Source organism: Telopea speciosissima, chromosome 1, assembly GCF_018873765.1.
Source record: "Telopea speciosissima isolate NSW1024214 ecotype Mountain lineage chromosome 1, Tspe_v1, whole genome shotgun sequence".
Lineage (NCBI taxonomy): Eukaryota > Viridiplantae > Streptophyta > Magnoliopsida > Proteales > Proteaceae > Telopea > Telopea speciosissima.
In genome coordinates this window covers 22722995-22866843 of record NC_057916.1, presented here as the reverse complement: position 1 = coordinate 22866843, position 143849 = coordinate 22722995, and the positions used below count along the sequence as shown (strand labels likewise).

General features: G+C 38.7%; 7 protein-coding genes, 1 long non-coding RNA gene and 1 other non-coding gene across 11 annotated transcripts in view; 4 read left to right on the top strand and 5 right to left on the bottom strand.

Moving 5' to 3' along the window:
- LOC122659641 overlaps positions 1-5421 on the bottom strand; it is a 7582-nt gene extending 2161 nt beyond the window's left edge. The window contains exons 1-2 of the mRNA XM_043854739.1: positions 5217-5421; positions 5033-5142 (exon numbers count right to left, since the gene is read on the bottom strand). Of these exons, the coding sequence (XP_043710674.1) occupies positions 5033-5142; positions 5217-5371 (265 nt within the window). The 5' untranslated portion in view covers positions 5372-5421. The remainder of the gene's footprint in view (positions 1-5032; positions 5143-5216) is intronic.
- Positions 5422-6925: 1504 nt separating this feature from the next.
- LOC122659622 (probable 2-carboxy-D-arabinitol-1-phosphatase) lies at positions 6926-14622 on the bottom strand. Its single transcript, XM_043854721.1, has 9 exons — positions 14166-14622; positions 13731-13836; positions 13379-13595; positions 13173-13291; positions 10577-10675; positions 8300-8353; positions 8118-8216; positions 7900-8025; positions 6926-7461 (listed from the first exon to the last, which is right to left on the bottom strand). Exons 1-9 carry the CDS (start codon positions 14534-14536, stop codon positions 7087-7089), a joined length of 1566 nt encoding a protein of 521 aa, XP_043710656.1. The 5' UTR covers positions 14537-14622; the 3' UTR covers positions 6926-7086.
- A 4794-nt stretch (positions 14623-19416) lies between these two features.
- LOC122659630 (probable ribosome biogenesis protein RLP24) lies at positions 19417-21493 on the bottom strand. The gene is made up of 5 exons (XM_043854728.1): positions 21366-21493; positions 20881-20991; positions 19998-20111; positions 19736-19872; positions 19417-19655 (listed from the first exon to the last, which is right to left on the bottom strand). Exons 2-5 carry the CDS (start codon positions 20959-20961, stop codon positions 19481-19483), a joined length of 507 nt encoding a protein of 168 aa, XP_043710663.1. The 5' UTR covers positions 20962-20991; positions 21366-21493; the 3' UTR covers positions 19417-19480.
- A 2892-nt stretch (positions 21494-24385) lies between these two features.
- Positions 24386-25935, bottom strand: LOC122659506 (PAN domain-containing protein At5g03700-like). Its single transcript, XM_043854613.1, has one exon. The coding sequence runs from the start codon at positions 25897-25899 to the stop codon at positions 24400-24402; it is 1500 nt and encodes a 499-aa protein (XP_043710548.1). The 5' UTR covers positions 25900-25935; the 3' UTR covers positions 24386-24399.
- A 2389-nt stretch (positions 25936-28324) lies between these two features.
- LOC122648648 lies at positions 28325-45279 on the bottom strand. The gene is made up of 3 exons (XR_006331110.1): positions 45270-45279; positions 29956-29959; positions 28325-28486 (listed from the first exon to the last, which is right to left on the bottom strand). It is a non-coding gene; the product is annotated as an uncharacterized LOC122648648 (long non-coding RNA).
- LOC122648646 (nucleobase-ascorbate transporter 12) lies at positions 38350-75456 on the top strand. 3 transcript variants are annotated; one of them, XM_043841861.1, is made up of 11 exons: positions 38350-38483; positions 38533-39103; positions 39215-39312; positions 39417-39587; positions 43621-43721; positions 44616-44751; positions 51782-51832; positions 51946-52233; positions 65106-65340; positions 74503-74789; positions 75232-75456. In XM_043841861.1, exons 2-11 carry the CDS (start codon positions 38611-38613, stop codon positions 75451-75453), a joined length of 2082 nt encoding a protein of 693 aa, XP_043697796.1. In that variant the 5' UTR covers positions 38350-38483; positions 38533-38610; the 3' UTR covers positions 75454-75456. The 3 variants fall into 3 exon arrangements, with proteins under 3 accessions (XP_043697796.1, XP_043697797.1, XP_043697800.1); XM_043841862.1 differs by lacking the exon at positions 39417-39587; XM_043841865.1 differs by lacking the exons at positions 74503-74789; positions 75232-75456 and adding an exon at positions 73678-73853.
- An 8519-nt stretch (positions 75457-83975) lies between these two features.
- LOC122648645 (callose synthase 5) lies at positions 83976-115428 on the top strand. The gene is made up of 45 exons (XM_043841860.1): positions 83976-84167; positions 84389-84449; positions 84566-84643; positions 84960-85203; positions 85721-85821; positions 88035-88156; positions 88268-88364; positions 88517-88627; positions 88739-88867; positions 88961-89053; positions 89408-89499; positions 89621-89747; positions 89865-90002; positions 90091-90167; positions 90276-90354; positions 90450-90575; positions 90677-90791; positions 98340-98674; positions 99628-99680; positions 99788-99848; positions 99992-100073; positions 100155-100204; positions 100325-100411; positions 102792-102914; positions 103018-103112; positions 103221-103305; positions 103385-103554; positions 105281-105404; positions 105513-105607; positions 105714-105825; positions 105908-106059; positions 109189-109298; positions 109429-109554; positions 109635-109703; positions 109808-109997; positions 110130-110241; positions 110317-110436; positions 110534-110649; positions 110754-110837; positions 111291-111403; positions 111507-111736; positions 112575-113372; positions 113794-113844; positions 113951-114136; positions 115097-115428. The coding sequence occupies exons 4-45, from the start codon at positions 85023-85025 to the stop codon at positions 115325-115327; spliced, it is 5748 nt and encodes a 1915-aa protein (XP_043697795.1). The 5' UTR covers positions 83976-84167; positions 84389-84449; positions 84566-84643; positions 84960-85022; the 3' UTR covers positions 115328-115428.
- Positions 109632-109709, top strand: LOC122649232. The gene has a single exon (XR_006331206.1). It is a non-coding gene; the product is annotated as a small nucleolar RNA J33 (small nucleolar RNA).
- A 4381-nt stretch (positions 115429-119809) lies between the features above and the next one.
- Positions 119810-143154, top strand: LOC122648647 (putative serine/threonine-protein kinase). Its single transcript, XM_043841866.1, has 7 exons — positions 119810-120046; positions 120169-120310; positions 131916-132028; positions 132225-132435; positions 132803-133040; positions 135581-135731; positions 142493-143154. Exons 2-7 carry the CDS (start codon positions 120226-120228, stop codon positions 142847-142849), a joined length of 1155 nt encoding a protein of 384 aa, XP_043697801.1. The 5' UTR covers positions 119810-120046; positions 120169-120225; the 3' UTR covers positions 142850-143154.
- Positions 143155-143849: the final 695 nt, after the last annotated feature.

The following is a 143849-nucleotide window of genomic DNA, read 5'->3' as shown; positions in this document are numbered from 1 at the left end:
TGTGATAGCTTTGGTCTGCCATGCATTCATTAGTTAAATACGCAAGAGTTAGGAAGAATATGGTGGAGAAGAGAGAGATTTTGGATTCCCCACAAGAGTCGAGATGGTTGAAGTTAGAATTTATATCCCAGCCTAGAGACTGAAGAAGAAAGGAAAAATTAGTGTCTATGAACTTGTGATGAGAAAGACGTTGGAAAGAAATAACAATAAGCAGAGTCAGTCTTTTCCTTCACTTTCATGCTTCTTGTTTTCTGTAATTCTCAACTCAGAACAGGAAGTGCTTCCTATCCATAAATTCTATAGAAAGGAGTAGCCTGTCCCAAAGTCTCGAAGATATGTGAATCACATCACTAATATGTGAATGTCAAACAAGTCTATATGAGATAGCAATGGCTAGCTGGGGATGATTCTTGTGATAGCTTTGGTCTGCCATGCATTCAATAGGTAAATACGCTAGAGTTAGGTATATTCATGCTTCTTGTTTTCTGTAATTCTCAACTCAGAATAGGAAGTGCTTCCTATCCATAAATTCTATAGAAAGGAGTAGCCTGTCCCAAAGTCTCGAAGATGAGTGAATCATATCTCTAACATGTGAATGTCAAACAAGTCTATATGAGATAGCAATGGCTAGCTGGGGATGATTATTGTGATAGCTTTGGTCTGCCATGCATTCAATAGGTAAATATGCTAGAGTTAGGAAGAATATGGTGGAGAAGAGAGAGATTTTGGATTCCCCACAAGAGTGCAGATGGTTGAAGTTAGAATTTAAATCCCGGCCTAGAGACTGAAGAAGAAAGGAAAAATTAGTGTCTATGAACTTGTGATGAGCAAGAAGTTGGAAAGAAATACCAATAAGCAGAGTCAGTCTTTTCCTTCACTTTCATGCTTCTTGTTTTCTGTTATTCTCAATCTTCACAATAGTAAATGTTGATCTGAGACAACAGCTTCAACACCATAAAATTAATATCTGACAACTCCTCCTATATCAAAATTGATGTAAAGAAAATCTAGGCCCCGACAAAGTGAAGCAGGGTAAGATAAAATATGTCAACCTCCATGGATATTTTTTACAAGAACCTTTATGGATATTTTGAAGTTGAAATAAACACTAGTCCAAGGCTTTTCAAAAGATTAAGTCAGAGCCACCAGAAGAAAGTAAATGATAGGGAGAAAAGGAAAAGTACCACAAAAACTAAATGCACTTCACTAAGTACATCAACCCATAGTTACAATGCACCTTACTACAAGTTGGTCAGAAGCACAACTCATAAATGAATTCAATTCAGATTCACCAGATTCAGGGAGTGACTTTGAAACAACTGAGAGAGAAAATTCCAAATTGAAAACTCTGATGGAAATCACCGTGAAATGGATGGGAAGTGATTCAAAACATCAACAAAGTGCAAACAATCCAAACACAAAAATTGATACTGTTTCCCTCTAAATGGTAGCTCATAACTTTTTATTTATTTATTTATTTTAATGAATGGAAGCTCAGAAATCATTTTAATTAACATTTCCTTTAGCTCTATTCATTATATCAAAAAATAATCTTCAGTTATTCTTTCTTCTAGGAATATTTAGTATTTATTATTTACTTACCTGACAAAAAAATTGACAGTGCTTGTAATATAGCACTATAAAACAATTAGACTCCTTGGTTACTTGCACAAAGGTGTAAACACTAAAAGTACCTAGTGCTAAATCTTGGAGATTACGGTTGGAAAGAAAACAGGTAAATGACAAGTCTCATTGGTACCAAGAATTTGTGACGGTGTTGGATCCGACTTGATTGATTGAGCTTCTGTAAAAAGAGTTAGGTGTGGAAATACCTTCCTTGTAAGCCATGTTCTATGAGGGGCCGTTGCTTAACAGTGGTAAAAGGTCTGGGCTGCCAGGGCAAATGCCGAAGTTTGATTATTGACGGGGCCACTTTGCCAAAAATGCCAAGGTTAGGACCAACTATGAACTCACTCCTCCCAAGACCCTACATAGAGGGCACCAGCACTGGGTAATGGTCTAGATAAAAACCACCCTCCTCAAAAACTGGAATCTAACTGGATGATTTTCAGAAAAACCACCCGATTTGATTTGGCGGTGGGGTTTCCCAAAGTCTCTTTTGTAGTTTCATTATTTTTCAAAACCGCAGCATATCAGTCAAAACTGGGTTGAACCACAACCGGGCCTTCTCAGTTTGCAATCAAGTCCAGTTTGATGTGAATATTTCATCCAAAAATCTAAGTTCTAACCCTTCCAACCCCCCCCCCCAAAAAAAAATTAAAAAGAAAATTAATGTTTGACAAGAACGTGTTTTCTCAATTCTTTTCCTTCCAATCAGTTTATAAAGATTCCCTCAATGATCTTGCCATGGCCCACTCATGATGCATCAAGCTGAACACTAAAAAAGGTTCCTCTCCCTTCCCTCCTTAACGAGTGTAAAAATGTAGACCCTATGTTAATAAGTGCATGCCGACACCAAGAAGAAACTCTCATTTCCTGTAAAGTCCCCTCCCTTGCCTCAATTTGCTTTTAACTTTTCACTGAAAGAGTGTAAAATCGTGCAGTTCCATGGCTACATGAGGCAGATTAATTTGGTCCAGAAGGCCTAGTTCAGAATCATCATCAATAGTCTCACTCCAATTCATACAGATCACAGATGAAATCTAGAATTAGGACAAATTTTGTTACTGTGAAACAACAACCAAGATTGCTAGAGTATGGAAGTTACAAGTAAGAAACTTAACTTGCATCAGGAAGTCAATTTGAAACCCTACAGTCCGATAGAAGATTGGACAAATCATTTGAAGTTTTAGTTTAGTTTAGGACAGAGAATCCTTTATATAGGAAATTGAAAGGGGCAGCTACTTCATTTAACAAATGAAGTAACTTCTTATTTAGAAAAGAAAAGTTGAACAAATTGAATCATAATTACCATCATAACTCCTTTACAGGGCAATGCTCTAAGTTTTATTCGGAATTATTATGATCCTATGTCCCCAATCACTGACTAAGCTATTGATTTCTTGCAGTTGTAGCCCAAATACACTTGCACGAGTTTTCTGTAATAACATTCTGTTTTCCAGCAGTTTAATTCATTTAGAAACCTTAATTTCCATAACCTTGTATAAATTTATTTAGCCATATCTCGTCAACTCCACGAGTAAGTACTAATCAAAAGGAAAAAAGAAAAAACAGTTATTTTATGACATTTTTTTTCACCAATCTTCCTTTACACTATAACTCGTCTTTTTCAGTCATTACCTTCGTCAGACACCCCTTACCCTTAACTTCCTTCCTCCCCCTCCCCCTCTTTGATGAATACAAATTTGTGTTTTAGTAGGAGAAAAAAAGGAATGGGCCAGCAAAAGAGAGAGAACTTTAGCATGACCAAAGGTACAATACAATAAATGGGGAAACATAAGCAACAAACAGTCCCTTCACTCATAATTGCTTTCTTTCCTTTAATTTTTAGTAGTAAACCCAGCCCCTATGCCACATTCAATCTACCCCTGTTTTTCGCACATTGACAAGGTGAAATTGCTAGATTCACCTAGTTTGTACTGGAACAGGGCAAGCACAAGAATGCAAATAGAGAGACATGCCTCAGGCACAAATGCAGGTGGTTCATGATCCAACATCATGGTTTGACATGCATGCAAGACAAAACTGGACTTTTCCATAATACATATATACGAAGTACGAACATAATGTCTCCTCTCAATGTTTAGGCAGCTCAGTATATCTAACACTACACATTAATTTTCAGGGCTATTTCTTCCAACCACATCAAATCAATCTCCATTGCAAATTAGACTTCAACCACGTTTGAAATCGAAACTTCAGTCAGAATTTAAGTAGACCTCTGAGATTCAGTAAGGAGCAAGCAAATTAAGAAAGCCTTAATCCTTTTTGCTTTATTTGATTAAAAAAAAATTCTGATGGGGAGGGGAACAATCAAACCCCAAGGCTTTACAGTAATTACAAAAACAACAAAAGCAAACCTGGAAGCACTATACAAACAAGCTTTGTCAGTTACAACATATTTATTGTATACTGCCTTCTTGAATTCCACAATACAAGAAACAAAAAATACTATTAGATCTTCAGCCCTGTAAGAAATTATAGATTTATGTTCCCAAGTTTCCTGGAATATCGACTTTTTCCTTTCTCCCTGAATGGTCCAAAAATTATCATGGAAACTGAAAAATACATTCTTCTAGCTAGGGGAATCATTTTAAGAGATCCAACCACGGCAGCACACATCTTTGAAGACACCTTGCCAGTTCCGATTATTTCCATTCTGTCAAAACTGACAACATAAATAATTAGAGCCTTAATCCCAACCATGTACACCTCCCTTTGGTCCATGATCTTATTATTTTCCATGCCACCACCCCCCTTCCGACAATTTTATCTGTTCATTTTCTTAGGTATCTTTGTTGCGGAGCATAATTTGGAATTCCAACAGAATTTAAGACCTTGCAACAAACTAAGCATTAGACTGAATAATTTATTCATCATTCTGGTCCAATGCAAAATAGGAAGAACTAACTCTAGTTGGCTGGTCGCCTACTTGCTCCGAAAGCTTCCTTCCTTTGGAAGGTCTTGGAAAAGTTTAGACACGGAGGTGATAAAATTAAATATCTTCACCGGACAAATGATCATGTCAAAAGAATAAGGAGGAGAGAAGCAGAAGTTGAAATACAATCTATGCTCTTAGAATTTAAGTAAAATGAGACTACACCTGAACTCTCAACTTTCGACAGTGAAAATTAATGATAAACATCAGATAATGCGTGATTCCCAACCTCAAAGATAATTAGTTTAATTTAAACTTCTGAAGGCTAAAATACGGCGAAAATAGAAAGAACAACTATGAGAGGTGAGCTCATAACTTCATGTTCACTTCCCTTTTATGGGTTTATACTGACGGTACAAGTGCATATATCCCCTTGCCTAACCCAAATTACATCGTCGATTCACTAGACAGAGAAATAGGCAGAGTGATGGAGAAAGAAAGAGAGAGACTCACCTTCTGTGGAAGTGCTGGCTTCACTGGGAAGCTTCGAAACGAGGCATGCGGACGCAATCGCACTGTGGACGGGGAGAAGAGAGCTCAAGAACAGTGGCTCTTGTCGAAACCTTCAATAAAGAAAAAGCAATTTCTTAAGAATGATAAAGACAAGGAGAAAAAACGGCATTGGAAGTAGAAATACCGAGACAGATAGCGAGGAGCAGAGATTCGCGAATGTTGAAACATGGAACTCGATTGAATCGAAGCTGGTAATATTGGATGAGAATTGCTTTTTGAGCTCGTTGATCTCCACAGAACACGCAAATAAGCGGTTCTTCTAGTAATCGCAGCTGCCATATTCTCTTCTCAATCTGTTTCTCCCTCAACCCTAAAGGCTAAAACCTCTGCAAAACCCTCTAATCTGGGACCATACCGGGCTGACTGAGGCCCACTGCCGTAATTTTTTAATCGCTTTTCGAAGAATAAAGATGCCAAATTGTGCTTCCTTATTGCTTGTTATTTTTAAAGGTTAAAATATACAAAATTTTTCTTTTTTTCTTTGGTGAAAAAATATACAAAATTTTACTTCTATCCTCTCTGAATTTTTATCTCCTCCAATTCTAGTTTTCCCAAGGCAATGGGTAAGTGGTCATTTCACTCCCATGTGAGGGATTGAAGGGAATTGGAGGGTGTCAGAATTGGACGTGATAATGGTCATCGTGTCTCCTCTCTCCGACTCTCCCTCTGTTTTTTAGTGTACGGTAACGAAATTTATCCTACAGTGCATTGCCTAGTGGAACTTACTTGAGAATTCGACGGTGGCCATGAGACTAACAGGATGAACTTTAAATGTGCATTGCCCAGTGATGCACAAATGAGGTACACTGCACACTTGAGAGGATAAAGGTGCGTACCAGAACGACCCCTCTCTATATTGGCTAGATCATGCCATTTTTAGCCTTTCAGAATAGTGATTTGGTTTTTTTAGACCATCTTGCCCTTTTCTTGTTATTATACCTTTTTATACCATCAATACAATATCCGGTAAGTGATGTAGAAAAGCCATGTTAATCCTTCTTTTTCTCGCATCAACTATCAATTCTAGACTAACCCGTTAAAGATCCAATGTTCCAAGATGTAAATCTAATCCTATGCTTTTGGACTAGCTTCTTTACCCACTCTCGTCCATGGTGCTAGAATCTTTTCGCATTTGTCGCCGAATCCAGGGGTCGACGTGGTGCATCTCTTACAAGATACGTCCTAGCTAACCCTTGCTTACTATTCACTACACCAGGGTCAAAAGTGTAGCGTGTTGCTTATAGGAAACTCTAATTATTGTTGATACCAGTGAAAAAATTTATATTATGTTCTTGTTTTGACCGTACACCATTATACATCCAACCAGACAGCGTTTATGAAATTGTAGTAAATAGGATCCAGATGGAAAATTATCCTCTCCAATTCCTTAAAGTGTGGGCAGTGCTGCCAGGTGTTAACATCTCAACCGTTGGATGCAGTAACTATCAGGTGTCGCCATCTCCACCTAGCACTGCCGCACTGCCACACTTTAGGAATTGCAGAGGATAATAATCCGGATTCAGACATGGTTCTGTACTCTTTATTAGTATAACCGAATTTTCATTTCATCATGTTTACTGTATGCCTGCAGAAGACCAAACCTAGCCAGTTCATTAAATTTCCCAGGGTTTTTTGAAGGAACCAAGCTAAACGTAGGAGCTGAAAATAGTGAGTGGGAGGCACAAGAATAAATTCTATGGAACCATCAATCTATTGGATACTTGAACCAGATCTGAATGCAGTCATGCCAACGGAGGACCACATGAGGATTTTGTGCATTCTAATTTGACAATTGACATCTTGATACAGCCATATCTAGCTTTCTTTTTTCTCCTGATTCATGTTCCAAAGCTGGATGATTACCTTCCAAGTCAAATATGACTATCATTGCAGTAACATTTTCCTCTAATGGAGGCCTGTCATTAGATTCTTGCAATAATAGTTGTCCATGGATCTCCATAATTTTGGACCAATGTACATTATTACATTTACAGCTAAAAATCTTCATCATCCAGTGTTGGTCGTGTGATGGGAATCGACCACCTCCCCAGATGAGCAGTGTAATTTACACATCGGATAACACCCCTTCCAGTTGGGCCATCAGGGAAGTCGAGTATACTTATGCTACCGTCATCAAGATGAAATGAACACATCCATTCTTTTGTCAGATTCAGACAGTGTCCTATCAGAGCGATATTAACTGCAGGATGGCCGACTACTACCACATTTTGCTGTGGATCAGTTCCATTGGATAGTTCATCTAACAGTGATCGCCAGGCTTTTCCTGATTGATCCCATATTTCTGCCATGACTTCATCCTCATAACCCTTTAACCAACCAGCCTGAAGATGTGGAACTGCATTTGCATCCTGCGATGATAAAATTAAAAGAATGAATAAAAGTTCAACAGTTTAATGTTGAATTAAACTCTAAAAAACTAGTAGCCACCAATGGGAAGAAGAAGTTCCATCCTCCTAGAGTGAAACATAAAATGGAGTCGGAAAAGCAGAGATGCAATTGCTCAGATTGAATAATTAAAAGAAAAAGGTAAACGGCATTCAAAAGTATCACAAAAAATGTCTTGACAGTGAAGATTCATAAATAAGGCACAGATATAGTGAACAGACACAGTTGGGAACATGGTTTCCTTGGTGCTTGCAATTGCGAGAAAGGAGGGGACTGGAAGAGTGAGAGTCACCATTGCAGCAGGGAGAGGGGGGAGAATTAATCACCACCAGAAGAACTGCAGTGGCGCAAAAGGGAAAACCTAAGTTCCTTTATATCTCTTTCATGAGGTTTTGAAGTACCAAATTCAGATTCCTTGTCTTCTTTGATTGCCCAAGGATGAATTCAACTTCAAGATGCTGCATTTGCTTCAACTCCACAGAACGAGGAACACAGTCAGCTCCCAAGCAATCTGCAGCTTCTTGCACCTACAACCAATGCTTACTGATTGGAGTAAATGAAGAACATTGGTAATGGAAAATTTAAACCACATCAACAAACGCACTCAGAAGGTACTTACTTTGGAGATGGTCATGGCTGTTTCAATAGGAGCAATGCGAGGACTGCAAATTATAGAGCTCACCTTTACATCTAAAAGTAGCTCTGCAGTTTTCTGGGACTGTCAAATGAGCATCCAAGAAATTGGAACATGAGAACCCATCTGAACTGGCTAATATCACGTGCAATTGGTAATGGTGTTACCTGTATAGCCCCAAGCATGTTCATCTGCCTGTCCCCAGAATTGAGAAAAGTAGCCTGTAGAACATTATGGATGATTTAAAAGTCTAAGCTTTGTATTGAATGAAAAACCAATTGTTCTGCAACGAATATCAATAAATAGTTGAGCATTCTAGGCAGCATGTGCTGTCAATCTCTGTCCGCAACATTGACATGTTCAACAATTTGGTTGTACACAATTTTTTTGCACACTGCACATACACAAGCCCTGTCCAGGAAATTCAGAGAGCACAAAGAAATTTTCACCCCAACAGACAATCATACACTATGTTATACAATACAGCAAGGAAAGGGCGTTTTCTTTTTAAGTATCCAGTGTGAACATTTACTTTAAAGATATAATTATTAGGTGCTAAATGGCACTCAAAGACGCAGGGGAGTAACACTGTATGATGATGTATATGGCAGTAACATCATACTCAATCTAATTAGTATGGTAAAGCATAATAAAGTCTTTCCAGTACACAGTACAAATGCCATATCCAGAGCATCCAATAGAGAGAGCCCCAACAAGAACTTATGACTTGATGACCAAGGATAAAACCTAGCCTCTAATACCCTCCACTTAGATATCAGGGAGTTCTGTAGCATTAAGATTGATTCCACAACATACATCACATCATTCGATAAATCAAATACACATAATTCAGAATACAAGGTACTATAACCATGTTAATGTAATACCGTATTTGAAGACTCAAAACAGTACCAACTAACAAGACCTTTATCAAAGAATAAGTTCAGGTTATGGGGATTTTAAATAACACAAGATCGGATCAGTAGATGGAGCTCGAACTCAAATCGAGTTCAGTATTTAAGGTGTGGAATAGCTGTTGAAAGTTAGAACTCGATCCCCTGGTTGGATAAGAAAATATGAAATAATCCTAGTAGTATAGAGGGCGGACCTTGGCCCAATGATAAGGTTGCTCCATTGCGACTTAGTGGTTGCAGGTTTGACTCGAGAAACAGCCTCCCCGTGAAGCGGGGGTAAGGTGGCATACATTGTGACCCTCCCCAGACCCCGCAGTGACGGGAGCCTCGTGCACTGGGTACGCCCCCTAGTAGTACTAGAATAGGTGTAAAACCGTAATATCATCAATCAGAATAGAGATAAGACTATAGGACTGTGATGAACAATCAACCATTACCATGTAGTATAATAATCAGTCACAACAGAATCAATAATAGATTGTGTATGCAGATTTCAGATGCACAGTATATAGTGAAGAGCAGAATAGAGATTTCACTGTATGTGCAGATCAGCAGGTCTGACCTGTACCAAATTTGGATTGAGTTCCTCCCCTCGTGTTGAGGAACAACTAATCAAAATATGAAAGGATTCTAATGGCTGTATTCCTATAACCCGAATTCATGCAAAAAAAGACTTGTATATGAATTAAACTAGAACGAGATTTAATTATAGGAACTAGAACAACAGGTTCTAAAATATGGATTGCAGAAAATTAATTAGAACAATAACTTGAATCAATGAAAGGGAAGAAAATGGAAGAATAAATATGATAGAAAAACACCCGGGCTTCACACCACAAGGTGGTTGGATGGATCAAACACCAACCAGCCTTGATCGAGAAGGTTTTCTTCATCAGACACAAGGAGTTCTTCACCAGAGGAGAAGAGGATCAGCAGCACTACCAGGCTATCGGGGTTTTCTTAAAATATTGGGTGAGCTAATAGGGCTCCCACACATGCTATTTGCTGACTAATAAAAATCAGAGTTAAGAGTTGGTTAAGGAGGACCTTAACCGACTCCAACTTGTACAATGCACAATCCCCCTTTTAAATTCTACTACTAATAAGCCTATCTCGACTTGACAAGGTAATGTGGACTTCACTGAAAACAACTAGGAGAAATTAAAAGAAAAGAATTAAGTTGTAACTTAAATTGAACCACAATCGAACCATGACTTAAATTGGACCATGGTTCAATTGGACTGAACCAAACAACTTGATAAACTAACTTGAAAACAGAATTAAAAACACTTAAAGTAACTAGTTGCTGGCCTCTTGGATCTCCTGTGATAGACCTTCAAATCTGCATCTCATATTCTTAATTCTTTATGATTGCCACTTGCCGACAAACAGCAAGGAACACCAAAGAACTGTTTAGGTTAATTTTACAATTCAAGATTGTCTAACATCTAATCAAACCAAGAAGATTGGTGGAATGTAAGAAAGTTCTAAAGATACCAGAGCCTGTTTCCAAGAATATAAGAGCAATACCTCTATATTGCTCTGTGTAGATCCATGACAGACAAGTATGATCCTCTTACTGGCTTTTCTACCTGCTGAACTTCCAGTTGCTATAGGTGAATTTGGGGTCTGCAACAATACCATTTTAGCTTCATCATGACATCTTTTACAACAATCATGGAAGAGATGAGAATGCTTTACTGTTCACATAGAACAACTCTATTGATGCAACAAGGAGAAGAGTTCCAAATTTGATGTATGTGATGCAACAAGGAAAAGAGTTCCAAATTTGATGTCTGTGTGTGTGTAAGTTGTCTTCATTTTTGGTTGAATACATTTGATATGGTTTTATAGAAATAAGAGCAGTACAAGGTTAAGGATGAAATTTTCGAATATATAGACATTAACCAAGCTAGACATTATTTTACAGAAATCAGTTCACAGTTTAACTCAATCATACGCATCATTATTGCAGGGAATTTGTTGTATTCAGATCCTGTCATTTGTTTTGATGACTCTCAATGCGCATTCAATTTAATTGGTTAATTTTAAGTGATCTGCATTTTCTGGATGAATACAGAACGTATAGCATTACAGGAAGGTGTATGGAGGAATAAAAGAAGAAGTTACATGCAACAATTACCAATACATGAAAGTTCTTAAGTGAGAGTATGATATTACAATAATGCAATAATAAGAAGTTAAGAATGAAAATTGTAAATAGGAAGAAATTCTATTTTATAATTTTTACTCCTCATATGGAAGAAAAACAGAGATGCAAGATAGAGTACCCTTGCACCACTTTCTAATTCCTAAATGTGATCCTCCATGCTATCAAGCACTCAGTCTCTCCTTTACCAACAATCACAAAGTCAAAAGGACCCCCTTACTACCTCAATTGACTAGAATTTATTCTTTTTCTGGGAGATGGGGAGGGATTAGAGAGCACATTGACAAGAAAACAGTCCTTGAAATTTTTAGCCCTTAATTTCCACTTCACAGGAGTCCATGATATCTGTGAAGCAAAATTAGGATTTGAGAGTTTCATCCTTCTCATCTGTCAAAATACTACACCCATACTGTATAGTCCTGGATAAGGATTGGTCAGTACCATCTACAATAACATATACATCTAACTAACTGTAAGAAATTTAACTTGTTGGGTGGATCATTGTTAAGCTACCAACCACTTCAAGTTCATATGCAATTAGGACAGAACAATGAATCATTGACTTATTTGCATAATTGTAATGAATAATGATCAAATCTCACACTACTCATGTCTTATAGATGGAGCAAGACCAGATGAATTCTAAAATACTCAAAACCTGGGGAGTTCCACACTTGGAAGGGAATTGAATGGGATAGAGAACATGCCACTTAAAAGGGAATTGATTTGATAGGGAAAATATCACCTAGACCTTTGAGGAGTCCACAATTCACGGCAATGCACATGCAGGTCATGGATAAGTCTAACTAATTTACAGATCATGAAACTCTCAGGTGATTTAATTTTTAGAATTATGTAAAATTATCAATACCTCCAAATCTACTATGGGCTCGAACAATCCCTTGAAGACATTGGCCAATTCTAGTTGAAAAGGAAGAATTCTAGAGCCGTCACAGTATCTCCATAATGTTTCATATAGATATTTAGACAAAATAGATTAAATATAACTGCTTATGTTATTGTAAACCTGGAACTACCTGAGCTAAAGATCCGACTAGCCTAGTGACCTAGGAAACATAGGAATGATATTATGGGTATGCATGTGTGCTTGTTGTATGTATCCATGCCTGCTCTTGGCCCCCCTGCTCAAATAATTATTAAGATCTTGAACACTGCTATTCATTATTTCCTGTTGTAAGGTCATAACAGTAAACTTATTCAGTGGTTGAAGAGCAACAGATGGATTTGAAATTCTACAGTTATAGGCTTGTAGCAGTGCCAACATAACACTTCAAAGAGGTAAAATATCACACAGATATTTCATAAATTGCTTCATCACACAAACAAGCAAATCACAACAAAAAATATTTAGATAAACATCTGCCAACAGATATGTGAGAAGGAATCAGGAATCCTATTTAGCCAGTGGATGTTGGCCAAATGGCATGGAATTTACAAATCCAAGGAGTACAGAACTTCTGAAGAGCAATGTGTCACATGTATTTCCTGTACAAAAATCAAGATTCATTTTTTATTTATTTTACAAAATTTTGAATATTCCACTGCAGATAAATGCCATACGAATACATGTGATTAACTACTGCCATTCTTGGCCAACAAAAAATGGCAGCAGAAGAAAATGTTCTTCCCCTCTAAAAAAATTCAAATTTCATATTTGATGTACTATCTTGAATGGATCTGGTTCACCAAGGAAATAGGAAAATGCAAATCTATCAAATCCCTTTGAATGTACAATTGAAGCAAATGATTGAAACATTACAAACATTTTTCATACTGGAAAATTAAATCAGATTGAACCAGAACAAGAATCGGAAAGACTAGCCGCTGTTTTTCCTATTCTGACCACAACTCATTCATGTGGAAAAATATTAACAAATACTAACAAGGTTTAGCAATTTATGTCTTGAAAACTCAACATACTAATTGGAAATGCACCTGATTTAAACGGTTAAGACAGATATATGGAGATCCACCTTCCATTCTAGGAGTGAAGTCCAGCACGCTCACACCACAATTGCTCTGAAGTAAAATCCTAAAATATTCCGTCCCTAGTCCTGATTAACATAAGAAAAGGAGAAGCTTTAAAATTGGGAACGTGCAGATTTTAGCAATTACATAAAAATATAGGAAGGAAATACTGCCCATTGCTGTGGCAACTAGAGCTTGGTTGACTGCATTGTGAGCAACCACCAGTATGGACTTTCCTTCATGGGTTAGGATTTTGGTCCAGCAGTTTCTGGCACGGGCCCACAACTCTCTCACCGGATAATGATCATCGATGATAAAATTTGCAGCATCTATCTGCCACTGGCGGTAAGCCTGACCAAATTTTGCTTTTCCTTCATGTTTCAGAAGACCCTGAAGTTAACCAACAGACTTTAGTATGATAAGTTCATCAAGTTGAGATATCATTTTTTTTAACTCTTAAGATTTGGATGTCAGTGACTGCTAAGTTGTGCCTGTTCTGAAAGATGAGTTGAGAAATCAACTAACTTGGAATGAGTAAAGGTCAATTTCCCTCAGGTCAGAATCTGGAATCATCTCCTTTGTCCGACCACCCCATATAATTTCAGCTGTTCTCTTTGATCTAATCAGGGGGCTGACACAGATAAAATCGTTGGTCACTTCATTTAGGAATAAAAAGGGCACAGTCGTTTTTAGGGGACTTCATTTCAGCAACAGGAGAAACTACTAGTTGAAAATGCTGAAAAATGCTGAAGTGATTCTTCGTTCTTGCACACAAGACTGACAAGTACGATGAAAGTCCAGAAAGCTGTAAAGCATGACTTCTTCTTCTACCAAGCAGAGAATTCTCATTTCCATAAACTCTAAGGGATTTGGGATTATGAGTAACGAACTAACGATTTCGAAATTGGATGAAAATATAAAAGATTGAATATACCCAAGGCGGACAGAAGCTTATCTAACCTGGTAAAACAAACATCGAAGTTATCATCGATAAGCATTTGCCGAGACGTTTCGGCCTGAGACTCGCCTTTCTTGGTGAGAACGGAGAAATCCGAGCTGCCTTGGATCCGACCCTCCTCGTTCCATGTACTCTGCCCATGCCTCACCAAAACGACTCTTTTTGCTGCTGTAATTGGAGGGAAAGGAATTGAAGCGTAGAGCTGCGAATCGAACTCTCTATCCTTCGAACGAGGCGATTTCTCGATCTCCTGCAAGCCCGAAGACGAGCGAATTCTCATAAAATTAGGATTTCCACCGGAACATAGGTGGAATCTCGGGTTTCTGTGAAGAAGAAAACGATCATGGCCAACAGGGACTGCGAGGTAGAGCATTTTGGAGACGATTTCACTGCATCTGGAGTTCCAACAGTATGAGTCGAAGTGTTGAACTAACCTCTTTTCTTTTCTCAAGCTAAAATTCGCGGGTTTTATAGAAAGTGTTTTGATTGGTAGTTTCTTTCATATCCTTTCTTCGTATGGTAACCGTTGGTTCTCGTCGTCGAGAGGACGAAGACACAAGTCAGCTTGAACGTTTCCCTCTAGATAAAAGCCACGTGGCGTCCTTGTCAAGGCCACGCACGGTTGCGATCGAATTCATGAAGGGGGTCCCACTTATAATGAGATCACAGTCATGCGTGGTGGCCACGCTCATCAGTGCGAGTAGTTCTTAGAATTAGGTTTAAGCGGTTGCGGTCGTCCTTCCACTCGGTTTTCTGTGAAGTCTCTGAACTGAAATCCGAACTCGTTGGAAGAGACATGTTGGGGATTTCTGATGGCACAGTATTTCTTCAACCGGTCTTATCGATTTCGGTACCAAGACCTGCCATTTTTAGAACTTCGGGAACCATTCCTTACTTCCTTACCAGAACCCTAACTCGGAAGTCAGAAAGACTCAGAAGATTTGTAGTTTTCGCTGAGAATGGTAATGGGCTGAGCAAAGAACCAGAATCAGAGGAAAGAGATAATGGGTTCAACGGTCAGGGAAATTCAAGAAACAGTGAACGGCCCACTTTGAATTTCAGATGGAGGGATCTGCTGGATCCAGACCCGGAGAACATCTTGGCCGTGGGACTGACGGGCCTCCTCACTTGGGCAAGCGTTCAAGTCCTCTGGCAGCTCTTCTTTATCTCCCTCGCTATCTTGGTAGCAGCTGTTAAGTACTCATTCATCGCTGCGCTCCTCCTCTTCATCCTTATAACCCTTCTCTGAGGGCCCCTTTCTTTACATCTTTGCTGTGTTTCTTTTTATTCGTAAATTGCTTCAGTTTCGAAAATTCAATATACCGAATGATTCTGATTAGTGTTTTACTGTTTCCTGTGTACAAAAGTTCTTTTTTTTCTTTTTTCTTAGGTTATATGATATCCCATTCATGTAATTCCAGAACCGGTAATGAGGAATTCTTTTCAGGACTTGTAAATTTCCTTGTCCTCAAACTGTTTGTTTGTTAGCTCTATGTGTTTAATATGATAAGATTGTTGAAACTCTGTTTAAGTTAGTATCCAACCACCCAATTGAAGACGAACATCTCCTCACACATTACGATGCTTAGTTCCTTGGTTTCTCTATTATGTTGTATATGGAAACTGAATTCAGGTCCTTGTTCTGCGTGTAGCTCAAGTTATATGGTTGTGAACGAATTGGGTTAAAATTCTGGTGTCCCAAGCCTTAATCCATGATTAACTGAGGTCCGCTTAGTGAATCCTGCTTCGCTACTCCATTTTATTTAAAGAACCTCCAATGAAATTGCCAGAGCATCATTTCTCGAGATATGAACAGTTTGTCACACACAATCCTCTAAAATTCAGGTAGATCATGATAGCAGGAACCAGTTTGTATGGTACTCAATAAGAGGAAGAAGATTCACCCAAAAAATAATAATAATAAATAAGAGGAAGAAGATAAGGTCCATGAATGAGCAGAAGCAGAAGGCTGATTTCTTCACATAATTTGATTTTCAAATATAGGTAAGAAGCTACCTGAATGCTTAGTAAATTATCAGGCAATGTTGAGCTTGATGGGCCACATCATGTACACCTGAACAAACAAAAAAAACCATTGAAGGATGGCATTTTTTTTTGCGGAGAAGGGTAACTAACCGAAGCTCTAGAGACGGACGCCAGGAGCACTAGCGCTGATGGATGCCAAGAATCTCATGGGACTGGTTAGTGGACAATAAGGTACAAACTGCATGTATGTTATCTCCCTCTAGCACTGTAAGATTGTAGTTTTATATGAAGTGCTCAAATACAACGCTTGTATTGGCTGTGGGCGGAAAAAGTTTTAATGGGATATGGTTTGTTGATATAGTAGTGTAGGATCAGTAGAATCTTGACAAAAAATACTAGAGGAGTATGGGAGACCAACTCACTGAATTAGTTCCTTACTTTATGTTAACTCTCACTACAATGCAAGTTGATAGTCTGCTTTCAATTCAATTGCAACTTAGATTACTTGAAGGGGCATTACAAGAACTGTGAATTAGATGATGCGAAATATCTGGTTTGCGTATGAAGTTGAATGTTGTCTACGCAATTTGGTTACACAGAGAGTTAGTTGTCTCAAGTTCATTAACACTACTTCATTTGGTTGATCTTTAATAGCTTTCCGAGGCATTGATTGAGAATCTGAATTTGGTTGGCTACCCATCCTTCTGGGCCTTCTGACTTAATTAATGACTTTGATATTGGAAATGGTGTTCCAGTGAGCATGCACGCTTCACCCCTTTTAAAGAGTGCTGAACTAAATAGCAGATAGCTATTGGCAAGAGACTTCAATGAAGAATACCAAAGGGATGGCATTCCCATAAACTCATAAGAACTCTTCTATGGGTGGTTAGGGAGTTAGACTTTATATTTGTCTTTGCAGCAAGGAGTGAACCTCACAACCCAGCAACAGAAAGGGTGAGGTGGGTTGGATGCATGAAGACACAAAATGTGTAATAAATTGAACACTTCAATCACAAGTACTCAGAGTATTTGTAGCAGTGTTTTACCGTTACTAAAACTGAAACCACTTGTACACCATGCTCCCCCTTGTGGAGCAGACTTGGTCATGTAGTCTTTCTGCAACATCCAACAAACTCAACAGCAGTACACGGGTCAAAGTGGGTTCTCCTGCTCTTGTTACTTGTAAAAAATGTTTGCTTCTTCTTTTGTAGAACAAGAGTAGATGGGGTGTGCTGGGAAAAGCTTAGTCGAGTTGAGTTGCAGATGAAGTGTCTAATCTAAAACATAATTTGGTAACTCCTTTTTCTTATAATTTTCTGTTCTGCCTTAGGACATGAAGTTAAGTTTATTACAAAGTTGTAGTATTACCTTTAGAAAAGCAAAGAGATAGGAATGCTGGGTTTTTTTCCCCCTTCTTTTGGATCAATGAATTAGGAGAGAACAAAATGTAGGCTGCACCTTGAAAAAGGACAACTTCCCAGGGAATCCCTTTCCGTTTGGAAGATCAAAAATTTACATTACCTGTCGGTTACCTTATCAGGTGCAGTCATGGAAATATATATATTTTTTTTGTAATGAGTCATGGAAATTCAATAGCCTACATTTAACAGGTTGCATCACCCTGCTCAAATCTGTTGCTTAAGCATACCAACCTACTTTATGCCCCACATCACAAAAAAAAAATAAACCTACTTTATGCCCACCATATTTGTCCTTACACATTGCCCGAGCCTGCTAAAGAGGAGGAAGGGAACGTTGATGAAGGTTCTGCGTTCTCTCATTCAAAACTGTATATTTAACTAAGAAGAGAGGTCTTCGTATAAGAAATTGGGATGCTTGAGAATTGGCCTAGAGGATACTGAGCGTATTTACTTACCTTTTTTGGTGCATCATAATATTTGATATTCTAATGCTTTAATGGTGCACTGGAGTGTTGGGGAAGTCAAGGTGCTGCTAAACTCTTGTTAAGAACTAGTTTCTTAGTTATTGAATGGTCCTGCTTAATTCAAGAACAAAGTTATTATGCTGTCTTTTATCGGGATTGATATTCACTATCGCGAGCTAGACATGAAGTGTTTTCTAGGATTCCATTCAATGATACCATATCTATAACTAGCAAAAAGCTGGGTTCACTTCTTTGGTTTTCCTCCTATGGGGTTTGGGGAGCCTCAAAATTCATGTTGAGGATCCCAACATGGTGATACTTATAGACTATTTGGCTCCAAAAAATATTTGAAGGCTGTTATGCAATCTCGGGACAGATTCTGGATCTGGAACGCATTCTGAAGCAAGAAGAATTGGATTTAAGAATCTGTTCCAGACCCAGAATCTATTCGGAGAATGCATACCAAACACAGCTGAAATGTATTTAGTTGCCTTTTTCAGAGGAAGAAGAGCCATATCAAGGATGATTTCAGGGAAGGTGTATACAACAAAACATGTACCAAAGAAAGGTCGGGTGTAACTAAAGGGATTTCTGAAATTGGATGAAGATCAAGAGTTTCATCTTGTTAGCCATATTAACAATGAGACAATGACATTGTAGTTCAGCAATAGACTCTATATCAGGTTATCGGTCCAACTTGGTTATCAGAGGTCTGTTACCATGTTTTCTGTGACTAGTAGGAAAGCAAATTTTTGGAGGCCCCACATATCTTCCATGTCCAACCTTTTTCCAGTTAAAAACTGCAGAAAGCAAAAAATCTGCAGATTTCAAATGAAATATTTTTATACAGAAATAGAAGTAAATATTTTGCCACTTCTACTTTCTCAATATTGTGGTTTTGACATGTTTTTTATACCAATTCAAATAAATTTACTCCCAACCAAATACCCTATTGAAATTTTCTTTTACATCTCTTTTTCGTTTCACTTAACTCCACTTTATCAGTGAAAGTATTATTTTACTTCTGTTCACTTCATAACTATCCAAATAGAGCTTCAGTAAAATGTTTTGGTTGAAGAATGAAGTAATTATGTCCATTAAAGAACTTTTAATTGCAAAGTTGGTCTATGATAAACAGGTTAGTCCATCATCTGTTATAGTAATGATAAACAAACAACCCAAGCCCTACCCCTTCCCCTTCCCCTCCCCCTCCCCCTCCCCCTCAACACCACATAAAAAGAAAAATTAGCACTCTATAATCCATTGAGGAGAAATTGGAAAAAGTTTGGTCCTACAGGTAAAACTTGAAAACTCATCAATTGGAACTATCCAATCAATTAAGGGGAAACTGAAAAAATGTTTAGTTCTACAGGTAATACTTAAAAACCCAAAACAACCTTACAGATAATCTTTGTTTTAGCTCAACCAATTCAAATGTCATTATTGTCACTCTTCCATAGGGCGATTCTCCTCTGCCTGTTGATGGGAAACACTGACTTTGATCTTCGGAAGAGTAAGAGAAGGTTCCTGTTGAAGTGCAGCGGGAGCCTTGACCATGTGGATGCTCTGCTCCAACTCCTTTGCTGCTTCCTTCTGCTCTTTGGCCTTCTTTCCCTTCCTCCTGCCAACAGTTTGGAACACCAGTTAACATCAAATTCCTTATCAGGCATATAACTGAATACCAATGACAAGGGAACAAACCTCAATGCATGGTGTCTGGCTTCCCTATCTACTCTAACTTTATCGATCTTCTTAATGGCCTTCAGTGTGTTCTCTGTGACATTCCTGTCATATCTCTCTGGCCTGTTTCGTTTCCTCTCAAACTCGAAGGTTGAATCCTTCATCATTCATTAAAAATAAAAAATAAAAAAAAGGAAAAGATAAATATACAGAGAAGGGAGAGAACAAATCTAGCACCTCATTTTAAGAATCAAGAAATAATTAATAAAGAAAACTTATTTACCTGTGTCATATCCTTTCCATGCAACCTTCTGTATGCTTTTGTCCATTTAACTTTGCGAGGATTACGTTTCATCTTGAAGTTCTTATGACATTTAGACCTACAAAACCTAAAAATCTGCAGAGAATATGCTAGTCAGGACCTGGTAGCATCACCCAAAAGTAATGCAGCTCCAAGCTTGCATATATGGTCACAAACACACACTGTTCAAATTCATTGTTCTAATTTCTTACTGTTTGATAACTGACTGTGTATTTGCAAAAAATCTGACAGTAGAAACTGCAAATGATGTTGTGCTAACAGCACATATATTGTGTCACAAACTTCACTCAAATTTGACAAAACTTTAGTTTTGTTCCAAGAGCCATAAATCAAAACCTATCTGTCACAGCATTTTTTGGAGAAAAAAAATCACAAAAATTCAAAGTGGTTCATACTTTTTGGAGTGGTTTTCAGTTTTTGCTTTACTTTCAAAGCTTATTAGGTTCCCGGGCTGAATTTTGGGATCATCCTAAATCAGAAGGTGAGGAAGATTTTGATCTTCACCACTTCAAATTAAGGGCTTACTGGTCCAGCAGTCTGACCATTTGGTTCATCAACTAATGCCCAACACTATATCTTATCAGGTGAGGGGAGTGACTAATACGAGATTAGAAAACTATTCAAGAGAACAGTGGGAGGTGACCCTTTTGTTATGTAATAATGAAATGTTATCAGTTTACTCATTAATTATTATTATTGTAAATTGTCACTCGCACTAACTTGGAAAGTATACTCTGGTTTTTTAACTCCTTACAAAACTTAGACAACAAATGGCCACCCAATTATGTAGGTAAGCCTTGCAAAGAAAATCAAACAAAAAGGGAATAAAAGAGAACAATTGTACCTTTGCATCATTGCGTACAAACTGCATACCATGCCCGGGATAAATAGTGGACGAACAGAACCAACACTTCTCTAATCTCATTTTATGCTAGGGAAGGATCAATTTGCCTCTCTGCATAGGGGAAAATAAGAAGAATATCAACCAAAGAAAGACCATAAAATTAAAGTGGAGAAGTTATTCTAATTTCTCCTAAAAACGCTCTGTGTAATATCTCCAGCTACTGAATAAGCGAGCACTTTGTGTAATATTCAAGTTGGGTTAGGACTGGGCATCTTAAGGTAATAAATGAATAATTTGATATTCGATTTTTTAAGATTAAAATCTCATATTGAGTAGTTCGAATTTGGAACTTCAGAAGAGAGAACTGAGAGGAAGTTCCGTCTAAAAGTAACAGATCAACCACTGAAAGTAATCATTCAACAAAGCCAAACTAACGCTGGATATGATGTGGGGAGGGGGAGAGAGAGAGAGAGAGGCAGACTTACATCAATGGAGGAGCTAGTGTCTCAGACTCTGAGCTTTAGGTCGAAACGTGAAGGAAGCCGAGGAGCTCGAGACCTCCGCTTCGAGTGACTTCTCCGTTCGATTACCCTAACTTATGAGCGATACCTCTTTCCCCTTGAATGCCTTAAAAGGCATCTAAGGGGCAGTTTTGTAAAAGTACTTGATCGATCAATTGTGGGGCCAGTATATAGGTACCTGTTACACGACGCTAGACGGCGAGAGCAGAGAAGCAATGAAGATTAGAGCAACGGTTCAAAAAGCCTAGGGTATATTATACATTTGGGAAAAAGTTATTTGCCCGGGAGTGTGGCCTACGCCAGCACTCCCATGAGTCTCTCTCTCCTCCCCATGTGAAAAGACGCATCTACCCCCTTGTTTTAAGGAGGAGAGAGATAGACACAAAGTAGTGCTGGTGTAGGCCACACTCCCATGCAGAAAACTATTTTCCTATACATTTATACAACCCAGACTCCATTTTCTCCACATAAGATGCATGTTTGACAAGGTTTATACTTTCTGGGGTGTTTTTGGAAGATTTGGGTCTCCTGGTGCGCGGGCTGCCCCAATGAACAGCGCTTGGAGAAGTTGCAAGTCCAACAATCAGATCTAACAATGGTGGCCCTTCCCTTTTTTTCTCCTTTTCTCTTACAATGTGGATTGATTAGGAGATCAACGCCGTGGTCATGGAGGTTTTATGTCACGATTGGGAGGAAGACGAGTTGCAATTGCACAAAAGGATTCCGATTTGGGATTTTTTCCCAATTTGAAATCCTAAACTCCTTAATGGTTTAAATGGCTTTGAAACCCAATGGCAAGGGCAATTTCATCAGTTCAAATCAAAATTTTAACACAATTAGTCATGAACTGAAGGAATGGGTCTATTTGTTGTTGTTTGCAAACCTCAGGGGATACGCAGAATTTTCTAAAATTGGGGGATAAAATCATACTTTCGTCAAACCTCAGGGGTGATATGTGTAAATTACCTTCTTTTTTTGATAGAACATGAGAGCTCTTTACATGCTTATATGTGATGGATATGTTGATTTATCTTCTTCATGCTGTGAGTGGACTGCGGTATTACTCTTCCATTCCAAGTTTTTCTTTACTTCCTTGAGTTGTGGTGGTTTAGGAAACATGTTAGCATCAAAAGCTAGAAAACATCATGCAGGGTTTGTATCACGCCATAGAAGACGAACTTCAACAAATATAGGAGTTTGGATAGATAGTGCTGAGCTATATGCACATGCTTCTTCTTTTTTATGTTTGGGTAAGGAGTTATGCACATGCTTAATGCAGGGGAAGAAGAAAGTTTGGTCATTTGAACTTTTTGATATTTTCTTAGATTTTTTTTTTTTTTTGGTAAAATATTTTCTTAAATCTAACTAATACTATGGCTCCAACTAAAGTTTTTGTTGTATATAAAGGTGATAAATTAATCTTTGTTGCCATTAGGGCTGTTAGGTGTGTGATGCTTGATAAATTATCGTTACTCTTCATCATGATGTACATATGTTTTTATTTAATTGATTTTTTTTCTCTTTTATATTAAAAAAAAAAAAAAAAAAGAGAAAGAGCCACCGACGAACCAAATACCTCTGTAGCAGACTTGTCACTTGTGTATCTCTTGTGTGTGTGTGAGAGAGAGAGAGAAAGAGAGAGAGAGAAGACTAACTTTTTTCTTCCTTCTTATTCACAGCTCCTTAGCTATCATACAAACCAATCAATTCCCACTCTTCATTTCTTCCTCTATCTTTATCTCCTCTCTCTCTCTCTCTCTCCACTCTTCATTTCTTCCTTCCTTTCTCTTCTAATCTTGGCCTTTTCTCCTGATAACATCAAAACCTTAGCTTGCTCTAGAAATTAAAATGAAGGGACTTTGAAGAGACTAAAGGTCTGATCAGTACTGCAGTTGATTTTGTCTTCTCTGTTGCAGAAGCAGACTCTAAGTAGAAGGAGAAGGAGATGAGGATGAAGACGAAGATGAAATCTTAGGGGTGGCTGGCAATGGAGGTGGTGGTACAGGGCGGGTTTGCAAGGAGAAGGGTGGGGCGGGATGCAGGGGAGGGGGATCAAGAGATTGGTTGCAGAAGAGAGTGGTTGGTTCCATCCGAGAAGAAAGGAGAGAGAGAAGGTTGTTGGGGGCATTTTGGGTTATTCATTTAACTTCTTTTACTCACATGGGGGTTTGGTAAATCTTTTTAAATCAAGTAATTTATAAATATAAAACATAATTTACACCTACTGATTTTGTAAATCTTTTTTTAATCTAATAGATCTAGGAAATTCCCCCAAAAATTAATCAAATAAAGAGATATAACTAAACTGTGCTCGTTATTGCCATTTTATACGTTTAGTGGGGGTTGAGACTTGAGAGACACTCGTTTCCATTCCCTTGTTTCTCTATCATCTTCTTTATTCAATTTTAAATCAAGAATAGTAAATGGATTTTAGAATTATTAAAATAAAAGATGACTCTTGAGTACTATAAATAACTGAAAATAGGGGACAACTGATTTGCTCAGTTGGTTTTGTATCTGTCTTGTTGTAGCAAGCACTGGGTCTTGGTAACATTTGCAGTGCCAGTTGCTACCGCCCCTTCTTGGGTTTCAGTCCCACCACTGTACAGCCCACCCTTGGCCTCCCCTCTTGGGACGCCTCTCTTAGTAAATTTAAGACATGCCAGTCTGCCACACTTAAAACCCCTAATCCTATGGGGCAGAGGCCATCTAATTGTTGCTACTAACAAGCTCATTTAGAAAAAGCATGGAACCTTTGTCATGGAGATTATCGGCACTTCAAGTACTATATGCAAATTAGCATTTCATTTTAGGTAAACAAAATTCAATGATTCAATTATGCAATTATGCTTCCTTGTAATTCCTATGATGATCTCCCAATTTGTTGAGGAGAATAATAAACAGATTTACTTTTTGTTCAAGTTTCCCTGGCTTGAGCAGCCAAGAAGGCATGGACTGCACGTAATATTGTTGTTTAGCATGTTAGATGGGTCTCTCGTCATCTCTTGCAGAGCTCAACTGCTCCAAAGCTCGACGATCTCAGCAGTTCCCTGTACGAACCATGTGACAGATCCTGCTCCTCCATGAATATGTCATGCTCTAGCTCCTTTCTTCTCATCCACATGTAAGTCCCAAACCCAGCAATCCCAACGAAGATCAAAACCGTCCCAATCAAGAGAGCTATCCCATCTGCAAGACGCACTCCCCTTCTCGTCTTCTCTTCCTCGATTCTTCTCACCTTGAAATACCCAATCTTGCTGGCGTCTCCGAAACTCACCAACGTGCTTATCGGATAATTCAATGCGTAGCAGAATCCAGAAACGTTGTGGAAAACAGATCCCCAACAGCTGCAGTTGCTCTTGCAAGAACTCTCGCATTCCTCCAAAGATCCCATCTTTTCAAACCCCATCAGCTCCTTGTAAGGCAACTCGACGCCTGCCCTTCTCAGAACCCAATACTCAGTCGCACTCGCATAGTCTTCGCCTCTTACTTTGCAGAAATCGCCGGATTCTGGCGGAAAACAGCCGCCGGAGGAATACTCTGTTCGGTTATCCAGGCACCTGCAATCTCCTCCCGGAAGGCAGAGACCATACGATCCGCACGCATTCGGGAGCTCGCACTCGTTGTCGATCGCTTGAAAATCGGAAACCCACTTCGAATCGTACCAATAATAACCCCTGAGATTCCCATCTGATTCTAGCCTGAGTCGTCGGATACCTGAAATTGGCCTATGAAAGGTGTTAAAAGATTGTACATCGACGGGAGCTGCTTCCGTTTGATACATACCCAGAAACCCATTCGGGCTAACTCGAGCATAAATTGGTCTGCCGTCGACAATGCTTGCTTTTGCTTCCAGGGCTCTATGTCTCCAGTAAATCTGATCCAGACCTGCTTTGAACTCAACATACAATCCAATAAAATCGTCTCCCAATCTCATAGAATAGAGGCCATTTGACGAAACCAGAGACACATTCATCGTAAAATTCTGATTTTCCAGAAGCGTGTCGGACGGGAAATCAAAACTCTGCCAGAGGACGACTGAGCCTGAACCATCTAGCTTCTGTATCTGAAGGTTTCCGCTGTTGAGGATTAGAAGACGTTCACCATCGGTATGAGTTGACCAGAGTACCCCCGTGTGCGGATCAGACAAGACGAGACTACCGTTGAAGAAGAGCACAGTGGATTTGGACCACCGCGCCCAACGAGTCGGGTTCGCGAGCCACACAGGTTCGGAAGAAGGGACGTGAACAATAGCGAGAGCGAGTTGGGAACTTCCGTTTCGGAGAAAACCCAGAGAGAAAGTTCCGTTTGGGTTGTGGAGAAGGGGTTGGAAGGACGATACAGGTGGGTCTGGAGTGGCCGTGAAGCCTATGAGCAGCTCTTGGGTTGTAGCTCCCACTGAGAGCCATGAGTGGTCGACATAGAGAAGAAAGGCCGGCAGAAGAAGAAACCCAAGGGATCGAGCAGTCGACTCTGTGGTACTTCCCATGGTGGACATTAGAGGCAGAAGATTGGGATTAGAACACTGAACAGATGGAAGGATGCAGATTTGAAGATTGCAAAGAAAGATTAATATAATAATATTTTATTATTATTTTTTAAGATACAGATGAACTTATTAGAGTGTGAGAGCGTCAACAGTTTTATTTTGATAGAAGATGAGATTACAAGGTTAGATGCATAACACCATAGCGGATTCTTGGCACTGATTATTTTTAATTTAAGGAAACCATCGGAGCTTCCTCAAGAATGATTGCTGGTTGTGAGTAATAATAGTGAGTGGAAGTTGAATTTTATTTTTCAAAGTTTTATAGTAATGAGAATTCTTATCATATTTGATAGTTTTCCCTTTGGCTCTATTTTTTTGTTTTTTTGTTGGTAAACCTTGGGCTCTATTTGTTTGCACATAAGTATGAGACGGGACAGTGAGGAGAATGAGCCAAACGTGTAATGGGGTAGAAGAATAGAGAAATGTAATGAAGGGACAATAATCCTAGCACTGCTCCCCACTTGGGGACTTTGGGGACAAATCTGAACCGTCCATGGGCATGGGTCCCACAGCCCATGGAGGGTTGGATCTGTCCCCATTGCTGCCCGTATGGGTAGTTGATCACAACTCTATCCCACTCAACCCACAATTCTAATGGAATTGGTCTCTACCCAGAGGTTGGGTTTGAGTCAGATTATGGATCAAGGAAAGTGTTGAGCACCTCGATCCATCCGTTAAACCTGGTCTTCCCGTTCATTTGATGTTTTTGTAGGATAATAAATACTCCTAAGCAATAACCCTAATTCATAAAATAAATCAAAGCTAAACAATATTATAAATAGTCCTAGATTATAAACCCTAATTTATGAATTAGATCAAAACCAAACAAACAAAAAGTACTTACCTTCACATCTACGCTGCAAGGCAGTTAGTAATAAACAATTATAAACAAAAATATGAGAAAATTCCACATTAGGGTGCATAAATCAACGCATTAACTTGCTTAAGTATAAACCTTAAAAATTATATAGGCATCTACCCAAAAAAAAAACACTATATAGGCAAACAGTTTTGCACATGTTGCATATAAAACGTTGGATAGGGATAAAAATCCCCCCTCAAATGTAAAACACACCCTCTATGTGACGAAATGACAGATCACGGAAGGCGATCGTGCATAAAGTCCGCCCCAAAATTATATGAATGAAAAGTGAACATATTATGGATTATATTCTTAATCCATAAACAACAACACTTAAAATTTAATATCAACAATAGAATATGAAGGTGTTGCTTAAATGACACTTCTATAGGTGTATTTAGAACTTGACATTTTCTTTTTAATTGCCTTTTGTCTTATTTCTAAAAGTTCCTTAAGTCAGTGGCAAATAAGGGATTTCAAACCTGAGGTTTGTCTCGTTTACTTGTATACCCCCTTGTTTTAAAAACCTTACTTATAGACTCACTGGGACTGACGTAATACCCATTCTGTTAGGGTGAACCTGTTAAATGACGATGTCAACAGGCCATAAATTTGTAAAATGCCAAAATACCCTTATGGCAACAGGAGTTTACAATAATACCCATTTGGATAAATTAGAAACTATTGGAGGAAAAAATCAAGTTTGAGAGTGTTTGGCAGAGGACGGTTGCAGAGACGCCGGAAAAGAGGGCGGCGACGCCTTCAATCTAGACGATTTTTTACACCAACGACGATGGAACCCATTCTTGGTGGTGAAGGTGGCAATGGAACGTTTATGACGCCTGGAGTGGTGGTTGCAGACTTGCAGATGAGGTGTTAAAAAATCTGAAACATCTCCGACGTCTACAAATTGCCACGTTCTTCTCCGGCGTCTGCAAATTGCCACAGCAGCAACGGATAATCGTGCAACTAAAATTGAATAGACGACTGTGGGCTTCCCTGTAAAACCAAAAGAAAGGTAGGACATAGACATTCAGACTATAACACATGGCATTTTGCTCCTCATTGTTCACTTGAAGGAATTGCACATCTTGATTCATCTTCGCAAATTGACATATCTGTGAAAAGATCAAACATATCAAGAATAACTCAAAATAGTCAAGGATTTCTTTCCTAATCTTACACAAAAGAGGAGAAACCCAAAATAGTCCACATCAGCACCTTGGGATAGATAGCTCTACATCCCCCACAATTCGGGGAGAAAAAAAATCCACAATAATGAGTTTATCTCCAGCGTTTAATAAGGAATCCACAAGATCCTATGCAAAAGTGATCTCTTTCATATTTGGTTGGATCCCTTTCTTCCACCATTTCTAAGATATCCCAATGGAACGGCTCGTCTGCAATGTAGCCAAAATTACCAATTAGTATAGGAAATTAAAGACCGATTTCAGAAAAGAAAGGGGCAGAGGTGGAAGGAGATTATCAAACCTGCTTTGAAGAAGCTTGAAGGACGATCCTTTGTCCATGGAAGAGGGTATCTGAAGAAGATTGTAGGGTTGGGAAGGGTTTCCGAGAAGAGAAACGAAGAACCAAAGAAGATCTCCTAGGAGAAGCTGAAACGCAGACTTGGGGACATGACAAAAGGAGATGGTTCTTGGTCAGATGCCTTCCCTTTACTAATGCCAGAGGTGTTGGAGTTTCAATCGTCACTAAAGTGCATGAGCTTCATCGCCCTTGAGTTGCAACGTTCTTTTCTAATTTCGAGCCCTAAATTGTTATATCAAGATTGAAGATGGAATAAGGGTACAATGGTCATTTTAGTTTTGGCTATTTTGGAAGAAGATGTACAAAAGCTATTTTGGTCATTGTAAAACTATAACCTAACTAACACCGTAAGTCTCAGAAGATTTGAAAGTAAGGTTTTAAAAAGGAGGTGATGTACAATTCAACGAGACAGACATCAGGGGTGTACAAAAAGTTTACTCAAATTATTTAAAAGGTACGTAACATTAAATCATCAAAAGTTGTTATTGTCTTGCACAATATTCTTGGTGCTATATCAAGCGCTACAGAATTAACGTATTGAAAAGGCATATGTGATATCAGTTCAAGAAACCGTAAATTTTATATCAAAAGAGGAAGAAAAAACATGACAATCCGTTCTGTACATAATGTAAGGGTATTTATGTAATATCCCTTTATATGTTCTAATATAATCCTACTTGTATTAATGCCCAAGCTGTGAGGGGCAATTTAGTAATTAGCTCATCTGACCTAAACCCTAGTTTTCCTATATATACTAGCTGGAGGCAGCAGTCTGGGTATTCCAAATTAGATACTCAGGGTGTAATGCTTTAAGCAACCTTGTGCTTAAAACCCTAACCCTAACAATCTTAAAGCATTAGTATTTCGTTTCTTTAAGATCAAGATCGCTTTGGATTTTTGGATTTTCGGATTCACGTTCGGCTTTGAAATTCAAAAATCTGGTTTTGAGAGATCGTACTTCACGGTTCTGGATTTATTGGCGTTTATCATTCACGGCAGTGCGTTATCCGATCGGCTTTAAAGCTCTCCAATTACTTACTGTTTTGATCAAAGGAAACCACAAAGTACGTTTGCAGAAGCTGTCAGAGGCCTTTTGTCAAGAGCTCTTCAAATTACGCTTCGGTTTTTTTTGCATCTTCTCAGTGCTTTCATTGTTAGATAGCAAGAGATAAAAAGGGTGAACGCATTAATTGCTTTCAAAGGCATTAATTGCTTTGAATTGAAAGGGCTTTATCACAAGATTCGTTTCTCTTTATTTTATTATAAAAAAAAAAATTAAAAAAAAAAAAAAAATCAAAAGAAGAAGTGATTTGACCTTTGGCAGAATCTTTCTTCAAAGTTATTATTTGATTAGAGAAAGTCAAAAGTTGTTTTGTGTGGTGATTCTCAAGGCTGTTTGATTTGTTGGATTTGAAAAAAAAAAAAAAAGGAGGAAAGATCCGTACAAACTCTCCTTTCATTCTATTGGTTTCGGTTACCTGTCCGTGACCAGCAGCCATCATCAGCCACCAACGATCGCATCGGCAGCCAGTGTTAGCAGTCAGCGATCCGCATCAACAAGCACCAATGTGCACATCATAAGTGTCGATGCGCACGCCACTTTCTTTTCCTCCGTCGTCTAAATCCAGGGTTCTTCATATCAGGTGTGATTGTTCCTTGAAGTATTTATTTTTATTTAAATTTTTACTTCGACATATAAACAAATCACTTAACAATGGAGAAACACGCTGTTCCAATTGAGATGATCAAATTGGAAAGCTTTAGTGGCTCTGAGTTCAGTTCTTGGAAAAGGAGGACTCGTTTGGATTGAAGTACCTCAATATTTTCTACACTTGTAGTAAATAAATTTTCTCGATTGTACGGACCTAATCAAGCCCAATGGATAAGTGATGAAGACTTTTGCAAATACTACCTATTGATCAGCGTGTCGGATAGGTAATGTAGAGACCCATAGTAAATATGAGACTGCAAAAGAGATTTGGGAAAACCTAGAAGCCCAATTCAAAAAGGAGGAGGACCTATCAAAAACTCACTTGGTTGACAAGTTTATGGACTTCAAGTTTCAAGAAGATAAGGAGATACTTCCACAAGTAAGTGACTTTGAGAACTTGAGAACAAAATTGAACCAAGAAAACATCCCCGTTGTTGATGCATTCTTAGTGGGTGCAATTATCTTTAAGTTACCCTCTACCTGGCATTCCTTTAAAACTGAGATGCACAGAAAGAAAACACAAGTGGGGCTGGATGATCTCAAACGGTTCATTAGAATCGAAGATGATAACAGAGCCAGGAATAACTTGGAGATGGTGAAACAACAACAGGCATCTGCCAATTTGGTTTCACAACCCAAGAAATATCCTAGGCAGTCCAAGCCACCTAAGAAAGAGCCCCAACGTTGGAGGCCAAAAAGCCTAATTTTAAAAAGAGGGCAAGTGCCGAATCGTGGAAAGTGGGGTCACTATGCATCCGAGTGTAGGGGTCCTAAGAAAGGGAACACGACACACCACGAAGGAAGTTCACATCTTGGTGGACAAGACTGAGCCTACTAACTTTGTTGCCATGATTGGCAAGGGTAAGGGGTTGGCCAGACATCTTGATTGGTGGTTAGACTCGGAGCGACTTGTCATGTTTGCAATAGCAAGGACACCGCTCACCGATGTTGTTCAAGTAGCGTAGATCGTCATCCTTGCAAATGGAGATGTCGTGGAAGTGGCTCAACAAGGGACAAACTGGTTCTATCATCAAGTAAAATATTAACTTTGAAAAATGTTAAAATCTTTCCTGGTTTTGAAAAGAATTTAATTTCCATTGGAATTTTGCTTGATGCTGGCATGTCTATTACTTTTAGTAGTGGTAGAGTAACATTGTCTGTTAACTCCTTTTATTTTGGATGTGCTTATAATTTGAATGGTATGTTTAGGTTGAGTTTAGCTAATGAGATAATAAACCAGGTTAACCATAATTTACTTGATCCCAAAATACTACATTGTAGGTTAGGACATGTGAACTATAAGAAAATGCTCAAACTAGCTAAAACTCATAATTTACCATTAGACACTTCAATTAGATTTAACAGATGTGAAGTGTGTGCTCAAACTAAAATAACTAGAAAACCGTTCAGACCGGTTTCTAGGAGCACTCAACTTCTTGAACTTATACATTCTGACATTTGTGACTTTAAAAGCTACACAACTAGAGGAGGTCGAAAGTATTTGATAACATTTATAGACGATTTTTCTAGATATTGTCATTTATACCTGTTAAAATCTAAAGATGAAGCTTTTGAAAAATTTAAAATTTTCAAGAATAGGGTAGAAAATCAGTTGAACTTGAAAATTAAAAGACTTAGAAGTGATAGGGGAGGAGAATACAAATTGACGAGTTCAAGGAATTCTGCCTCTGCGAGCATAATCCTTGAAACTCTGCTCCTTACTCACCTCAATCAAATGGCATAGCTGAAAGAAAGAACAGGACGTTAACAGAGATGTTAAAATCCATGTTATTGACAGCTGGTATGCCCTCTTGCTATTGGGGAGAAGCAGTGTTGACTGCAAATCACATTCTAAATAGACTACCACATTCAAAACTGACTTCTACACCTTATGAACTATGGCATAATCATCCCCGTAGATATGACACTCTTAAGGTTTGGGGTGTGTAGCTTATGTTAGGATACAAGACCCTAGGAGACCTAAGGTGGGAACTAGAACAAACACTTGTGTATATCTTGGTTGTGCAGAAGACAGTGCTGCAGACCGATTTTTGGATCTATCAACCAATGTGGTAATAGAATCTAGGGATGCTATATTCTTTGAGGATAAATTTCTTAGAGATAAAGGCCGACCTTGCCTGGTTTGGATCAAGTGGTTACTGAGAATCACCTTTGGAATCTGAACCAATTGTTTCGACACTACTCCCACAATGCTCCTTGAATCAGAATCTATAAGAGTATCTACTAGAGATCGAGTACCCAAGAATTTTGGTGAGGATTTTGTGACCTCCCATTTAGAGGCTGATCCATCCACCTATAAGGAAGCGATGAGATCTAGGGACTCCCTGTTATGGAAAGAAGCCATTGATGAGGAAATGAGCTCTTTAATGCAGAATGAGACCTGGCACCTTGTTGATCTGCCTAGAGGGGCCAAGACAATAGGGTGTAAGTGGGTACTGAAGAAGAAACTTAATCCAGATGGGTCTATAGCCAGGTATAAAGCACGATTAGTAGCTAAGGGCTATAAACAGGTGAGAGGGATAGATTATTTTGACATCTACTCTCCGATCTGCCATTTGGCAACAATAAGGATTCTTCTTGCCATAGCATCTATTGAGCACTATGTTGTGCATCAAATGGATGTAAAAACGGCTTTCCTTAATGGAGACCTAACAGAAGAAATCTACATGAACCAACCTGAAGGGTTTGTCATGGAAGGTTCCGAAAAAAGAGTTTGTAAATTAAACAAATCTCTCTATGGTCTTAAACAAGCACCTAAATTGTGGCATGAGAAGTTTGACAAGACAAGTAAAGAGCTTTGGTTTTCAAACCAGAACTCGGATAAGTGCCTTTATTTTTGTCGAGTCAAACAAGGTCGCGATTATTTGCTTGTATGTAGACGACATGTTGATTCTAGGTTCTGATCTCTCTGTAGTGAGTGACATTAAAGAAACCTTGTCCAAAGAATTCAACATGAAAGATCTTGGTGTAGTAGACACCATTCTTGGAATGAGAGTAAGCTTCAGTGAGCAAGGGATCACCCTTAATCAGACTCATTACATTGAGAAGCTACTTTCTAGTTGGAGATACAGTGATTGTAAACCGATTGAGACACCCTATGACTACAACAAACGGTTGAAACCTAACACAGGTGACACCGTGAATCAGTTAGATTATTCTAAACTGATTGGTAGTCTCATGTATGCAATGAGTTGCACTAGGCCAGACATAGCCTTTACGGTAGGCATGCTGAGTCGTTTCACTAGTAATCCTGGAAAAGAGCATTGGGATGCCCTATCGAGGCTGATGAGATACCTTAAGGGTACTCAAGGTTATGCTTTATGTTATAATGGACATCCTCCAACTTTGGAAGGATATTCGATGCATCTTGGTGCTCGATTTGGGAGACAGCCAGATCCACCGGTGGTTATGTATTTACACTAGGAGGAGCATGTAGCATGGAAATCCAAAAGACAGACTAGTATTGCTCTGTCATCTATGGAATCGAAACTTTATGCTCTAGTTTCTAGGGAGATGAAGCGAGTGGATAAAGGATCCGATCATGGATATTCCATTGAGGAGTTTTAAGTTAAACTCTATATCTATATTCTGTGATAATCAAGCAACAAAGACGATTGTGAATAACTCACTCTTTAATGGTAAGAGGAGACACATCGGTGAAACAGGCCATGTTGAATTATAGAACGAACAAGGGATTATCACTTTGATTGATGTGAGATCGAAGGATAATACGGCGATGCCCTTACAAAGGGATTGAACAAAGATCGAACATTCAAAACTACGGGAGATGGGGTTAAAGACCATTTAGTCGGTCTTAACCTAACCCAATATTATTTTGAATTATTCGAATCTCATCTAGCCTTGGTAAGCATTCGGGACGTTTACATGTTTCGAGATAACTTAGTTAGGTTACTAAGTATGGGGGGTTTGTGAAACCATTCCAAACTTGATGGTGTAGCAAATTTTCATGTGAAGTCTCCTTACTTTGTTATTCCACAAAGGAATATGGAAAATGTCTGATATGTTTCAATGATATTGTGCTAGTCTTTATGTCATTCCAAATTTGATGACATGTCTTTCATAGTATGGTGTACCATTCCAAATTTGATGATACAACATAAATCTATGACTGATATGACGAATACATATTCCAAATGGAAACATGGTATGGTCCTTATGATAGAGACTATATAGGATCGAGTTCTTGTAAAGAAACTTGATGATGATGCTTATTATTTTTTGATTTACCTTCAGCCATATATGAAATGTACTAAGTTCTTATTGTTGAACTAGATACTATTGTGCAAATGATTGAATTCATAATATCTTATGAAATTCATATTTGACAAATTACAGAGAATGGCGAAGATGGAGGAGAACGGTTGAATCTGGATCTCGATGAGGATGACTTACTTGATGAGTAAAGTCACATGGATTGCAATGACTTTTCCTTTTGATTATTTCTTTTGGTTTAGCCACTTGCATGTGGAACTTCGGATTTATTGTTGGGTTTAGTTTTGATCTAAAACCTTTGTTTTATTTCTTGAAGTTTACTTATTTCTTATTTGATTTATTGGATTATTGATATTCAATTTATATTGATTCAATTACTGATTGAACAATGGTTCCAATACATGTGTAATGGATATATGTAGAACATAGGAGGAGATTGTAAGGGTATTTATGTAATATCCCTTTATATGTTCTAATATAATCCTACTTGTATTAATGCCCAGGCTGTGAGGGGCAATTTAGTAATTAGCCCATCTGACCTAAACCCTAGTTTTCCTATATATACTAGCTGGAGGCAACAGTCTGGGTATTCCAAATTAGATACTCAGGGTGTAATGCTTTAAGCAACCTTGTGCTTAAAACCCTAACCCTAACACATAATATGCAAATTTATAGTACAATTCTTAATAAGGCCACGATGAGATGCATCAAAATCACAAGTGCTAACCATCAGCTGTTGAAAATGGTAGGGTTAGAGCACCCATTATGGCCTTGGGTACGTGGTTAGGACGCAACTGTAATTTTATTGCCTTCACTAGGCCAGCCAGGTGATAATAAGACAGAGATACCCATAGCTGGAGTGAAACCCTTTGTTTTTGCAAATGGGTCAATTAAAATTCTAAATCCAAGTTGTAATCACCTTCGTTATGAAGGTGAGAAAGAGTGGAAAAATAATTTTCTCATATCAGTATTGAAATCCGTATGCATGGCTGTCTATCTTTGCATGGTCATCGTACGATGTTGTACGACTTATCATCTCTCTCCTATCATCCACATTACAAGGGATTTGTGTACATGGTAATAGTAGTAATTTATATTAGAGACTGTATGTGATAGTTAAAGAAGTTATTAATATTGTAACTAGAAGTATAAATGTTGGGACTCTCTCATCTAATGGGAGACATTTAATGGGAGACGTGGGTAACTAGTAGTTATCCAAACTGATTTGTAATCGTAATATTTAAATACAGTAAGTATGGAAAATGAAGTAGATTGACTTCTGAATTCCTAAATTATCTCTTAAAGAGATCAGATATGGTTTCCTCACTCAAGCCAAGATGCAAGGCTTTGTTTGTAAAACCAAACTCCCTATTTTCTTACATCCTCTCTCCTCCCCTGAATCTCTCTCTCTATTTTTCATCTCTCCTCTTCTCCTATCGATTTTAAGCTCATAACAATTTTGGATCTCATATCAATTGTGAGTGAAATTGCCATTTTGTTCATATAATTGATAGTACCTTTATTTTTTTTTAGGCAGAACCTAGAAATTCTATTAACAAACTAATCCCTTTGGAAAATTTCCCATGGTACCTTCAATTAACAGGTCATTTTTTTTTGGGAAAATATCTACCCCCTCTCCTTTAAGTTTGCCTAATATCAATTCAGTATCCAAGTTTTGAAAAATATCTACCCAAAAACAAAGGGTTTCACTCCAGCAAGGGTTGGGTTGGGTTAAGGGTATTTTGGGGTTTTATAAATTATATACATGCCATGTCATCACTTAATGGCATTTTCTAACGGTTAAGGTATGATTGATAAAATCTTTATAAAGTAAGGGAGGGGGTAGATATTTTTCAAAACTTGGGTACTGGATTGATATTAGGCAAACTTAGAGGGGAGGGGTAGATATTTTCCCTTTTTATTTTTTTTTAGATAAAAATCCAATATAGTATCAGAACAAATCTCGATTTGATGGGATTTCGATCCTCCCTCTTGTATTAATTTCCTTTGTCTTTTTTGGTAGACACCTCCTCTGTTTATGTGTATATGGATTGGTACATCTTATGAGATTTCGATCCTCCCTCTTGTGTTTGTTTCCTTTGTCTATGTGTATGGATTGGTACGATGCCTTTCTTGTACTTTCCTTTTATTCATATTTAGGTGGATCCTACATTTGAGGGGAGTGTTGGATCCCACATTAGAAGTTGGTGTGTTTTTTTTTTATTTTTTTTGGTGAAACATTAGCAGCGGTTAGTAGGTTTTTCTTCGCCCATGATAAATGAAAAAACCCTTGTCTGTGGTTATTGGTACCATCATACGAACAATCAAGGGGAAAGATTTTTCAAATTCATTGATAGGAAAATATAGTGAAACGGTCAAAATTTGATCGTGTCGTTAATCGGTCAAAAATAAGATCCTAAATTAATTTAGCAAGTAGCAAGTAAGGGGTCGATCTACGGGGAACTAGAAGACTAAATTACTAAAATGATAAAATGAAAGTGATGAAAATTAAAATACAATAAATTTGATTTTAAACTACGAACGAAATAAACAAATCTAAGCTAACAACGATATGTAAATACGGGAGAAGACTATCTTTAGGGTTCGAATCCCAATGGATTGTTATTCAATTCGGTTGCATGCTTCGATTTATTATAACCACATGCCTAATAATACTACAGAATGTAAGGTTCCTCCTAGGTATGAACTATCTTGACGAGTACTATCGTTCTTCACTTATAGGGATTGGCACGCTTAGTTCATTCAGTTATAATCATCCTCCTCCTATTAGTGAATTTCGTTTTGAAAAATAGTTTTATGTTTGAGAATGTGGCCTACACCAACACTCCCATGTGTCTATCTCCCTCCTCCTCAATAAAAAAGGATAAGGATGTCTTTTCATATGAAAAGGAGAGAGATAAACTCATGGAAGACTGACAATTTTCTCCAATTCTTTTTATATTATATTTCAAAGCCTTACACAATTGCCAGAAAATAACTACTGGAAAGAAAACCGTGGGTGAAAGAAAACCGACTCTAGACAGAATTTACATGACCTAAAATTATTGCTGGACATGGAAGCAGGCTTTTAATAATTGGGTTCGGTACTCGCTATCCAATGGGGACTTGCAAGAGATTTCAAAACCAACCAAATAGTCGGGAATTATGGAGTAGTACTTTAGACCGCCTCAGTGGTTGTGCCTAACTACATTCATTCTACAGTCCCCTGCCCTGGAGTAATCTGCGACGAGCATGTTCGGTTCGTGTCGTCGTCGTCATCATCTGAGGCCCTAACCGTGAAGAGACGGTGCCGTCTAAGGGCAATCCGAAAGAGACCAGTCTTCTCCTTTGGACCCTGCTGGCCCGTCTCTTTCAATGCCGTTATCGCTTAATCTAATCCAGACAAGTGGAATCAAAACATATTCCTTTCAAACACAAACCCCAGTATCGTAAAAGACGACAGGTTCAGGTAAAACCTGCTTTGACCATTTAGATCAGTCCGCGTTCTAAAACTATATAATTTCTACTTAGAATGAATATTTACCCCTCAGATTGGAATCTACACTAACACCCATCCACCTTGTAAGAAATCTGACGGTTTCCATTGGTGGAAAGGCAACACGTGTGCATGTTGAATGGTGTATTCGCTTTTCGTCATAAGATCCATAAAAGTTATTAAGTGTAGCGGATTACCTGAATATAAAGTTGATCGAGTCAATTAATTATATAATTAACAGTACAAATATCACAAAACGCCCGTTCAATCAGGGCAGACTACACGGGGCAGTTGTAATTTATGGAGGGTCGTGTGGCGTATCCGAACCGTTGGTTGACAATTAGATTTAGAAATCTCTATGTGGGTATATGCCCCATCCCTATCGTCCATTACATCATCAATAAATCGGCCAATGGAGAGAGAATGAAAATAGGGAGGACTCCACACTCTAACTCCACACTCTTGAGTCTTGAGTCTTGAGTCTTGAGTCTTGACTCTACAGCCCCACCCCACCCCCCCCCCCCACCCCAATCTTAGTTGTCACCCGTTTTGGCGTTTCTTCGTTCCAACGTGCACACTATTCTATCATCTCCGGGCACTGAAAGTTGCAGCTTGCACAGAAAATCACTTCTCTTCTTTTCTCGAAACCCTAAGCAGCTAAGCTAGCAAACTAAGTATACTACTTCGGAAGCATATTGAGAACCCTAGATACTAGTTGATAGAAATCAGATCTACAGACATTTTCTGTATTTGTTATCCAGTGATGCAGCTTTAGCTAGTGGGGGTTAAATGGCGAGCTCCGACCCAACAAGACGCCCGAGGCCGGGGCCATGGCCGCCGGCACCCGAGACCAATGCAATGCCGTCTTCGTGGGCCAAGAGGACTGGATTCAGAGCGAGGTTCTCTGGTGAGACGAATGCGAGTGATTCTGGTCAGATTGTTGCAGTTCCTAAACCTAAGGAGGCGGAGCCACAAGTGGATCTTGAATCCGGCCGAGCTCGGCCACCTCTAAATGCAAATGGTGAGCCTGAGAGTGAGAAAATCCCAGTGTCGGCCAATAGAGATCAATCGGTTAAGAAGAGAAGGGAGACGGAGGGAACTGCAAGGAGCGCAGCAGCACCCAGTACCAACGGCCAGGTTCGGTCTAACCCTCCGCCTCCGCCTTCGAAACCTAGCAGAGATGAGGAGGTCGTTGATGTCTTGCCTCAATCCATCGACGACGAAGGGTTTGTGGCACGTCACTCTCATATGAAATATGAGCTCAGAGATTCCCCTGGCCTCGGTGAGCTTTATTAAATAAAATTATTTTCTTCTAAAAGAAAAAAAAAAGTGCCTTTTTAAATATATCTTATGGCTATTAATATGTGACTGATTTAACTGTGAAATGCTTCAGTTCCCATTGGTTTGTATGGACTTCAGCATTATCTTTCCATGTTGGGTTCCTTGATTCTCATTCCACTTGTCATAGTTCCAGCAATGGGCGGCAGTCATGTGAGCTTCTATAACTATTACTATTATTACTATTGGAAGATCTCTTTTGTTGGTGCATGTTAAATTGTAAATCACTTGGTCTAATAGATGTTAGTGAGTGTCAGGAGGATACTTCTGTGGTGGTGTCTACTGTACTATTCGTTTCAGGGGTGACAACACTGTTGCACACATTCTTCGGATCCAGGTTGCCATTGATACAGGGTCCATCTTTTGTTTATCTGGCTCCAGCACTGGCGATAATTAACTCACCTCAGTTCCAGAGACTGAGTGGCAATGTAGGTTTCTTCAATACTCTAATGATTTTTAAGTTTGACTATCTGGAGACAATTTTCAGTTCTTTGTAATTTTTTACTAGGATCTTGATACTCTTAGTTTTACATCAAAGAATCTAATGCTGTGAAAGTGGTTCTCTACACCATGTAAGATTTACATGCACTTGAGAAGATAGGTGATGTGTATCTTACAAATGACCTTCAAGCTCATACCCTGAGACAGTCCGTTCTGCGTTCTCCCTCTTGGAAGTCACTATTTTTTTTAGTATAATTATTTTTGTGCTGACTCAATCAAACTATATTAAAAAGAATACGATGCAACTTACTAATTGAAAAGGAAAAACAAATTATACATTATATCAATTTAAAAAAAAATAAAAAATCAATGTCTAGATTGGATGTTGAGGATTTCCTTTTCTGTAGTATTCTTGGGATCTGGAGTTACATGGGCCTTCCAAGAGGGGGGCAACTTATTGAGCATACCTGTTCATTCTGTATAGTACGCTAGTCTAAATTTGTGTTTTTATATAGAAAATTTTGTTCCTTTGATATTATTTGTGCTGTGTGAGATCCCCTGCATTCCTACAATTGCTAGATTGTTTGTTCATAGAGATCATCACCTCCCTTGGTTTTATCTTGAGAAATTGGTTGAAATAGTTTGCTCCTACTTTCCTCCCCATAATCTGCCATGGTTCATCAAAAAGTGAACATTGATGGAATCTCAATGGCCAGGAGGGTTTTAGGTAGCATGTTGCCTGAAGGGATCATGAACTGTTGACCCTCTCTTTATTTTCCAGGGAATACTAGTATTAGGCCATAAGGGTATTGGTGCAGTTCCTTGGTGCATGCTTTTTACTGATGACATGGTTTTGGTGGATGAGACAAAGGCTGGAATTAATACCAAACTGGAGCTATGGAGATCAACCATGGAATCAAAAGGTTTTAAGATATGTAGAACAAAGACGGGGTGTATACTTTGTAATTTCAGCAACTCAGGACGGATAATGAGGGGGCAAAAGTTGATGAGATCGAGATTCCGCAAAGTTACCATTTCAGGTATCTAGGATCAATCATCAGTAAGGAAGGTGATATAGAAGATGATGTCTTTCAGAGGATTAGAGTTGGTTGGATGAAGTGAGAGGTGCATTCGGAGTGTTATGTGATCAATGGATCCCTTTAAAGCTTAAAGGAAAATTTTACAGGACAGTCATGAGACCGACTATGATGTATGGATCGGAGTGTTGGGCTGTCAAGAAGTGTCATATAGATAAGTGTAGCGGAGATGAAGATGTTGAGATGGAGTAGTCCCGATTCAAGATAAGCTACGAGAATGTCGGCTGAGGTGGCCTGACCATGTTCAACGGAGGCCTTCGGATTCCTCAGTTCGGAGGAGTGACTTGATTATGATTGAAGGTTCTAAAAGAGCTAGGGGCAGGCCTAAAATGACCCTAGGAGAAGTAGTAAGGAGAGACATGCATAGTTTAGGTCTTGTTCCAAGTATGACGTCGAATAGAGCTGATTGGAGGAAAAGGATCCACGTTGTTGACCCCAGTTACTGTGTATAAGACTGATTTGTTGTTGTTGGTGGTGTGTTCCTTTTCTTTTCCTTTATCCTTTTATCTTGTCCACACTAGGATCAATGTAGCCAACCCCATTTAGTTGGGATAAGGCTGAGTTGTTGTTGTTGTTGACTAGTATTAGGGGATTTGATTTGCAGACCTGATAGCTCTTACATTTGGGATAGAGTTGTACCCTTCTGTTTGTGGAAGGTCATGTGGCTTGGGTCTTTAGGGGATGATATTACAGAGGTGAATGCGCTTGGAGATTTATGTATATTGTTAATCATTTTAGGTTTCTTTGCACTTCTAGGAAATCTCTTCTCCAGGTGGAAGATAAGATCTGCTAACTCATTGGTAGATGAATTATCTAAGTGCAGTGTTGCTTGGTCTTATGTGTATACTGTGGTATTTTCTTGTGTAGCACTTCTTTTCTTTGTTTCTTTTTTTTTGGGGTGGGGGGTTGGGTTGTAATTTTATTGTTGTACTTCTTTCCCTTTTGGCAGGTTGCTTTGCTTTGCCCTTATTGAAGTCAGTATCCATTAGAACTAAAGGATTGGGGGGGGGGGGGGAGGGTCCATAACTAGGGTGATGGGTGCTATCTCAATATTGGGAGTTCATAATTCTGCAATTGGGAAAATATTATCAAATTCCTATACCCAATGAGAGTAATTTCTTACAGCTGGTGAACAATGGTTCTCATTTTATTTTTCACTAGGTCAATACTACAAGTCTATCATATTATTCATATCAGATTGTCATCAAGGGCAAAATTTATTTGTGGGAAAGGCCAAAGGGGATGATTAGTCCCCAAATAAGCGGGGAAACAAGTTTAAAGTGGAATTTTTATGTCTATGCTTTACACGTGCACATCCTCCCTTAAAATGAAGCTCCACTTATCACTGAGACATGAGTGGTTGTTTATGATGGTATTGTTATCTCCACGAATGTATTCATTATGCCTCTAATCAAAACTAGAATTGAAGGACTTCTAATTTTGGGGGGGGGGGGGTTTGAGGCAAGGTCAAAGAAAGGGTGCGTTCTTGCAAGTATTGTATGGTTCCCCCTCCCCCCCTACCCCCTTCCAAAGGGGAGGTGAATTTAATTTTGAGGGGGATTGATGTAATTTTTTCAAACTACAGGTTTTTTTTTTTTGTAATGTTTCCCCAAAAAAAAGAAAGAAAAGCAAGAAAGAAAGAGAATTCCAAGCGAGTTATTAGAAGTGACTATGTTGTTGATTGTTTTCTACTCTCTGGTGCAGAAGCAGTGGAAAATAGGTAAAATAATTAGAAGCAAATCAATATTAGTAGTATTTATTGAAAGGGAAGGAGGTAGAAATATGGTAACCCAGTGCTTGATGTTTTTAACCAGTTAAGGAATTTCTAGATAATGGTAGAAGCTATATAACAATCTAACTGATAGGATAAAGGCCCAACTTGTCAATAAACTGCGGCTGCATTTCTTTTTAAAGTGGTACATTATGATTGTATTACGCTGTTTGTGTGATGTCTAGTTTAATGTGCCATGGCAGAATTTTTCAAGAGATTTTAGGTTGGGATATGAGGGCTTTTTTATATGCTAATTTCAATTTTAAGGTCTCACTTTTTCCCTCTTTAACTAATATGTTCTACAGAACATTATTGCAGACAAGGAATATCATTTTTATCTTGAGGTTGGATGAATACCATTGGAGAGTTACATATCGAGGGCAAGGGAGCCTCCTCCTCAGATCTGTTGAAGGTGATGTTGATAGCTGATGTAGGGTCTGAATGAACCTGATTCATGAATCAGATCTCCAGTGGAGTTGCCGAATTGTGATGGAATTATAGTGGGGTTATGGTCAACCTAATTAATGGTGTGATCTGGTGAATGGCATTCTGTTATTGTTAGAAAATGAATGATAAAATGAGATTCCCTGTCCAGAAGTAGGGCCATGAAGAGGGGTGCATTAGGTTTGCCCAATGGGTCTGGCTGGGCTAGCAGCTAATTGTTTTCTTTTAGAGCCTCTACACATCAAACCTTCGACTTTGGAGTTTCGGATAAGAGGACCTGGATATTCCTGTCGGTGTGTTTGTCTTCTTTTAGAGCCTCTATATACCTAGGATTAGGGATCTAGTTCAAATCCTGAAGCCACCCTGGCCAAGAAGAAAAATGTCATGTATGTTTGTGAAATATCCCACAAGCCCATCAGAGTTGGTAGATTGACATATATTTGGTTAATCACTTGTAATGAAACTGCATACTTTTTAGTGGCGATGGAAAATTCAAAAGCATTGAATGCCATCTTTCTGAAGACTATTTTTTGATATACAAAAATGGGTTGACCACTATGAGCTTCTTCAGACCTATCTTATAAAATATTCTTTTACATTCTGTTATATGATAATTTGATAACAATTGTAAACTCATTATTCATTTAGTAGCTTATTTATGCATGATAACTTCAATTAGAAATCATCATAACTTATTTAATATTGCAGAATTTTAGGCATATTATGAAGGAGCTGCAGGGGGCTATTATCATATCTTCTGCTTTTCAAGCAATATTGGGGTATAGTGGGCTCATGTCAGTCTTTCTAAGGTCTGCTTCTTAGTATCTTCATGGTTGTTTGTTATTTATTTATTTTTATCTTGTTGGTTTCTTTATGGATGTATGTGGATTGGTAAAAGCAAGGAAAGTCAGTTTGTAAGAAGCGCATAGAAATAGAAGTATGCGATGCAGCTCTCGATAAAATCTCCTGTTTTTGAGAAACAAAATAAAAGCTTCTGCAGTTTGTAAAAATATTGGATTGATTCTTAAGGATAAAATTTAGTCTTCGTGTCACCATTAAATATTTCATTTTGCTGCTGTGGATGGAGTAGATTTTGGTAATAGTAACCGAATGAATGTTTATAAAGCTTCTTTAGCTTTATGTTGCGAAATGAGGGGAGTAGAAGGTAGGAATCAAACCAAGATCACAATGGATGTGCATGTTAGTACACTGGGCTTCCCCACCCCCACTTTCACCCCTTTGAAACTAAGTTCTACTAATTTTCAAAAGATGTTTATGCATGACATGAGATGTACCTCTCTACTTTGACAAACTTGTTCTCCAATCGCAAGCTTAAACCTCATAAATGTGCCTTTGAGCTTCCTGTGAACCTTGGAGTTGTTTTGTTTATTCCATTGTCTTTTCCGCTGTTTTCTTCCCTCCGAATCTTGACAAGATAAAGATTGGTGAAGAAAATTAGAGAAATCAATGTGGAATTGAGTTATTTTGTATACATCATAAATCTGACAGAATATTGTTGTAAAAGCTCATAAAAGGATTTTCTTGGACAAGGCATTTGGTGTTGATATTTATGAGATTACTATAGCTTAGCTTTCAAATTAAAGGATCTGTCTTGTATTTCTTTGACACTGACTCATTGCATTCTAGATACTGTTCTTAGCGCTTTCAATTATTCTTCTTTATGCAAATCCTTTTCTTCTCAGGCTGATCAATCCAGTGGTTGTAGCTCCTACAATTGCTGCTGTTGGACTCTCCTTCTATAGTTATGGTTTCCCTCAAGTGGGTAACTGCATTGAGATTGGTACAGTGCAGATACTGCTGGTCATAATTTTTTCGCTTGTAAGTTCACAATAGCCAACCCAGATTGTTGGTATGCTTGTGTTAAATTTTGGGAGTTATTTGTGTGTTACTACATTCTCAGTTTAACATGAGTGGTGTTTAACTCTTGTTTTATTACTTGCCCTTACTAACTTTTCTTTTGTACTCAACTCAACTCACCCTTATCCCAACTAAATGGGGTTGGCTACATGAATATTTTTTTTTTTCCCGAATCAGCTCTATTTAAAGCCATATTTGTTGTTAGTCCTACGCTAGACATGTCTTTCCTCACCACTTCTTCTAGAGTCATTTTAGGCCTACCCTTGGCTCTTTTAGGTTCTTCAATTTGAATCAAATCACCCTTATGTACTGGAGCATTCAAAGGTCTCCATTGCACATATCCATGCCACCTCAAATGACTTTCTCGCAACTTTTCATGTATCGGAGCTACTCCTAGATTAGCTCTAATTTGTTCATTCTTTATTTTATCTTTTCTAGTTTTCTAATCATCCAACTCAACATCCTCATATGAGTTACACTGAATTTGTTTATATTTTGTTTCTTCACTTCTCAACTTTCAGCTCAATGCATCCTTGTGTTCAGTTTTAGAGAGGAAGGAGAAGAAGGAAAAGAGAGGGAAAGAGAAGAGCACATACGGTTGTGTTTAATCTCTTCTATCTCAAACTAGAGACAAACTTCCTTATATTGTAAAAGAATAACTAATTACACAGGGGCCCCTGGCCTTATACAAATAACAGAAGAAATATAAAATACATGTGGTTATATACAAGAATACCCTTAAACTCCTATTCTTAACACTCCCCCTCAAGCTGGGTGGTATATGTCATACATACCCAGCTTGTTCAATAAACAGTCAAAGTGATGAGTGCTAAGTCCTTTGGTGAGGATGTCGGCCACTTGTTCATTCGTCTTCACAAAAGGGGTACAGATGGTCTTTGACTCAATCTTTTCCTTGATAAAATGTCTATCAACCTCAACATGCTTGGTCCTATCATGTTGCACTGGGTTGTGGGCAATACTTATGGCTGCCTTGTTGTCACAATATAAACTCATAGGTTTGACAGTCTCAAATCCCAATTCCTGAACAAGTCTCTTCAACCACAAGACTTCACACACTCCGTGAGCCATAGCTCTAAATTCTGCCTCAGCACTTGACCTAGCCACCACAGGTTGCTTCTTACTTCTCAAGTAACCAAATTCCCACCAACAAAAGTACAAGATATCCGAAGTGGATCTTCGATCGAGAAATAGATCCAGCCAGTCGGCAGATCGTGTATGCTTCGATCCTCAGTGACCATTTCTAGAGAAGAGAAGACCTTTTCCAGGGCATGACTTTAAGTATCTGAGGATCCTATACACTGCATCAAGATGTCCCATTTTGGGTGCATGCATAAACTGACTTACCACGCCAACAGCATAGGCTATGTCCGGTCGGGTAAAGGAAAGATAGATTAGCTTGCCTACTAATCTCTGATATTTTTCAGCATCTACAAGGGGCTCACCACAATCTTCTCCTAGTTTGTGATTCGATCAATAGGAGAGAAGGTTGGTTTACACCCTAAGTACCCTGTCTCTGTAAGTAGATCAGGACAAACTTCCTCCGACAAACACTGATCCCTTGCTTGGATCTTGAAACTTCAATCCCGGAAAATACTTGATGGACCAAGATCTTTGATCTCAAACTGCCGAGCCAAGTAAAGTTTAAGCTTTGTGATTTCGGTTTATTGTTCCCGTGACCACAATGTCATCAACATATACAATAAGAGCTGTAATAGTGTTGCCCTTCCTTTGTATAAACAAAGTGTGATCAGCTTGACTTTGGATGTATCCATTCTCGTAGAATAGCTTGCCTAAACCTCTCAAACCAAGCCTGAGGAGATTGTTTAAGGCCATAAAGCGCTTTCTGAGACGACACACTTTTCCATTGCCACTAGGATGCTTGAACCCGGGGGAGAGTGCATGTAGACTTCTTCTTCTAAGTCACCATGTAAGAAAGCATTCTTTACATCAAGTGGTATAATGGCCAATCAAGGTTTGCGACCATTGAGAGGAGTACCCGAATGGAGTTATGCTTGGCCACGAGCAAAGGTTTCACGATAATCGATGCCATACACCGGGTATAGCCCTTAGCACAATCTTGCCTTATATCTCTCTACAGTACCATCGAGACTTGAACTTGACTGTGAATACCCATCTGCATCCAACAGGAACTCTCCCCTTTGGGAGTTCAACAAGATCCCAAGTGTGGTTCTTCTCAAGGGCCACCATCTCGGTATTCATTGCTTCTCTACATTTTGGATCAGCCATGGCCTCTACTACATTCTTAGGAATAGAGATGGAGGAGATAGCCATTGAAAGCAATACACGTAGGGGAGACAGAATCATAGGAGACAAACTTGGCAATGGGATTAGTACAAGCTCGAGTTCCTTTGCGGTGAGCAATAGGAAGATCTAAGTCCGAGGGTGTAGGAGTAGAGGAAGGTATACTGTCTCTCGGGATGAGGAGACGAAGGAGGATTTTGGCGGTCTTCGTATAGGGAGCTATGAAGGAGGATTTCTCTTGTCCTTTGTGTACACAAGTAGCTCCCCCTGCTCTCTGTTCACCTCTGCACTCGGAGACTCCCCCTCAACAACAGTATCCTCGGACCTTTTCTTTCCCTTGTCAATTTGAAATGGGGAAATAGGGACGAGAGAGGGGGAAGGAAATGATAGAAACTCAGGAGCCTCTTCAACCTCACTACCACGACACTCCCCCTGAAGAGGTGACTGAAAATACGGAAGATGTTCAAAGAAAGAAACATCTTTGGAGAGAAGCCACCGACGGGTAGGAGGGTGATAACATGTGTAGCCTTTAGAGGTAGAGGAATACCCAAGAAAGATGCACTTCGAGGACTTAGGATCCAATTTAGTGTGGGCAGATTTGCTAAGATGGACATAGCAGATGCAACCAAAGACCCGTGGGGGAAGTGAAAAAGAAGAAGAAAGTAAGGGTAAGACCGCAAGAGGTACTTTGAAGTTCAAGACACTGGAGGGCATATGATTGATAAGAAAGAGCTGCAGTGAGTAAGGCATCGGACCAAAAGGTTTTTGGAACATGCATTGTAAACCAAAGAGACCGGGCTACTTCCAGCAGGTGGCGGTTTTTTCTTTCAGCAACCCCATTTTGTTGAGGGGTATCAACACAAGCCACCTGGTGGATAATGCCACGGTCAGAAAAAAAAGGACTCCAAACCACCATACATATACTCTCCACCTTTATCAGAACGGACAATCTGAATACGAGTTTGAAACTGAGTGTAAACCAACTCATAAAAGTTTTTAAATGCAACATAGACATCACTCTTTTGTTTCAAGAGATAAACCCAAGTAACTCGAGAGAAGTCATCAATAAAGGAGACAAAGTAGCGGAAGCCACGTAAAGAAGTAACAGGGAAGGGCCCCAAACATCGGTATGAACAATGTGAAAAGGTGAAATAGATCTATTGCTAGAAGATGGATAAACTGTCTTACAACTTTTTGCAAAAAGACAAGGTTCACAATGAAAAACATGATTGACAGGAAAAGAGGTAAATAAATGTGGCAACATTTTTCTCATAACAGAAAAGGAAGGATGTCCCAAACGCCGGTGCCAAAGCAAAATGTCCTCCTGTGTACGTCCGCCATGTTGCCCACACACATAAGATTGAGCTATCGTCACGGGGAAGCACAAGTGTCCAGAACATATAATCCATCAGTCTCACGTCCACTGCCAATCACTCTCTTCGTCACCAAATCCTGAAAAAGACAATGGGTAGGAAAAAATGTGACAAAGCAGTTCAAAGATTTAGTCAATTGGCTAATGGAAAGAAGATTAGTGGCAAAGTTGGGAACATGAAAGACAGACTTCAAAGGGATAAGTGGAGTAACTTGGACATCTCCCTTACCCGAGATGGAAGAAAGGGAACCATTAGCAATTTTTACCTTATCTTTTCCAGAACAAACTGAGTAGGAGTTAAAAAGCTGAGACCTACCAGTCATGTGATCCGTGGCCCCTGAGTCAATTACCCAGGGTGTAGTGGCAGATGAAGTAGAGACTGTAGAGAAGCGATGGAAGTAGTGGGTGCGATGAGGAGGATCCATCCAAGTGTGCTACAATCCGACGAAAAGCTGCTATGTCTTCTTTGGAGAGGGAGGATGAATCAGACTCATGAACCCCAACATGGGCTTTAGGCCCATTCTTCTTCGGTCCTTTCTGTCCTCCAGATGCAGTAGAGGGTGGTTTCCCATGAAGATCCCAACAAAACTCCTTTTTATGCCCAGACTTGCCACAATAGTCACAGGAGAATCGGCCTCTACCAGCCCCCTTAGTGAAGGGAGGACGGTCCTGTGGAGTGGATGAAACAAGAGCAGAGCGCTCAACAGTGGGAGTGGTCTCCATAGCACTTCTACGCGTCTCCTCACTCTGTAAATAACCACACACCTCCTCCAGGGAGGGAAGACTTGGTCGGCCAAGTATCTGTACCCGTATGGGTTCAAACTCGAGTTAAGACCTCCAAGAAGGAACAGGACCCTCTCCTTCTCAAATAAGCGATGCACTTTAGGCTCATCAACAGGACACTGCTGGAGATCTCTGTAGTGATCATACTCCTCCCAAAGTCCCACAACAAGGCTATAGTACTCGAGATACTTTTGTCACCCCGACGCAGGCTAACAATCTGTTGAAGAAGTTGATAAACCTTTGTAGAGTCCCCACTCTATCAAAAATACGAGCAACACTATCCCAAATATCTTTGGCTGTCTCCTTGCTCATAAACCTTCTTCCAATCTCCGGCTTCATTGAAAAAATGAGCCAAGTCATCACAAGGGAGTTCTCGGTTTCCCATTTAGAGTAACCCGGATCATCAATGGAAGGGGCCTTAAAGCTCCCAGATATATATCCCAACTTCCCCCTACTTCGAAGGATAAGCTTCATTGACCGTGACCAATCCAAGTAATTGTTACTATCAAGCTTAACAATGGGGAGCTGAACATTTGGATTCTCATATGATAGAGGGATTGGCAAGGCTGCTAATGATGGGAAGTTCAGATGTCTCAACAGTTTTTCACCCATTGTGGTTTTAAAACAAACACTTGAGAGGAGCAATCAACGACTTCAAGCAAGAACAATAGATTCCCAAGTAATACAAAAAAGAGGTAACCTAGACCACAAAGCTTGAAAAAACTTGTAGAGCCTCACACAAACAGAAAACAGCAGCGGAGTAGAAAAGAAAAGTCTTCCTTACCAAGAAACGACAGTGGGTAGTCCAAAACAGCTCCCAAACAAAGCTCTAGTGAAGAGCTATTGCCAATCCCACACTCTGGCGGGCGGAAAACAGGGCAGAACAGTCCTGGCCGAGATTCACTCCTGTCCCTTGGATGCTCCCAACTGGCTTGAGATGACACAATGGGAAGAAAGGTAACCTCCAAACGAAGCTAGAGCACTTGGTTGCTCTCCATTTGGATGAGAACCGAGAGAGAAAACAGATCTGTGAAGAACCGCAGGTTGGAGCTCAAACTCCAGCAACAACCAAGAGAGGAAACCACCTCTTGGTCCACTAAACACCCTTCTAACACCTTCAAACTCCAGGAAGAGTACGCTTTGATACCATGTTCAGTTTTAGAGAGGAAGGAGAAGAAGGAAAAGAGAGGGAAAGAGAAGAGCACATACGGTTGTGTTTAATCTCTTCTATCTCAAACTAGAGACAAACTTCCTTATATTGTAAAAGAATAACTAATTACACAGGGGCCCCTGGCCTTATACAAATAACAGAAGAAATATAAAATACATGTGGTTATATACAAGAATACCCTTAAACTCCTATTCTTAACACCTTGCTGGTCCTATAACTATCTTAGAAAATTTTCTTTTGAGTTTTAAAGGAATACGTCAATCACACAACGTTCCGGACGTACCCCTCCACTTCATCCACCTTATTCTAATTCTTAGTGCAACATCATCTTCTATTTCTCATTCTTTATTTAGATTGAACCTAGGTACCTATAATTTTCACTTTGTGGTATTTCCCTATCATCAATCTTCACTACCTCCCTTTCAGTTCTTTTGTTACTTATTTACCATATGCTCTGTTTTTGTTTTACTTATCTAAAATCTTTTGATTCCAAGATTGATCTCCATAATTCCAATTTTGCATCTATCCTTGCTTTTGTTTCATTCACTAAAACAATATCATCAGCAAATACCATACACCAAGGGATTTGATCTTGAATGTCTCTAGTCAGCTTGTTTATGATTAACACAAAGAAATATGGGCTTAAAGCTAATCCTTGATGTAATCCAAATATCCAATTGTAATTGAGAGTTCGCTACCCTGCCCCCCACAGTTCTTACATTGGTTACTACATCATACATTTTTTTAACTATGTCCACATAATCACTCGAAACACTTTTCTTCTCTAATATTTGCCAAATTAATTCTGTCGGACTCTATGATAAACTTTTTCCAAGTCAGTAAAGACCATATGCAGATCCTTTTTATATTCTCTAAATCTTTCCATTAGTCTCCTATTCAAATAAATAGCTTCTGTGGTTGATCTTCTTGGCATAAAACCAAATTGGTTATCTGAAATATTAGTTTTTTGTCTCAGGCGGGTTTCAATCACTCTCTCCCATAATTTCATAGTATGACTCAGAAGTTTTATTCCTCTATAGCTATTACAAATTTGAATATTTTATTTTTATAAGTCAGAACCACAATGCTTCTCCTCCATTCATTAGGCATTTTTCTTATTCTCATAATCTTATTGAACAGCTTAGTTAGCCAAGTTATTCCATAATTCCTAAGCTCTTCCACACCTCTATTGGAATACCATTTGGACCTATTGCTCTACCTATTTTCATCTCTTTAAAGTTCCTTTACTTCAGACTCCTTAATTTTTCATATATATTTAAGACTTGTGGTTTCATGATGGTTATTACAACCTTCTAAAACATGTTTTCCTTGTAAATGAGCATCAAATGTCTGACGTACTTTTCCTTGTAAATTTGTTGCAGTATCTTCGTAAAATATCTGTCTTCGGTCATCGTATATTTCTAATTTATGCAGTAAGTCTATAAGTTTTTTTGTTTTGTGAATCCTTTATTTTCAGTGCATTTTATTTTGTTAATGGAAAATACTTCCTATGAGTGTGGTTGACATGTTTTTAATGTTCCTGTAGGTTCCCTTGGGTCTTGCAATCACATGGGCTGTAGCTTTCCTTCTTACTGAAGTTGGTGCCTATAATTACAAGGGTTGTGATGTAAATGTACCTGCCTCAAATATTATATCTGAAGCGTGCAGAAAACATGTTTCGAGGATGAAGTACTGTCGAGTTGATACTTCTCATGCACTGAAATCTTCCCCATGGTTTAGATTTCCATACCCGTTACAATGGGGTACACCTGTCTTTGACTGGAAAATGGCTTCTGTGATGTCTGTGGTGTCCATAATTGCATCAGTTGATTCAGTGAGTTTCCTGCCTCTTCTCAGCATGGTCTTAGAAATTTTATTGGACGCCAATGTTGTATTTTGTAGTGCTTCAAGGCACGTCCTTGGTGGCTGAAGGGTGCCTCGGTGCACCAGTCTAGGCAATACATGATTATGTGGATGCCCAGGAATCCAGGTGTATGCCTAGGCCACTTAGGACAAAATATTTTTTTATTATAAATTTGGCATAAGACAATCCTAGGTATTCATTTGTACAGATTATGATGACTTTGGCTCTTGTGCATATTATGTAGGTACAATATTTCAGCTTTAGCATATCATGTTTTGCTGCCTTTGATATAGATTTTGTTACTAGAAGTCTTATGGGGCTAAGACAATGCATTACACCTTGTCATGTTTAATAGCTTCTTTTATTTCACCTCAAAAAAAAAAAAAGAAAAAAAAAAGTCACTTTTTTTGCTAGAAAGGAAAACAAGAATGTAACAGATCTGAACACTGAATAGAGCGGAACAGAGAAAAGAAATAACAAAGGAAATTATGCTAGTTGATTGAGACAGATCAGTTTTAAGATGCCTTGAGATTGATCTTCGAGATTATGAGACCCCTCTCCCCAGGTACCTAATAATAAGTTATATGCGACTAGTGGATATTAGTTTGCCTGCACTTGGTTCATTAGCCAACTTCTTAAGCTAGCAGCCATGCTGTCACCTAAAGTTGCCTCGGTGTTTTACTGTTCTAGGATAGTTATTTTCTCTATAGTTGAAGTGATTCTTACCTGTTAATGCCAAGTGGGTGGTGTTTGTTAGAGTGCTTGTATCTCGGTTGGAGGTCCACGGGTGTCCATGGAACTCTATACCATGGGGTTATATTTTTGGTTAAGTAGTTTCTCTTAATCTCTTATTGTTTCCTATTTCTATTGTATTTAGTCCTTAGTTTCCTATTCTGTTTAGGTCTTAGGTGAGCAAGGTAAGTGTTCTTCTCCTATTGTAGTTCTGTTTTACTTAATATATAAAGATCCAGGGGCTGGTACGATAGTATATATAGTCTATCGTCCAGTCCTCTTCCCCCTTCTATTCTCATCATCCTCTTCTTCTTCTTCTCTTCATCTCTTTCTCTTCTGGTTCTCTAAGGAGTTGATATCATTACATGGTAACAGAGCTCCTTACATAACATGGGTTAACACTATTTTCTAGTTTTAAAGGTCTTTTAAGTTCTCGGTTCTAGGTTGCAGCAACCTATGTTGCTTAACATCTCTTTTAGGCCCTACTTGTTGATGATACAATGATAAACTAGGGCCTCTATTGTCTTCTTATTGGTTTACATGGAGTGAGTAGTGGATTAGATTCATATTTCATATTTAGATTCACAGCAGTTCTGGAATTCTGTTTTGAAGGAGTATCGAGATCTTCAAACAAAATTTATCTACCCAGCAGATCGTCTTCAACTTTTCAGGTTTTATTCATCCTCACTGGAAGGACACTCAATTGTATTTTGAAGTAGATCAGCGTTGCTTATCATGTGTTATTACTGCTCACATTATTCCAGATGGTACCTGAGGGTAAATTTCCAGACAGTTTGGTTATCTAATTAGCCCTAATCTGTTCAGCAGATCAGACTGATCTTTTGGGGTTTTGTTTACCCCCTTATTAAGGTTTTTTCGATCCCAGTTAATCAGGGCTTCTCTTTTCTGAGTTGCAGATTGCTTGTTGTTCTCTTGCGGTACTTTGTTTTCTGAGGATTTTTCAGAACTATTGCTTCTGAAATGAATTGGGATCTATCTGGTAGATTCCTTCGACTTTGTTGGGGGGGGGGGGGGAGTTGTTCTTCTATAGTAACAGGTCTTTTGACTCTGATTTGGTGTCAATCAGACAACTTATATGTGGTATTTGAAACCACCTTTTGCTGGTTTTCTTACTTTTAGGATTCATTTTGAAGGTTGCTCGTTCATAATGACTGATCCTAAGCCTTCCACGGACAATGTCAATGTCCAGATCATCACTATAAAACTCATTGTAGTTGAAAATTATCTGATATGGGCTTAGGCAGTCAAGGTTTATATTAATGCAAAGGGCAAGCTGAAGTACACCTTCAATCTGGTCCTCCTTCCGCTGATTCCAAAGAACTTGCTGATAATAAAGCCTATGGGGAATGCATGCGTAAGAATGATACTCTCCTTATATGGTTATGGAATAGCATAGATCAACCTATTGCAGCTAATGTGATATTCCACCCAATTGCGAAAGGAGTGGAGGATGATTTGAAACGAACCTACTCCCACAAGAAGAATATATTTAGGGTTTATGAGTTATATGATAAACTTTTTTACCTTCAAGCAGGGAGACTAGTCATTGAAGGAATACCTCAATGGTTTTACAGGTGTAAGAGAGGAACTCAATATTTATCAGTCACTTACTACTAATCTGGAGCAGTTACAACTTCAATGGGAAGATTTCTATGTTGCCAAGTTTATGGTTGGATTAAATCCAGATTATCAGTTTGCTAAGAGTTACTTACTGGGGATAAGGTACCTACACTTAATGAGTCTTTTGCACGTCTTCAGTGTATTGTTACACCTTTTCCATGATACCTTTGACAAAGGCGCATCACCATACCTCATTCCCATCTCGTGATGCTCCTCGTAATTCTTCCTTGTTTTCTTTAGTTCACTCCAATGTGTGGGGGGTCCTTGTGTCAAGAGTTAGTTAGGCTTTGTTTACTTTATTATGTTTGTTGATGATTGCTCTCGTATGACATGGTTATATTTGTTAAAGGATTGTTCTGAATTCTTATCTATTTTTAAGTAGTTGTATTCTGAAATTAAGACATAGTTTGATATGTCAATTAGAGTCTTTCGTTCTAATAATGCCTTAGAGTATAAGCAACATGAAATATCTGATTTTTGGTCTACGCATGGTATAATACATCAAACTAATTGCTCTTGTAATTCTCAACAAAATGGTATTGCTAGAAGGAAAAATAGGTACTTGTTAGAGGTTGTTTGTTCATTGATGTTTCATATGCATGTTCCCAAATATTTGTAGAGTGATGCTGTCCTTATTGCTTGTTGTTTAATAAATCGCATGCCTTTGGTTGTGTTTGTGGAGCAGCCTTGTGCCAAGGGTAGGATCGAGCAGGGGAAGGGAGGAGATTAACACTTGAACACACAGAAAATGGAACTCGCAAGTTCCTTGGAAACACTCCAATGGAGGCCAAAAGTATTAATTACTCAATAATTCTGCCTTTCCTTATTACAGTAGATACTTTTATAGGATTCCCAAAGCCCAATCTCAATGTCCAAGCCTAAGATTGAGATGTTCTAAAATAAGAACATATTAAATAAAAAAAACATAGCATATTAGGTAAAAAACTAATTAAGGATAGGATTAGAAGGCAATCAACTGTAAATCAGCCAACCACTCCTTGATTGCAATCACACCTAATCAGCCAATCAAGGATCCTTGATTGCAATCATTGTAAATCAGTCAATCAATCCTTGATTGCAATCACACCAAATCAGCCAAGTAAGGATCCTTGATTGCAATCAACTGTAAATCAGTCAATCAATCCTTGATTGCAATCAACACTAAATCAGCATCCAATTAGCCACGTTGGGCTCTTATTCTCTCAGATCTTATAAAGATCTTTGGGTGATTGAGCTGGGCTTCCACACCCTCCACTGCTGCCTCTATGCCATCATCAGTTTGTTTTGTTCATAACCTTCGCCATGCACTAGATAAATTATCCTCACGTGCTACCAAGTGTGTATTCCTTGGCTATGCTCGTACTCAGAATGGTTACAAATGCTATGTTCATATTAACTGTCAATATTTTATTAGTGTTGATGTTACCTTCGTTGTGTCTACACCATACTTTTCTGTTGAGAGCCGTCAAATGGATAATGGTATTCTAATGCCTCCACCACTTCCAGTCCTTGTTCCTTTTATTGACTCTAGTTCTGATAGTGCTTTAGCTAAGCAATTGTAGGTCGACATACACTGTCCCAAGTCCACTTCCACGGTCCATGCTGATCCTTCGCAACCGCCCTCTACTTCGTTAGACACCTTGGCTGGGAATCTTCCATCTCTTGACTTGCCTGTTGCTCTTTGTAAAGGTAATCGTTCTTGTATTCAACAGTCTCAAATTGTTTACCCTTTGTCTGAATTTGTTACTATATCGCATCTTCTACCCTTATTTCACAACTTTGCTTTGTCTTTATCTACTGTTTGTGTACCTACTAAGTTTTAGGAACCTTATTGTACCCTAGTTGGAAACATGCTATGGATGTTGAGATGGTTGCTTTGTTGGATTGCCGGATTTGGACTCTTATTGACTTACCTTCCGGAAAGGAAATTGTGATGTATTAATAAGTGTCCACAGGTTAACAATCTTCCTAATTGTTCCGTTTAGCACCTGAAAGCTCGGTTGGTTGCATAAGGCTTTATTCAGACTTATGGTGTTGATTATTTTGAGACTTTCTCACCAGTGGCACGACTTAATTCTGCACGCATTCTTATCTCCTTAGCAAAGAATCTTGATTGGCCTCTGTTTCAGCTCGATATCAAACATGCATTTCTTTATGGTAATCTTGATGTAGAGGTTGGTTGCATTTCTTACCTGAATGCGTCTAAGGTATGTCGTCTTCACAAGGCTATATAAGGGCTAAAATTGTCTCCACGTGCTTGGTTCGATAAGTTTAGTAATGTTATTGGTGGATATGGGTTCACTTAGTGCTTCTCTGATCACTCAGTGTTCGTACATCGTCGAAGGGACAAGGTTGTGATTCTTGTTGTGTATGTTGATGATATCATAATTTCAGGTGATGAATTTTCCGGTATTGAAGAGGTTAAGGCATTTCTCGATCGGCATTTTTAGACGGACCTAGGAGTACTCATGGATTTTTTAGGGTATTGAAGTTGTTCATTGCAAGAAAGGTATCCGTTTTTTTTTACAGGAAATATGTTCTGGACCTTCTATATGAAATTGGTATGTTGAGCTGTAAGCATGTTGACAGTCCTATGGATCTAAATCTGAAACTTAGGGTGAGCAATGGAAAATACTTTGAAGATAAACATCAATACAAATGACTTATTGGGAAACTTATATATTTCACTATCACTCGTCCGGATATTTCCTTTGTTGTTGGGGCCATCAGTCAATTTATGGAGATTTCTAAACATACTCATTGGGATGTTGCTTGTCGCATTCTGCAGCATGTCAAAGGTTCTCTTGGCAAAGTTCTCATTTACTGTTGTCATGGTTACATTGATGATCGACCACTAGATATTGCACCTTTGCTGGTAGTAATCTTATTTCTTAAAGGAGTAAGAAGCAGACTACTGCGGCTAGACAGAGTGCTGAGGTTGAGTATAAAGTTATGGCTCATACGACAGCTGAGTTGATATGGTTGATGTCTCTCTTACAAGAGTTGTGTTTCGTAGTTCCTAAACCAATGAAGATATATTGTGATAATCACACTGCAATTATATTGCCAGCAATCTATATTTTTTTCCACAACCCTCTTTTCCTTTCTTTTCATTCTCTTTTGTTTGGTTAGATTGCAATTTTACCTACTTTGCTTTGTTTGGACCATGTTGCCGACCCCATTAAGAGTTTGTTGTTATCACTTTGTATTGGTGCCCATATATAGCGTGAAGCACATTGTTGAATGATGTCGTGGAGACTGTTTCAACCCATACATAACCTTGTAAAGACGGCATATCCCCCTGTGCAGCATACATTGGGGTTGCTTCATATTCACTTATTTATCAAAATCACCATAAAATGCATTTTTGATATCTAGTTGAAACAGAGGCTAATCACAATTCATTGCCAAAGAGATAGGAACTCATACAGAATGAAGACCTGCCACTGGAGAGGTCTCAAAGTAATCAACACTATAAGTCTTAGTAAAACCTTTTGCAACCAACCGAGCTTTAAGTCGCTCAACTGTACCATCGGGAAGATATTTAACTATGTACACCCAACGAGACCTCATAAGCTCCTTCTTTGAGGGTAAATTATTAAGAGTCCAAGTCGGACGATCCAATTGGGCATCCATCTCAACATTCATGGCATGTTTCCAATTAGGGTGCAACAAGGCATCTTGATGCTTAGTAGGTACAAACATAGTAGATAAAGAGAAGGCAAAATTGTGAAGTAAAGGGCGAAGATGAGATGCAATGACCTTGGGACATAGGATAAGCAGCCTGCCTAAGATTGTTGAGTACAAGGTTAACTATCTTTATGAAGAGCAGCTGGCAAGTTAGGAGATGGAAGATCCTTAGGCAAGGATTCCGATGAAGTAGAGGGCGGTTGCGAAGGAGCATCTTGGTTCATGGAAGTAGACTTTGGACGGCGCTTGTAGACTTGCTAATGTTTAGCTAGGGCACTAGCTGAAGGAGAGTCAATAAAGGGAATAAAGACTGGAATTGTGGAGATATTAGAACATCAACATCCATCTGGCGACTCTCAATAGAAAAGTATGGTGTAGATTCAAAGAAGGTAATATCAGCACTGGCAAAATGTTGACGGTTAATGAGATCATAGCATTTGTACCCTTTTTTAGTGCAAGCATAGCCAAGAAATACACACTTGATAGCACGCGGGGATAATTTATGAATTTCTGGGCAAAGGTTATGAACAAAACAAACACAACCAAACACCCATGGAGGCAAATTGATGCAGATTCATCACCAAAATGGGCGTATTTTATTAGGAATAAGTCTAGGGTTGGGTTATATACATGTTGGGCCTTTGATTCCATGGTTTTTCTATGTAATAGTCCACTTTTATGGGCCTAAAATATGGGTAATTAGGTTGCATACGGGATTAGATGTTTTAGTCCTATACTTAGTTTTCTTGTTTTAATGTTTTGATGTTTTAAATTGAACTGGTCCAAAGTTGGTTTGAACCAGTGGTTCAATTTAAGTGATTTTTGTAGTTTTCTTTTAATTGTTTAGTTGGGCTGGATTGAAACTCTATTTTGAGTCTATTTTAGTTTCCTAGTCAAATTAAGTTACCTAATAGGTTAAGGATTGGGTTAGGTCTTTCCTTTTCAGTGTAGGAGTCTAATTTTGAGTCTTTTATGTAAGGTTGTAAGGGGGCAAACATTGAACACGAATTTGATTAATAAAAAAATCTTTGCTTGCTGCCTTTGCTGCTACTGTCTTGCACTATTGAGTGCTGCCTTGTGAGTAATATCAAGGTGAAGGGACTGGTGGATCTCCAGTTGACTCCTTGTGTCTTGTAGACCAGGCAGATCTGCTACTCATCTCCTTGCATCTTGTAGATCGGGAGGATTTAATTCTGATCTTATAGCTACTACCATTGAAGATCTGCTACAAGTAAGTATTCAGCATTATTAACCTTCCCCCTTTCTTCTCCTAATCCTCTAAACCCACCCTCACCGATCCCCATTGCCAATACTCAATCCTTACCTTCCTCATTCACCATTAGTACCATAGATCCGTTAGAACCCTAAAACCTGCAACTATTCTTCTTCCCTTCTAGAAGGTCACACATGCAAGGTGATTTTCACGAGAAATCTGCCTAGCCAAATCTAACTGTTAGAACCTGCTAAAATTTTGATTGAATCTTCCTCTAACCTTAACCGAGACTGGATCCAAATTTCAGTACCATCCACCCAGTCGATTGTCTGAAATTACACTTTTACCCCTCTCCTATCTCTACTAGGAAACCTCCATTACTCCAGATTTAAACCATCTTATTTAGCCGTAACTTTCAGCATATATCCCCTCCACCCTAACCACACTCAACCTAAATATTAAGCCCATTCAACCACCTGATTTCCTGTTATTATAAACCCTAAATTCCATCATCTTCCACCTTTCAAAACCCTAACCCTAGTTGCTGCCCAAATCCATCTAACCTATTTCTACCCATCCAAAACCCATAAAACCTAGTTCATTAGACTCCCCTACACCTGCTTAGCTTTACCATATAAGACAGACCTCCATTACCCTAACCCTAACCCTAAAATTGACCTAAAACCTCAATTCTGTCCCCCATCGAACCAACAACTCAATAGATCCTGGTTGTCGGGCTCTTAGTAGGTCTCCTATCTATCTAGGACTATATTACAAACCAAATGGATTAACATAAAAAAAGATGAGATTGATTACGAAGAACATATGACATGTGGTTTATTAAATAGCAAGCAGTAAGAACTGCATCACTCCATAAACATTTGGGAACATGCATATAAAACATTAATGAACGGGTGACTTCTAGTAAGTGCCTGTTTTTTCTTTTAGCAACACCATTCTGTTGAAGAGTATAAGGGTAACTAGTTTGATGAATCATATTACGTGCGGAGCAAAAATAAGATATTTCACGTTGAATGAAAAACTTAATTAATACACCATACTGAGTCTTGATTTCAGAATTAAAAGTTTTTTAGATGTAGATAAAAATTTATATTGATCCTTTTAACAAATATAACTACGTCATACGAGGGTGATCGTCAACAAAGGTAACAAAACCTAACTGACTTTTAACCCCACACATGAAAGTGAATTAAAGAAAACAAACTACAAGGAGCATTACAAGATGGGAATGAGGTACAATGATGCTTTCCAAGATCACATCCTTCAAACTAATGAGAAATTGTCTTGGAAATGTGAACCGTTTGTTGAAGCTTGATGTTTCAAGCAGTAATGCCAATGAAGTGGAGAGGTAGCAAGAGCAGACGTAATATTGGAGTCATCAAAATAGTAGAGGCCATCCTTCTCACACCCTCCACCAATCATCTTCCTTGTTTGGAGATCCTCAAAAACACCACAGGTAGGGTAAAAGGTTACTGAGCAATTTAAGGATCTATTTAATTGACGAACAAACATATGATTTAAAGGTTAGTCAGGAATATAAGGAACAGAAGTTAAGTAGTTAACTAAGAAAAACTAGAAAAGAGGGTAGAAAGACAAACCCATAAGCAGTCACATAGGTAGAGGAGCCATCTGCAAGTATGACTCTAGAAGGATGTGCAACCTTTTGAGGTGAAGAGAGAACGTGAGACTTGCCAGTCATATGGGTGGAGGCTTTTGAATCAATTATCCGGGGAGTAGATGAAGTGGTAGAAAGCAAGACGGATGTACCTATGTGAGCCATGGTAACAGTGGATGATGAGGAAGTGCCAGTGAAAGGCTGGAGGTTTTGGAGAAGCTTAAGAATTTGATTGTAATCATGCGCGAGTCCCGGAACCGGATGATGGAGCAGCTCCAAATGAGGATACAATATTGGTGTCTCCACAAGACACATTCTCAGATTACCATCTGATGCAGCTGATTATGGAGCCTAGTCTGGTTTTCCACGTTTTTCCCAGCAAGTATCAATAATATGATTTAACTTGCCACAAAAGGAACACTATCTAGCGGTTCAGTCAGTCTGCTGTCCACCTGTACTGCGACCACCATAACCACATCCTCCCCAGGAGCCACGCTCTCTCCCATAGAAATTAAAGCTTCGGCGACGGCCAACAACAAATGCAGAGCTTTCTTTAGGACAGGTATCATGGTGGGAAGGTGTAACAGTACGCTGAAGATATGCAAAAGACTTGTGAAGTGTCGGTACCTTCTCCCCAGCAAGCAATTGACTTTTAACAGATTGATTATCAGGATTTAATCCAACCATAAACTTTGCAACATAAAATTCTTCCCACTGAAGTTGTAACTGTTCTAGATTAGTAGTAAGTGGCTGATGAATATTGAGCTCCTCTATTATACCTCTACTAAGGGTCAACAAACCCTTGAACTTGAGCATGGTCTGCTGGCCTAATACGAAGTAATTGAAGATCTTGATCATCAGGGGAAAAACAATTCAGAATCTGCCTCCAGCTTCATAAGTACAGAATCTGCTTCCAGTTATCATTATATCGCCATCAACAAGGCCTTAGGTAGGTATGAGGCAGAATAGGGTGCTGCAACCTTTGAAAGGGGACTCCTTGGACTTTTAAAACCAGAATCTGATGTTGAGGTTGATTATTGATGCTCTGATACCATGTAATAATTCCAGAACTTAGAAATCAGAAACCAGGGAAGGAAAAAGGAGAGGACGAAGATGGAGAAGTTGTGACATGGGAGAAAGGATTGGGTGATAGAATGGAATGATCCTCTATTGTACCAGCCAACTCTATTTATAAGAATCTGAACTGATTACATATAACTGAAACAAAACTCTTTAAGTAGCTAAGCCTAAAGTCTAATTACGATAGAAAACTAAAGGTTACTTACAACTAGCAAGCTAAGAAACTAAACCATTCAAATAGGAATATATAATCCCAATCTGAGCACAAAGGATGGGGAAAATCTATGTATACGATAAGCTAAAATGAGGGAAAGGAAGAGTAGAGATCTCGAGCATGTTAGATGTATTAAAATTGAAGATGGTAAAGTACTAGTAAGGGATGAGGACATCAAGGAGAGATGGAAAGATTATTTCTACAGCCAACTAAATGAAAACAATTCGAGTGATAGTGTCCCGGAAGACTGCATTACCCATCAAGACACCACATGCCTTAGATATGTATGAAAGACAAGGATGCTGAAGTAAAAGAAGCTTTAAGGAGGATAAAAGTAGGCAAGGCATTAGGCCCAGATGAAGTCTCAATAGAAGTGTGGATGAGCTTAGGAATTTGTGGTTTATCTTGGCTAACCAAGCTGTTTAATAAGATTATGAATACAAGGAAAATGCCAAATGAATGGAGGAAAAGCATTGTGGTTCAAATTTATAAAAATAAAGGTGATATTCAGAGCTGCAATAAATATAGAGGCATAAAAGTAAGAGTCACACTATGAAATTATAAGAGGTTATTGAAATCCACTCAAGACAAGAAACTACTATTATAGAGAACCAGTATGGTTTTATACCAGGAAGATCCGCGAAAGAAGCTATTTACTAACTTAGGAGACTCATGGAAAGATTTAGAGATTGCAAGATGGATGTCCATATGATCTTTATTGACCTAGAAAAAGCTTATGACAGAGTTCCAAGAGAGTTAATCTGGCAAGTACTAGATAAGAGAAGTGTTTCAAGTTAATATGTGGACATAGATAAAGATATGTATGCTGGTGTGGTGACTAGTGTAAGAGCTGTGGGGAATCGAGGTAGTGAATTCCCAATTGCAATTGGGTTACATCAAAGATCAACTTTAAACCCTTATTTATTTGCGCTTATCATGGATGATTTAGCAAGTGACATTCAAGATGTGGTTTCGATTTTTGCTGACGATATTGTTTTGGTGGACGAGACAAAAGTAGGGATTAACACCAAGTTGGAGTTATGGAGATTAACCTTGGAATCAAAAGGTTTTAAGATGAGTAGAACGATGACAGAGTATATGGTGTGTAACCTAAGTTATACTAGAACGGATAATAAGTGGTGAAAATTGATGAGAGAGATTCTGCAAAGTGATTATTTTAGGTATTTGGTTCAATCATAAATAAAATTGATATAGAGGATGATGTTTCACAGATAACCATAGTACTAAAACTCGCGAAATTTTGGTCGAGATACTCGAAATAACGAAACGCAAGTCTGATATGAAAAAATGCAATATTTCGAATATTTCGATGAAATTTCGGTCATCTCATTTCGGAAATTTCGGAAATCTCGGTCATTTTTGGCATTTTACACCCATAGAAAAATACCATATTTCGACGAAATTTCGGTATCTCAGAAATTTCGGTCAGACCGAAACACCGAAACGAAATGAAACGAGATTTAGTACCATGCAGATAACTAAAATAGGATAAAGTGTGATGTATGTATTCGTTTAAAACTTAAAGGAAAATTTATAGGACAGTCATAGGACTGACCATGATGTATTGTGAAATATTGGGCAGTTAAGAAGCATCATGTAGTTAAACTCAATGTAGTGGAGATACAGGATGCTAAGATGGATGTGTGGCAAAACTGGGAAGGATAAAGTAAGCAATGATCATATTAGAGCTAATTTGGGAGTAGCTCAGATACATAATAAGATACGAGAAAGTTGTTTGAGGTGGCATGGCCATGTTCATCGGAGTCCATTGGATGTTCCAGTATGGAGGAGTGATTTGATTCAGATTAAAGGAACTAAAAGAGCCAGGGGCAGACCTAAAATGACCCTTGGAGAAGTGGTGAGGAAAGACATGCATAGCTTAGGCCTTGTATCAAGGATGCCCTCAAATAGAGCCGATTGGAGGGCAAGGATCCATGTAGCCGACCCCATTTAGTTGGGATAAGGCTGAATTGTTGTAGAGAATTATTTGCTCATAAGTACAATCTTTGGGCAGCATTTGGTTAAACCAGAATAATCCTTTTTTTTCCCTTCCAAAAACTGCATTAAATTTCTGGAATCTGAATTTCTTGTTTTTTCATCCTCAAATGCTTCAATCAGATCTTGGTCCTTCGTGTGGTCCCAACCTTTGTGATCTTTAGATTCCATCTAGACTGTGGACCCCATCACCACAGTTGGGTGTCTGGCCCAGTTTAATCTGCATTTAGTAGATGGCATGGATACTAGTATTTTGGGGATTGTTAGTCATCCGATGAAAACCCAGTTTATGTGCAAGATGTACATATATGTGGTGCACACATGCAGATCATGCATATGACTATGGTTGTTTTTGAAGAAATGCATAATGACTTAAAAATTGTCACCTAGAAACAGTAGAAGAAGGAATTTAATTTATTCCCTCTTCTTGATCTCACTTCAAAGCTTTTATTTACTTTCCAGATTTTTTAACAAACATATTAAGGGAAGTTTGCAGTATGCTAAACCCTGACTATATTTTACTGCATGTAATTTCCTCTTTTGAGTTATTTTCATTGTTAATAAAGAGTTAAAGATTGCTTCATTACGAGCCCCTAATTTTTCTGCATGGTTATTCTTAGGTTGGTTCATACCATGCATCATCATTATTGGTTACATCCAGACCTCCAACACCAGGTGTCCTCAGCCGTGGTATTGGTCTTGAAGGCCTTTCAAGTATCTTGGCAGGTCTCTGGGGTACAGGAACTGGTTCTATGACTCTTACTGAAAATGTGCACACCATTGCAGTGACCAAAATGGGTAGTCGACGATCAGTTGAGTTAGGTGCATGTATTTTGATACTCTTGTCTCTTGTAGGTAAGTGTGTTTCATAATTCTCTTTTATGATGTTGAATTGCTGACTACAGAACATCTATGCAGAAACTTATCTCAGTGCCATACATGCACAAGTTATTTTGACTTTTCAGACTGTTCCTTGGACTAACAGCCTGTATTTGGCTCTTGGTGACATGGCTAAAACTGTTGTACTGGGCATCAATCCTATGCCTCAAATGCAACAAAGTTCCCTCCTCCTTAACCCTGTGTGTTTGATCTCTCTCAAATGCAATTAGCAAAGTTCCCTCCTCCTTAACCGTGTGTGTTTGATCTCTCTTTCGCTTGGTCGCTAATTATAGCAAGTAAATGCTCAACTCACCAAGCCTTTCCCCAACTGCATTGGCTAATTTTCTATTACACATGAATCTTCTCTAGCCATTCAGCTCTCTTTAAGCTACATGAATCCTGTTTTGCGGTTCTGCTCTATTTAGGGCAATATCTTCTGTTAACTCAAAAGAAGACATTTAATGGTTTGATGCGGTACATTCTGTTTCCCTATTACTTGTCACTGGTGCATGTATTGGTTTCTGACTAACATGATTGGACCTTCTAAATTGGTTTGCCCTCATCTTTTCACCAACTGGTGCTACTTTTAAGTGCACTTGAATGCATTCATTTTTAGCTTGCCACTTATTCATTTTAACTTTCTCTTCTCAGTTAATACAGATGTTATTTATTTGTTTTATAACATTCAGCTCCATAATGTATAGTTTGTCTTACAATTTTCTCATTGCAATGAATCTTTATCTTTCATGGAATGTTTTGATGGTAGAATACTCATGAAAATCTCCTCCATTTCATGTTTCCAATAAATTGTAACCTATAAAAAAAAACCTTTCCAGTTCATTTAATGACTCCTAGTTCAAGTTTTTTTTTTTTTTAATCTCTTCCCCATAATTATTCATTGAACTTGGACAAAGAAAATGGTTCCTTTACTGTCATCAATCATGGACCTATATATGATTATTTATTCTGTTTTAGTCCAAATTATCTATCCTTTGATTTTAAAGCATTTCTTCTTAATTCTGACTTGGCATCCGCTCTGTTTTTATGTTGTTTGTTTAACTGTATCGTGGGGGTTATTGTATTATGGAGTATGGGGTACCATGGGATAGTGTTTTAGTTAGAGCTAGATAGTTGTTTAATTGCTATTTCCTTTTCTAGTTATTTTTCTTTATTGTAATGGGACTTAGATTCTTCGCAGGAATCTTACTATGAGTTGAAGACTGACTTAACTTAATGTTATATAAGCTGCTAAGACCACGTATGGCCTATTCTATTCCCGTTGTGTTCTAGCTTTCTCTCCCTCCTCTCAATCTCTATCATGATGGCTGCACTTCTTTCTCTTTCTTCTTTGTAGGTATTGGTTTACAGATTCAGCATATTGTCACATGGTATCAGAGCTCTGTTGACCAATTCCTACCTTCTTCTCTTGGTTTGAAAGTCCTTTAAGTTCTTTTCCTTTTTTAGGTTTGCAGCAACCTATGCTGCCATATCTGATATATTCAACCTTAGTTTGAAATTTCATGCAAATAAACTAAGGGTTCTCTACCTATATTGACGATTAATCTGCCTCATTATGTCTCTGTCATCAAGTGTGATTTTTGCTGCAACTATTTCCAGTTTTCTATAAGCCTGCGGTACCCTGTTTTTTTTTTTTGGAAAATTTTGTTCCTGCAATTACTTTGATCTGTCAATCAGATCAACTTAATATTATAGGGCATTGATGCTCTCTCTGGATAGGTCCTTTAACCTTGGTATGAAGCTGATCCAAGCACCTGCTGAGAAGTAATTTATCACCCATTGGCTTGCGATACTCAGTTTTTTTGGAATTTTCTGGCAGCATCAATTTCCACCAGTTTGGGAGATCTATCCATCAGATCTCATTGATATTCTAGGGCATTGTTGCCCATATTTGTAAGGTCCTTCGACCTTAAGTTGGGGTCCATCTGACCCCTGGTCCTTCTATAGTTAAAAATCGCCCAAAATCTGGGTGTTTCAAGGTCTGAACTGATTATAAATAGCGGAAAGATCTGTGATTCCCAAAAGTTTTCCTTGAAACAGAGGACAAATTGAGAACCAGACTGGGATGAACTCAATCAATGCCTTTTCCTATAAGCCTCACAATCTGCTAAGAATTCCAATCCTATATTACACCAACAATACAAATGATGCAGATAAATGACTTGCAGACTGGTAGCTTAAAAATGCCTAGACTCTGCACGTTGATATGCAAGAATGTTGCTGACTCTGCGTTTTTTAATAATGCGGATAAATGACTTTCAATCATTCAGTTGTTAAAAACAATAGCTCAATAATCTTTCTTGCATATCAATGTGCAGAGTCAGCAACAAAAGCACACAGCATTAAGCTACGCTGTTTCTCTTCTGAGAACAATTTACACTAGAATTCATTCATTTTCACTACTTCACTGTCATTGGCTAGAGTCAGTTTAGCAGCAAAGACTAACTGGTGAGCACGCACAAATCCTGATGCAGAGATTTTGACAAGTACACTCAAGTAAACAGATAAAATGGATAAGAAAAACTAGTGGTTGATGTTGTTCTAATTTTTTTTTAAGGGAAACTATCAGCAGCTGTTGTTATGTTACATCGGAGAAGAGAGAGAGAAAGAGAGAGAGAGAGAGCACTTCAGGTCATAAAAATAGGATGGAGTCAAAATCTCTCTCTTTCACGAGTCTCCTTACCTTAGCAACATTGTCCCACTGAAGCTTGGAAGCATAGATGTTTGACATGAGGACATAGTTTCCATCATTGAAGGGTTCCAATTCAACTAGCTCCTCCATTGCAATCTCGGCTAGTTCAACATTTGCATTGGCTCTGCAGGCATTAAGCAATGCTCCCCCAAAGAACTCCATTGGGCTCAGTGGGCATATCTGTGATGACCTTGAAAGCCTCATCCAAGTCCCCAACCTTCCTAAGAGGTCTACAAAGCACCCGTAATGTTTTATGTTGTGTTCAAGCCAATATTCTCTTGACGGTTCTAGAGTACCCTGAACAAGAAGAGGCAAAGATGCCAGATCTGGACACTGCTGAACCAGAAGGGATCACTCAGGATGTGCGTCTGGTAACAAAGCCGAGAAGGTTGTAGTCAAGGAGATAACTCCCGGGGAGAGAGATTTGGCCCATTAGAAGCGAGGATCTGGAAAAGAGGGTTGATAATGGGTCAACTATGGCAGTGACAGATGGGGATTTGTTCTGTGATAAACAAATGACTTCAAACAAGAACCTCAGGGCAGCCAATCCTAAGAAAAGAGGTGAACCTGAGATTCATTGTGTTGAATACTCCTTAGCCTTGTCCACCAGTCAAGAATGGTTGCAGGCAGATAGAACCCCAATGAATATTATGTGGTCTGGTCTTGTTCCAATCGCTAGCATGTCCTTGTATCTTTTGAGTGCTTCTTCTCCATGATCGTGCTTAGCAAGCTCCCCTTAAATTGAATTTCATGTGCTTACACTCCACTCAGGTAGTTTTTCAAAAACTTAGGAAGCTTTGTTGGTGTATCCACATTTCACGTACATAGGGCAGTAGCAAGACTGGAGTTCAAGAAAAATCGGTTCCGGTCGATATATCTATGGAACCATTTCCCCATCTTAAAAGCTCTAAGATGGGCACAAACAAAGAGCATGTTGACAATAGTAAGCTCATTGATCTCAATTCCTGTAATTTGCATCTGATGGAAAAGAGCGAGTCCCTCATTGTACCTCTTTTGTTTCATGTAACTCGTGATCATTGCAGTCCATAAAACCATATTCCTCTCTGCCATTTTATGAACACCAACCGGGCACATTCCAGCTTACTACCATGGTTTGAATAGAAGTCAACCAAAGAATTTGGCAGTATATATTGTATGCAAAGCCTTCACCTTTTAGAATGAGAGAGTGCACTCCTTTCCCTTGATTGAGATCACCACATGCCTTCAGTAGGATCAGAAAGGTGAAGTTATTGGGTTCAAGTCCCCAAAATTGCATTTGGATGTATAGTTTGAATGTGTATCGTGTTGAATTAAAGATGTATGGTTCCGACATCTCCTTGAGCACTCAACGAGCATAGTCCATTTTGGGATTAACCCAACAATGTGAATACGAGTTTGGCAAGTAGATTGTTGGTTTGGTGGGAGGGGTTTTGATGATTTGGACATGGATTTGCTTTAAGTGGATCAAATGAGTGCATCTTTTTAGCTGGAAGATGCAGGAATTCAGGTTGATGATGTGACACAAGGTCAGGATTTTCCAATTATCTGGTAGGATTATAGATCTCGGTTTTGTAATTTCCTGTAGTTGCAGAAAGCATATGGTTGGATTAGCACTTGGCAGCCTTCAAGGCTGAACCAGGAGAGGGAGAAACAACAAATGGGCTTACTTGCGACCCTTGGTTGTGAGATTGGTTCCACTGTTCCAAAACGTGTGATAGTGAGTCAATAGCATTGCTTTGGCACTATCGGTATTTGGAGTTCTGCAAACATTGAGATTTCGTAGATTTCTGAGTACAATTGGAAATCTTGTTATTTTTCTAGAGCCTTAGCAGAGGTGGGAGGAGCACAGTCAATAGGGGACCGAGGGAGAGAGCAGCCATGGAACTTACATTTGAGTTCTCTGCGTATCACAGTTGAGCGAGGGAGGACGCTGGTAGGATGCGTGAGATAAAATTATCGGGATCAAGCTAATTTGAGTAGGTGCTGAGCTACTCAATCGTTTCAGGAGCAAGAAAAGCATCTTTTTTTTTTAATCCACATATCTTGCTCTAAGATCATTATTTGGATCAGTTTGATACTTTGATCTGCAGGAGCATAAGTGATGGGCCTTAAAATATTTTATTTTAGCCCAAGGTTTGGTTCTATGGGCCTTGGCTTGTTATTTTTGGGTTTAATTAATGTATTGGGCCACTTTTATAAGCCCAAAAGTTGGGTATACGGGATTAAGTTATATGGATAACATTGCACGGGTCCCATGTGCTTAAGTAATCGAGTTAGTTTAGTCTAGAAAATGTCCTAGTCAGTTAAATCTTTTGTTTCTTTATTAATTAGTTATTTGAGTCAAGTAGGGACTCTCCAACAGCAGCCAATGATAGGAGAGTTTAGATGATGTTTAAAATTATGTTTTATTTCACTTTTCTATTCAATTTCATAAATATCTGTAAGAGGCTTAGCCTCCCTACGATGATAATGGAATGAAATCAGTTTTGTGGGTTTGAAAATGTGGGTTGAGTCTCTCTCTCTCTCCCCTCCCCACGTTTCTTGTCCTTTCTCTCTCACTGCGATCCCTTTTCTTCTCCTTTTTCCTGTGGCATTTTGTTAGCAGGTTTAATGTAGTCCTAGATTGGTAGGAGACCAACTAGGAGCCAGTATAGCAGGATCTGCTATGAACTGGTAAATCGGTTAGGTAAAAATAGGATTTTTGGTGAAATTAGGGTTATGTTTTCGTTAGGGTTAGGGTTTGATGCATGGGTTATGTTAAGTCAAGGTAGGGGAGTCTATCAGTGAAGGTCTTGAGATATTTTGATGGATGAAGGCGTGTAACCTTGAATGGGCAGCAAGTTGGGGTTAGGGTTTCGGGTTTTGGAAAAGAGGAAAAGATGGATTTCTAGGGTTTGGCTGATCAGATGTTAACCAAACTTGAATGGTTTTCTTAGGAGGGTATGAGGGATAGTTGGTCAGATTTGTAGACTGTTCCAACGGTTGGTTTGAGTTGGGCAGAAATTTGGGTTTTGGGTTTTGATTTGAGATGGGGGAAATTAGGGCTTAGAGTGGGAGGATGGGGCTTGGGTTTTGATCTAGTGCTATAGGGGCAGGGGTGGAGAGTTTGTTCAAAAAAAGGAGGGATTTTGCTGTCTGGTTAGGTCTGTGGGGAATTTAGGATATGGGAAAACTGAAATTAACTAAGGGGAAAAACTAGGGTTGGGGTTGTAGAGGATTAGAAGAAGAAAGATGGGGATGGGGATGTCTCACTTACTGTAGTAGCAGATTACTCTTGGCAACAGCTTGTTTGAGTTAAAACACTCCAGCACATAACTGCATCTAGGATCTGTTTTCTGTTGGTAACCATAGTCCCCACATTGCATTCTCTTTTTCTGTTGTTGGGTGTACTCCTGCTAAAATAAAACCTATCTAGACAGCTCAAATTCCTCGAGTACTCACCTTAAAACTCAGGCCTGTAGCAGCCAGAATTTAAGGTTTAAGGATTGCATTAATAAGATTGAGCTGAAGTTGCCAAACGCGCAATTCCGCTCTCAAACTGATCCTGAGGAGAAAAAAATCGCCAGTCACTCCAGTGGAGTGCAATCAAAGTAACCCTATTCTAACTAGTTAAGATAGAGTTTTAGTTATAAGGGACATCTATTGGATAGAATTTCCTATTTTTTTCTTTCCTAATTCAATTACACTTTTAGTTTCTATTTAAAGGATATAAGGGCATAGAGCCCCTTATGTTTTTTTCATATTGAATAAAGCTTGGCTTTGCTCCTATGTTCTGTGAGATTCAGAATAGAGTTGTGATATGCACTGCAACCCTTGGTGAGATGCTAAGGTAGGATTGGTAGGATTTCAATCAAGTTCCAGGTGAGATGCTTCATCTTATCCACCAACAAATCATGTTTTTAGCTTAATATTAATAAGTTTCTATTCTGTTCATATTCAGACTCTATTTGCTAGAATTTCAGTTTCCTTATAGGTACATCTGATTTCAAATCTGAATTCATTCTAAATACACCCACAGTTTCAAATTTTGATCTTGTTGCTGGTTTCTTAGAATTCTGCTTCGAGTTGTATTCTCAGTTTACATTATTCTAAGATCAGATTTGATTTTTCGTTTTCAGATTAACATCCTAGTACCACTGTTGAATTCTGTTACCGTCTTGAATCACTTTTGATCATTGATTCAAGTGCTTAAAGTTCTGCAATTGGTATTCAATTCTGGAAACCTGTTTCAAGTGTTCTATTCCTAATAGGATACCTCCATAATTAAATCAGATTTTAATCATATTTTGAGGAGTTATTCTTCTTCATATAATTGACCTTCGACCAGCTTTTGGGTTAAATCTAGACCTTGGATTATCTGTTATTGTAAATCTCTTGTATTCTGATTTCTAAACCTGTCACTGTGATTCTGTTTTTCAATTGAGTTTCTGAACGTAATCCCCTAGGCTTTTAGAAACTCATCAATTAGTATCAGAGATGAGGATTGTGCTGATCCTTGGTGTAGACCCACTATAATTGGCGAATATCTACTTGTACACTTAAATTTAATACACCAAATGATTTCTGTTTCTAATCTTATTTCCCTAGAACCAGTAATGTCCATGTGAAGATATTTCTTTTTACCTTTAGATTTCCATCAAAGATACAAAAATATTTTTAAAATACACCAACTGATTTCTGTTGCATGAGTAAGTCATGCATATACAAAAGATTGATCTCCCGCTGGTGAGAACAGAGAAAAATAAGGAGAGAAGAAAGATCGCAGGATAAGGGATAAGGGGGAAAACTCATATTGTTGTGGAAAAAGAGAGGGAGGAGAGAGGAAAGAGGCTTGGTTGTGGGGAGCGAAAAGAGAAAGAAGGAAAGCCCTAAATCATGGGTAGGGGAGTGAGAACTGAGAAGAGACAACAATATCAACTCATTAATTAATCTAATTTCATTCCAATTAATCAAATTGGGGGTGACTGGAAAGCCTTATATATTTATAAAAATCAAACCTTATCTTAAAAAAGGAAATAAATAAAAGAAAAGATAAACAATGAGTCTCCCATGCATAGGCTGTTTTGGGGAAACCTTGACTGACCAAACTCTAGAGGAAATTTAAAAAAAAAAAAAACTATAAAAGAAACCAAACAGTTCGAAAAGTAATAAAAGAAAAGCAAACAATAAAGGAAACTTCCTACCTTACACAGACTATGATTGGATATCCTAAACAGACCCAACAACAAAAATAAGTAACCAATAATATATCCAACTTTGACTATACTTATCCTAATATGTTTATATGACTGAATATTAAATAAATAAAAAAAATAAAGTCCTTAATCACCCCACAAATAGACTGGATAAAAGCCCAGTTCATTGAACTTGGTCATCCAATCAATTGAACCAGATTTTGAACCAGAAAAGTTCAGATCTGGAAACTGCTTTAAAGTGGCTTCTGTTGTCTGTTACCGTCCACTTAATCTCCAATTCACATACGAGATTTGATCCATTTTCTTGGGGAGGCTTAGATGCATCAGACATCTACTCATTTGCTCGCACTTGTTGATTCTTGGTCAACAAAATATGGAGTATCTTGTGAAACTTTGCTGTTTTCTCAGTGCTGGACTGTGAGGAAGCTGTTAGATGGCAGAGTCTCTGATGGCAAGGTGCAGACAGTGAAGTCCCGTTCTTTTTGGATCAAATCCTTGCCAATTTGGAAGCCTTAGCTTCTCAACCCTAGCTGAGGAATGATCAGTGATTATTTGTGATGATGATTTCAAGTATCATTCTGTTTTGGGCTTTGAACTTGGTTTGTTTCATTTTCCCTTGGGGCTTTCTGTTATTAAATTCTTCTCCCTCCCCCCCCCCCCCCCCCAAAAAAAAAAGTACAAAAAAACAAGTAAAACAAAAAAGAAACAAGAAGTCCTCTTCTCGTACATGAATATTATGCTCACTTTTCCATGGTACGCATGGGGCACTTATGAATCTTTCATGATCATTCAGATTTAAGAGACTTAGGCCTGATTTTGCAGAATAGCAGAGTTACCTTTAATCCTTTATAGCATGAAGTCATGAACCATCTTTTAGTTCAATTTTTTTCCCCAAGTTTATTGTCTTTCATTTATTGTTAAGAAAACCGACAGCATCTTCAAGTTCTAAGTAGTTTATCTAATTGATTGACTATTTAAGTATTTATCAAATTAGTCAAGTTTGTCATATTAACGGGTTGACCTAACAGAGATGACTTTTTTTAAGTATTTATCAAATTCTTTTACCTGAAGACATGTATTTATCAAACTTGCATGGCTTCTTTTTAGAGCCAAACTTGCACAACTAATATCTGGAAAATTCTTTAAATTTTCTCATTTTCTTTTTCTTCTAATTCTTCTCTCTAGGTTTCACTCTATACAACTCTACTCACGTCCTTCTTGTCATGCTTACAGGAAAAGTTGGGGGCTTTATTGCTTCAATTCCTGATGTCATGGTTGCTGCATTGTTGTGTTTCATGTGGGCAATGCTTGCAGCATTAGGCTTGTCAAATTTACGCTACAGTGAAGCAGGGAGCTCCAGAAATATTATCATAGTTGGGCTTTCTCTGTTTTTCTCCTTGTCAATACCTGCCTACTTCCAGCAATATGGTGCTATTCCAAATGCCAACTCATCCGTCCCAAGTTATTTCCAACCATACATTGTGGCATCTCATGGTCCTATTCATACTAAATATGGCGGGGTATGCTTCTCTTCTTGACTTTCAGCAGTTGAGCATTAAAATCTGTTGCTTTTTAAGCATTGGTGATTCGTCTTTTTTCGAAATGAACAACTGGTTATTTATAAGCTCCTTGGGAAGGCTAATTGTCTGGGATTTTAAAGCTTTTTGGATAACTCTTACAGGACTCATGTACCTGTCAGATAAAGGAAGAGAATAGAAAAGGTTTCTTGTCAATAGTTGATGTGATTTTCTGGTTATAGGGTATCTGTTTATATTACTTTGGGGGTCATTGAAATCACATCTGGCAAAAAAAATATGTATAAACAGTGATTTATTATTTTTATTTTTTTTGGGGAGGGGGGAGGGGAATAAAACAAAATTGTGTATAAGTTTACATATAGAGCACCTCTAAGTTGCGAGTGCTATGGTGAGATTACTAAGAAAAAGTTATTTTTCCTTGCAGTTGAACTATGTTTTGAACACCTTGCTGTCATTTCATATGGTGATTGCTTTTCTCATTGCTGTAATCTTGGACAATACTGTTCCTGGAAGCCGGCAAGAACGTGGGGTGTATGTCTGGTCTGAACCAGAGAGTGCAAGTAGAGAACCTGCAGTTGTTAAAGACTACGGGTTGCCTTTTAGAGTTGGACGAGTCTTCAGATGGGTCAAATGGGTTGGGCTTTGAGAGGTAAGGTTTTTATTAGATATATCTCAGTGATTGTTTGCTCTGTTCCGTTCGTCAGCGCCTATTCCTGAGAAGACCTTGCCAGGCACTGTAATTCAAAAGGATGATTGAGAAGACATCACATGCGCTTGAATCAAATGTCAAAAAAATGGCACAGAATGGAAATTATTCCGTCAGGCAATATGTATGAGATCAAGGAACAAGTCTTCTTGTGTACTATAGGGGAATCACGGAGAGATATGCCAGTGTTGTAATTCTAATTATGAACAATGATGTATTCTGAGTCCCCGGAGATTGCATCTTGGGATGGATTCTTCAACCCTCCTCCCTCTTAATGTTTGCAAGTTCGGTGTTGGGATTTCCAGCTTCTGTGAGGTTAGGATACCTGGAAGAATATTTGTACGAGTTAAAATTATGTACAGCAATGGAGGCTAGGCTCTTTCCCAAGAATGGGTCTTTTATTTTTGCTCATGTGATGATACTTCTGAGAAATCTTCAGGTCTCATTCACGAACTTGTATAATCAACGTTTTTGAATAGTACAAATTTGAAGAAAATCCTGTGGTTCTTGGGCGTTCAATGGAGGTCTGGTGCCTGAGACTGCTTCTTCTTCCATTATTATTCGGGGAATTTTCATCCTCAACTTTAGTGCAGCTTTGGGCTTTTGCCTGTACCTGCTTTGAGATCTGAAATCTCTTTTCCCCAACATTGTTATTTATCGGTGCTGTAAATTATTTATAATGATGTCTTATTTCCTAATTCCGAATAGACCAAGACTGATGTACCCTATAAAAATAAATAATAGACCAAGACAAAATCTAGATTACATCAATTTCAGGGTGGAATAATAGACTTATTTCCACTAGAGGTTCAGCCAGTGGTAGAAGACATTCTACAATTGCATCTTACTTCAGGGCATACTCATTGCATTGTATTCTTGGGGAAACCAACTATTGTTGACTCCTTAGCAAGGAAGGTTTTGTCGATAACGTATATGACAGTTTGGTTGAATTGAAATGAATTTCTCTCCATGGTTGGAGGAGCTAAAGGGCTCAACACTAGTGCGTTCTCCATGTTCTTTTGAATGACCAAAAAAAAAAAAAAAAAAAATTCAGGCCCAGTTTGGAAATAACATTCTCTTGGCCTAGTTTTAACCGGATTGCATGTGATACAAACAAGAGGACCTTTTACATATATGGAAACAAGAGCGAATCAAGAGAGACGAGTACTTGGAACAACTTTCAACAAAGAGAAAGACTTTCATTAAACAAAAAGAGAACTAAAAAGAAAGGACTCTTAAGCATAAGGAAAGATTTACAGACGTTAAGCATGTAACATGGACAAGGACAAAAGTAGTTATATACAAGTGGGAAGAGGAAGTAAGTGGCAGACTTAGAGTGCGTTTGGTAACGTTCAGGACATCGTTCTGAACAGTTCTTTTGTTCAAAAAGAACAAAAAAACATGAAAAAGTGTTTGGTTTTGCGGTTCGTTTTTTCGTTCTTTTAGAACGAACCGGAGGTCTTGAGCAGCTAAAGAACAAGAACGAAAAGTTGTCGCGATCAATCGTCAAAACCCGTGATTTTGGGTTAGAAGGCAAAAGCTTGCGATAGATCTGGGGAAGAGAAGGGAAGAGAAGTAGCAGGCGAAGAAGGTAAACCAGGTCGATCTCATCTCTCTCTCTCTCTCTCTCTCTCTCTCTCTCTCTCTCTCGCAGTCTCTACAACTCTTTATCGCAATCTCTGCAACTCTCTCTCTCTCTCTCTCTTTCTCTTGTCCCAGTTCTTCTGTTTCTTTGATTTGTTTGTTTCCTCTTCTATTTCGTCTTTCTCTTGATCCTGGGTGATGAAGCCTGATGGGGAATCTAGTTTAGGAGGGAAATTTGCTCGCAAGGGTTCTTCATATGGGTTGCATCAATCTCTAGATGGTTTTTTAGGGGATCAAAGAAGGAGTCCAGTTTCCGTAAGGGACGCCATGAGTTGCGTAGGACTGCTACTAAGTCGGAAAAAAAAGAACATCATCATTCGCATCGGAAGTCTCAGGCTCATCGACATTCTCCTTTCAGAGGTAAATATTATAGCTCTGGTGATCGTGTTTCTCTTTCACAGTCTGATTTCTCACTTTCTCCTGCAACCCCCCATTTCTACTGCAAATTAGATTTTATTTAATTTGAAGCGGAAGTTATGCTCATCTGCAAGGTTCTCAAGTGAAAAAGTCACTGTGATATCTGCTACTATAAAGTTTTAATATTATTTTGCATTTTTTGAAAGAGTATGGACATTAGGGTTTGCCCAAGCATATTTGATTTTTACGATTGTCTCTGTTTTAGGTATACATTTGTTCAATATGTTTGGTCTTTGCTCTATCTCTCCTATGGATGTTCATATGACCACCCAATGCTTGGGCTATGTTAATAAATCAATCAAAAGGCAGAGGCTAGATTCTAACCAAGAGATACCAAGAAAAAGCAAAGAAGTTAAAAAACAAACATAGATGATGATCAGGAACACTGAGGTTGATTGGGGGTTTCATTGAGGTTTATTGAAATTTTGAATTGAAAACAGTGAACAAGGCAGTAATATTGATTGTAGCTGTTAATGTGTTTTAAAAACCACATTGTATCATGCAAAATATAGGGTATAAAAAGTTAAATTTATTCCTTTGAATTGTACTATTCTAATAAAAGTTCTGAAGATTTTAAAGGAGAGAGATCTTTCCACAGTCTCTGTTTATAAGCTTTGACTATGAGACTTGTTTTTCTGGGACATGAAAGCTTAGCTGACATCAAGCATTTGTGTACCTATTATGCCCATTGGTCTCTAGCCATGAAAGCTTAGCAGACTTGTTGTTCTATCTTTGTATACAAGATTGGTTGGGTGTGACTTGCGAGGCCAAAAGGTAGAAAACAGGGCCATAGAGGGTTCCTCAAGCACTTCTATTTGAAAGAGAATATAAATAAAGAACAACCATACTGTACTCTATTGTTTTCATGTATTCATGTTTTAAAATTTCATTGCTACTTGATAAAGGCCTTTGAGAAGTATCAAATATCAATCCCCTCCCCTATTAAGTGTGAATCAGAGAGAGAGAATGAACGATGCATTGGTGTGTATCAGCAGTGAGGGATATGATGAAGAAGATCTGTTCTAAGTTGCGAGCCAAGGGAGGAGGAATGATGTATTTCTGTTTTAGACCTTTGCCCATTGCATTCCTCATGTAGAGATTCATGCTACTTAATTTTTTTTGTTATATTTCTCTTTTGGTTCTCTAATTGATGGGTCTTTAGCTCAAATTGGTAGAGCACTTGGCACATGAGCATGTTCCAAGGAGATGGTGGTTCGAATCCACCAAGGCCCTTTTTATTCAACTGTTCATAGCATAGTCAATTATGACACTAATCCACACAAGAACCCAATTTTAATGGCATCTTTCAAATTTGAAATATTTTTATACTTACTTAGGTTATGTTAATGAGATATTTTAATTTTATGCTAAGGTTGGTAAGAAAAAGGTTTTTACAAGTATTTTTTTTGGTATAATTGACTAAGAATGGCATTATTGTAATTAATATCAAATAGGGAAGAATAGATTTTACCAAACACCATTTTCATTCTGAACAGCGTTCTTGAGAACGTTACCAAACGATCATTTTCGGTCTCAGAATGCTGTTCTATACCAAGAACACAAAAGAACGTTTCTAGTCAAGAACGGACGTTCTTTGTTCAGACCGTTACCAAACGCAGCCTTAGAAGATTTGAGAGAAGACTAAAAGACTCCTAAAAACTTTTTTACAACTCAGCTATCCTCTATGAAAAATAACAACTCAGACCTTCATATGGGAACAAATGATTACTAGCAGTGCATTAAAGATGCAATCATCAATTCTCTCTTAATCCACCTGGTTTTGGATTGTGTTCAACAAAAAATATCACCAGAATTAGCTGAAGAGTTAAGTATTCCTCCTACTCTAGTTGAAGTCAAGGAGGCCCTTTTTTCTATGGCACCTCTGAAGTCCCCAGGGCCAAATGGATTCCCCTCGGCATTTTTTCAGAATTATTGGGACATAGTCCATGATGATGTATTGATTTTTGTTAGAAATTTCTTCATTTCAGGTTACCTCCCACCTGCAGCAAGTGAAACCTATATGTGTTTGATCCCTAAAGTCCAGATCCCTGAAGCTGCTGACCAGCTGAGACCTATCAGCTTATGTAATGTCATTACAAAAATCATTACCAAAATTTTGGCCACCCGTTTACAACCCCTATTAGGGGAGAAAATCTCACCGTCCCAATCAGCTTTTGTACCCCAAAGAGCCATCTCCGACAATATCTACACTGCACATGAGCTGTTCCACTATATTCGGAGAAGGAAGAAAGGAAGAAAAAGGTTGGTAGCTGTGAAACTCGATATGAGGAAGGCATATGATCGCCTAGATTGGGGTTTTATTGAGAAGATGCTGCTGAAGATGGGATTTGGCACCAAATGGGTAAGTTTGGTCATGACTTGTGTGACAACTGACATCTACCTCCTACCGACTTCTAAATAATGGTAACATATGTGATGAAGTCTTACCTTCGAGAGGTATACGGCAAGGGGATCCTCTATCCCCTGCCTTGTTCATTCTCTGCTCCCAAGTGCTATCAGCTATAATTGCAAAGGCTTTTGAAGATGGTGCCATCAAAGGGATTAGAGTCAAGAATAGGGGAGAACCAATTACCCATCTGCTCTTTGCAGATGATTGCTTGCTCTTCTCAGAGGCTAGCCTTCCCCAACTCCAAGCTCTAAAGAAATGTTTAGACACATACTATGCAGCCAGCGGTCAGGCTATAAATCTGAAGAAGTCCTCCTTGAGCTTTAGTCCTAATACACAGATGAGATTCAAACGGTGGTTTTTCCCGCATTCTTCAAATTCCTTATGGAGAGGGGCCTAGGAAATACCTCGGTTTACCTATAGATTTTGGCCTATCTAAAGTACAACTTTTCCATGATATTAATGATAAATCTATTGATCTTATGTAGGGATGGAAGAACCAATTCCTCTCCCAAGCTGGAAAGGAGATCCTTCTGAAATCTAAGGCCTTCACTATCAATCCCTTTGCCTCAGCTCATTTTAAACTCCCTATTACCCACCATGAGAGGTTGAATTCGGTGGCCAGCGATCTCTTTTGGGGAGAGGTAGAGGGGAAGAAAAACATACACTGGATTGGTTGGAAAAAGTTATGTAGATCAAAGAGTGTTGGAGGGCTGGGTTTTCGGAATGCTAGACTTCACAATAGGGCCATGTTAGCAAAGGTTGTGTGGCGGCTGTTTAGTGACCCAGATTCCCATTGGGCGAAGTGACTACCCAAACACTGATTTCTTAAAAGCAGCTATGGGTACACAAGTTTCTTGGGCTTGGAGGAGCATTATGGAAGGTAGGGAGGTCTTAAAAATGGGGTTGATTTGGCAAGTAGGAACAGGGAGTCATATCAAAATCTGGGAGGATAATTGGGTGCCTACTAGCGCTGATTTTAAGATAAGAGGATCAAAGCCTGAAGATTGTACCCTGTGTTGGGTGGAGGAGTTGATTGATCAAGGCAATTGCAGCTGGAAAAAAGACTTGATAAAGCAGTATTTTCAGCAACAGGATGTAGAAGCCATCTTGTGCATTCCTCTCTCTTTATTCCCCAAGGAGGATGAACTAAAATGGGGAGTAGCTAAGAATGGATGCTTCAGTGTAAAGTCTGCCTACCATTTGATCTGTAACAGAGAAGATGCTATGCTGTTGAGAAGACCTTCTTCCTCAACCTCTGGATATGCTGCAGGTTTGAACATTGAGTGGAAAAAAATTTGGACTTGCCCAACATTGCCTAAGATTCGCACTTTTTTATGGAAAGCCTGTGCTGGAGGTTTGGCTACAGGTGTTGCTCTTCAAAGGAGACATGTGCCTCTGGACCCTACCTGTCCGCGGTGTGGTAGAGCCCCTGAGTCCATTGAGCATATACTCTTTTTTTGTGATTTTGCTCGAGCAATTTGGTTTGGCAGCAACCTCTCTCAAATGGTGCCTCATAATACAGCTGCTATGGGTGATTGGATTAAGAGATGGGATCTCTTTTCCTCTCTAGGGAAAAAAGAAAGGAAGGAATCGTTAAGTCTGTGTACCTTCACGGTTTGGTCTATTTGGCTGGCTAGAAATGACTTAGTTTTCCAAGGAAAACAGAGCTCCTCCATGGAGGTGATTCTCAAAGCCCAAGCAGCCTCGTTTGAGTTCCTTAATGCCCAACAGTCTCAGAAAATCTCAATTCCTTGTGAGAGTGCTCCAAAACAGCAGGTGCAGTGGCAATGGGCACCCCCTGCATAAGGCTGGGTTAAGATAAATTGTGATGCTTCCCAAGGAGATGCGCTGGAGAAAGGAGGGTTGGGTGTCATAATCAGAGACCATGTGGGCAGACCCCTTCGAGCAATCTCTGAACCTTGTGTTTTCCAATAAGTCCGTGTGGGGGAAGCCTTAGCTTTGAGGTCGGGTATGCTCCAGGGTGTGGCTGAAGGGTGGACCAAGGTGAACTTTGAGTCTGATAATCTGGAAGTCATCTCCTACATCAATAAACAACAAAGCAATATTCCTTTGGAGGTGCTGCTGGTTATTAATGATGTTTTTCATCTGATCCCTTCCTTTATACAATGTAACTTCACCCATATTCCCAAAGACTGCAACGAGATTGCAGATATTTTGGCCAGGAGGGTGCTATCCGCTATGTGTAGGATAGATTGGCCCATATCCACTCCTTGGATTCAGTCATCTTGTATTCCTGAGTCCAGGTGCTTTACACATTCTAATGAATAGTCCTTTTTCTATCCAAAAAAACAAAGAAGTTTGGGAGGTGATTTCCTACATGGGCAGTATAAAAAGGAATTTGCACACTACAATCTACAATTAATGAAGGGATGGAAAATGGTATCATCCACATGTGGCCCACTAGCGTAGAATAGAAGAGAGAAATTTTACTATCAGTCTCACTGTTTATTATGTGAGGATATAAAGGAACCTGTACAAGTGAAATGTGCAATATTTTTTCCTATGTCTTTAAACCATTAACTCTGTGAAAACAAGATTTCAGCTTTTCCTAACTAAATATGATATAAAGTTTGACTTTATATATTCAGTTTTGCTAAAATTTGTTCCTAATTTTATAGGAATTTGTACAGTATTTAATAAAATAGAATATTGCTTCAAATCAATAGCATTATGATGTAATCTAAGTTCATTGAGACTTGGTCTTTGTTCATCAAGAAGTATATATTTTAAGAAAATTAGTTCTCCAATTGTTTTGACTTTTGAATGGATATAACTCTCCTCCTTTTTTGAGAGAATTATTTTTGAGAAAATAAAGATTATTTTCTGAAGCCAAATTTTCTATCGGCTTAAGTATTGTTTCCTTCTCATCTTAAGTGAACTCAATGATGAACCATTCCAATGAAATTGAAAATTTTCTTGAATTAATCAAATCTCGGTTGGATTAATGTATTAAAACTTTGTGATTCATACAATTTCAACAAATCCTTTTCAGGAAGCTTAAGATTTTCTAAGCATAAACACGACAAGAGAAACTTACCCAAAAAAAAAAAAAAAACAGAAAAGAGAAAAGCCAACAGAAATCCTAACTAAAGGCAGGAAGTATGAAAATTTACAACTATCCAACCGTGCAATAAAGGGGAAGTTCGTACACAAAAGATATATTTATACTCATTTGGCAAGTCCAATCAACGTTTAGATGTTTAAGGAAAAAAATCAATATAAGAAGCCCACAATAATAGGTGTTGGGTTTAAATTTGTTCCTCATACTCAATTAATAATATATATATATAAAGGCTCTATTTGGTTTCAAGTTAAATTAAAAGGAAAAGAAGTGAAATTTTAAATCCTAAAATAGGAAATTTATGTAATAATAACCCTAATATGGTTATAAATCACTAATTTCAAATCATTCCATGCTCTTAAACAACATAACATAATCAAAAGATTTATGGAGGAATCTACACGCCGCTCATGACATCTCCCGCGTCAAACCAATGGAAGCATAGGATAAAACATCTCACGAGTTCACATATGAAGGACCCACATAGGAAAAAGAGTGTAAGAAATGTCATGGAGGAGAAGACAGTGTATGACGGGCAATTTGTTGCAAGAATATTTTTTTTATGAAAGTGTAATCACACAAACTACAGATCAATCCCAAAAGATTAACCAACTTTTAGAACTGTAGAAAAACGGATATATACAACACACACCACACGCAGACACCCGATGTGAGACATAATTTATCCGTAATTGGACATAATGACTGTGGAGGGCATAGCTCTACTCTGCACCACTCAAGTCCTCGGAGGCGATGCCAACCTTGTGTGGGTTCTAACCTAAACCTTGTTTCAAGGAAATGTAGGGGACGTGCGATCATCACGGCAAAACCGTTCGCATCTCTATAGGTGACACCTGGAAGCCACATTAGTGGCAGGCAGGCCCACAACCTGTCGTAACAGAAATCTAGTTGGCCCGGCGACAAATTCTAATTCTTTCCTGCTCTCTCTCTCAGCTGCCACATTACCGCTCTCTCCTTTTTTCCAATTTTCCCTCTCGCGCCTTCTTTCGCTCTCCATTCGCTCTGCTCTCATCGTTGTTCTTTTTTCCCTCGCCTCCTGGCCTGCCCAGTGCAGCCACGCCTCTCGTTTCTTTCCCAAAGGTGAAGTAACTCATTCATCATTTCTTAAATTCTTCTTCTTCTCCTCTTTTTATCTGATCCCTATCGCTCTTTCTTTAACAAACACACATAGAGAGACGTGCAGTACAGATCTGAGTTGTTCGTCTCTTCTTTGCCCCCTATCTCCTATCTCTTTCTTGTGGTTGCGTACGTGTTTGTTTCTGATCCTTTTTCTTGATTTTTTTTTTTTTCGGAAACTGCAGGCGAAGGCGAAGGCGCTGGAACGGTAGGGACCTCGAGATCAAACTTATATTTCATAAAAATGTGAGTTCGCTTTCAAGATGAGTTTATTTGAGCTTCTTTGATCTTTCTTTCGATCAATTACTGGTCGGTTTTCGCAACTGACGGCGATTTTTTTTTTCTTTCTTTTGTGAATTCAGAGGTTTTCTCAGGTCTCTGACGATCGTTTTAGTAGTCGACTTCGGAGATCTACTAAATCCTATCTGGTTGAACATAATCTGTAGTTTGATCGTAAGTAATATCGAATTTGTTAAGTTAATATCACGTTTTTCTGCAGAATTTTCAACTGTTTTGGCTTTGATCGTTTTTTCAAGATTTGCGAATTTCTTCTACTCACTGTTTCTTGCAAATTTTAGTCGACTCTTTCATTTCATCATTTATTCTCATCGTCATCCTCTTTGTCTGGTGAATGATCGATTTGAAGTTCAAGATTAAGTTCTCTTGGTCTGGTATTCCTCTTTTTATTTACTCATACCACAAATTGATTGTTCTCTTGGTCTGGTATTCCTCTTTTTGTTTACTCATACTACAAATTGATTGTTCATCCTTCCTTCTCTCCAGGCCGTAAAGAATATTGGTTAAACTCGAGTCGCTGCAATGTCCGTCGAGTCAGGCCCTCATGCGCTGACAAGGCGATCGTCGCGCAGCGCCGCAACGACAACTTTTACATTGGAGGTCTTCGACAATGAGGTGGTGCCATCGTCCCTCGGATCCATTGCTCCGATCCTCCGTGTTGCCGCAGAGATCGAATCTGAACGACCGAGGGTTGCATATCTCTGTGAGTTCAATACTTCAGTTACGGAGACCTTATAGTAGTAGTAGTAGTAGTACGTCCTAAAAAGCTGCTTGGCACATTGGAACCGTTCGGAATTCGGATCCCCTGCACCTGCTATGGCCATTTGCCCGGTTGTGTTGTGCCATCTGCACAACCAGCCTCGACATGCAACACTCGTTGTAGGGGTATTTTGGGCATTATGAGCTAGCGGGAGTATTTTAGTAATATAAATTGCAGAAGATCCAAAATATATCCGAGCTGACGTTTACGCTCATTCAGTAACACTTCCATTGAGTGACTTGTAAAAGAAACCTTCTTAGAGAGCGAGAGAAAGAGGTTTCTCGTAAAGAAACGTAGGTGGGTAGGTCGTATTGGCTGTGTGCTCTTTCTGTTTGCAGCCGAAACCCAGCAGTTTCATCATCATTTATTTCAGAGATTTGCAAATCTGCATATTAGTTTGCCTTTTGAGAATTTGAACACTGAAGGTTGTAACCTCCTCTTTCCCCATTTTTCGTTTAAGGTCGATTCTATGCATTTGAGAAAGCCCATAGGTTGGATCCAAGCTCGAGCGGTCGAGGTGTACGACAGTTCAAGACAGCTCTACTACAACGGCTGGAGCGGGTGAGATTTGGTTTCTCCCTTAACTCTTATCTTTTTAGGTTTAATTAACCAGCATAAATTTATTGGCTTTCTTTCGGGTCGCACTTTTTTGTTTTGATTCCAATTCTAAGAGCCATTTCCATTTTGGTAACGAAACATGGCCCCGAATCAATGGATTCGTTCGCCTTTAAGCCGAAATTTCTGAGGTTGGTTTTCGAATGCTAGCACGATCAATAAATTGTGAAAAGTGATCCTTCAGTACTAGGAGTCCTTTCATTGGCTGTTTACGGAAGTGCCTACACAGCTTTCGCGCAATATCTTCCGTAACTTTTTGGTCAAACAATACTTGGTCGTTTTGGCCTATGGCGTCCTCAGGGATAAAACTGGGGCCAAGCCGGGCTGGTGACCCCTTGGTCGGCCTAACTTAGGCTTGAAAGATATTCGGGCTGGGACCAGACTACATTTTGGTCTAGGTTTGAGATTTTTTTTTAATGCATATAGGGTTTCCCACCCCCTCATTGGTAGTAAATTGTACTCTGGCGTCGATCGTCTCCCTTTAAGAGATGATGAAAATTCAGTTTGATTTGAAAAAAATCATCTTCCAACAACAAAAAAATAATATTATCTATGTGGAACCCACATATCTTAAAACAATAAAGAAAAATAATTTGGGAGTGAAATTATACTATGACCTTCAGACCTTGGAGAAAATTTTTCATTTCCCATGCTAATCAAAAGGTCCTGATCTTTGTGGGTGAAGAAAAACTCTGCCTATCAAGAAGCATATTAATTTGGTTTCAAAAAGTTTTAAAGAATATTTGCGGGATAAAAATCATCCACCTATATTATTTTTGGGAAAAAGAATATTGTCTGCATGACACCTACATCCAAACATAAGATGGGCAAAATGATTGTCCTACCCCTCATAGAATGAAAAATCCCACCCTTATTAGAAATCCCGTGCTAGTGCAAGGGCCACACAGCCTATCAGCAATCCCCCTCCCACCTATAAAATCTTAAGGTGGGATTAATATTTAGTTTTAGGTCCTAATCATTTTAGAGTGTAATGTCACAGATACTGGGTGCTCCATATGTAGGTTTGGTAGCCATAGACGTGAAACTTTTCTATCTAGGCATAACAAATTATATGGGAAAGGGTTTGCAACCAATCTCTGTGGCCCCTGTTGGCACATTAGCCAATGGGAGTGCATGCATGGGCATCCAAGGAGAGAGGTAGGGTGGTCATTTTCACTGCCCCTTGTGAGAAGGCGTATGGCATGCTTCCTGGCAGTGTTCTTTTTCCCAAATTATATGGAAAGGGATTTGTTGCCAAGGCTGTGTGGCCTTTGCTCCGTTGCATGGGCTAATTGGAGTGCAAGGATAGGTATCCAAAGCGGAGGGTAAGGGTATTCATTTCAATACTCCATGTGAGGGCATAGGGGGTGCTACTAGGTAGCGTCCTTTTTCTCAAATTATAGATAGGGAGAAAGAACGTTGCCAAGAGGCTACGTAGCATACGCTATCTCTCTCCTCCTGTCTTATGAAATAATATATCTACCCCTATTGTGGGAGGAGAGAGATTGGAGATGCTAATGTACGTTTTGCAGTCGGATAGGAAACTCAATCCCTTGTATATATTAGTCTCTTAGTGTGTTAGTGTTGTATGTGTGTTCTGATTTATGGCTTGAAACTTAGATCATCTAAATGACATCTCCTTAGGTGTATTTAAAATATGTAACTTTCTTCTTATTATTTATTGTTTTATTTATAAAATTTAATTTAAATTAAGAATAGAAAAAGATTCTCAAAATAATTTAAAAGTGACTTACCATCATATTATTACATTTAAGATTAAAAAAATATATATATGTTAAGAAAAAAAATAAATTCATGAATTATTTGACACATTAAAGGTGTCAATAAAAAATTCCAAACCGAAAAAAGGTATTTATATTAAGAAAATATTACATGAATCAATTGTGACTCTTTTTTTTTTGGGTAAAGAAATATAATTGCTACATGTTTTTTTTTTTTTTTGTAAAATAATTGTCACATGTCAAAGGCCTCAATTCTTTAACCCAACACATTACTACATCGGATCTGGAATCCTCTGTTCATACAACACCTCAAAGTATGTCACTTTTGATACCTGGGATTATGGGACTGCTGAAAGGCGCATTCGAAGATAATCTTCTTCCTAGTTTGAACAGAATTTTCGTGTGTAATTGTGACAGGACAATGCATCTAGTCTTGCATCCAGAGTTAAAAAGAGCGATGCGCGGGAAATCGAGAGTTTCTATCAGCAGTACTATGAAAAATATGTTAGAGCACTGGACAAAGGGGAGCAGGCAGATAGGTAAATTTGTACACTGATAATGAAAATGGCGCTATATATGTGCCCTGTTGTGTGAAGATATTTATCCTTTTTGATTTGAAGTGGAGGACTAACATGTTAATTTCATGATAGAGCCCAACTTGGGAAAGCGTACCAGACAGCTGGAGTACTCTTTGAAGTTCTCTGTGCAGTTAATAAGACTGAAAAAGTTGAAGAAGTTGCTCCCGAGGTTAGTCACGTTTGTGGGTGTGGATGCACACATGCCTGTGTGTTTTATGTGTTTGCAAGTGCTCTACTGTGTTATTGTGCTCTTTTTATTATTATTCTGATGTTAAATATTTGTTATGCTCGGGCACGTCTTGATTGTTTCATTTTGAGCAGATTATTGCGGCTGCTAAAGATGTCCAAGAAAAGAAGGAAATCTATGCCCCTTATAACATTCTTCCCTTGGATGCAGCTGGCTCTTCGCAGTCTATCATGCAGCTTGAGGAGGTAATGGATATTGGAAATAATTTTTGCCGTCATCATTTACTTCAAGCGTGGTTTCAGGCATAATTTGGTGTATCAAAGATGCAAAGTTTACAGGCTTTCTGTCCACAACAGGTTAAGGCTGCGGTCGCTGCTCTATGGAACACTCGTGGCTTGAACTGGCCTACTGCATTTGAGCAGCATAGACAAAAAGCAGGAGACTTAGACCTTCTTGATTGGCTGAGGGCTATGTTTGGTTTTCAGGTACTTGAGATCTATGATCCCTGATTACTTTTAGGGCCTATAAAGCCTTCTAGATGGAGAAATCTGATCCATTTTGATATTTTGGCATTTCAGAGAGACAATGTCAGGAACCAGAGGGAGCATTTGATTTTACTGCTTGCTAATGTTCACATAAGGCTATTACCTAAGCCTGAGCCTCTTAACAAGGCATGCACTCTTCTTATTTAATGTCATTTGTTTACCTTGATTAATTTTAATGCTTATACAAGTGTTAGAAATCAATGAAATTCTGTTGTTGTTTGAGGGGGGAAGGGGAAGAAAAAAGCAATCTATAAACTTAACAGTTTAATAATAGTCAATTCCTACACAGTTTACCATTGAGCTACTTGATAAATTCTCTTACTTGATATGCAGTTACTTCTATTTTATGTTTCAAGATACACTCACACACAAAAAATAAAAAAATAAATAAAAAATCATCTGAGTCTATTTTTTTTAACAAAAGTCTGTATGATCCCTCATCAACACTTGGCATTAGCTAATCCTGCTACTCTACTCCAGCTTGATGAACGAGCCGTTGATGCAGTGATGAATAAGCTTTTCAAGAACTACAAAACCTGGTGCAAATTTTTGGGACGAAAACACAGTTTACGGTGAGATATATTATTTATGAACTTAGCTTCTTTTTTTTGTTCTTTTTTCATTATTGGGAGGGGTTACATCTTCCAAATGCTTTTGTTTGTATGGTTGGAATATAATATGGGATATTTATAGGCTTCCTCAAGGGCAACAAGAAGTGCAACAGAGAAAGATACTGTACATGGGCCTGTATCTTCTTATTTGGGGTGAAGCAGCAAATATTCGCTTTATGCCTGAGTGTTTATGCTATATTTTTCATAATGTGAGTATCACCCACTTGGTGGACCCACTTGTTGGTTTGTATCAGTTCATTTGTTTATTCTTTCCAGTGCATAATCCATCTTACATGATTAATGACGACATCTGAATATATAATTAGATGGCATATGAACTCCATGGTCTATTAGCTGGAAATGTCAGTATTGTGACCGGGGAGAATATCAAACCTTCATACGGTGGGGATGATGAGGCTTTCCTGAGAAAGGTTATTACACCATTGTATCGTGTAATTGAGAAGGTATACAATACCTTATCATACCATTCCATTTGCCCACAAAGTTCTACCTCAGCTTTTATAGAAATAATGTTCTAAAGATGATTTCCAGGAATCTAAGAAAGCCGGAGGTGGACAAGCACCTCACTCAGTTTGGTGTAACTACGATGATCTAAATGAATATTTCTGGTCTGTAAGGAACTTGACATATCATGCACAAAAGTGAAAATATGTTTTATTGCCTGTTTGTCTCTCTTCATCTCAGCTAACAGACGAGTTCCATTACACATAATACAGGTCAGCTGATTGTTTCTCTCTAGGGTGGCCTATGTGTGTTGATGGTGATTTCTTCAAATCAACACGTGACACAACACAGGTACTTCATCAAATTGTTTAATAAATGTCACCATAGCACACATGTTTAGACTTTCTAGGATATCAACCCTCAACTTAATATAACCACAATGCCAGGGACGACAAGCATCTCAAAGAAAATCTGGAGGTACGGGCAAATCATATTTTGTTGAGACCAGGTCATTTTGGCACATCTTTCGAAGTTTTGATCGCCTGTGGACATTTTATATTTTGGCTGTACAGGTAATGGTTTCAATAGTATACAGATACTAAATCAGTGTAACCTTTGGTTTCAACTGTAGGTGTTTAGGAAACAATTTAGTATCTGAATTGGTCTTTTGCAGGCTATGATAATTATTGCATGGTCAGATATTTCACCATCGGGAATCCTTCAAAAGAGAGTCCTGTATCATATCTCTAGTATTTTTATCACAGCAGCCTTCCTGCGCTTCCTCCAAAGTATGAAAGTTCTTACTCAAGTTTTGCATTGGACAAATTTGAATATTAGTCCTTATAACTCTTAATTTTTTGGGATTATGCATCAAGTGGTATTTGATCATATCCTTGCAATTCTTTCTTTAACAAATGTTTTTTTGTATGAGTTGAGCTTAAGAATCTGTGAATTATTTTCATTTTAACAGATTCTTTTTGTCTCTGGAGAGGTCTTGAGTCTTTCTGTCGTTATTTTTGGTGAAACTAGGTTCCTTGAGGGGAAAGCTTGATACATAGTGGATTGTTGTGGATTTTGTAGTATATACAGTGGTGCAGAGAAATTTCTCAGATGTATTCAGGATAGGGATTTTGTCATTGTCCAGTTGTAGGTGCTTTAGATTTGTGGATTTAATGTGGACTTTAAACTTGGTTCCAGTGGCAAGAAATAGTCTATTTTCTCTGCCTTGCTAAAGCAAACCACAATTCAGTGATCATCCTTGAAGCTCTCTTAGAGATGATATTTTCCAAAGTACTGCTGAGATTGTAGGTGTTTTTACAGAACTACAAGATCGAATACTTTGATAAAGATATGTTGCCTGTATTTGAAGAATGATATTTGCAATTTTTTCTTACTTTAAGATTTCTAGAAAGTGATTCTTCCATTGCAGTTCCATGGATTTATATGATGTCAAGTGTGTGGAATTTATAATATCTGAGACCCGTTTTTCAGTTTATGTTGGGGACTTGAACTTAAAGGAAAGTTTTATACGACTATCATTAGGCCAGCTATGATGGACGGGGCGGAATGTTGGACTGTGAAGAAGTGCCATATAAAGTAAGGATTGATCTTATTAGAGTTGGGTTGGGAGTAGCTCCGATACATGATAAACTTAGAGAGAGTCGTTTGAGGTGGTATGAGTTGAAACTCAAAGGTAGATCGAATCTGGTAAGAGAAGAGTATACAGCAAGAAGAAGAAGAAGGAGAGAAGAGATGAGAAGAAGAGAAGAGAATGGGAGAATCGATTGTGTGTGTTGAGTGTGATTCTCAACACACATATTAGCTTCATTCATTAAGTCTTCCAAATTACACAAGCCTCCCTAGGGAGGTAAGGAGAAATAAGACAATAAAGTAAAAATACAACTTAGTCATGTCTTATAACTAGACAATGACAGAACTACCCCTATACAAGATATTCTAACAACTCTAACACTCCCCCTCAAGTGGAGAATAAATGTCATACATTCCCCTTGCACAATAGAGTACTAAATAGACTAGAAGAGAGACCCTTGGTGAAGATATCGCTACTTGATCACGTTTTCACAAAGGGAGTACAAATGCACCTGAATCCAACTTCTCTTTGATGAAGTGACGATCGACCTCAATATGCTTGGTTCGATCATGTTGAACCGGATTATGGGCAATGCTTATGGCAGCTTTGTTGTCACAATAAAGTCTCATTGGCCCTTCAGTTTCAAAGCTCAAATCGTGAAGAAGTCGTTTTAGCCATATAAGCTCACATACTCCATGGGCCATGGCCCTAAACTCGGCCTCAAGACTAGATCGAGCAACAACTGGTTGTTTCTTGCTCCTCCAGGTAACTAGATTACCACCCAAGAAGGTACAATACCGTAGTAGATCTCCTGTCGCCAGACTGAACCAGCCCAATCAGCATCTGTGTAGCCTTCAATCTGTAAATGGTCATGCCTGGCAAATAAAAGGCCCTTTCCTGGACAGATTTCAAGTATTTGATGATGCGATATATCGCATCCGATGTCCACCCGGAGCATGCATGAACCGACTCACCACTCCAACTACATAAGAGATGTCCGGTCGAGTTAGGGAGAGATAGATTAGTTTCCCAACTAACCTCCGGTACTTGCTTGCATCTATAAGAGAAGAACCACATTCATCACCAAATTTATGATTCGGATCAATGGGGAAGTAGCTGGTTTGCACCCCATCATCCCTGTCTCTTTCGAAGATCCAAGACAAATTTCCTTTGGCAAATGTTGATCCCTTTCCTCGATCTAGATACCTCAATACCCAAGAAGTATTTTAAGATTCCAAGGTCTTTGATCTCAAACTGCTTAGCCGATAAGACTTCAATCTATCTATCTCAAGAACATCATTCCCACCACAATGTCATCAACATAGACAATGAGAGCTGAATCGTACCATTACCTCTCCCGATAAACAAGGTGTGGTCACTGACTGGGAATACCCATTCTTCGAATGGCTTGTCTAAATCTCTCAAACCAGGCCTTAGGAGACCGCTTTAGGCCATAAAGAGCTTTCTTCAACAAACACACTTTCCCTTCATGAGGGACACTTAAAACCAGTGGAGGCTGCATGTACACAACTGCTAAATCTCCATGAAGAAATGCATTCTTCACATCTAATTGGTACATAGGCCAATCTTTATTGGCTGCTCTGAAAGAAGAACCCCGATGGAGTTATGCTTGCTACAGGGGCAAAAGTCTCCTGGTAGTCAATGCCATACACCGACTATACCCTTTAGCAACTAGCGAGCTTTGTACCTTTCCACCGTACCATCGGATCTATACTTGATTGTATAAACCCATCTACATCCAATCGAGTTCTCCTCGGGAAGATCAACAAGTGTCCAAGTATTGTTCTTCTCTAGAGCCACCATGTCCTCGTCATTGCTTGCATCCATTTTGGATTGGATAAGGCCTCTCGTGACATTTTTGGGAATAGAAGAAGACTCAAGAGCAATGGAAAAGCAACACCTGTAGGAGAAATGGAGTTATAGGAAACAAATCAGCTATGGGATTAGTACGGGTTCTCTTCCCCTTTCTAATAGCAATGGGAAGATCTAATTCAGAAGGAGAGGAATTACCTGACTGAAGAGGATGAGACTGAGGATGTGGATCCAAAGAGGGGTTTTGGCAGGGTCGCTTGTACCATGGTTGCTTCCCTTTTTCCTTCAACAAGCATTCACCTCTTGTGAATACACCATCTTCTTTAAATCTTATCCCTGTATTCCTTTTTCCGCTAGCATCACCATCACCAATACCATCAACATCAGCATCATCCACAACATCCACTTCTTTATACTTTCCAATATCAAATAGAAATGGGGAAGTAGAGGTAGGTAAAGGAGATAGGAAGGGAATGACATCCGCATTCTGTCATCATAATACTCTCCCCCGACAGAATGGCGAGGGGAAGAAGAAAAAAGGAATAGACTCAAAGAAGGTGACATCTTTGGAGAGAAATCGCCTTCGGGAAGAAGGATGGTAGCACTTATACCCTTTAGTGGAATCAGAGTAGCCTAAGAAGATGCACTTGAGAGCTTTGGGATCAAGCTTGGTGCGGGCTGATTTGTTGACATGTACATAACAAACACAACCAAACATGTACATAACAAACACAACCAAAGACGCGTGGAGACAAGGAAAAAACTGAGGATTGAGGAGAAAGAAGAGCCAAGGGGGATTTGGAGCCAAGGAGTGGACTTGGCATCCGGTTAATAAGAAAGGCAGCGGTAAGAAGGGCATCAGACCAGAAGGTCTTAGGCACGTGCATACCAAAGAGAAGACCCCTAGTGATTTCCAGCAAATGGCGGTTTTTGCGTTCAGCCACCCCATTTTGCTGTGGGGTGTCAACACAAGCCAGTTGATGGATGATGCCCTTATCAGAAAAGAATTGTTGGAGCCCCCCATACATGTACTCACCCCCCTTATCAGATCTAACAATTTTGATGTGAGTACCAAACTGAGTACTGATAAAGTGATAAAACTCCTTAAAAGCATCACAAACATCACTCTTTTGTTTTAACAAAATAGTCCAAGTAGACCGAGAATAGTCATCCACAAATGAAACAAAATAACGAAAACCGGATAAGGAAGTAGTAGGAGAAGGCCCCCAAACATCGGTATGAACAAGGGAAAAAGGTGCGAGAGATCTATTACCACGATAAGGATAAGATGTGCGACAATGTTTAGCAAAAATACAAGATTCACACGAAAAACATAAGATGCGGAAAGGAAGTAAACAAGTGGGGTAAGTGTCTCCTCATAACAACAAAAGAGGGATGACCCAAACGTTGATGCCAAAGCATAACAGACTCAAAGCACTCCGGTCGTGCCGACCACAAACATAAGTCAGCAGAGATTGAGCAGTGATCGTGGCTCAAGAAGATAGAGTCCTCCTTTCTCGTCCCCACCGCAATAACCCTCTTTGTCTCCAAATCCTGAAAGACACAATAAGAAGGAAAGAAAGTGACACAACAATGTAAGGATTTGGTTAGGTGACTCACCGATAATAGGTTAGTAGCAAAGTCGGGAACATGAAGGACGACTCAAGGGAAATAGAAGGAGTAACCCGCACATTACCCTTACCAGAGACAGAGGAAAGGGAACCATCGCAACCCTTACCTTGTCCCGGCCGTAACAAATGGAATAGGAATCATGAACCGGACATACACTCACGTGATCGGAAGCTCCAGAGTCAATGATCCAAGTGGATGCAGTAGGGGTAGCAGATGAGACCTGCAGAGCTGAGGCAGAAGTAGTCAACCCTCCAGAGCTAGAACCAGTAGCTGACCCTCCAAGGTGAGACATCAACCGACGTAGGGCTGCAATATCATCCTGTGAGAGGGAATCAGGAGCAGGCTGCGGTCCAGGTGGCTCGGACTCAGATGTCACAGAATGAGCCTTAGCTCCCCCTCGCTTGCCTCCACGGGCATGAGATGAACTACCACGCATACCAGGGGGCTGCCCATGAAGATCCCAGCACCGGTCCTTGGTATGTCCAAGCTTGCCACAATGGTCACATTTGTATCTCTCACGGCCTTTCCCCCCACTTTTCCAGTCTTTTTGGGAACTGGAAACAAGAGCAGACCTCTCTATTGATGGTACAATATCCATAGTGGTCCTCCGGGTTTCCTCACTTTGCAAATAACTGCACACATCATCCAGAGATGGAAATGGAGACCTCCCTAAGATTTGCTGGCGAAGGGGCTCATATTCAGAGTTAAGACCACCAAGCAAAATAAGGATCCTTTCCTTTTCTTGGCTCCTGTAGACTTTTGCCTGATCCTCAGCATTGGACAACTGGAGATTGGTATAATGATCATACTCCTCCCACAAGCTAATAACAGAGTTGTAGTACTCAGATATACTCCTATCACCCTGTTTCATATGAATGATTTTTTGGAGAATTTGATACACTTTCGTGGAATCTCCAACTCTATCAAAAATTCTGGATACACCATCCCAAATATCTTTAGCAGTCTCCTTACTCATAAATCTCCGACCTATCTCAGGTTTCATGGAAAAGATCAGCCAAGTCATGACAGTGGAGTTTTCAGTCTCCCACTTGAGATAACCTGCATCAGTAGTAGCAGGAGCTGTGATAGACCCAGTAATGTACCCCAACTTCCCCCCTACTACGTAGAGACAACTTCACGGAACGGGACCAATCCAAATAGTTGGTATTGTCCAACTTCACAACTGAGATCTGGGTGTTGGGGTTATCAAAGGAAGCCATGGTTGGGAAACCACCACTTGGGCTGCCGGCTGTAATCGGTCCATCGACCTCGTAATCTTGTCCGCATACAAGTGGACATAATAGGCAAATACTTCAACAATCAATATAAATTGTTTCATGCAAGTGGGGAGTATACTCAACCCAAAACAAGGAGACAGACCAATACAAAATATGGTCCCAAATCAACCAAACCACAAGGCTGAGGCCAAGCCTAAAAAACAGCAAGCATATGAAGAGCAAAAACTTGTATAACTCAAACCAAATTCTGCTAGTAGCCAAGAACCTTTAGTCCATAATACCCAATAAGTGTATCAAGATGTAATACTATCACATTCAGCCATCCAATACAGCAGACCTCGAGAAGACAAAAACAGAGCAGCCGATACACTGTAGCAGCCTCCTCCCCTCCACCTTCAAGGGCAGGCTCTTAGGGCTTCAAAAAAGCACTCCCATATGACACAAATGGGACAAGTTCCAAGGTCATCCAAGCCGCCAAAGGCGTAATCGAAACCGAGACACTCCTACGTCAGGAAAAACAGAGCCTGGTTTCAAGTCTTCAAAAACATCTAGCAAGAAGGCAGCATTTCTTTTTCAACAACCAAGAGCTTTGGGGTCTGAAACAACACCCCTAGGCGATGCAACTCCAATAGGTCTCATGCCAAGATGTGGAGAAGAGAAGGAGAACCAAGAAGAAGCTTCACAAGTCGGGCGGTAACTTGCAGCCTTCCTCCATTGCTTCAAGTCACCTTCAGCAGCTCAAACTCTCTCCAACTTAGGGAATACCACTCCCAAGACTGTAAGGAGTATAGGTTTCACATATACAGCCTCCAATGGAACCCCCTTTACATTTATAGGGTTCCAAAGAGAGGAGAAGATGAGGACGAGCTCACCGACTCTCAAACCAGAGATGTTGGCTCGATACCAAGTTGAAACTCAAAGGTAGATCGAATCTGGTAAGAGAAGAGTATACAGCAAGAAGAAGAAGAAGGAGAGAAGAGATGAGAAGAAGAGAAGAGAATGGGAGAATCGATTGTGTGTGTTGAGTGTGATTCTCAACACACATATTAGCTTCATTCATTAAGTCTTCCAAATTACACAAGCCTCCCTAGGGAGGTAAGGAGAAATAAGACAATAAAGTAAAAATACAACTTAGTCATGTCTTATAACTAGACAATGACAGAACTACCCCTATACAAGATATTCTAACAACTCTAACACTCTGGTCATGTTCAACGAAGACCTCCAGATATCCCAGTTTGGAGGAGTGTTATGATCCTTATTGAGGGAACCAAAAGAACCAGGGGCGCGTAAGATAACCATAGAAGTGGTGAAGAAAGACATGCTTAGCTTAGGTCTTGTTCCTAGTATGACCTCAAATAGAGCTGATTGGAGAACAAAGATCCATGCGGTTGACGCCATGTAGTTGGACTATGTTGATGTGACGTTTGCTGTTTTACACTCCATTTCGAGGCCTAAATGTCGGGTTGTAAGAAGCAGAAAGTAGTTATGGTCGATGCCCTACAGTTTGTGCTGTTTGTGTCAATGTTGTATGCCCCCACCCCCTTTTCTTTTTTATTATTCTTTTAGCCCTTCTAAGATCCATGTAGCCGACCCCATTAAGTTGGGACTTGAACTCTCTTTTATCCTAATCAATCTTCTAAATTACCTGCCACTGGTTAGCCAGATTTGAAAAAAATTTCCCCTTTTGTTTTTTGGTTGTTTTATTGTCCTTCTTTGATTGTTCTATTGTATAGATTGGATTTTAGTTACAGGTGTGGATAATGATACGTGTCAATAAATTGCCTGTTCCTAATAATTTATAGTCAGTATCTCAGTTTTTATTTCAGTCCACCCCTGCCAGCTGCTATGTCTTTCAGGTATTCACAAGACCAATCTACTCCCAATATGTTAGCCTTTTATGCAGTGCTTGTTAGCAATGTATATATTGAGTAATACAAAGAATAACAGTATTGAATATATTTATTGCCAATTGTTTTTTCGTTCTTATTTTTGTAATAAGTTTGTGGTTTTGTTCTTCTCTCTCCCTTTCTTTGTGCTAGGTATTTTGGACCTTTGCTTGAACTTCCCTGGCTACCATAGGTGGAAGTTCACGGATGTGTTGAGAAACATTCTCAAGATAGTCATTAGTCTTGCATGGCTCATTATTCTTCCACTCTGTTATTTGAAAAGCTTGTCCTGGACCCCTGATCAAGTGAAGAATGTGATGTCTCGTGTTCAACAAGTGAAGGATATACCAGCTTTATACATATTGGCGGTTATCATATACTTGATTCCAAACGTACTTGCAGCAGCTTTGTTTATTTTTCCAATGTTTCGACGGTGGATTGAAAATTCTGATTGGCATATCATAAGGCTTCTTTTGTGGTGGTCCCAGGTACATCGATGTCCATCCTCTATTTCCTATCGTTTTTCTTGCAAATTCTATATATGTTGTTTTTACTCTGCGACTCCCCGCCAAAAAAAAAGAAAAGAAAAGAAAAATCCGGGATATATCTAAAATTGTTTCATCTTGACGTATATTTTGCATAACTTGATCAGCATAAAACTGAAAACAATAAATTCATGTATTAATTTCTAAGGAATAAATTTTGCATCTTCAGTTAATTAATATATTCTCTGAAGTTGCACACTTGGGTATTCAATTTTTTTAGGTTTTGTTTGCATGTCAGGATCTGATAAAAATCTTGATTAATCCTCTGCATGTACCTAGAAGATGAATTCAGATAAATTCTTAGCTTGTATAATTAGATAACATTTTATTGACACCAGAACAATGTGACTTGACAAGGATAATTTATTTGATGTTGAGCAATGCTAACAGTGCTTTGGAATAGGATGAGTGTGTGCTTTCTGTCTGTATTTCTTTCAATGATCTCTTTATTGCATATTTGGATCTTCAATTACATCCAAACACGTTATAAGTTTTTTATTTCTTAACAATTTGTTTGATTTTTATTTTTACTAACTAGTTTAATAACATATGTCTGGTTTTAAATTATTGATCCAGTTTACATATGCAAAGCTAATATTCTCCTTAAACAATATCTGAATTCTATAATCACCTATAGCTGTGGCACTTCTTTTGAATCATATGCCACAATTTAGACGAATATAAAGGCGCAAAATATGCACACTAGGAATCTGAATAGATTGGTAATAAAGGCCTTGTACCACATGAGGTAAATTGAAATACACTTAAAATACAAGAAGAGGAGGTTACATTTCTGTGACTGAGACAGTAAGTTTATTTTCTTTTTCTTCATGTTGTTATCCTTGGGTTGTGAATATGTTCTACAACATCTGCTAAATGAAATAATTTATTTGCAGCCAAGAATATATGTTGGAAGGGGTATGCATGAAAGTCAGTTTGCCCTTTTCAAGTGAGTTTGACAGCCATTATTGTCACACTTTGGTTAATGTTAGCACTTAGCACTTCTTTTGGTTGGTGCAAATTTTCTCACTATTTAAAATTTATTTTCCTTTCTAGGTATACTCTGTTCTGGATTCTGCTTCTGTGTTGCAAATTCGCGTTCAGCTATTTTATCCAGGTGTGCATCGTTATATAGTAATCCTTCAACCACTTAGAAACTTGAATATTGAGGAATAGTGGTTTCTATTTTATTTGTTTATGTCCTTCTGTGGGGATATAGTTGGTTCTTATCTCTATCCGTTATTGTCTTTCTATGATCAGATAAAACCTTTAGTGAAGCCAACTAAAGATATAATGAATGTTCGTCATGTTCGTTATGGTTGGCATGAATTTTTCCCCCAAGGTATCCATTTACTTGTTTTATGGGTATCCCGGATTTCTACTTTGTATTGCTGTCCCTGAATGGTTTGATTTGTAAATGCAGCTCAACACAACTATGGTGCTGTTATCTCACTATGGGCACCAGTAATCTTGGTAGGTCTTTTTATTCTTTTTCTAGTTAATTAAATATCTATTAAGTTTGGTAAGTATTTACTCGATGAGAAGCTCATGTATTTGTTAAAATTTCTCATATTTGGTCACAAATTTATGCAGGTTTATTTTATGGACACCCAGATTTGGTATGCTATTTTCTCAACCTTGTATGGTGGGGTGTCTGGAGCTTTTGATCGTCTTGGAGAGGTATAATTTAGTGAATTCAGTCTTGGCAAAACCTTTATGTAGTTTGTCTTTAGCACCAATGTCATACATTATCTTGCTTATTTGAAAATGGCAAGTCTAAATGCATATATTATGTTTTTTCTTTCTTTGTTACATAAGCCAACACAGCTTTGAAAGGAATGGACACAACCACATAATGGCAGAGCTATTTGCTGCCTGACTCCTCCCCCACCCAGTTCTGTCATGCACATTTTATATCTTAATATTTAACCCCTCCATCCCACAAAGACAGTCCTCATTTCCATTTTTGATTTCCCAAATTCTTTGACCATCTGAAAAATTAAGTGATGATTTTTTATGAAGTTTACTATTTTGCCCCTTGCATTGATTGCCACATTCATTTATCACCCAACTTGAAGAGAGCTTAGGTAAATAATGGAACGGAACTATTTAAATATCAGGGGTTTAATATGCTTTAAGCAATCCTCAAACTTTGGGCTATTTCAAAGGGATGGAGAGAATATTTCATTTCCTCATATTTTCCAGAACGCATCAAATGACCCATCTGGTGTTTGACCCTACCAGATTTCATGAAACAAGTGTACTCAGCATAGCATTGTAGAGATGCCATTGCTTCTACTACTTGCCCTTGTGAAACCTAAAACTTGAATCTCATTTTATGAGATAAATTCACATTTTGTATAAAGTCCTAACAGTTTATTCAACTAATTGTAATGTAGATGCCAGTTCAACTAAGAACCAACACTACAGTAGGATCGATGCACTGATATTCTCTGGCCTGCAACTGATGAAACACAGGGAAGTCGTTAGGCTTACAGGTCCAACAATAGAAATTCGCCAAGAAAACGAATCTGTATGCACTGTTGAATGTATTCGATCAGAAACTCCGGTCACTCACACAATCATAAATTGATTGAAAAATTAAAAGAAAATAAAAGATAGATTCGGGTTGAGACTGTCACTCTTCCTTGGCTCTCTCACCCTCTCATAGTATAGGCATCTCACCCTAACTGCGTCTCACAACCATTAACAAGGTTTCAAGCTGAACCCAAAACTCAATTTTCATAAACTCGACTTGGCTGTAGATCAGCCTTGTTATAAAAAATAGAAACTTTCCTCAACTAATAAAACCCACACGCAAGAAACCAAAAAAAATATCCTAAATAAACTCCTAAACCAACTCGATTTGATTTGGAAGGAATCCTTCACGTACAACCCTTTGGTCTTCAACTTGATCTCCAATACAGCTGGCTGTGGGGCCCATAAGATCTGGAAATATGTTGGTTCAATGGGGGGGGGGGGGGATGAACCTGCCAACCTGGACAGATTCTTGCTGATTTCTCTCAAACTCGTCCCTACAACTCAGCTGGTCGATATGGTAAAATGGGCAGAATTCAATTCTCCTTAGGCTGACTCGACATCTATCCAAATCTGGAATATGGCTTTGCTGGTCAGTGGAATATCTTGGCAGGATAGATGATTAACCTGGGCAGAAATCTACTGGATCAATAGCCCCAAAATAAGGGCCATACTTGAACCACCTTTGAAGCTCAATCGTTGGGCCTGCACTGCATCAACTTGACCTGTTGATTTCTACAACTTTCTCTGTCATATTCCTAGTCTGAACTACCATCTTCTTCAACTTCTACATCATCCAACAGAGTCCCATACAACATTCTCCTTTTCTCCACCAAATGTCCTTTGATAATGGACAATAAACATGTGGAGAGCTTCCAAGAAAAAACTAGGGTAAAATTTTCTCCTTTAGTGTTCACTTGATTATAATAGTGTCTCTAAGGTATATTTAACTCAGTTTGAAGGTCCTAAAGGCAAGAATCTGTACGCCAAGCTTTAATAATTTCAAGGTTGGCTAATTTTTTTTCCCATGAAAAGGCTAGGCACGCCAGCAGGGTGCCCCGCATGTGTCATCCTGTCTCTTCTCCCCTTTGAAAAGACCCCCTTGCCCTTCTGTGCCCAGCCCTATGATTGGTGTATGCCGCAAGCTTACCAAAAGCTGGCGGCATGCCCAACCTTCTCCCTTTTTCCCCCTAGTAAGCAAATAATAAAGTTAGCTTCTTTGTGGAAGTTGATATTAAGGTTAGTTTGCTAAATCTACCAACTCTGTGCTCCCAATTGTTAATCAATTATGGCTGTCATTTCATTCTTCTCCTCATAAAGTTACTAAAGGATTTTCATTTGCATCATTTGTAACAACTTAGAAGTGTTCAAGGGAGAACAAGGGATCTAATCAAATGGGAGGAAGTCAATCAGTGGCATCTACTTTATGTATTGGTGTTGGCTTCATGACTAATTAATGACTGCATATAGTTTCTTTCTTTTAACTCATTAAAAATTGTAAAATTTTTCATTCCATTTATAGATAAGGACATTGGGCATGCTAAGATCACGATTCCAATCTTTACCTGGTGCTTTCAACTCATGCCTTGTACCTTCTGATAAGAGCCAGAGAAGGGGATTTTTTTTCATTAAGCGCTTTTCTGAGGTTTGTATTCCATATTGCCAACCTATGGACAATTAAAACACACAATACTAAGAGGAAATATTACTCTTGGGAGTGTAATATTTGGATATTGCTGTCTGTATAGGCTTCAGTAAGCAGGAGAACCGAAGCTGCAAAGTTTGGTCAGTTGTGGAATGAAGTGATATGTAGTTTCCGTGAAGAAGACCTCATAAGTGATAGGAAAGGCCTCTCAACTGATTTACATTGATGTGCTGGTTCTCTTTTTTTACTTATTAGGTTTTTTATGCGGTTGGATTAATTTTTTTCTCTTTTTCTTTCTGTGTCCAGTGAGATGGACCTGTTGCTTGTTCCTTATTCATCAGATCCAAGCCTGAAGCTAATACAGTGGCCACCATTCTTGCTTGCTAGCAAGGTTAGAATTATCACCTTTGTACTTCTGCAGGGATTATTTGGTACCAGGACTTTTGGTTGATCGTTATCTATCTATGCAGATCCCGATAGCGTTGGATATGGCTGCTCAGTTTCGATCAAAAGATTCTAAAGATTCTGACCTTTGGAAGCGTATTTGTGCTGATGATTATATGAAATGTGCTGTGATTGAATGCTACGAATCTTTCAAACTTATTTTGAACGTCCTGGTTGTTGGGGAAAATGAGAAAAGGTTGTTTTCTTCTTTGTCCAAAAATTAGCCTTTTTGTCTATGTGATGTAGTCCTAGGTTGAATAAAATCAAACTAAGAACCAATCCAGGATATGATCTCAAAAGGTGAAGAGGTTTAGCGTTCAAATAGGCTAAATTAGCTGTTTTAGGGTTAGGGTTAGATGATGTTGGGGAGTCTTCCACTGAAGGTCTCGTTAAGGTTTAACAAGTCTAAGACTGCTGAACAGAATCGACAGCAGGTTTGGAGTCTAGGGTTAGGGTTTGAAAGAAGGGAGAAGTAGGGATTTTTAGGGTTTGGTTGGTTGGATTACCACCAAGCTTGAATCGAGTTTCTCAATGGGTGAGAGGGAAACTCAGTTAATCTATGGGGCTGTTCCTATGGTCAGAATGGGCTGTGTGATGGTAGGTTTTTGGGAATTAATGGGAAAAAGGGAAAGTCAAAATTAGGGTTAATGGCTGGTCAGAAAGGGACCAGATTTGGATCGAGTTCTCCACAGGGGCAGGGGAAGACTCGATCAAAATCTGGTGATGTTTTGATGGCTGGTTTAGGCTGTGGAGGTTGGGGATGATCTAGAAGAGAAGAAGAAGATAGGCTAGGGTTTGGATCAGATTCAAACTTAATTGTTGTTGATGAAGAACACCTTCACAGCAGTAAGCTTGAATGAAGAACAGTAATGGAGAGCAAAGAGAATCAAAACGAACCACCCGGGCTTCACACCGTAAGGTGTCGATTGGATCAAACACCAATCCCACCAGCCTTGATCAAACACAAGACAGTTCTCCTTGGAAAAGACAAGTTGCAGCAGCAGCTTAAGAGTTTAATTTCAAAATTGTGAGGTAAAGAGGAGCCCCACGAAAATCTCTTTTATTTACAAGTCCAAAGGCCATACTCCTATTCAGCCTAGGATACTAAGAAGCCCCCTAGCTGATTCCTATTACATAGCCAACAATTAAAAGGGTCATGTGACTATTTTAAGTGGTCACATGACTACTAACTAGTCTAGCCGATTCTATGAGGTGACTTTAAAGTCACATGACTACTGAAAACAAATAAACTAATTTCAAATTAAAAGGTTCATGTGACCATTTAAGTAGTCACATGACTATTGCATCCAAATAAAAACTAAATATGGAACTAAAACAGTTAATCCCGTATGCAACTTTATTACCCATACTTTAGGTCCATAAAAGTGACCTATTACATTGAAAACCCATGGGATCAAAGGCCCAACATGTATAGAACCCAACTCTAGACTTATTCCTAAGCAAACAAGCTCAGTTTGGTGATGAATCTGCATCACTATGATTATTGAATCATGTTATTAAGACATTATTTTCAGTATCATTATTTCTCACATTTTCTTCACAGATCTTCGAAGAATCTTAGGTTTAATTATGCAACATTTTGTCTTTAAAAATTTAGACTGACAACATTTTGATAGTCCATGTTTGGAACATTTGGTCACTTCTAGGACTTGGCAACATTTTGAAACTTTTGTTGGTTGGAGGAATTTAAAGCTTGAACCATACAGAACTAATTCCCATACAATATTTTGATTCATTAGTGTAAAGACAAATTCTTTCCTTGTTGATCTGCGATATAGAACAAGTGTGGGAAGAAAATCCTTAATAAATGATTTCGATAACTTGTTGAGGCAGATATTAATGCTGCTTCTATGTTTAAAAGTTATTTTGCACATATCTGATCATACTTGTTATTGTAACAGGATGATCAACATCATCTTAAAAGAAATTGAAAGTAACATTGCCAAGAATACATTTCTTGCAAATTTCAGAACGAGTCCTTTACCTGCTCTTTGCAAGAAATTTGTGGAACTTGTTGGGATCCTGGTGAGTTGTCTATGGGCAACACTCCTATTTCTACTTATCTTCTTCAGGATGCATATGTGCCTTCATGTTGATGTTACAAATACAATTAGTACTTTTCTCTTCTTGCAGAAAGATGGTGAACCAAGCAAGAGAGATACTGTAGTATTGTTGCTGCAGGACATGTTAGAAGTGGTTACCCGTGACATGATGGTGAATGAGAATCGGTTGGTGAACAAAAGCATTTGTATTACCATTGAAGTCCAATCCTCAAAGTCTATAATAAAATTTATATGACTATCAAATAATGCTTTTCTTGATTTTGCTTCTCAGTGAACTGGTAGAACTTGGCCATGGTAACAAGGATAGACAACTTTTTGCTGGTACTGACCGCAAACCTGCTATAGTGTTCCCTCCGGTGGTTACAGCACAGTGGGAAGAACAGGTATATTATATCTAACCTAGTTTCTCTATTGAACCATCTTTCCATCATAACTAATAGTATATAACATTACCTACACTTCTAGATAAGGCGCCTGTATCTTCTTTTCACTGTGAAAGAATCAGCCGTTGATGTGCCAACCAACCTTGAAGCACGTAGAAGGATTGCTTTCTTTACAAATTCCTTATTCATGGACATGCCACGTGCTCCTCGAGTCCGTAAGATGCTCTCATTCAGGTTTGGCTCCAGATGTCTTATACTACCATAACATTTTCCAGTTCAGTATCGCTGATTCTGTGGGAAAATAATGTTTGCTCTGATATCTATACATAAGATTATAGAAAATTCTGGCAATGCTTAATTTGTTTGGCCCTAAATGATGTTGATTTATGCCTTTGCTTTTGGCTTTCATGTTCTTATAAGTTTCATTTGGCTCTAATCTATGCTTATTTGTGTTTTTGAGGACGCCAGTAGGTATTTTTCAGAAATAACTTGATAATCTTAGGACCAATCTGAGTATATTTGTTTGGTCTATGGTAATAATAAATGCTTGCGCCAATGATGCCTGTCTCTTTTGGAATCTGGCTCCTCCTTTTCCCCTCTCTCTGTTGTGAAATTGTCTACTACTTTTGTGACTCAAACAATCCACTTTCTATGTCCAAAAAATAATATTGGCAGCCTTCTCAAATTTTTGGAATATAAACTTCTGAGGTGCCACATTTTGCCTCTATAAAGTGGTCTGTCTTCCAATTTTGTTGGCATATTAGATCCAATTGGACTACCAATTCACTGGCCAAAGTGACAGCAAATCTTCATTGCACATAGGAACTCCATAGTCTGATCTCTCCCCCAACCCCCTTCATAAATTCTACTTTCCTACCACAAGAGATGTTGACTATCTAGTATTCTTTAAGTGTAATGCAGGAATTTACTCTTTAAACGAAATAGTGTTTGTGGCCAACTATTAAACTCTTTGGTTGAGTATTTTCTGTTTAAAAAATAATCGAAGGACAAAACCAATAAAATTCTTATAGATAGTGTCTCACTTCCATTCTTGGTTTGTGGATCTGTGCTCTTTGATTTTTCTAAATTTATATTGTTTTGAAATGTCTACCACTTTTCTTGACATTGTTTCAAATTACGCATAAATACAGAGGATGCTTTACAAGTGGGCAATTGAATTTCATCATGAAAACAATGCAATATGTGGTTTTTATTCTTTTAAAAGATTAAAATATATTATTGTATTATAGATCATAATACATGCTATTTGTGTCTTGAATTGCACTATAAATTACAGAATGCAGTTTGATTTTTTACTGACTGTTTTGCCAAAAATAAGAATTAGATGTTGAAAAACAATTAAACATCTCTCTGCAAAAGAAAATAAATGATGAATCCCTTTTTGTTCAGTTATCAAGTTCAGAGGATTCATTCCTGCTTCTTCCTGGATGCCAAGCCCTAGCTTGCCTTCCCTTTAAATGAAATTTGTTCTAGAAAACTGTATCCCAATCTTGACAAAATTTTAGGGGCCCTCTTCTTAAACCACAAAACGAACCTGAAAATTAGGCTTGAAGCTTTGGCCCTCAAAGAAAGGTCTAGGCTTTGTGTTAATATCATATTTTCTCTATAATCAGTCAACTACCAGTGCTGAATTTCCAGGAAACTTCAATCTAAGTTTAACTCCACCTACCACATTCTCCAATGAGCCCTCTTATCTCTTCCTTCTCCAAGCTTGGGTTATGGAAGAAGGTATCAGCAAGTCAAAATGTAATTGATTAGTTTTTTTGTCTTTATTCTGTCAGAAAAGGAAAATGGAAGAAATTTGCTTAATTGCTTTATCATCAAACACATTGGTTTGGCATCATCTACTAACGTTGGCATCAGTATGCTTAGAGTTCTTACATGTAATCTTAGTATCATATGACATATAGTAAGCCCAAGGTATCTGTCGTATCGGCCGATACATGTCGATACAATTCAAGACGGTCCATTTTTTTTAAAAGAGACGTATCGGTATCAACCGATACTAATATGTATCGGTCCGTATCGTATCAGTCGATACTTTAAACCATGGTCCCTAGGCCTCCATTGAACATGACCATACCACCTCAAACGACTCTCTCGGAGCTTGTCATTGATCGGGGCAACTCCCAAGTCAACTCTAATACATTCATTTCTTACTTTATCCTTCCTAGTTTTTCCGCACATCCATCTTAACATCCTCATCTCTACTACATATAGCTTCTCAATATGACACTTCAAAGGAAAACTGCCCAACATTCTACCCCATACATCATAGCCGGTCGTACAACAATCCTATAGAACTTTCCTTTAAGCTTTAAAGGAATACGTCGGTCACATAGCACTCCAGATGCACCTCTCCACTTCATCCATCCCACTTTAAATCTTTTTGAAGCACCATCCTCTGTCTCCTTCTTTATTTACGATTGACCCCAGGTATCTAAAATAGTCACATTGTGGTATCTCTCTTTCCTCAATTCGCACCATATCAGTATCCATCATAGTATGACTAAAATTACACATCATATACTCCGTCTTCGTTCTACAATGTGTGTCTATTGATCCCTTTTCTGACATTTAAATACAGATCTTTGATTCTCAAATCTAGAATGATGATTCTAAAGCCACATTGATTTGTTTACTTCATACTGAATGTTAATGCTTTACAAATGCTTCTTGATTTATGTCTTTTGTCGGTTGCCTTCTGAAATGATATTTTCCTTACACAATGAGGAACTATGGTCTATGGTTATGTGGTTACTTGGTTTGGCACCAGTGAAGCATAGAAAGTCATGTAGTTTTTCTCACTCTACCACTTATTTTGGCTTCCAATTCATTATTCCAGAGTTACACCACTGGTGCTCCGAGACTGTATGGCCTATTAGATTACTCTGGCCTCTTAGCTTAATAACTTAATCCATAGACACTTGTCCACAATGCATGCCCTTCAGAATATTTAAGAAAACAAGATGTCATGTGCCAATAATAAAACACATGCTTGTCCAGTAAACCTTTAACTCTTATTCATGTTTATTTTTCTTTTTCTTTTATTTATTTATTTATTGTTTTGGATGGGAAAAATATTAAGATAATGAAAAATTTTCTTCTCACTTCTCCCTTCCTCACCCTCCCCAATTCAAACAGGTGAATAAAGTTTTACTTCTTGTTTTTCAATGTTTTAGATAAAATGAAGAATCGCCATGTTATAATTTGTTGCTCAGATAATAAGAAGTGTATGTCCTTTTATTAGTAGCAAAGAAATACTTAAAACTGTTATAACCATAGTGCTATGGCATAATTGGGAGGCATCAGTTCTTACTTTATGGTTGTGAATATTTGCAGTGTTATGACTCCATATTACAGTGAAGAGACTGTCTATTCCAAAAGTGACCTAGAGCTAGAGAATGAAGATGGTGTATCAATCATATTCTACCTGCAAAAGATCTTTCCAGGTTTTAAATACTTTCCAAATTTATCTGTATCAATACTGATTATGTAATGCAATTTCATTTTTTGTCTCAACTTCCATCTATATATGGTTATTGCCATTGATTTGACGGCAAAATTTATTGATCATGTTAGATGAATGGAACAACTTCATGGAGAGGCTCAACTGTAAAAAACCAAGTGAGGTTTGGGAAAATGAAGAAAACGTTTTGCAACTCCGTCACTGGGTCTCCTTAAGAGGTCAAACACTCTGTAGAACAGGTAGATGATGCATTATTGCTATCTCAGTTTCATCTAAATAATATTTGCTTCTATTCTTACGAACTATATTGGTGTTCCAGTAAGAGGGATGATGTACTACCGTAGGGCTTTAAAGCTTCAGGCTTTCCTTGACATGGCCTCTGAACCTGGTACTGCCTCAGAGCTTCTACTGCAGTGTTTTTGGTCATGCATTGAATCTTTTTCTGTCAAGCATTCTGCACATCTTGTGACTCTTGGAATTCAATCTTCACAGAAATTTTAGTAGGCTACAAGGCAGTCACAGTTCCATCAGAGGAAGAGAAGAAGAGTCAAAGATCCTTGTACGCTCAGCTAGAAGCTGTTGCTGACATGAAATTTACATATGTTGCTACTTGTCAGAACTATGGCAATCAGAAGCAAAGTGGGGATCGCCGTGCAACGGACATTTTGAACTTGATGGTTAAGTATGTTTGCCTTTTCATAAGTCAGAATATTTTCTCCTCTATTCTATTTGATTACATTTTTTACTTTTTTCTCGAGACTTTTTCACTTAATTCAAGAAAATTGATTAATTTTTTCAAATTAATCACATGTAGTCATCCATCTCTTCGTGTTGCGTACATTGATGAAGTTGAAGAAAGTGAAGGTGGAAAGGTACAGAAGGTCTATTATTCTGTATTGGTCAAAGCTGTTGACAATCGGGACCAGGTACTTATGCTACTGTCGTAACAAATTCCATAACTATCTCTTTCCAAAAAATATTGATATTCTTTTCCATGTTAGGAAATCTATCGTATAAAATTGCCGGGTTCAGCGAAGATAGGGGAAGGAAAGCCTGAAAATCAAAACCACGCAATAATTTTCTCTCGAGGGGAAGCTCTTCAGACCATTGATATGAACCAGGTAATCCATATGTTACATGGAGTTCACTTAACGTACAAATGATTTGTGTATTTTTTATTGAAACATCTCTGGTTCATATATCCATTTTTTGTTGTAGGACAATTACTTAGAAGAAGCTTTTAAAATGCGAAATCTTTTGGAAGAATTCAATGAGGACCATGGAGTGCGTCCACCTACAATTCTCGGTGTTCGAGAGCATATCTTTACTGGAAGGTCAGATTGTCATTTGGTTGTTTGGGAGCTATGAATTGCTTTAATAAAATAAAGTGCTGCATGTTGATTTATTCGTAAATTATCTGACTGCATCTTTGTTGTAGTGTCTCTTCGTTGGCCTGGTTTATGTCAAACCAAGAGACGAGCTTTGTCACTATTGGTCAAAGAGTTCTCGCAAGGCCATTAAAGTAAGTAGCCTCTCTTTTTATGTCCACAATTGCTAATCATATGATGAAAATAAGCCTGTTGCATGAACTGTCTTGTGGTAAGTTTTGAAGAGAAAAGAGAATAGTTGTTATGCATTTCCATCTAAAACTAATAAATATTAAAATATGACTATAGTGCTTAAAAGCATAGTTTTTATGCATTTCCATCTAAAACTCAATAAATTTTAAAAATTTATTATAGTTCTTAAATAAAAGCTTTCAACTAATGGATTTAATTAAGTTTTAGTAGTTAATTTATCTTTCTTTAAAAAAAAAATTCATGCAGAGCTTGTGAATAGGAATTATTATGCAGTATGAGTGCCAGAATGGAATGAGAAAAAGTTATTTCTTGAAGATTTAGTATTTCATAATTCACTAGCTAATTCATAAATGGGAATTTTATTTTGTTCCTCATAATTTTATTGGTTGTTTCAGGGTTCGATTCCATTATGGTCATCCAGATGTCTTTGACAGAATTTTTCATATTACCCGTGGTGGAATCAGCAAGGCCTCACTGGGAATCAATTTGAGTGAAGACATCTTCGCTGGTAATGTTCTCCTTCATGTACATCTTACCTTCCTAGACTGTATGTGATTTACTTATCATCTATGTATATATACATGCATATTTAAATATATACTCCTCTGTAGGTTTCAACTCAACCCTACGACGTGGGAATGTCACCCATCATGAGTACATCCAGGTTGGAAAGGGAAGAGATGTTGGACTCAACCAAATATCACTTTTTGAGGCAAAAGTGGCCTGTGGTAATGGGGAGCAGATACTGAGTAGGGATATCTATCGGTTGGGTCATCGATTTGATATGTTCCGGATGCTGTCATGTTACTTTACAACGGTCGGTTTCTATGTCAGCTCAATGGTAATAACCTCTTTTAACATTGCCATATGCTTGCAAAAGAACATGCTGGGTCACTAATATAGTGAATCAAAAGTTGAGCCAAATGAACTAACAGATTTGAAAATTCTCATTATGAGTATACATTACCTTAGGGAATGAACTAAAGAAGCTGAAATAAGCACCAAATACACTGCAAGCTATTTAAGCATCTCAATCTTTTGAAACACTTGATTGCGAAAAATATATTTCCTACTTTAGGAATGGGATTGCCAGTATTTAATTCATGTCAAGAAGTTTTGTTGGGCACAATGTATTACAATTTGCAAGTTTCAGATCATTATTCTTTAATAATGGACGTCCTCTTGGATGGCAAGAGCTAGAAATCAAGAGATTGAAATGTAAAAGATTCCTAACCATCTAATATTTGATACTTTCACATTTGAAGCACACTACCAATAGGTTTTTGAGCAATGACCAATCTTAAAGGATGGTGAAGATCGACTATTATTTATTTATTTATTTATATATATATATATAATTTTTTTTATTTTTTTTTTATTTTTTTTTTATTTTTTTTTTTGGGGGGGGGGTGTTACACAATACCGACTCATGATTAAGACATGTGAATTATAGCATAAAAAACACAGTCCCTTCCACATCAAAGGTCTTGCCATGTCTTTGCAAGTGCAGTAGAGCTGGAATAAATGAAACCTGAGAAAATATGGAAGATTGTCTATCTAGGGGTGGATTCTTTATCTTTGTTTTTTTTTTTTTGAAACTTTGCCCTCACCATTTTGGTTTGGGTTAAATCAATCATGGTTTTTTTCCACTAACATACTCTTTTGTTGCTAATGCACAGATGATTGTCATAATAGTGTATGTTTACTTGTATGGAAAACTTTACTTGTCACTTAGTGGTGTGGAGGCATCAATAGTTAAGGTTGCACGTTCTAAGGGAAATGATCCTCTGAAGGCAGCCATGGCATCAACATCCCTTGTTCAGATAGGATTGTTGATGGCCTTGCCTATGGTCATGGAGATTGGACTAGAAAGAGGTTTCAGAACTGCATTGGGCGACATAATAATCATGCAGCTGCAACTGGCTGCTGTCTTCTTCACTTTCTCTCTAGGGACAAAGCTCCATTATTTTGGTCGTACAGTCTTGCATGGTGGGGCCAAATACAGGGCCACTGGGAGAGGTTTTGTGGTTCGACATGAAAAGTTTGGAGAAAATTACAGGATGTATTCAAGAAGCCATTTTGTGAAAGGCTTGGAAGTGATGATATTGCTGATAGTCTATCAGATTTATGGAGCTGCAGCTACCAGCTATACTGATTACCTTCTGCTCACATGGTCAATGTGGTTCCTGGTGATTTCTTGGTTGTTTGCACCTTTCCTTTTCAACCCATCAGGTTTTGAGTGGCAAAAGATATGTGAAGATTGGGAGGATTGGGCAAAGTGGATAAGTAGCCGAGGGGGTATTGGTGTGCCAGCAGTCAAGAGCTGGGAGTCCTGGTGGGAGGAGGAACAAGAGCACTTGCAGTACACTGGGTTCTCAGGAAGGTTTTGGGAAATTATTCTTTCTTTGCGCTTCTTCATCTACCAGTATGGAATTGTGTATCATCTACATGTTGCCCATGGAAATAAAGGCATAATTGTAAGTAATCATGCCATATTATGACCTATCCTTCTAGTTCTTTCTTAATTCCTTTATTCTTGTTCATCTCTCAGACACTGCATCAGGTAGTGCATGAAAAAGGGAAGTACGAATTTGTTCCTCAAATCCTACCATCTACAGTATTCTTATGGTCTGTGTCCATGCCAGTCATGATCCTGGTGACCTGATCAATCACCAGTTTTTTTATTATTATTTTTTAACTGATAATTGTTTGGTCCTGAAGAGTTTCCATTATTTTGAATGCCATTTGATGGGTTTATGGTTAAATGACCATACTAACAAAGAGGCATGGAGTGGCTATTGTGGGGAAAATTTTTTATTTGCTGACCAGTGGAATAGAAGTCTAAAATGTTTGGTAATGTTGACAAGACCCTAACTCTAACTAATATGATGATTTCAGGTTTATGGACTGTCTTGGCTGGTCATTGTGGCTGTTATGGTCATCTTCAAGGTCAGTTCTCATAGTCTACACTTTCTAATATAAAAATAATTTGGAACAAAGTAGATTCTTAATTTATGTTTACTTCTTGAACATTGGATGCTTTTTTCAAACGCAGATTGTATCCATGGGTAGGAAGAAGTTCAGTGCAGACTTCCAACTTATGTTCAGACTTCTCAAGCTCTTCCTGTTCATTGGGTCCATAGTAACTCTTGGCATCCTGTTTACATTCCTTAGCCTCACAATCGGAGACATCTTTGCTAGCCTATTGGCCTTCATGCCTACAGGATGGGCACTTCTGCAGGTACATTTCTTATCCTCAAGGCCTTATGGTGCACATAAACTATTGGTGGAATGCCTTGTGTTGATGTGTCCTTGAAGCCACTGGCAATGAGAGGGAATTTTCTTCCACATGAAAGTGGGGGATTATATGGAATATCCGTTTATCCAACTTTGTACAGAATCCTCTAGATTAGCAACATTACTTAGTTGTCAATCTCAGCTCTTTGGTCTAGTAAGTGTTACATTTTTCCTGCATATAGCTCTCTGAGTTGCTTAAAATTTTCAGATAAACAAGGCAGAAAGAGATGAGTTGTCTTGCCAGATAAGAGGGTAGAGGGCTCCTTGCCTCTAACTTGCCTCATGGACAGAGGATGACATGGATGAAAGGAGAATCAGGAGGACCCATTGTATGCTTCCTCTCATCTGTGAAAAAGCCATTACCCAGTGCTGGTCCCTCTTATGTGAGGTCCTGGGAGCGGTGAGTTTGGAGTTGGTCCTGCCCTCAATACTTGAACCCCGAGCATTTGCCCTGGCATTCTAAACCTTTTACCATTGCTCTAAGCAATGACCCCTATGCTTCCTCTCATCTGTCTTGTACTAAAATCATTACAAAACCTGATGAATCTCACCAATTGGTACTGGAGCCCCTCTTATTCTCAGGGATGGTGATCAATGCCATGGATAGATTACTTTTGCATTCATTTGTGATGTCCAAAAGTGTGCTCTGTAGTGCACTTAATGGAGTATATAAGCATACCCAAGGAGTGCAAGCTCGCTCATGGGCCTATACTAAATGTCCAATTACTATAATAATCTGCATGTGCAGGAGATAAGTTTCTTTTAGAATCTTAAACTGAATTATGACCCCCAAATTAACTTTATGATGAATATCTATGATAATTATGAGATGATATGTCTTGTTCAATTATTTATTTATTTATTTATTCATTTTAAGTGCCATAAATTGCATTTTTGTGAACAGATATCACAAGCATGCAAACCGGTGATGAAGAGCCTGGGATTATGGGGATCCGTCAAAGCTCTTGCAAGGGGATACGAGTACATAATGGGACTTGTGATCTTTTGCCCGGTGGCCATCCTCGCTTGGTTCCCTTTCGTTTCTGACTTCCAGACTAGGCTGCTCTTCAATCAAGCTTTCAGTCGAGGACTTCAGATTCAACGTATTCTGGCTGGTGGGAAGAAGCAAAACTAGAACGATAGAATTGAGAGATTGAGATATGAGGGGAAGGAAGAAGCAAAAAAGAAGAATCAGGGAGTCAGCCATTGAAGAGACTGTGGAAGTGGCTAAACAGAGGAACAGATCTGAGTAAAACCAAAAGGAAAAATAAATGAAAAAAAAAAAAAAGTGGGACATAAACATGTTCTGATGTGTATACATGTTTGTTTGCATATAATGTTCATGAACACGTTCTGATGTCTGTACATGTTTGCATATAATGTTCATCTTGCTTTGTCATTATAATATGCAACGGCTAGCCTATGAAACATTTTTCTTCTTGCGTTTCGGAGTCTATCAATTTAGTGGATGGCTCGTTTTACTGTTTACGCAGAAAGTTCAGTCTGAAAAATGACTTTCACCTCAGTTTTTAAAAGCTATAAAAAGGGGCATACGAGCTTGATATCCATCTATCTCAATTAGGACAGTTGTGTCAGGCGATTGTTTTCTAAACTTGTATAGATTCCTTGGTCGCAAGAGAAGGACCAAGAAAGTACTTGGGATTATCTCCGGAATTCATTGGTAGCAAAAGGAAGGATCAATCTCATAATATCCTAGACAGCCTTGGAGAAAATTCAAAGCTGGAGATTAGAAGAGGAATTCCTCTCACACGCATGCCTTCAAGCTACCCAGCTCCTTCCATAAAAAGCTGAATTGAGCTGGAAAATTTCTTTCAGGGGCAAAGAAGTGAGGAGAAGAAAATCACCTGGGTCTCCTCGGACACAATTTGCAAATCAAAGAGCGAAGCATTTGAGATTTCGAGATCAAAAACTATTATATAAAAGGTACCTTCCTGCGAAAGTAACTTGGAGACTCTAGAAAGACCCAGACTCCCTAAATAAATTTTCTGTTGGGTGGGCGGGGGAGGGGGGGGTTTGGGGGGAAGGAGTATACTGTATACCACGCATGCCTAGACACAATAGTGGACGAAATGATAGCCCAGCCCCAATAAAAGGTGGAAATCCTACCTCCCATGATGCTCCAGCGTTCCCTCTCATTGCCCCTGTCACATGTGCAAGGGCCATGTCTTCTATAGGGAACACTCACCTTAAATATAGTTAGGGAGTGGGTTCTTTAAGCAAGCACGGTACTCTACAATCTACACCCTCTTACATCTATTTTTTAATAATTATTTCTCACTTTTAAAAAATTATTGTTATAACACATGTGAGAAGGTGTAGTGTATGCTTTAGATTCAAAGAACTTTTTCTCATTTATAGATTCTATGGGGAGTGTGGCCTGTATACGCAAGAGCCAATGAAAGCATGCACAAAAGCATTGTTGGGGTTGGATTTCCGCCTTCCATAGGGCGTGAGGTGATCATTTCAAACCCTCCCCCTCACTGTGTTTGGGGCGTGGATGATATACTCTCTCACAGGAAACTTTTTTCCAAATTCTATGAACTTCCCTAACGCATGGTTCAAGTGTACAGGATTTTAAGAAATTCCGTTAAGATTATTTAATTCTAAACGATCGAATGATATTAGCAAGTAGCAACAGACAAGGGGTCAGTTTTCGATCAAGTGTCAAGTTTGGCATATCTTTTAAGGAACAATATCATGTGGACGAAAATAGAAGAAAAGCCTACTTCATCTTCATCTAGGCCATCAAAACACTTTAGAGCTCCTCATGAGGTTTAGAAATCACGATGGAACTTAAAAGACCCTCTCAAAAATTAGAATTTTCTTATGGAGGGCTTGTGTATGGGGTCTTCTAGGGAAAATTATCCTCTCATCAGGTTCCCCTGTCAGGTACAGTTCCCTAGTGCTTCTAATAAGAGGGGGTAGACTCCACTCGGGCAGTGTGTTCGGACAAGGGATAAGGTGGTCATTTTCGTCTCCTATGAGAGGAATCGTATGATTTGTACTGAATAGAAAACTTAAGAGGATAAAGATCCGGTCTTCTAGTGGGGCAAAAACCTCACCCCCAAACAGTGGAACTAAACTTCCTTCTAATTCTCTCAAAAAAATAATCGCCTTTTTCTAAACTCATTCTAAAAGAACTCAAAAATTTTCAAAAAAGTGAAAAAGATTTTTTTTAGTTCTAAGAATATTAAAAGAAAAATGATGGATTATCAAAATTGTTTTATTTATTAAAAAAAATAATGAAAGACCTTGTAAAAATAAATTCAATTATGTTATTTTGATTGAAGGAAATAAATAAATCAAGTCGCAATGAAAATAGAAAAAATACACTTTGCCCTTTCTCTCAATTGGTTTGGTTTTGGTCGCCCTCTAGGAAAGAGAGAGCAGAATCAAATAGACCCCTTTCAAGGTTTCAATGGACTGCAAGTTGGCGGGGTAGGCCTATAGGAGATATGGAGAGTGGGAAAGTCATACTATCTTTAGTCACCTCCGTCTGTTAAGTCTTTGGAAGGCTAGGAATGAAAAAAAATTTGCTGCTACACTCATAGCAGGAATGTTCCTGCTACAAAGCTGGCAGTCAAGGAAATGGAATAATTCACTTCCCCTTTGGGTTCATAAATATCCTCCTAGCTTTTAGTATTTTCTAAAATACCCTTAAAGATCCCATTTCCTTGGCTGCCAACCTTGTAGCAGCAAAATTCCATCAGTCAGGAATGGCTTTAATGTTCAACCATCAAACAAGAAATCCTGAAAAAGTAAATACATTGGGCCACTTCAGCTTTTAACGAATTCCGAACGATGCAATCCTGAGACAACCAACCTCCCAAACAACATCTTGAAACATGGAATCACGGATCGAATCAGTCAATATTGATCCCAAGATCTAAAAACTCAGAGATTCTAGGGAATTTTTTTTCAAGTTTTTTTTTTTTAGCATGAATCCGCATGTCAAATTAGCCGAAATTGGCACTCTACTGGCAAGACATCAACCAACTGAGCAAACATTTGTTTTCGAGAACTCTCCTTAAGTATCAAATTAAAATGTGTGCAAGCACCGGAGCTCGACAGATGGAATATGCGAAATCCAACAGTGCAAGCTCAATAGACCCATTTGTTTTTTATTCTCGAGCTCGGCACTGTTGGATGTCGCATCTTCCATGTATGGAGCTCGCACCCACATTGCACCATACTGTTAGATGTGGGCACCAAAGAGGGTTTTTTTTTCCTTGAGTATCACAATTGTCTCCCTCCACATCTCTACTAAATCGGTCATTGGAAGCAAAAATTTCTACTAATTTGACCTTTATTCAAAAGGTTAGCTAGTTGGCTCGTCCATCTGAACTTAGTTGGGAGGTTTATAGAATTGTGCCACATGAAAGGATGATGTGATACTTTCGATTGTCCGATATCTTAGGAATGGTCAAGATATGCCACATGTCAGCTTTCAGCTTCAAATTTAACACTTACCTTCAATGCAATGGCATACCCTTATTGTATGTGAATGCAACCACTAATCTCTCAATGCTTTATTTTGCCATTTTGCAATTTTTATTTGGATTGAAAATTTAGCATTGGATTTTCTTACCTATCTTTGGTCATTTTACCTCCACCTAACATGCCACGTAGGAGAAATAGATAAACCACCTAGCTACAAGCTTAGGTGGGTGGACCAACTAACCAACCTTTTGCGTTTTGCATAATCCTTTGAGGACAATAACTTCATAAACTATAGCCTTTTGTGTTTGCTAGATGATTAGGTTTTCAAAATTTTAATCTATAGGCTCTCAGCTTGGTTGCTATGAAAATTAAAGGGAAGAGTAATGAAATTAAATCAAAACTAAAATAAGGGGAAAAAATATAATTATACAATTATACATTTTTATTTTTTTATGTTTTTTGAAAATCTTAAATTGTGTAGCGCACATTGCCCTTGCGCTTTAACACAGGGGCGCATAAAATGATCGTCGTATCCCCTAAGAGTCTTAGGTGGGCTTCAATGGTTTTCTCCTATAGTTTCATGGTTTTTTTTTTTTTTTTTGGTAAAATAGTTTCATGGTATACTTCATTAATTTAATGCTCAAATGCAGAGAGAAAGGGCAAAATGACCGCCCACCTTCCATGAAATAGAATATTGACACCCATATAATGATGCTTCCACGCGAGTTTCCATTGGCCCCGCGAGCATATTCGCATGGTTATCATACTCAAACATAAGAATGCCCCAAGTTACAGTTCAGACACCAATTAAATAAAAAATCTCATTCAGATGCCCTGATGCAGAAGTTAGACCGTAGACGACATTTCGTCAGACGTCAATGGTGGGGCGTTGTTTGATTAGTTGAAGAGTCCTGAATCTCCTGATACCAAGGGATGTGGCGGGTGGAGAGAAGGTTATAAGGCACAGCCCTAGAGAGGAGAGAAAGAGAGAGAAAGAGAGAGAGAGAGAGAGAGAGAGAGAGAAACACACAAACGAAAACGTATTTGATTGACAGAGACGGCCACGGCTCAGTGGCTCACGGGAGTCATCAGTCATCCTTCCCTTTGCAGTAGTTCTTTACTTTTGTTGTCCAAATTTCTACTTTCAAACCTTAATTATCAGACTGTTCCCTTTGTCAACAGCTGCTAGACTTGCGAGATGGGCGCAATCAATAAACGTACACTTTGCCACGAGGAGTGCAAATTTAAAGTTTCTCTTCTTAAATTTGCTCTTCCCACTCAACTTCCTTTCTTCTCTCCTAATCGTCTTCTCTGTGATATATTGAATGAATCGTTCTCCTCACAGTTTGCTGCATTTGATGTTGAGCTTCCAGATCTAATTGATGCTACTACGGTTGGTAACTAGATTGAATTTTCAAGTTCATTTTAGTTTTAATTCTGCCTTCGTCTGCTCAGAATTTTTTGTTTTGTCCTTGGTTTTTGGGTTATTGTTGAGTTCTACTTGTAACTTGGTAGGTCTGGCGTCCAAGAAGATAGTTATCACCGGGTTTTTATAGACCTAATCAGATTGCGATGAACCTGTCCTGCTTCGGTGCATTAAAATTGAAATTGAAATCTCGTAAAGAGAAAAATATGGACGCTTCAACGCAGACAGAAGGTAAGAGACCGAATTAAACTTTTTTATTGTTTAATTATAGTGTCAAGGGAATGTAATGTTAGGTCGAGCTGAATGTAAAGATCCTGGACTGGTGGTACATGTGTTAAACAGAGTCTATTCACTTTTAACTGATTAATTATGCAATACAATGTCAATCAGCAGTTTCCTTGATGGCTATGATTCACGTGTTTCTCTTTAGATTAAGGATTTTCCTTGGTGGCTATGATTCGTGCGTTTCTCTATAGATTGAAATTCAGAGTCTTCCTCTCTATCCATAGAGTTCTCATGTCGGAGATTAAGTTGTCACCTTTCTATGTAGTTCATGCAATAGGCTATAAGTCACATCTCCGGATGATCAACGGTAATTTGCAAAGCGAGCTATTGTTTAGAGCAAAGCACCTTGACAATTCCAAAGCGTTTTTTGATCATTATATAATCAAATTTCTACTTGACCCATCCCGGACGGTGCCCTTTCTTGGCTCCTATTATCTCATAGTTGTGTGACTGTTCTCTATAAGGAATGCCATTTGCGTCTCTTCCAAATGCTCATTCTCATTTATAGTAGATTTCTACTTGACCCATTTTGGAGGGTGCCCTGATCTTGGTTGCTCTGGTCTCATATTTGTACGACTACACGCTATGAAAATGCTATTTTTCCTACCCATTCCGGAGGATGCCCTTTTCTTGGTGGTGGAGGGCCAGTTAGGAGAAGAGGGGAACTTGGTAGAAATAGAGTTGCAGGGGGGAAAGAGAAGAAATTGCAGAAGAAGAAGGGGGGGGGGGGGGTGCATACGCACACAGCCCTCAAGCTACTCAAACCATAAACTCAATTCATTCTTCAAATCTGTCTCTAACGATGGGGAATTACATCATATATAAAGAGAAATAAAAGACTCCTAAAAATAAAGACTAACTCTCTAACTAGAAAACTAATTCAAATAAGGAAACCAAGAAGAATTGGGAACCAAATATCCTATGTAGCTAACTTCTAAAATAAAGAGAATAAAATAAAAGACATTATTTCCCCAAATAACATAAATTTCAAAAACTCAATTTGGACCCGGTTCATCTCCATCTGGATACCCTACTGGGTTTGGGTCGGTCCAAGGTAGTGTATCTGCATCACTTGGTTCCTCTTGTCTCATAGTTGTATGATTGCATGCTATGAGGAATGCTTTTGCTCTCTCTCTCTCTCTCTCTCTCTCTCTCTATATATATATATATATATATATATATATATATATATATATATATATATCTCTGTGTGGGGGGGGGGGGTACGATTACACATCGACTTATCTACTAAATAATTAGATTATTACTTATATTAATACTTATTTATACTCTATATTTTACATTAGCATGATGATAGAGTACAAGACGTTGTTGAAGATTTCCTCGTGCAACTGCAGTACCTGAAAGTATTACCGAAGCCGAGATCCTAGAGACTCAAACCCAACCAACTCTAGAGTGTCTTTTATTTACGTTGTTGTTTTCTTATTTATCTTTTCTTTGCCTTTAATTTCAATTGCTTTATTAGGATTTATAGTTAGTTGCTATGATTTAGGAAGTTGCTTTATTTGGGTCTCTTATTTTAGTAGGTTTGGATTTGGGTTGTGATATGTACCCCAACCTCTCATGTATTGGAGATTATGATTGAATTATTGAAATTTCTTTCTTAGAGATACAAAAGCTCTTCTCTCACAGTTTGAGCTTGAGTTTGATCTGCTAAGTCCTACTGCAGATCTTCCCTTTGGAAGGAAGACGAAACGTCCTATTGTGTTTCTTTTCTCCAACCTCCATTGTTTTCCTTAGTTTTATTTGTTTTGGCAGTCTTATTTGTTGCAGCCAATTATGGACTGCATCAGTTGGTATCAAAGCCAAGGTTTTGGGACAAATTGTTGCAAGAAAAGCTGGAACATAGTGTGTGTGCAGCAGCCTGTTCTCAGCACCACCATACCCAAGTTGTTTTTTTTTGGGTGAATAAAGAATTTCATTACCAAAGAGAAAGAAACAACAGAGGCCCCAAAAGGGGGGTGGGTGGGGAGAGAAACAAAAAGACAAGCTAACATAGCCTCAAACAGAGGAGGAGGTCGGCTGGAGGGATGAGCAGGGCCGATCCCAGGAGACAACAATATGCCTGTTCTTTGGGGAATCAATAGAAAGGGAAGTTACGTTTGCGAGCTTTCCTTTGATGTCGAAGGAGATGGAGTCCCAAATCTGGCCAACAGTCCTAGAATTGGAATTCCATTTCCTAATGTTACGCCCTATCCAAATCTGGTTGATGGTAGCACAAAAAGCTAGTTTACCGACTATGTCGCATAACGAAGAGCACGAGAAAGTCATATCAATCCATAACTATTCCCTAGAGAAGGGAAGGATTCATACCCAAGTTGTTATGCCTCCTAAGATTCGATAGATGTCGTGTGCTCAAATGGGAGACTCAATTTCAGACCATATTGATGCAGTGACAAACCTTCTTCAGCAAAATAGAAGCCTTAACGCAGAAGGTTAGAGAGCTGCAAACTATGAGGCCAACAACAACATACAAATCTAATGCGGAGGAAAATTCCTTTGCAGCAGAACCACCTCCACCACCTCAGCCAAGACAAATGGGGAAACAAAGGCAACGCTAGACGTTGGGAAACTGGTCTCAAGACTGAAATCCCGGAGTTCCATGGTGGTTTGACTCTTGAGGATTACATGGACTGGTTGTTTGCAGTTGAGGAGGCCATCGAGTTTAAAGAAGTTCTAGAGGACTGCATTGTTTCCTTGGTTGCAACAAGATTTTATGGAGGTGTCGTAGCTTGGTGGTACCAGTTGAAGGTTACTCGCAGACGCCAAGGCAAGGAGAAAATCATATTGTGGGAGAAGACAAAGAAGTACATGAGTCTGAGTTTCTCCCTTACAACTATACTCGTTTACTTTATCAGCAATTACAAAACTTAAAACATGGTAGCGATAACATAGGTGATTATACAAAAAAATCCCATCAATTAATTGCCCGCAATGACTTGGTAGAGTCAAGAGAGCAGTTGATTGCCCAATATATAACAGGATTAAGATAGAATTTACAAGATGTCATGCTTTTATATGACTGTTCGTCCATATCTAAGCACACCAGTGTACAATGGTGCTTGAAAGACAGTTAGGGCGTGCCAGATAAGTGAGAAATGCCCCATATAGTGTTGCCAGACTTGCTGCAGGTGGTGCGCAAATTGGTGCACCAGTACAGAGGCCCATGCAATTTCAGACCCAGCCTACCCGGACTGCCCCTCAAACCTGAGCCATTGTACAAGCACAGAGCAATAATACTGGCTTGAAGTGTTTTAAGTGTGGGGAGATGGGACACAGGGCCACTGACTGTAAGAAAGGTAACCGGGAAGGAAAATATTTTTTTGTTGATGAGATTAATCATGTTGAAGATTTAAAGATAACACCTATGTTGATTATTTAGCCCCTCTTGTATTTGACTCTTATGATGGTGATGTTGAAAAGGAGGTGTTGTATGGAGATGTTGGTGAGGCCTTGATCACTAGAAAATTTTACTTGACACCTAAGGATGAAGTTGAAGATGATTAGTTGCGTAATATTATTTTCCATATTGCTTGTACTATTTGTGGTAAAGTGTCGTAAATGGTGATTGATAGTGGCTCTTGCGAGAATGTAGTATCAGATGAGGTAATCGCTAAGTTGGATTCAAAGACTCTAAAGCATCCTAATCCATATAGATTGGCCTAGCTTAAGAGGGGCACTAAAGTGCCTGTCAGTCAGAGGTTTCTAGTGCAGTTTTCCATCGGTTCAAGATATAAAGATCAAGCATAGTGTGATATTGTGCACATGGATGCTTGCCATTTGTTGGCAGACCATGGCAGTTTCGAGAAGTCACGCATGATGGGAAGACGAACACCTACTAATTTGTATTCAATGGAGTGAAGACCATTCTTTCTCCATCTAGAAGTATTGGACCTAAGCCGAAACCCGGGAGGGTACCAATCTTCTCATGTCATCTGGATTTGCTAGTGCTATTCAAGAGTTGGGAATTGTGTACGCACTGGTAAACAAGATGGAGGGAGAGGTTGGAGAGTTGTCAGAGATTGGTAGACCATTGGTGGAGGAATTTGCAGATGTGTTTCATGATGATTTATCACCAGGGTTAGTGCCTATGAGGGATAGACAACATTGTGTGGATCTAGTACCTGGTGCTAGCTTGCCTAAACGTTCTCATTATAGGATGAACCCTATTGAGAATGAAGAGCTGCAGAGACAGGTTTGAGGAGTTGTTAGACAAAGGGTTTATCAGAAACAACATGAACCCATGTGTTATCCCCGCATTGTTGACACCGAGGAAGGATGGAAGTTGGAGGATGTGTGTTGATAGTAGATTTATTAACAAGATCACAGTGGAGTACAGATTTCCCATTCCGAGGTTATATGACATGTTGGATCAACTAGCATTTGTGAAAGTGTTTTCGAAGCGTGATATAAAGTCGGGCTACTATCAGATTTGTATCTAACCAGGGGATGAATGGAAGACAGCCTCAAACCTGAGACGAACTCTATGAGTGGCTTGTGATGCTGTTTGGAACTTTCCAATGCCCCAAGCACGTTTATGTGGGTCATGAACCCATTCCTTGGACCTTTCATTGGCAAATATGTTTTGATTTTTTTTTATAATATACTTGTTTACAGGATTGATCTAAGGTTTAGGCAGTTATTGATTGGCCAGTATTGAAGACCTTGCATGATGCAAAGAGCTTTCATGGATTCGCTTCTTTTTACAGGAGGTTCATTCCCCACTTTAGTACTATTATGGCTCCATTCATTAACTGCATGAAGAAGGGAGTACACTCTGTGTTGACCTCTGAGGTAGAGCAGAGTGTTGAGGAGATCAAGGCTAGACTTTCAACAGCCCCTGTCCTAGCTCTGCTAGATTTTGAGCAACCCTTTGAGGTGGCTTGTGATGCGTCCAAGGTGGGGATCGGCGCTATATAGAGCCAAGGAGGTAGACCAATAGCATAGTACAGTGAGAAGTTGAGTGGTGCTAAGTTCAATTACTCCACCAGTCCACCTATGATGTCGAGTTTTTCACAATTGTGCTAACACTTCATCATTGGAGACACTACTTGGTGCACGAATAGTTTGTTTTGTATTCTGACCATGAAGCATCGAAGCACTCAGGCAGCCAGCAGAAATATTAGTGACAGACATGTTAAGTGCTCTAACTTTATACAGGAGTTCAGTTTTGTTTTGAAGCAAAAGTCAAGTGCTCAAAACAAAGTAGTAGAATAGTAGATGCCTGGAGTCACTGTGGAGTTTATTAATCACCTTGCATGCTGAGGGTGTAGATTTTGATGCCTTCCAAGATATGTTGCTTACAGACCCCTACTTTGCCAGCATTATGGAGGATGTTCAGGCAGGGAGACATAACGAGTTTATCCTTCATAATTGTTTTCTTTTTTCTGAGGATATCAGTTATTGTTATGTATGTCTCGAATTCTTGGACCCGTTTCGAAGAATGACCCGCTCCGACATTTTTGGTGGCAACCCGAATGGAACTTTTTCTGAGATCTGTGATGGTAGCAGAGGGCTTGGGCGAAGCCCCCGTGGTACGGTTCGACCCGACCCGATGGATCGACCCGGATCCGATGGAGGAGTATTTATGTTCCTTACCCGCTTTATTGTAAAGAGAGAGGAAGATTTTGGGGTTTTCGTTCTAGGGTTTCTGAGAGAGCAGCAGCAGTGATTTGGGTGTTCTTGAGAGTTTGCATTGTAATTTTTCTCCGTTTTACATAGTGAATCATCTTCGTCTTCGCCCGTGGATGTAGCACACCATACTGGTGTGTGAACCACGTTATATCTCTGTGTTCTTTTGCTTGATTCTTGTTTCTTTTCGTGATTTTGTTGGTGTTTGCTATAACAGTTATGTATGCCTGATTGTTGTTGGAGACTCAAGATTATGCGTGAGTTGCATAACGAAGGACACTTCAAGAGAGACAAAACCTTAAAGCTGATTTCAGATACATACTATTAACCCAAGATGAAGAAAGATATATGCCGATTTGTTGAGCAGTGTCACATTTGTCAGGTAGCTAAGGGAGTGGCTACTAATGCGGGATTGTATACACCTTTACTAGTACCTGAAGGACCATGGACCAACCTTACTATGGACTTTGTGTTAGGTTTACCCAGGACACAGAGGCATAGTATTAAATTTCATTTCGGAAGGCCATTTCTTGACCGAAATTTTGTCAAAAATTGTATTTTTTCTATGAGTTTTACTTGGCCATTTCTGGGTGTAAAATGCCGAAATGGCTGAAATAATCAAAATTTCGACAAAACAATGCATTTTTTAGACTAAAATTTCCGAAATGAGATGACCGAAATTTTCAAAATATTGCATTTTTTCATTTTGACAGAGCATCTCGTTTCGGCCTGGCCGAAATTTCGGCGAGATTTTAAACTATGCACAGAGGTCTTTTGGCTCAGTGTGTGATTGTTGACAGGTTCATTAAGATGGCACATTTCATAGTTTGCAGAAGGACTATGGATGCATCTCACATTGTTGGTTTGTTCATCAGGGAGATAATTAGGTTGCATGACATTCCACTCACTATAACTTCTGAGAGGGACATTAAGTTTGTTAGCCATTTTTGGCGAAGAATGTGGAGGCTGATGGGTACCAACCTTAACTTCAGCAGCGCCTACCACCCTCAGACTGATGGATAGGCCAAGGTGGTCAATAGGAGCCTTGGTGATTTTGTGAAACCCGGTCAAATTTCCGAATAAATTTGAACTTTTGGAACCTGTGTGATTTCAGGTTCTGGTTCAATATTTGGCCATGCTAGCCTCTAAGCTGTGGGCCGTCTTGATTAAGACATTCAGACCTATCTCATGACTCGTCTGTAAAGGCATTCCGATCAGCCAACTACCGTGGCCTTAAATGAGTCTGAGGTGTCTAACGGAAGACAACACATAAGCTTGGCATGCTGGTTTGATGGCCTGCGAAGCCTCTCTCTGTCTTAGGCCAAATCCCAGGTAAGAATCCAATTTTATATGTATATATGTTGTATTTTTAATTAATTAGTGTATTAGGGGCAGAATAGTAATTTTTACCTAGTGGGACCCCGCACCAGAGTTACCTGTGTCGGGTTTGCTGGCTGGACAGGCTGCAGGACCTCCCCCTTAATTAAACTCAATGTAAGTATAATTTAAAATATATTTATATAACGTTTTGTACGACCAAATAGGGTTAGAAGGGTATTTTAGTAAAATTGACTCTGTGGGACCCAGTTCCCCAGTGGGGAATGTAATTCCGGACAGTTACTCGTATCTGGATCATCCCTGATGTCGCATGACATCATTCTGTAGCTGGAATAAGGTAATAAATACAAAAGAATCAATTTTAGAAATAATTTATGACCAAAAGACGGTTCTGCCCCTTAGTGGTTAAGTATCCTATATATATATATATATAACTTCTCTTATACTATTTACAAATCACTTTACAAAGTTAGAGAAAACTGAAAATTCGTTCCAGCTTAGGAGAGAGAAAGAAAGAGGAAAAGAGAAGAGAAGAGGAGAGAAGTTGGGGCTACTCTTGAAAGCTTGGCTCCTTCATCCGATTTTGGACTTGAAACCTCCATTACAAGGCTGCCATCGTCCCTTCTTGCTGCTGATTTTAGGTAAGCTCTGAGAATCCCTGTTGTTTCCATCTCCTCCTCTAAATTTGATCTAATTTCAGCCTAGACTATGCCTAAATAGATTTCTGCCATTAAAGCTTTTAATCCAAGCTTAAACAGTGGAAGTTCCACCTAATTTCTTACTGTTATAGTGTTGTTTAGGTTCAGCTATGCCTGAATCTTCATGGCTGTACCTCTAATCAGCCCAATTGCTATTTCTAATGGCAAACCATAAACCCTAAGTCAACTAATTTAGGTTTAAATTATGAAATCCCTAAATTAGGAAGCCAAATATGAAATTGGAGCCCCAAATAGACTGACCCACCTTGAATTGGTGCTAAATCATCAAATTAGGGCCTTGCATGCAAGGATCTATGCAATTGGAGCAAAAACCCCAAATTCGGACATTGACCCGGATGTTGTTGCAGGCCTAGGGGCGGTTGACCGGCTCCCTGGAAGTCTGCATCCGGCTCCCCCATTTTTGTGCCCTTATGACCTAGACCCCTTGGGACTTGACCTTGGACCATCCCAGAACCTATTGCATGGTGTTTGGTATGTTGTTTAGGGCTGTTTCTACTGTTTTCTAGTCGGTTTGTTGGATTGTTGGTGGGTAACTGACCTAGAATTCCTTCTATAACTAATCTATAATATTCTTGTCTCATATTTAGGACTGTCGTGGTCTATACTTGCCTGCCTATACCTAGGTTAGCTACAACTACAGGTAAGGGGATTCGACCTTAATTTCTTGCGTGTTTATCACATTAATTTCAACTTTATGCTGAATGCCATGCTCATGCATCATTACCTCTATACCTGGAGCATGTAGTTTTCTAGCTTTTATTTAATGTATTAGACTGTATGTAAAATATGTTGCACAAAGACATACTGCATTGCATTTGCATTGATTATTTATATGATGTGAATTTATGATGATGGAATTCGGTAATTTACAACTCAGATCATGCTTGCCTCATCATGTTTAGACTGCACTGGGCTAGGTTGATATTCATTACCCAGTATTGCGCCCCTTACCAACAGAGGGAAAGGTGTTGGACAACCCGTGGCAGAGACCGATGTGTTAGTTCCGGGATGCCATCTTCTGTCCCATGTTAGCGGGTCCTTAATTTCGCTGTGGGAATAAATATGCAGGGTTGGTCATTTGGGGGTCTGTCGGGGTCCGATGTGTTAGTTCCGAAACTGACGGGTCCTCACCGTGGTAGAATGGTTTCGCTCGAGTGACCGAAGGGTTAGTTCCGGGACCGAGGTTAGCATCTACCACTAGTAGTAGTACTTATACCCCATGAGACTTAGTATCTGTGCTAGGAACATGTTAGTTTAGCACATGCATCATGGATTTATTGTGTTTGTATGCTTGTACCCCCCTTACTGGGCTCAGTTGAGAGCTCACCCCTGTGGATATCCTTATTTTTCAGGTGATTTAGTTACTTCTAATGTTGGATTTGCGGTGCTGGAGTTTGAAGTGCACGATACTTCGTGCGCATGTGATGATTGGGCAACCTTCTGATCTTGGCCTAATAGTCCAGACTACCTCCCCACTCTTTTATGCTTTATAAATGCTTTATATAGTTATAGAATAGTTTCTTGTATACTTTTACTCTGTGCTACCTTTGAGAACTGTATAGTTGTATTACAAGCCTTATCATTTATATAAATGAAATATCATTAAGACTTCTCTTACTAATGATGTTATCTCTATTAATTAAATTGTTTCCGCTGCCTCTGATTACTGTATCTGTGAGCAATGATTGTGAATAGGGTACTGCACTTGAGATCCTTGGGGATTGGTTGGATGTCAGAGACATCCCGCCACACTTGGCCCTTAATAACCGGGCCAGGGTGTGATAGATTTGTTGCGGACTTTAGTTGGAACAAATCCTAAGCAATGGGACCAAACACTTGCGCAAGCTGAGTTTGCTTGAACCGGTCCACGAACAGCTCTACCAGATTAGCCCTTTTGAGATCTTATATGGACATAATCCTCGATGTGTTTTAGACTTGGCACCTATTCCACAGCTGACTAGAAGAAGTGGTAAAGCTGAAGACATGGTAACTCGATTGCACAAAATTCATGAGCAAGTTCAGGCCAAGCTCTAAATCTTCCAATCAGCAATACAAAGCTTGTGCAGATCAGCGTTGCCGAAGAGTTGTGTCTGATGTTGGAAATTATGTGTGGGCAGTGCTAAGGACAGATTCCCGGCAGACAAGTATAGCAAACTGAGTCGAAGAAAAATTGGGCCTTGTGAGGTTGTAAAAAGGATCAATGACAATGCCTACCGGTTGAGATTCCCGAGTCACGTTCAAACACGTGATGTGTTTAATCTGAAGCACTTAGTTCCCTATCACGGAGATTCTTCCTCAGAAGATTCCAATCCGAGGACGGATTCTCTCCAACCCGAGGAGGATGATAGAGTACAAGACGTTGCTGAAGATTTCCTCAAGCAACTGCAACACCTGAAAGTATTGTGGAAGCTGAGATCCCAAAGGCCCAAACACAACCGACTCTAGGGCATTTTTTATTTACGCTGCTGTTTTCTTATTTATCTTTTATTTGCCTTAAAAAAATTTTTATATTAGGATTCTATTGTTAGTTGTTATGATTTAGGAAGTTGCTTTATTTGGGACTCTTATTTTAGTAGGTTTGGATATGGATTGTGAAATGTACTTCAACCTTTTGTGTATTGGGGATTATGATTGAACTATTGAAATTTCTTTCTCAGGGTTGCATAAACAAAAGCTTTTCTTTCAGGGTTTGAGCTTGAGTTTGATCTACAAAGTCCTACTGCAGATCTTCCCTTTGGATTGTTGGAAGGAAGACACAACGTCCTACTGTGTTTCTTTTCTCCAACCTCCATTGTTTTCCACTTTTCCTTTAGTTTTATTTGTTTTGGCAGTCTTATTTGTTGCAACAAATCTGCTTCACATAAGAACCTTTCTAAAGTGGAGTTTTGTTATAGAATTGGCAGTGGGCTTCCAGCTCAAGCCATGTTTTGGGGTTCTGGCATCAAAGGTTGTTTCTGCCGCATGGCAATGCCTGTTGTGCTCAAACTTTGCAGACATGTTGTGCATCTCATGTCCAATGAACTGAATTTTCGGTCCTAGCCAATGTGATTTGCAAATTCTTTGAAGTCAACTCTGAAGAACAATGACCATAGAAAAAACAAGGAGAAAGTCCCATGCGTTGCATGACATACCTTTTTTTTTTCTTTTATTTAAAGTTTGTGTACTTTTATCTTTAGGTTTAAACTGACGTAGCATCCTTAGCAGTAGAGTTTGTGGAAAGTACATTCTAAATCCAAGGTTACTGGAAGCTGTCATTAGTTGCAAACATGGTAGAACAGTGTAGCTGAAGTCTAGAATTTAGATCCTTATTAAAATTGGTCCTTTCTGTCCTCAATGAGCACAGTTAGTGTTGTTTTTTGTCTTCTCGCCCATCCAGATCAGTTTCACATGTGAAACCCCGATTAAAGAGTTTAAAGCAATTCCAAGTCTATGATTTCCGACACTTCTGAAAACAGGATTCATCTTTTGCTTTTGTTTCAACTTTCAATACTTCTCCTTGTCAATTTAGGATTATTTTATGTGTTGTCAAGAGTGTTTTCGAAGCCCAATTAGTTTCTTTGATTTAATTGAAGAATTTCAGGTCTATAAATGTAGCTGTATGTTAGGTCTCTATATTTATATGTATGTCAACTTAAAATTGTTTTTAAAATGTGTGAACAATAAAATTTTTATAATATTTTCTAGAATCTCTATGATGAAATGAAAAAATGGACAAATTTGAAATTCTAAATTCAAACAGTAAATTGTAAGCATTTTAGTGGTAGTTTATTGTTCATTATTTATAGTAACAGTTTCGCTACTGACATGTATGGGTGATATTTTATGCTTTTCTACATGGTTAGAGATTGCTACCAACAATGTTCAGCTGTTCTCCTATAAGTCATTGAGATCTGCAACAGGAAACTTTCATCCATCAAGCAGAGTAGGTGCAGGCGGTTTTGGTGTTGTCTATAGGGTGAGAGTTTGTTACTGTTCTCTTTTTATAATTTCCTTATTACTTAGTAATGAGAAAAGAGAACTCATTGACATATGGCCTAGAGGGCTTGTGATTTTGAGTGTGGATGTACCGTCGTTTTAGGGCTGTCTGACTGTGCATGCTCCTCGCAGCATCTGTTACTGTAGTTACCCAATTTTGTGCCTGTTGATTGCAGGGTGTTTTAAAGGATGGTACCCAGGTTGCGGTTAAGTCTCTGTCTGCAGAATCTAAACAAGGAACTCGTGAGTTCTTGACTGAGATTAACATGATATCTAATGTCAGACATCCAAACCTTGTTCAACTCATTGGGTGTTGTATAGAAGACAGTTATCGTATGCTGGTCTATGAGTATCTGGAGAACAGCAGCCTTGCAAGTGCTTTACTTGGTAATTATCAGATACAGGCATTTCATCTAAAAAGGATGACTTGTTTAGTTCAAGAAGTGACTTGTATAGTTCTAGAACTGTGACTGAGCTCCTGTCATTTTTTTAATTGTAACAAGAAACAAATTATGATGACCTTCTTGGCCTTTAATGCTGTCATTTATGCATGACAATGCCAGCCTTGTCTAAAATGACTCAGGTAAGTGACAGTAGCCAAAGAGAATTCAGCAAGATAATATCCTGTCTTATCATAGAACTGAAAAAATGTTTAAGCCGCTCAATCACGGAGTTGACTCACCCAAGACATGTTCTATATTTAGCTAAAGTATTCAACTGAAACTAAACTGCTGTTTGGCATCTGCCATTTCAGGTCCAAATAATAAACGAATATATCTGGATTGGTCTAAAAGAGCTGCCATCTGTATGGGTACAGTTCATGGTCTTTTGTTTCTTCACGAGGAAGCTGAACCACATATTGTCCATCGAGATATCAAGGCTAGTAATATACTTCTTGACAGAGACTTGCATCCTAAAATTGGAGACTTTGGGTTGGCTAAACTTTTCCCAGACAATGTCACTCATCTTAGCACACAAGTTGCAGGAACAATGTAAGCATCCCTTTATTTAAATGATACTGCCTTTTCTGTTTGTTGACCTATCTGAGCTATTTCCTGGTGGTGGAAATTTGTATTAAGATCTGGTTTAGGAGGGTTCCTGTGGAAACATACCCTGTTCACTCTCCGTTATGCAATTCTGCTAAACTGACTACTAGTTCTTTATATATAAACCATGGGCTGATCTTGATGGTCATCTGGTAATCCTAGGAGGTCTAACAAAGAATACTGGTACACAGCTGACATGCGAGGGACAAGAACCCATTATTTGATGGGTGCTTTTTTGGTGGACTGCCTACGCCAAGAAAATTCAATCAAATTCACATTCATTACCATGCAATCTATTGTATTCTTATGGAGCAGAAGAAAATTCAGTTGAGATCCCATAAAAAAGATCGAATGTATAGTTTCAATTATCACACACGTCTGGACTCTGAAGTTCGTAACAAGAGTAGGGCATAAGATTGAGTGATCAGATCTATGATTTGCTTGAACCCCATACCCATCTTATCTGGATTTTGGATCGTAAGCTTGATCCATTTTTCCAAATCCAGATCCAATCTAGGTTAAGCAGTTATAGTTGTAACTGTATCTGGATACAGACCTAGGTCCTAGGTTCAGGTTGAGGTTCTGTGCATGTGGTGTATATGAATGAATTAAGATAATGGTATCCTGGTTGGCCTGCTTAAGGAAGCCATGTTTTTGATAAAATGCTCGGAGACAAGAAGATGGCTGAAATGCAAGGGAAATGCTAATAAGAGGGGAAGTATATGATTGAGAACTGTATCCAATGGTTAGAATTTCTAAATCTCCATCCATGTGGAACAAACTAGGTGGTTGTCATGAAATGCTTCCTTAATGGTCCGTCATAAAGCCCTTTTGCCTAAGCTCTGGTCCATATAGAGGGCCCATTGGGATCTGCTTCCACTAGAGTAGAATTTCAATTTGGACTTGAATCTAGTGGTGAGTATTCAGATCTATGGATCTGATCAAGTTCTGACCCATCTTATGCCCTGAATTAGAGTTTTTTTCTTTATGGACATATCAACTGGGTTTTTGCATACACAAATGTTGGCATCATAAACTGTCATTTGGTCAACCCCAATGAATTAATCTGATTTTATCTAGATGTAACAATTTACAATGATGAGCTGTTTGGGAATTGTTTCATACTTTCATGTACTCCCTAAAAGCTTCCTTGGCTTATTTTTCTTAAGGGGAAAGTGACCATTTCTCTCTGGTGGACTAAGAGGATCCACTTGTTTGCAGTTATTCTGCTATTTTGGCTGCAAACTGGAATGAATTTCTTTCAATTTGAGTTCCCATAGCATTTGTATGCATGAAATGTGATTCTTTTGGATGGACTCATCTTGATCACTATGGTCCATGACTAATAAAGAAACTGAAACAAGGCCATTTTTGGTTAGTTTGAGATGAAATCATTTCTGCTAGATATTCATATATTGGTGGTGTTGTAAATTTGTCCTTTTTCATGCTAGCCTGCTAGGCAATAAGCCAACATGAAATCATTCACTGACAGCAACCAAAAATTTCCTAAGTTTTTATACATTTGAGTAATCCTAATTTCATTTGAATTCCATTTGCATGAAACACAACTTCAGCAGAATCAGTGGATGTCATGGTAATTATTTGTTACTAGATATGCATAGAACGTCAGGCTCAACCGGAAAATGGTCACTATGGTTTGACGAATTGGAATCGAATCGGGTGAATCCCCTGATTCGAACCAGAATCAACGAGCCCGATCCTGATTCCAGCTGATTCCTGCAACCCTCTTTTGAATTGCTCATATTTGAGCTTAATTTTTTGCCATTGTTTCCTTCATGTTGTCCATAAAACAGCAGAAAATTAATGAAACTTACCTCTGGCAGCAAGATCCCCAAGTTTATTGATGACAGAATTTGGAAAATCTGTGCTTCTTCACTATTTCTTTTTCTAGAGTTTCAACTGACTCCAGCAGATTCTAACCGATTCCGACCAGATCGGAATCAAATCAATGTGAACCAATTCCTTCCCCAATTCCTTTCTCTTGAGCCTAGATTGTCACTGTTAGATGCAAGTTTTATTCTACAAGTTCAATATTAGAAATGCCCCAAACGACTGACAAGTTTAGGTTCAATTTTTTATATTAAAAAAATGGGAAAAAGAACTCTGTCCGGGAGTGTGGCCTACACCAGCAGTCCCATGAGTCTATCTCTCTCCTCCCCATATGAAAAGACACCTTTGCCCCTTTGTTTTTAGGAGGAGAGAGATAGACACATGGGAGTGCTGGCGAAGGCCACACTCCCAGACAGAAAACAACTTCCCTAAAAAAATTTACATTTCTGCTTGCTTGCTTTCTTAAGAGCAGCACTTGCTCTTTAAAATCTGTTTTCCTTGCATCTTGCATGTATATTATGCTCTATTCATGTAATTCAATTAAGATGAACAGGGAATATTTGCACCCTAACAGTAAACCATTTAATTTTTTGCATCATCCTGCACTGACCTTTGAATTTCTGGTTTGTTTGTAGGGGTTATTTGGCTCCAGAGTATGCTTTGTTTGGACAGCTAACAAAAAAGGCTGATATCTACAGTTTAGGGGTGCTTCTACTTGAAATAATCAGTGGCAGAAGTAATACAAAGGCAGCATTTGGGGAGGATTTGACACTTCTTGTGGAATGGGTAGCTCTTCTACATCCTATTATCATAGTGGAGTTGTTAATGGACTAAAGCTCAAGTGTTTCTTTACCTTCCAAAAAGATAAAGGAAAATATCTAACAGAAATAATTTCATCTCATAGGATTGACTTGTGCAAAGAACAAACAAACAGCAGCCTCATAGGAAAATCAAATTGTTGGGTTGGGTATTTGTAGCAGTCCACTAACAGTGTCTGTGCAAGTTAGTTGACCTCTGAATAATTGAAAAAAAAATGTTGCTCATAGAATTATGGCAGAGTGGGAGAAGTGGGGTGGTGCTTCTGGAGTGTTGTCATATTTGCATCTCACAAAAACAAAGAAAATTCTTGTAGGACACTATCAGACGGGCAAATTGTGTTTATCCAAATGTGGGCCAACAAAGAGACAACACGTAAATGAAAGGACCGAGTTTCCATCCACCCACAGTGAAGGAGAATCCCTTCACCATGAGTCGTTATGGTAGTGGTATAGGCATCATCAGGGGGGAAGGGTACTTTTGACCTTTTTCTAGTAGGGGTTAATAATGACGGTAGGATTGTGGGTGAACCCTTCTTCACGGGAGAAGGAAAACTTTCCCCTAAACGAAATGAGTGTAGCTGAGATGAGGATGTTGAGATGAATGAGCGGAAAAACTAGGAAAGATAAAATAAGAATGAAAATGTTCGAGATGATTTAGAGTGGCTGGTAGGAGGTAAGTTGGTATGGGCATTTCCAATGGAGGCCATTGAGTGCAATGGGAGGAAGAGGGATATGATTCATACTCGAGGAAATAAAAGACTAAGGGGTAGACCGCAAATTACCAAGGAAGAAGTGGTGAGAAAAGATAGGAATAGCTTTGGATTGACTAGAGAAATGAATTTAAATTTTATTTCAGTTTGAATATTTCGGCCATGTGACCATGTGACCGAATTGTATTAGGTATCTGTTGCATACCGTTTATTCTGAAATTTCATGAATCTTTGGCTATTTCACGAAATTTTAGCTTTTCTCAAAGAACTAGACCAGCCCTATTTGGGTTTGTTTTATCCCTTCTGTTTGCCAAATTCATCTGGCCACTCCATGTTTGATCTGTCGCCTGCCGAGTTCTCTTGGTTTCCTTCCAGAGAGAAAAAAAAAAGAACAAAAATCAGAAAACAAGGACAAAGAACTAGAAAGGGAGGAGAGTCAGAAAAAGGCAGAAGCCTTGGAGGAGATGGAGAGGAGGTATAGGAAGAAAGGTGGAGATAAAAAGGAGAAGGGAAGAAGAAGAGGGGTGAAGATCCATACCTTTTGGGGACAATGGCAGCAACTGTGACAGAGAAGACCAGAGATCAGAGTCAGAGATGACACTTGCTCGGTCTTCACTCCTTTCCGTTTCAGTTATTTAACTCGTATTTAATGTGATCTAATCTTCAACCCAAAAATTTCTAATAAAGACTATTACAGACAGGATCGCAGAACAGAGAGCAGAACCATAATAGGAAAGAAATTCTGTAACTTCTGTGTAGTTAAATAGGCCTGAAACTTCAATCAATAGATCTGTTCTGCATGTAGAAGTTGTAGAACACGCCTGTAGAATCTGTTTTGATTCTGGTATCAGAATAGTTAATTTCTTAAGAGTCCTAATATCACTAGGATTAATGAAAACAATGGAAGAACTGAGTTAATCAATCAGAGTTCAGTAAATAAGATCAGAATCTCAATGAGTCAATAAATAGAAGCTGTTATGTGCAATCTGAGAGTAAAGTAAGCAGGATATCAAATGGATTTGGAACCAGCAAACAGGCCAGAAAAATAACTGAAAACAGAGTAGCCACACCGCATAAAATTGAGTAGATCTGACCTGTAGTTTCTGACAGAGGGATAGATAGAAAGATAGACAGACAGAAGGAAAACCAGGTTAGGCTTCTCACCTAAGCCCCACTTGGAATCCACCAAGTACACCACTGAATCCACAACAGCATCTACTGAATCTACAATAGCATAAGTTTCAGAAAACTGAAAGCTATATTATCGTAAATTCGTGTGTGTAAATGGCTGGCTACATAGATATATACATATGAACTCTGAAGATTTGACTCCTAACATGACTAGAAATAATCTAAACCAACTAGTAATCAAACTAGTTACTTAATTGGCCAATAAAAGACTTAAAACAACTCCTATTCTAACTAGGACTCCAACTTCAATTAATAAAGTAAATCTCATATTCCTAATTCTGACTCATATTATAGACACATTAACGTAGCCCATTACAATGAAAACCCATTGGACCAAAGGCCCATCATGTATAGAACCCAACCCAAAGCTTATTTCCACTAGTTTTGTTCTCTCTCTGATCCACAGTGTAGTATGGAATCTAGAGATCACAAAGGTTGGGACCACATTTAGAACCAGGATCTGATTGAAGGATTTGAAGAAAATTTAGAAATGAAACAAATTCCAGAAATTTAATGCAGTTTTCAGAAAATGGATTATTCTGGATTTATCATACGGCACCCAGAGTTTGAATTTATGAGCAAATATTTCCTGATTTCAGAAATTAAAAAGGAGAAGAAGAGATGGTAAAACAGAAGTTAAGAAGATGACTGAACCTTAAACACATTATATTTGAAGCTAAAAACTGAAACTTAAACACACAGAATTTCCAGAAACAGAGCACAGTGGTGAAATCTCAATATTTGGAGCTAAAAACTGAACCTTAAACACAGATTATAAGAGAAATAGGTATCATAAATTAAGATATCAATTTTGAAGTCAAATCAACAGGCAACCACTAGAGTGAGAGATGAAAGAAAAGCAAACTGTAATCTGGTTCAAAAACAGGAGTACTGCCAGGTAGTAGAAGAAGAAGAAATGAAGGAACAGGGAAAGAGAAGTTGGGGAAGCACACCTGGGAGAAGAGGACCAGATATGAACTGACAGAGGGTGGAGGAAAAGGGATAAGTCTTAAGTGACCTCCAACAAGAGCAATCAGTAACCATGACTTAAAAAAAAAAAACTTCTTCTAATGCAAAGCTGTGAATCGATGGAAAAAAAATATATATATATAGGCTCTTCAAAGAGAGAATATGACTCCAAAAGGATTCTTAAACAGTATCTAAAGCTGAAACTAAAACTCCTAGAAGCATCTATCAATAGCTAAATCTCTTACAATAAAAGAAATCTCAACGACAACATAACCTTATCCCAACTAAATGGAGTCGGCTGCAGGATCCTTTCTCTCCAGTCTACTCTATTCGAAGTCATACATGATACAAGGCCTAAGCTATGCATGTATTTCCTCATCACTTCTCCTAGGGTTATTTCAGGCCTGCCCCTAGCTCTTTTAGTTCCTTCGATCTGAACCAAATCACTCCTCCGTACTGAAGCATCCCAAGGCCTCCGTTGAACTTTGCCATGCCACCTCAAACGACTCTCTCGTAGCTTATCATGTATCAAAGCTACTTCCAACTCAGCTCTTACATGGTTATTCCTTGTTTTATCCTTCCTAGTTTTGTTACACATCCATCTGAACATCCTCAGCTCCACTACACTTAACATACAAGATGAGATTCGTTGATATATGCTTTTCGCTGGTGATTTTGTTTTGGTGGATGAGACAAAAGCAGAGATTAACGCAAAGTTTGAGTAGGACAGTTAATGAGGTGGTGAATATTGATGAGAGGGAAATTCTTCAAAGTGACTATTTTAGATATTTGGGCTCAATCGTAAATAAAGATGGTGATATAGAGGATGATATTGCCCAAAGAATTAAAATAGGATAGATGAACTAGAGAGGTGCATCTAGACCGTTGTGTGATTGGGGTATTCCTTCAAAACTTAAAGGAAAATTTTATGGGATCGTCATATGTCCGACTATGATATATGGTGCGGAATGTTGGACAGTTAAGAAGCGTTATATTGATAATCTGGTTAAATCATCCATGATTTGTATAAACAAATAAGAGCTTAAGGTTGATACTTGATGTAACCCAATTATAATTGGGAATTCTCTACCTTGACCCCCTACAGTTCTTATGTTAGCCACTACATCATCATACATATCTTTAATTATGTTCACATATTTACATGACACCCTTCTCTTCTCTAGTATATTCCAGATTAACTCTCTAGGGACTCTATCGTAGGCTTTTTCTAGGTAAGACCATCTAAACAGGTCATCCGAATGGGTGAAACTTGAGTTTTAGGTCAAAATTAGGGTTAAAGTTAGGTTTAGGTTAGGGTTGTCTTATATGGTAATGATAGGCAGGTCTAGGGAAGTCTAATGGTATAGGTTTTATGATGTTTGAGTGAATGGAAGTAGGTTAGATGAGTTGGACAGCAAGATAAGGTTATTTGAGACAATTCCTAATGGAGGTAGGAGAAGGGGATTCTAGGGTTTAGGGTGGTCGGGGTTTGATGAAACTTGGATCGAGTGTCAATAATGATGTAAGGGATGTATGCTGAAAGTTTGGTTTGAAACTGATGGACAGGTTTGAAGTTATGGAGGAATCCTAGTTAGGGTAGGAGTTTGGGTATTATGGTAAATAGGGTATTGGAACTAGAGTTAAGAGATATGATTAGGTTACTAATTTCAGAATTAACATGTCATGAAATCAACTACTTATTCTGAGCATGAAATCAGAATCGAGTATGGTTGAAGGTCTGAAACTGTGCTTTAATGGAGGTAGGGGCAGAATGGGAAATATGAGAAAATATTCAAATCAGGTCACAGGAATTAGGTTAGATTTGAATCACTTCCCAAATTAGGGTTAATAGAGGTATGGTGAAAATCTGAGTTCAATCGGATGGCTGGTTTGGTAGATCTCAAAAATCACCTTGTATGTGACCTTCTAGAAGGAAGAAGAATAGTTGCAGAACTTCTTACTTGTTGCAGGTTTAATGGAGGGGGATGGAAGGCTGGTTTAATGATCAGATTGGGATCGATGGAAGGAGGGTAGGTCTAGGTTAGAGGGTAAGAAATAAAAGGTGTAAATAGAAACTTTGAATCAAACTTACTGGTTTGAAGAACTCAAAGGCAGCAGTTTGAAAATTGAAGAAACCTCCCGATCTTCTCGATGCAAGGAGTCGCAGGAGTCCACCCACCCTATCCACCTTGAGATCCACAAGGATATACACTCACAAAGAGCAGCAGCAATGGCAGCAAGCATAAAACTAATTTTTATTTATCAAATTCGTATTCAATGCTGGCCTCCCTTACAAACTTATATAGAAGACTCAAAAATAGACTTAGACACTAAAAAGGAAAGGCCTAGCCCAATACTTAACCTATTAGCTAACTTAAATTGACTAGGAAACTGAAATAGACTCAAAATAGAGTCTTAATCCAGCCCAACTAAACAACTAAAAGAAAAACTAATAAAATCACTTAATTGAACCATTGGTTGAACCGGTTCAATTTAAAACACCAAATAAAAAGCTAAGTATGGGAGCTCATCCCGTATGCAACCTATTTACCCATATTTTAGGCCCATAAAAGTGGCCTATTACATTAGAAACCCATGGGATCAAAGGCCCAACATGTATGTAACCCAACTCTAGACTTATTCCTAATAAAAGAAGCCCAGTTTGGTGATAAATCTACATCACATTCTCTCTCCTCCCACATTAGAGGGGAAGATATGTCATTTCATAGGAAGGAGGAGAGAGATAGACATAGGGAGGCGCTAGCATACACTACTCAGCCTGGCAGCGTTCTTTATCCCATAAAATTACAAATTATAGACATACATTATGCGTATATAAATATATAATTGTACACTCATCTATTGACTGAGAAGTTAGACCAAAATTTTCGTACAAAATGTTCAATGTATCCGAACATTTCATTTCAGTCCTCGAACCGAAATGGGCAACTAGGATTTAAACGGAGTTGAAAAGCAAAGCAGGATCTGTGTTGCTGACACCAGTTAGTTGGAAAAAGGCTTAGTTGAGTTGAACCTTTGTATCCAATCTCCCTTCCGTTGAGGGGGGGGGGGGAGAAGTTGGGTTGAATCCAACAAAGTGCATACCATGCTTATGATTTGATAAGATTGTTTCTTTATGCTTCACTTTCTTTTTTGTTACTATTGAATTTTGTTATATTCACTCCATGATAATTATGTAACATACATGTTTAAAGGGCATACCCGGTGTACGAGACTCCACCACTGCAGGGTCTGGGGAGGGTAGATGTACGTAGTCTTACCCCTGCTTCGTGGAGAGGCTGTTTCCCGATTCAAACCCATGACCAACAGGTTGCAATGGAGCATCCTTACCATTGCACCGAAGCCCACCCCTTATGTATTATACGTGTTTGTAAATGCTTCTTTATCATTACAACTCTACTTGTCTTCTCTATTCTTATATATACTATAAAATTAGCATGTGTTACGGTGTTTTCTAATTTTGGACCTGCTATATTGCACCTCTGCATTTATATATTTATTTACTTTTTTTTCATTTTTCTATTTGGCTGAGTAAATGAGTTAAAACTACTAGAGACAGATATTTCTTTAAGGTATGAAACAAACTCTGCATTTTTGGGTTTGTTATGGTCAAGTGTGGAACTTCATATCAGTGTCGAGACCAAATGAACGTATCCATGTCTTTGTGCATGTACCAGTTATACATCCATGCATGTCATTTGTTGGCAAGATTTATTTTCTGCTTGATGAGATTTATGTTATTTTGACCAGTTAAGATCTGAATCATGAATTGTCCCTGTGTATGTAAGAGACATTTGAGTATTGTTTATGCTAATTAAATCTATGACTGATGTTACAGACATGGAAACTGAAACAGGAAGATAATCTGTTGAGCATAGTTGATCCAGAACTGATTGAGTTCCCAGAGGAAGAAGTGGTCCGCTTTATCAAGGTAGCACTGTTTTGTACCCAAGCTGCACCTCACCAGCGGCCCTCCATGACACAAGTGATGGAGATGCTCTCCAAAGAGATGAAACTCAACGTTGAGTCTCTAATTCCCCCTGGTGTTTACAAGGACCATGGTTCTCAATCCTCAGTCGGCAGTAGCTTGCAGGATTTGCCTTGGGCACAGAAAGGCAAACAATCAGTAAACCCTTTCATTACTTCCACTCATTTAGGTAGCTCTCTCACCATATCAAAGATGCAACCAAGGTGAGAGAGGTTAACTTTTGGTAGCTCTTCATTTTTGCCCTGTTTGGTTTCCCACGACACAGCATTTGTGTAAAGATTCTGATGCTATAATAGTGGAAGAGAGGAAAATTATTAGATCTGTAAATAATCGATTTTACAAGGGAGCTGATAATAGGGTTGACTGCTAGTGAGTTGATATCAAATTTCCACACAATCATGTCCCATGGATACACAGCTATAGATCTGAGATCTGTTGAGGGTTAAAATGTGCAACTCTTGTGTGAACTTTGAGATTGACGAGCAAATACTAGTACAGATTCTCTAGAAGGCTAAAATGGTTGTTTAGCATGTCTCATTGTGTAATTTTAAATTTGAAATGGACGGAAATTGCCCCTTACACTTTTCCTTTCGAAACCCAAGTCAAGGCCGAATGGTTATTGTTCCCTTTTTGTTCAATAAGACGCTACCACTTTTTTTTTTCCGGCCCATCTGGTTGCGAGGAAAGGGCAGTGGAATCAGTTTAAAAAAGAAAACAAAAGCTTTGGGGAAGTAGTTTTCTATCCAAGAGTGTGGCCTACGCAAGTGCTCCCATGAGTCTATCTCCCTCCCAATATGGGGAAGACACTTATGCCCCGTTGTTTTGAGAAGGAGAGAGAGACACACATGAGAGTGTTGGCGTAGGTCACTTCCAGACAGAAAACTACTTTCCAAAAACTTTTATACTCATGTGTCGTGATCAGCTAAATTATCTTAAACTCTTATTAATATGGTAATATTATTTCTTAAATGGAAACGTTATTTTTCCGTGGTTCTCTGACCAAGACCACAGCCTATGCCAGCGTTTTCTCTCTATTTTTCTCTCTTTCCTCTCTCAAACAAGGGGTATAGATGTCTTTTCACAGTGGAGGAGATAGATAAATAAATGGGAACCTTAGCGTAAGCTGTGCTCCCAGACAAAGTTCTTTTTCCCTTTGTACAATTATGTTAAGTAATAATTAAAAGTATTTTTATTTTAAGGGGAGTAG

Coding starts and splice junctions, on each gene's coding strand:
- LOC122659622 (XM_043854721.1), bottom strand. CDS start 14,536: ATGCTCTACCTCGCAGTCCCTGTTGGCCATGATCGTTTTCTTCTTCAC. Junction 8,354..10,576: donor CTACACAGAGCAATATAGAG/GTATTGCTCTTA, acceptor AATGTTCTACAG/GCTACTTTTCTCAATTCTGG. Junction 7,462..7,899: donor AGACAAGGAATCTGAATTTG/GTACTTCAAAAC, acceptor TTATCATCGCAG/GATGCAAATGCAGTTCCACA.
- LOC122659630 (XM_043854728.1), bottom strand. CDS start 20,961: ATGAGATTAGAGAAGTGTTGGTTCTGTTCGTCCACTATTTATCCCGGG. Junction 20,112..20,880: donor TTGTACGCAATGATGCAAAG/GTACAATTGTTC, acceptor TATTCTCTGCAG/ATTTTTAGGTTTTGTAGGTC. Junction 19,873..19,997: donor ATGGAAAGGATATGACACAG/GTAAATAAGTTT, acceptor TGAATGATGAAG/GATTCAACCTTCGAGTTTGA.
- LOC122659506 (XM_043854613.1), bottom strand. CDS start 25,899: ATGTCCACCATGGGAAGTACCACAGAGTCGACTGCTCGATCCCTTGGG.
- LOC122648646 (XM_043841861.1), top strand. CDS start 38,611: ATGGCGAGCTCCGACCCAACAAGACGCCCGAGGCCGGGGCCATGGCCG. Junction 39,104..39,214: donor CAGAGATTCCCCTGGCCTCG/GTGAGCTTTATT, acceptor GAAATGCTTCAG/TTCCCATTGGTTTGTATGGA. Junction 39,588..43,620: donor TCCAGAGACTGAGTGGCAAT/GTAGGTTTCTTC, acceptor TTAATATTGCAG/AATTTTAGGCATATTATGAA.
- LOC122648645 (XM_043841860.1), top strand. CDS start 85,023: ATGTCCGTCGAGTCAGGCCCTCATGCGCTGACAAGGCGATCGTCGCGC. Junction 90,003..90,090: donor TGTATCGTGTAATTGAGAAG/GTATACAATACC, acceptor GATGATTTCCAG/GAATCTAAGAAAGCCGGAGG. Junction 100,074..100,154: donor GCATGAATTTTTCCCCCAAG/GTATCCATTTAC, acceptor TTGTAAATGCAG/CTCAACACAACTATGGTGCT.
- LOC122648647 (XM_043841866.1), top strand. CDS start 120,226: ATGAACCTGTCCTGCTTCGGTGCATTAAAATTGAAATTGAAATCTCGT. Junction 120,311..131,915: donor CGCTTCAACGCAGACAGAAG/GTAAGAGACCGA, acceptor CTACATGGTTAG/AGATTGCTACCAACAATGTT. Junction 132,029..132,224: donor GTTTTGGTGTTGTCTATAGG/GTGAGAGTTTGT, acceptor TGTTGATTGCAG/GGTGTTTTAAAGGATGGTAC.